General features: G+C 39.7%; 1 protein-coding gene across 1 annotated transcript; it reads left to right on the plus strand.

The window, feature by feature from the left end:
• Positions 1 to 8,270: 8,270 nt before the first annotated feature.
• On the plus strand, positions 8,271 to 108,051 carry SLC16A10 (solute carrier family 16 member 10). Its single transcript, XM_077780045.1, has 8 exons — positions 8,271 to 8,375; positions 25,159 to 25,263; positions 27,390 to 27,435; positions 67,877 to 68,021; positions 70,689 to 71,154; positions 97,418 to 97,561; positions 99,983 to 100,019; positions 106,760 to 108,051. Exons 1-8 carry the CDS (start codon positions 8,271 to 8,273, stop codon positions 106,990 to 106,992), a joined length of 1,281 nt encoding a protein of 426 aa, XP_077636171.1. The 3' UTR covers positions 106,993 to 108,051.
• Positions 108,052 to 119,867: the final 11,816 nt, after the last annotated feature.

Here is a 119,867-nt window from a genome sequence, read left to right on the forward strand (position 1 = left end):
ACAATGCTGGAATAACATCCTTGTGCATTCATTTTTGTGCACTTGTGTGACTATTTTAGTGTATTATTCTAACCCCATCTGTAAGACACATTCATTATACCTGAGCTATGTTTCCTGTTCTTCAGTCATATCCTGCTTTCTGTAGCTTAGGCGATTTTCTCTACCTAGAATGCTCTTCCCCATCTTTGCCCACTCAGTTTCCGTATTTGATTCAGGGCTCAGCTCCAAGGCATCTTGCTGTAGAAGCTTTTCTGTAGTGTTTTGAACAGAATTTTATGGTTCCATCCCACTTCTCTTTGTTGTTGTGTATGTATTATAATACTCACCATCTGAGCCTTCTGTTTTATCTCAAGACATTTTCCTACCAGTTCATTAACGGGTAGAGGAAGAAGTATGATCAGTCACACCCATCTGTGTACTCCACTGCGGTGATGGGCACATAAAATAACTAGTAGATAATGACTTTGAAGTGAAGAATCTGAGTAACTGACAAATTAACTGTATTCAATTTCATGGCTATTCTTGCTTTCTTTCACATACATTGTTGTTCCATGCTTCAGGGAGTTGAATATAGGTGCTAGGTTTTGTTTAAAGTGCAAATAACTGTGCTGTAGTTTAAATGTAATGTTTTCTAGTTGTCTGTCAAAAATGTTATTGGAAGGCTTTGGTATTACAGTGCCTTACAAAATGGGTATTCTAATGCGCCAAGTATTTATAGCAAATTGTACATCAAAGCAGGAGAAATGAAATGATTACATAAGTCCCCTTATACTTCTGACTTTTTTTTAAGTAAGCAGGGGGCATTATGTATCTTATATATTATAATTAGTAATAAGAGGTACATGTCAGGGACGCCTGGGTGGCTCAGTCGGTTCAACATCCGACTTCGGCTCAGGTCATGATCTCACGGTTCGTGGGTTCGAGCCCCGGGTCTGCTCAGCGGTGACAGCCAGCTCAGAGCCTGGAGCCTGTTTCAGGTTCTGTGTCTCCCTCTCTCTCTGACCCTCACGGGCTCACGCTCTCTCTCTCTCTCAGAAATAAATAAAACATTACAAATAAAAAAAGAGGTACATGTCAAAAACCAAAACAAAAACAAAGCCAAGAGACAATGTTAGTTTGGTTATAACGCTGTCAGTGAGCTGAGGCTAAAGAAGATCCCGTACTTCTGTGTGATGACACAGCCAGCCTGTACTTAGGAAGATTCGCGCCCCTTCCTCTATTACTAGGGGCGAGGTAACCTACACATCTGTGACCCCCGCTGGGTTGGAGGAGGCCTTGCCGCAGGCGCGCGCGCAGAGACCGCCACCCGCGGACACCTGGCTCCCAGCTCAGCCAAGCGATTGAGCCCCGCCTCTGCTCTCGAAGCCCAATCATCTGGAGACTCTGGGACACGTCCCGCTCCGGCCACGCCCCCAGCCAGCGGGGCGGGGGGCGTCTTTAAGAGCCGGCCGGCTGGCTCCCGACGTAGTTGGGGGGTGCGGGGTTGTGGGCGGGAGGCCTGAGTCCTGTGCCCAGAGGTGCTCGCTCGCCTCCTCCTTCCTCCTCGCGGCAGCCTCCGTGCCCTGCGTCGCNCCGGCGCTCGGCCGCTCCCCAGTGAGCCCGCCGGGAACTCGCACCCCTCGCGTTCCCCTGGCGCCCGAGGGGGCCGCCTCGGGCCATGGTGCCCTTCCCCGAGGAGCCCGCCGCCGCGCGGGGGACGAGCGAGGCGCAGCCGCCAGGCCCCGCGCCCACCCGGGCAGCTCCGCTACGGGGCCGGGGACCCTCGGACGGCCCCGAGGCGGTCGTCGAGAAGGTGGAGGTAGAGCTGGCGGGGCCGGGGGGGGCTGAGCCNCAGATGTGGGCACGGCGTGTTCGGAAACAAATCGCAGAACTTACTTGTCCGGATCCTCTTGCTAAGAGTAGGGTTTAAGAGTCTACAGTATACTTTCCTGTTAATTTTTGAGAACGGACAGAACCTTCCAGACCCAACAACACCGCAGTGATTTTTGCAGTCTCTTATGAGACCATGACCGTTGGGTTTTCGTTCCGGTGCCTCTGGGGCTGCAGAGGGGTGTGTGTGTGTTGAGGAGAGGCAGGGTTGGCGAGATTAAAGAGATTTATTCCAAGGTCAAGGGGAGTTCCCCAGGGGAGCCCTGCCCGGAGCCGCGGTTTGGTGTTTTGTTTGTTTGTTGTTTGTTTGTTTGTTTGTTTTTTGGGGGGAGACTGTGTGCTAAATATAGAAAGCATAGGAGACAGCCAGATCAGGGACTGGGAGGAGGAAGGTGAAGGGTTGCCCTTTCCTGTTGTGTTTGTCATATTTAACCATATACTAGACAAGATGAAAAAGTGCAGACTCAACATTTTTCCCCCCCTGTAGAGACTTATAATGTGATCTCTTGACTGACAGGTAAAAAACAAGTGCAAGACCTTTTGTATATAACTCTTTTAATACATTATTGCACTTCAGCCTGCAAGGCAGGTGCTCTCAGCCTTATTTAGGAGAGAACACTGAAGCTTGGTAAAATAGTGTCTTCCTGAGGAGCAGAATGGAGATAGAACACACCTCTTATGACATAAAGGGCTAAGGGATTTCCATGACTAAATAAGGCTCCTCCCTGCCATTTGAGGAACTTTATATGATTAATAGGCTTTTTTTTAAACCTTAATTTTCTATTTTTAGAGTGACTGTTCCTTAGGACTTTAGTGTGCATACAAAGAACATGCAGGAGACTGTTCTAACAAATTCTAAGGCAGAGGTAATGTTGGGAGTTTTAAAACCTTTTATAAATAGTGCTATACTGTATGTATCTTTCTGCAGCGAGCTTTTTCTTCTACTCTGCTTTGTTTGCAGTTTATCCACATAATTCCTCAACTTGAGTTGGTAGCTTAAATTCTTTACATTCTAACTTCAGGTTTTCCATTGTATGAATATATTATACTTTACTAATAATACTTTAACAATAAAGTAATAATAACACTTTAATAAACATTTAGATTACTCCCAAACTTCATATAAACAATGCTGCAGTGACTATTCCTGTACATGATCTCTTTGCATATGTGATGATATACCATATTTAATCTGGAATTTCTGTTCCTTAAACAGTAGCTCAAGAGCTACTGTGTTATGCAGGTCACAGGGCTACTAATAGGCTAATGTAATATCCTATGCTTAATTTTTATGGAAGGCAACTGTCGTAAAGTCTAGCAGGATTGATACGCATATGCAATACTGAACAAAAATTTTTTTTTCTATATGAGCATTGGGTATCTGGTAGGGAAAAGCTCAAGGAGGCAGAATTGGTAGAGTCAACATTTTAAGACTGGTTCCTTCCTCATTTAGCATATTCTTGACTGGGATTACAGATTTTTTACTGCAGTCAAGATAGCAAGACAATAGTCTTTTGTTTACCCGTGTTTCTGCAAACTCAGGTGAGTAGGTCCTTTGCTATCTGTGGATTTTCCTCCTTCCTTTTATGAGAGTGAGGGAGTGTGAGTGAGCAGCTGCTGGGGAAAGACCATAGTTTTGCGGGGGGCCAGAGTTTTGCAGTGTGGAAGCCTCTGCCTGTCTTCCACCCCCCAAGTTCCTGTTGGCTACAGTATTCCAATGCAGGCCACCCGAGAGGGAGGGAGGGGACAGGAACCTGCTCTCTGGAACTTTTTGAAGCTATTTTCAGTTTTGATGAATATCCTTCTCCATTTACTCAGTTAATCCTTGATGATTTTCAGTCATGTTTGTGTATAGGTGGGTGTATATTGGTTATACAGGTATGCCAGTTAAATACTGAAAATCATTGTACTTGTGCACCTGACTCCCATGTATGGTTGTGTCCAACTTAGGGTAAGTGGTGCTTGAAAACCAGCCTGTGCTCTGGTATACTTGTAATGGCCCCGTATAACAGAGCAGCCATGGTTGGATGCTCTGTGGTACAGAGCTGATAACTGATAAAATTTAAGGTCCAAGGAAGAAAAAAGATTTAACCTCATCTGTGAAAAAATGGTAACAAGATTCTCTTTTAGCCAGTTGTTACTGAGATCTACCCACCTCCTGCCCCAGCCCAACACACACACACACACACACACACACACACACACACACACACAGGTGTTTCATAGTCCATCCTTCACACCAGGCACGGAAGTATTTGAGAATACCTGAAGTTTGACTCTTCAGTCTTCTTTATTTTGATACTCTAATGCTGAGTCATTTGTGATCAAACAAATGCAAACTTCAAGTGCAATACAAAGAAGATCTGAATTGTTTAAGGCTTTTAGTTTTCAAAGCTGTGGTCCATTTTCTATTACTCTTACTCATGATTGATAATCCCAGCATTAGAAAGCACTTATTTCTGTCTCCATGTTTTCATTGGCTTCTTCATAGTGATGAGCCCAAGGGTACATAGGGAGGTAGTGGTGAAATACAAATCTAGGTTTTTAAAAGACAGCTCACTTTTCTTGAGAACTAACGATGTTCAAGGCCCAGTGCCTGCATTCCTATTTAAACCTTAGTGCAAGTCCAGGATATCGGCTTCATTGGCTATCTTTCTTTTCAGCTGTGGAAATTCAGGCCCACAGAGTTTAAGGAAGCAGTGGAGCCAGGATTCAGCCTCAGGTTTATGTGTCTCTAGAAACGAGGTTTTTAATGATTGATCATATTACATGACTAGATAGATTCTGCTAATTCAGTGTTCTTTATGCTGTAGATTAATCCAAGCGTTAACAATTGACTGAGCAGTATACCAGGCATTCTAGGGTTAGAAAAGAAGTCTGAAAGGTCATGATCTCACAGTTTTGTGAGTTCGAGCCCCAAGTCAGGCTCCATGCTGGCAATGCAGGGACTGCTTGAGATTCTCTCTCTATCTCCACCCCTCTCCTGTGTGTGCACTGGAGCAATTTCTTTCTCTCTCTTTCAAAATAAATAAAAAACTTAAAAAGTCTGGAAATTAGGGTGCTTGTTTCTTGATCTTACTTTGCTGTCAATAAATGATTGCCAATGGTTAATGTCTCATTGAAATAGATTTTTGTAGAGAAACTTCCCAGAAGAAACAAGATAATTTCATACGGCATTCAAGCAAAGTCTGGGGTTTCCTTTGAAGAATGATGTTCTTTTAGACTGACTCATGGTTGGATGATGTTTCCAGACAGGACTGAAAAGGAGCCTTTCACAGGCTTACTTCTTTTCAGGCTATCTCAACTCTTCCTGTGCAACTGATGATCCACCCAAAATTTCTCAAGAAAGGCCCTGAAGAAATTCATTAAGATATAGGTTAGTCTGTACATCTTAATGTTACTCCTTATTCATTCTACAAATGTTTACCAAGTTTCTGACACTCTCTGTGCTGGACACTAGAGATGGTAGTTGAGAGAAACAAGGTCAGCCATTCCCAAGGATTTTTTGATCTGCTGTGGGATACAAAGGAGTAAACAGAATACTTCCCTGAGGCATTTGCAATATATCCGTGCTCAGTCTTACTTTAAAAAGCTGAAATTCTCAGGAAATTCCAGTGGATGGTGAGTGCTGGGAAAGGCATTTGATGGTCTCTTTCTCTATGGTAATAAATCTTACTTTATTAATTTTAAGACTTTGGAAAGGGCAAGCAAGCTGAACTGCAAGTTAGGCAGTAGAACTAATGAGAAATGTCGTGTGCATCCCAGCCCCACTGGGTTACCCTGGCTGCTAAGGACCTGGTTCTCAGAGCCTGTCTTACACATGCTGCTGCATCAGAGGGAGCAGGCTGGCCTTGAGTTGTCTCTTTTAAGTTCAACTTTTACCTGTTCACCTGTGCACGGGCAAACGTGATGCTTTTGGGAAAGCTAAAATAATTACTATAGCTACTGGAACATTATTTTCCCTTAGAAATCACTACTGTGCTGGTGATTGGAAACCCCCCTTTTTAGTTCCTTCATGGAACGGATAAAGAGTCAAGGGTACTTTTCAGATACAGTGCTATGGACACTCTGGGATCTTACTAGTTTATCTAGTTTACTAACCTGCTTTCTTCCTGGAGAAAAAAATATTTTAATGGTAGATTCATTTTTTTTTATTATGTGTATTTTATCTTTTTTTTTTTTTTACAAATAAGTTTNCATGAACTGGTATATTCACTTTTTAAATATACTTATTTCAAACAAGTATATTTTCAGAATCAGTATTTAGGGTAGTTAATGATATCCTTTTGAAGATAGGTATCTCTGTGGCCCAGAGGTTTGGTCAAGTAAATTCCAAAGGCTTTGGGAACTCCAGAGGCTTCTTTCAGTAATTCCCAAAATGTTTTCTTTAACAGCTTTTCTTCAGAGTGGAGGTCTGTGGTCAAATAAGTTTGGGAAACATGGCACATTATCCTCCTTTCTTGGATATTTAAAGTACAAATCAAAGTATTAAAAATTTAGTAGTTTTAAAGAAGAGTAGATCATCAAAAAGATTCCAAAAGGGAGGCTCTTTGTTCATAATCTTTAATGCAACTCTGCCTTCTCTTCATGGAGGTAGATTGCTCTTTAGACAGTTAAAATCACATAGTAGGATTTTCAGTAGCACTTAAGGAGCAGTGCATCTTGTTATACCTTTCAGTAGAGTCCTACTAGCACCTCTGAAACCTCAAGTCGGTTCATGCGCCTGANACTGCTCAAAGAATAAACTCAAATCAAAAATAAAAGAATATCAGAATTATGTCAGGAGGGGGTTTGAGGTATCTTTTCGAATAACTTATACTCTGTACTCCTGATGTGATTTGCTGTATCTTTTGGTAGGGTTCTTGTGGAATCTGTGTTGCAGGTCCTTGAGGCTTCATCCTAGGCCATGTACTTCACTTTTCTTTCCTTCCTGTGTGTCTCATATGCCCTATGCCTCTAGACACTATCTTGGACAGTTCATTTTGGATACACAGGTATATCAGACTCAACTAAAATGAACTAATTTTTTAGCCACCTCATATAATATATATATGGCCACCAAAAAAAACAGCCCACTTGCAAGTAGACGTATCCTTCCTTCTGAATTCTCTGTGCGTGACACCTTTGGTTGCTTGGTCAGAAACCTGTAATTCATCTTAATTTCTTAGGTCTCCCTTTTCCTTTCCTATTTTGTTAAATCAGACACAGTCCTTTTGCATTTGCCTCCTTAATGCCTCATAAACCAATCCCCTTCTTTTCCTTAAGTACTGTCTTAATTCATGCCTTCATTAATTTTGGCCTCAATTATTGTCATAATGCTTTAATTGGTCTACCTGTCCTCGGTTACACACTCAAGTGACTTCTCTAAAACATAGGGCCATATTATTGTTCTGTTTAAAAGCTATCAATGAAACTCATTACTTCTGGGAAAACGTTGCACTCTATACACCAAAGGACTTCAGGTTCTGGCCCTTGCCTGATCCAGTAGCCTTATCTCTCACCTCTCTCTTCCTTCTTATTCTTTGTGCTTTGGCCAAGCCGAAAGCCTTGTGCTTTTCCAAATTTATCCAGATATCTTTTGCCTCTATGCCTTTGTGTGTGCCTTTGCTCTCTTCAGTGTGGTTGTTAGTCCTTGTTAAGATTCTGATGAAATAGTTAGTCATTTTATTCCTTTTGTCACAGCCATGGGAGAAAACAATGATTTTATGCAAGTGTTGTTACATTTTTGATGCAATTGGAATGTTCTGGGAGTGACATGAATTCAAATGAGTTATGAATTAAATTTAAAGTGGATGACAGAGGGGGTGCCTGACTGTCTTGTTAGCAGAGCATGGGAAAGGGAGGAGGTAGGGAGTCTCTGGGTGGTGAGTTTGAGCCCCATGCTGAGGATAGAGATTACTTTTGAAAAAGACCTAAAGTGGAAGACAGAGAACCTAACTGCAACCGATTCTAATCTAGCATTCTGTGAATGATATTTTAAGGAGAATCCATACTTAAGTGATAATTTGCATAGTCACTTGTTTAGGATTGGGGCACATGATATCAATATTTATACTTTTCAAGTTGAATTTAAGAGCATCTTTTCAGCTGGGCAAAAACTTGTGCTTATGTTAAAGCTGTCATGAAATGTAGAACCTTGCCGTTTTTCTCCCTTGAAACTTTTTTCTGCTTATTTACTTACCTGTATATTCTCTAGAACTTTAATAGTGTTTTCTACCCAAGGTATTTAGAAATCCTGGGAAATTGCCTTTGGAATCAAAAGTTACTACAATCCAATTAGAGATCTGATCTCCTATTCAGATTAAACAAACAAACCTTAACAAAAACAAACTAAACCTCAAACACTACTTGAATGGTTGGCTCACCATGGCTCTGAGCATCAGCCTAGCCTGGTGCCACCCATGAACCATGGTGTTTTCATTGGCAGTGATTCAGAACGAGCAACTCCAGTGCTCCTGGGAGCTGTGCAAACTCACCACACCATAGCCAGGTCCTCTGAGACTGTGGTGAGGGAGGAGAGCAGCGCTTGCAGATGTGCTTGTACACATACCAGATGGTGAGGTAACGCTACGGCGTCTTCATTGACAGCAGAAATAACTTCCTACCTTGTATATAGGAACTAGAGCTAAAAGAACTATTTCCAAGTTGCAAGTATTTTTTCATTTCACTAGTTTTTAGTTATGGGGATACATATGAAATACAGATGTGAAATAATGAATATGGACCAAAGCAGTGTTTCTGCTTAAATTAAGTCCGGGAAGGTATATGAGTCTGAGAGGGCAGCACAGTTCCCCCCACCCTGAGGAGCATGTCAGAAGTTCCAGAGAAGCACATTTAGTTTCCAAAAGCATAGTCAAGATTATAATTTTGTACGTGAAAAACAAAAGAATCTCATTATTTTCATAATATAAGCAAAAGTGACAAAATCTTAGCTGGTGGATAAAAACAGAAGCATGGCTTTATCTTCTGAATATTAGAGTGTCTCACTCAAAAGGTAAACCACCCTTAGAGGTGTGCATCAAGGATTATGAGACTTCCGTGTTTATCAAGAGGGAACAACGTTGATCAGAAACACTGCTACCCTCTATGGAAGAGAATCACTGACTAGAGTTTATGCATTGGTCTGTTCAGCTATTACTCTTTTTCTTTTTTCTTTGCTAAAGTAAATTGAATCAACAGTGTTCTGTGTGTATTCAGAAAGTCAAAATTTATTCTTATGACAAACTTAGACTGGATCCAAAGCCAATTCTGTGATATGCTTTATAAAAGCAGTAAACTACTACTCATTAAATGGAGGCATTTCTTGACTCTTCTGGGTAGATCGGTATTAATGCCAAGTCGAGTGGGTTAGACTGGTGACTTTTTGATAGTAAAAACCTTTTCATCTTGCTTAATTATCCTCTTTATTTTGACTTCATGTTCCATGTTTTCAAATGGCAGCATCTCAAAGGATTCACATTTGTCAGTAGTTGTTTAAACGACATTCCAAAAAGTTAAATGGTGTTTTCTGCAATTGGGGCAGAAAGTTGCCATTGTTGTTGTATACTAATGCAGCACTCTTGCAGCATTACCAACTCCACACTTCTCCCAGGTTTTTGGATTTCTTTCTGTTAGTTTATCTGTGGCTTTTAAGTTTTCCATTCTAAATTTTCCTGTCCTAAGATGAACAAGTGTTATGTTTATAATAAAAATATTAATGTTAAAAATAATCTACCATTAGCATTAGGAATCCTAACTTTCATGACTATTATAGTAAACTTGCCCTAAGAATAAGCTGTTCTGTAGGAATAAATGATACATGTATGGAAGGTTTTTTTTTTAATTTTTAAAAATGGTTTTATTTATTTTTGAGAGAGGGAGAGAGAGAGAGACAGAACACGAGTGGGGAAGCGGCAGAGAGAGAGGGAGACAGAATCTGGAGCAGGCTCCAGGCTCTGAGCTGTCAGCACAGAGCCTGACATGGGGCTCAAACCCGTGAACCACAAGATCATGATCTGAGCCTAGGCATGATGTTCAACTGATTGACCCACCCAGGTGTGCCTGCTTTTTTTTTTTTTTTTTTAAGTTTATTTATACATTTTGAGAGAGTGAGAGAGCAAGCAGGGGAGGCAGAGAGAGAGGGAGGAGAGAGAATCCTAAGCAGTCTCTGTACTGTCAGCAAGGAGTCCCACAAGAGGCTTGAACTCAGAAACTGTGAGATCATGACCTGAGCTGAAACCCAGAGCCGGCTGCTTAACCAGCTGAGCCACCCAGCTGCCTCTAGATGTATGGAGTTTTAGTTTTAGGTGTTCTAGTTTGTCTCCTTCTACTCAAGAGAAAAATATTAATTATGGAATAGGCTGGAAATGGAAAACCAAGAAGTACTAAACCTTAACTCTTCAAATTTATAACGGATGCATATATAACAAAAAGTTCTTGCATGTGTGTAGATGTCGTTAGTATTGGAACCACAATCCTTACAGGGGAGTTTGAGGCAGGGCCCCATAATCAAATACATTGATATTTCTGCAGCAAAATGTGAGTATTCAGAGCAAATGGGACAAATAAAGACTATAAATAGTCTCGTGTCAGTTCAGATTATATATTGCCTCCAAGGGACTGTTGATCCCATCTTACAAAAGACTTTGGGTTTGGGATTTCAGAGTTGCCAATACGGAATTGTAAATTTATATGTAAATATTTAGTTTTGTTGGGGCACCTGGGTGGTTCAGTCGATTGGGCGATTGACTTTGGCTCAGGTCATGATTTCATGGTTCATGAGTTCAAGTTCAGCGTCGGGCTCTGTGCTCACAGCTCAGACAGAGCCTGGAGCCTATTTCGGATTCTGTGTCTCCCTCTCTCTCTGCTTCTCTCTCTCTCATTCGTGCTCTGTTTCTCTCTCTCTCACAATTAAATAAACATTAAAAAAATAATTACTTTTGTTCTCAGTTTCTCAGTAAACATTCTTTTTAAGGTACATTTTTCTGTATCATGTAGTGTACCTACTTAAGGTTTTCAGTAAGTGTGTTCTTCTGCCATACTGATCTAACCTCAATTACTAACCAGCCCCCTTGGCAGAGTTGTAGGCAGTGTTAGGCACTATAAGTATCGTGTTTATTTACATCTTTGAACAAATTGTTTTTTCTCCTATAGATTGCTTACTCATGGTATATGTGTAAAGGTGAGATTGATTACTGGTCAGAGGGTATGAACAACTTTATAACACTTGTTACACATTGCCAGGTTGTTCTTTAGCGAACTTGAGCCAGTTTACTGTGCACCAGCAATATGTTGGCTACTTGAAAACCCTAGCAATGTTAAGTTTTGTTTTTATTAGTATTTGCTAATTTGGTAAGTTCTAATGCTATTTTTAAAAAGTAGTTTTAAATTATATTTCATTGTGTTTAGGGCTATGTGTTTTCCCAGATTTTTGAGCCCATTAGAAGCAGCAACATGGCTTGGCAGTTATATGTAATATCTGGGAATACCAGGGAGCTCATACCAGTATCTTAGAGTGAAACTTTGTTACCACGTGTGAGACTGCTAGGAAGGCCCGAGATTATTCTTGTTTTCATTCTCACCTGACACACCTTGGCAGGTGGGGCACACCCTTGTTCCCATGCATCTGGTCTCAGCACAGGTGTTGATCAGGGCTTTCCTTGGGCTTAGAAGTGGGGACGGAAACTAGCCATCTGGAGACTTGGCCAGAAGAACTTCCTGACCCTTCCAGGTGACACCTTATCCTTCCCAGGATCACATCTGCAAGAGCAGCCCTGTTTCCTTCTCGGTGCTATCATCTTGCCTCAACCTCCTCCAGACCCAGCCAATTTGGTTAAAAATAGTTTTAATTAATTAATTTGGGTGTATGTGTGTTAATTTTTTTTTTGCTTTTATTTATTTTTAAAAAGTCTAGAAATCCTTTATAGAGCACAAACTATGTAGTAGGGGTCATGCAGGAAAGAACAAATTTGACTTCTTCCATAGGCATGAGAGGTCATGAGGGAAGCAAAATGCCACGTACATAAATAACCCTAAAGCAATATGCTACACATGTTAAACACAGTATAAATAAGATACAGGATTTTAAAGGAGGGCACAATGTTTTCTAACTGAGCTGATCAGGGATGGCTTCATGGAGGTGGCTTTTGAGTTAGGCTTTAAAGTATTGGTAGATTTTTCCTCAGCAGATTTAGCAGAAAAAGATATTTCAGGTGGCATGCAAGGTCTGGGCAAGGGCGAAGAGGCAGCCTAATAACAGATGTTTTCTTGTGCTTTACTCCATATTTTATATTGTTTTATCTTTCTGATAATCATATGATACAACTGCTGTTATGATCATCCTGTTTTAGATTAGCAGCTAAGGCTAGTGAGCATTGGGGCTGCATTTGAACTTAAGTCTTTCGCATTAGGACCCCGGCTCTTTATACCTGAGTACACACTGGACTTACTAAGTGAAAGCAAGGTGTTTGGTTTTCTTAGAGCCAGGATATATATGTAAGGTAAGTCTCAGAAGATAAGGCTGGAAAAGAATGATGGAGCTGGGGCACAGAATGTTTGAATGCTCGGTAAAGAAGTTTGGATAATAGGCAATGGGAGATATTGAAGGTGTCTGAAGTTGTGTCAAAAAGAGGTGACTCGGTTGCAGAGGGAAAGACCTAGGAGGAACGCCAATTACAAAATTGTTGGCTGAGAGCTGGGTGAGATTTGAGGCACAGCTGTTGCAATGGGAAGGAAGGGACCGATGTGAGACATTTTACAGGATAGATTTGAGGGAACTTTAACAAATGATGGGTGTAAACTGTGACATGGAAGCAGAGATGGTATCTACATCTGGAGTCTGTTTTCATACTTTTTATTAAAAACATTTTTTTTAATGTTTTTACTTATTATTGAGAGACAGAGAGAGACAACATGAGCAGGGGAGGGGCAGAGAGAGAGGGAGACACAGAATCTGAAGCAGGCTCCAGGCTCTGAACTGTCAGCACAGGGCCCAACGCGGGGCTCAAACTCATGAACCGTGAGATCATGACCTGAGTCAAAGTCATACAGTTAACCGACTAAGCCACCCAGGTTCCCCTATGTCTTAACACTTTTTGGACTGGGAGCCCTACATTTTCATTCTGTACTGGTGCTACACATTATGTAGACAGTTCTGGATGGTGCCATTGTCAGGACCAGGGACGTGAGGAGGAGGAATTGACAGGGAAAGACTGACTCAAATGTTAGACATTTGAGTGTTAAAAACCAGCAGGATATCAAGGGATGGAAGTCAGATAACTGGAAATGTAAACCTGGAGCCTCAGAATGAAGCTGAAGCCAGAGGTAGAGCTTTGGAAAGACCCATGAGTCTCTAAGAGGAACATGATGTTGATAATAGAAACCCAGAAATTCTGTCTCAAGCAGACCTGAGGGCTTTAGTTAGTGTCCCTTGAAATCATCTTATTTAAAAGTAACAAAACGTCATTCCTTAAAAAGTCTTTCTAGCATTTAGATTTCTCTAATTCAGATCTGCAACTTCCCAAAGGTCAGAATTGTATTGTTACTACCACTGTCCTAAGTATTTCCACAACTAGTCCTAAGATTTATATTTTCCCTGTAGTTTAGCATAATCTCTAAGGCTACTGACATTTACTCTTTCTTTTATCCATGATGTAATTAAGCCAGTCTGTCAGTTTTATTTTCAAGATGTTTTGGACCAAGAGGCTAGGAGAATAGCTTACGATAGTTATAATTAATTTGTGTATTTCAAATTTAAATGTAAAGTATTGACAGTGATGGAAAACCCGTTCAACAGGCAAATGTTATCTTGTAGATCAGTTTTCAGGGTGTAGTAACTGAGTCAGCTACTTCTTATACAATTCATAATGAAAACAGCTAACTCTTCAGTGTAGGCTCACTTTTTAAAAAATTATCTAGGAAAACTAGGAAACCAGAATAAATGAATATACGTTCTCTGACTAGCACTAGGGTGGAATATTGCACAGTTTCTTAAGAAACATGATTGACTCAAAAAGAATGAAATCTTGCCATTTGCAACTACGTGGATGGAACTAGAGTGTATTATGCTAAGTGAAATTAGAGAAAGACAAATATCATATGACTTCACTCATATGAGGACAAAACAGATGAACATAAGGGGGGAGCAGAAGTAATATAAAAACAGGTGAAGAGGACAAAACATGAGAGACTCTTAAATATAGACAACAAATAGAGGGTTGCTGGAGACATTGTGGGAGGGGGAATGGGCTAAATGGTAAGGAGCTTAAGGAATCTACGCCTGACATCATTGTTGCACCATGTGCCAACTAACTTAGATGTAAATGATAAAGAATAAATAAATTATAGAAAAAAGAAACATGACTGACTTTTGCAAGTCCGTCACTTTAGACACCTGAGGTTTGGCAGCGAGAGAAGGCAGTGTCCTCATGTGCTTGCTTGCTGGCTGGGAATGGAGTTGGTCCTAATTCAGATAATAATTGGCTGTTTGGCTATGCTCAGGTATATTTTGCCTTAGTTTCCTGTCACACAGCCTAACAGTGAGACCCAAGCAAGATAATAGAATGTCAAAATGCTTTTGGATGCATAAAACAGCACAGATATGTCAAACAACATTGTTACTGAGCAGCTTGGCATGGTGCCTGTATGAGCGCGTGCGTGTGTTGACTCACGTGCTGTGCTATAATCTTTCAGAACTTGGGTCCTGAATTGCTCTCTTGTGATTGAAGCCTGGTTGAAGGTGTTGGACGTGCAGTGACCCTGGAGGAAGAACCTGTAAATGCAGAGGGTGATTGAAAGGAAATTGATAGTTGTGTAAGAGGAGGGTATCTGCTCCCTCCCTTTTTTTTTTTTCTTGGTAAGAAAATCTNTCTTACCTTTCCAGTAACTGTTTTATCTTTTACTATCATTTGGTTTCATTTACAAGGTCTGTATTAAAGCATATGTCAGGGTTTAAGGCAGTATTTTGACCATGCTTGTCTCCTGTTGTGCTTGCTGGGATGAATTGAAGTCCTGGCTTGCTGACAAGTAAATTTGATATCTAATGGTTATGGAGAGAGGAGGAAAAGGGAAGTCCAACTAAAGCATTTTTTCCTCAGAGTTTGATAAACAGAAGCCATGTAATCTTTTAAATCCCATGCCAACATTACAGGCAGAAAAAGACTTGCTGATAGCAAAGGTCAGGAATCACAAAAGAGCACTGTAAGCTTTTGGTATTGACTTCAGAACACACTGTTTTCTATAATTTAGTGTTCATTTGTTATATGTATGTATGCTGTTACAGTTTTGTGCATGTGGTAGTTGCTTTTTGTAACTTTAGTTAGGAAACAAATAATGAGTCACTTAAAAGGCAGACTATTACTCTTTTTGGAAAAAAAGTCTAGTAAAAGTAATGCTTAATCCAATTAATCTGTCTTCTTACTCTAATTCACTGTGATGACTTCAGGTGTCTGGTAGCAACTGAGAATGGGCTATGGAAAAATGTTAAGGCAATGTAATCCTCATTATTTATGGTCACTTAAGAGGATAAATTAATCACTGGTCACTAATCTTTGGATAATTACTCTATTTAACTGGAAATATCCTTAGTTTTTTGGAAAGCAAGTCAGTGGAGTTAGTAGAACTGTCAAAATTGATCAGCTTTTCTAAGTCTAATAATAAGTGAATAGAAACCAGTTGCCTGCAACCCTTTCTCCCCTGTGCTGTAGCATGATCCTTCTATAACTCCCAACATTGTATATGGAACAACAGGGAAGATATATTAATATGCTACCTTGTGGTTTTAGGTGGGCCTTCAGAGCCTGTTAGTTGAGGATTAACAAAGTTGCCATAACAGTAAAGGCTTGTAACCTGTGTATGTGGTTTTGGTTATTAGAATTAGGCAAGTTAATTACATTATAAAATTGGCTCGAATGTAGGTGGTTAAGAAGTGAGTCTTTTGGGGACAGCAATTCCATTTACTTGTGCATTAAATAAATATTTTGAAGGAGTCCAACATTGTTTGAGTACTGTACTTATTAGATGCTAGGGATGGGGATAGGAATAAAGAAGGGTATACATTTCAATCCCCAAGGAATAAATAAAGGAGGAAGTCCTAGCCTTGTATTTTCAGCATGGGTACAGTGTCTCAAATGCAGACTAGTATTCACTTTTGGAGTTTGAGGTCCTCATTCATGAGGTTCCTGAAGAATCTAAGAGTAAATGAGATTGTTGTATGGGTGGAATCAGAGACATATTACTTATTTATCACAGTCAAAGTAATGCCATTTTGATAATAACATTCACTTGTGTATATTACAAATTATTGCTTTTCTAAGATTTCTGGAAACAAAACAGAATTCTGCCAAGTATTGTTTCCAATCAACAGAGAAAGATTGTGTCATTATGGGAAACATAATACTGTACATGGGACTGACTTACTTTAGAGCTAAAATATAACTTTGGACTTTAGAAAACAGTTGACGGTTTAGAAATCTTAACTAGGACACATTTTAGAAAGCCCAATTTAATTAATTTTTAAAATCCCACTCTATCAAGGGATAATTTCATATAAAAGTCACCAATTTTAGGTCTACAATTTGATGAGTTCTGACAAATGCACAATCTTGCGACGACCATCACAATCATGATAGAGCCTTTCAGTCACCCCAAGATGTTCTCTTGTGTCTCTTTGCAGTCAGTCTTCCCCTATACCCTAGCCTCTGGCAGCCATTGATCAACATTGTTCCTATAGTTTGGCTTGCTCTAAAATTTTGTTTAAATGGAATCATACAGTATTTTTCTTTGTTTCTAGCTTTCACTCAGCATGATCGTTTTGAGGATTCATTCATGTTGTTTCATATATTAGTAGTTCATTTCTTTTTATTGCTGAATAGTATTCCATTATTGCCTATACTACAGTTTTTTTTATCCATTTACATGTTGATGGACATTTGGGTTGTTTCTAGTTTTTGCCTGTTATGAATAGTGCTGCTCTGAACATTTGTGTGTAGTTACCTATGTTTTCATGTCTTCCATGCACCTTATTTTAGTGTGAATTTTATTCTATATGCTTATTTGTAATTTTAAACTTCATAAGAGGATGACTTATTTGTAATTTTAAACTTCATAAGAGGATGATATTATGTATTATTTTTGTTAAGTAGGCTTCATGCCCAGTGTGGAGCCCAGTGTGGGGCTTGAACTCAGGACCCTGAGATCAAGACCTGAGCTGAGATTAAGGGTTGGATGTTTAACTGACTGAACCACCCAGGCACCTCTGTTATTTCTTTTTCTTTTTTTTTTTTTTAATTAAAAGAAATTGTGACTGAATGAGGAGTTGAAACAGTAAGTGGAAGACTCCGGAAAGACAGATTTTTCACTTGGGTGATTGGGTGAATGGTACTCCTGATCAAGAGAGTCAAATATGGCTAAGATTTCCTAATTTTAGAAAAGACTGAAGAGGGTCCATTGAAATGAGTCTGTGGGATGTCACCTCATTGGTGTGGGTGGAGGTAAGTGGAGCCTGATTAGTTTTTGGAGCAGTGAACGGGAAATAGAGGTGGGGGTGTAGGCTGAAAAGTGAAGAAATGATAAAAGGAGAAATATAGTGGTAGCCAGACGAGGATCAGCATCAAGGGAGGGTCATTTTATAAAAGACGGAAGTAGCTTGAGGAGAGGGAGCCTGTAGAGAGGGAGAAGGTGAAGTCACCAAGCGGCTAATTAATAGAATAAGGTTCATGAGCAAGTCAGATAAGGAATCCGGAGCACAGCCGGTGGCAGGGGTGGGGTGAGGGGAGTTTGCCAGGGGTGCCTTCTATTCAGGCTCTGGAGAGAAGAAAGAACAGGAACAAGCATGTACTGTAGTGGGGTACAGTAGCAGACCTCAAGAGAGTGGCAGAGGTTTGAGGGCTGAGTAGTGAGAAGAAGGATTGATAACAGCCCTGAGAACTCCACCATGATGGAAACTGGTACCACCACAAATTCATGTTTTCCAAAGATCGTGGCTTCCCCCCGCCCCCTTACTGTTCTCCGCAGCCTGATAAGTGAACAGGGAAGGTGAGCTGAACAATTGATAAAAGGTTGGAAAAGAATTGAAGCAAAATAATTTTACATTTTTTTTTTGGTCTGTTTTCAGCTCTATGCTATGTGGCTTCTCCTTCTCTCCGCCTTTTATACACCTCATCTTTTTTGGTAAAGTGGATTAAACCTTTAACAACCAAATGCAGTTTTTTACATTTTTTAAAAATTGTGGTAAAATCTGTATAATATAAAATTTACCATTTGAACCACTGTTAAGTGTACACTTGAGTGGGATTAAGTACATTCACAGTGTTGTGCACCCATCACTATCCTACAGTTTTAATTTGAGGCATGACCCTGTCATCTCTTTTCCTCCCTTTCTATTACTCCTGATCTGTAAATTCAACATAGTCCTTCACTGGATCCATGATTTGTATTGTTGAAATGGAGGTATTAATAACAGTAGATAACTGAGCTTAATTTTGGCAGGTGCTGTGCAAGGCCCAAATTGTGGCATTAACTTTCTCAATATTTAGTTGTAATTATTTGTTAATGTCTGTCTGCCTTACTAAGACATTACTAAGACTTACTTACCAAGGTCCTTGGGTGCAGAGGCTATCTGTGTCTTTTTCACAGTTATATCTGTACTGCCTGGCGTAGCAGGCTTGACACTATGCTTGACACATAGTAGGCATTCTGTGAAGTTTTTTTGTTTTCATTTTTTCAATGTTTGTTTATTTTTGAGAGACAAACAGAGCATGAGTGGGGGAGGGGCAGAGAGAGAGGGAGACACAGAATCCAAAGCAGGCTCCAGGCTCTGAGTTGTCAGCCCAGAGCCCGACTCAGGGCTCAAACCCACGAACTGAGAGATCATGACTTGAGCTGCAGTTGGGTGCTTAACTGACTAAGCCACCCAGACGCCCCATCAGTGAAGTTCTTAAACACTTGAAAGTCCTTTGCTGAAAGAATTTAGTTTAATAAGTTCTTTCTGCATGCTTCATATAAAGTAAGTAAAACTTGTATTCACACATTAATACAGATTATAGGGCATTCCACATTCCAATGTCTAGTTAATTAGTAGAAATCAAAAAGAGTTTATATTTGCAGTTTCACCTTGGAAGGTATTAGAGCAGATTGTGCATTAAACAAGTGGTTGTACAGAATTGGCAGCAATAATCCCAAAGCTTGAAGGCTGTAGGTTAATTAGGATAACTTGACAGAAAGTGAGTTAATCAAATTTTAGAGTTGAAAGAATGTTCCAATAATTTATGTTCACCCACACTTCAAATCTATCAGCAGGTAACAGGAACTTTAGTTGCAGAATACTCCAAAACAGCAAAATACCAGTGTGGATTTTATGACTTATGGTAATGTTTTGGAGAAAGAAAACCAATAAAATTGTTTGAGGACGTTTGGTACTATTACCTTGTATTAAATAAAATACACTAGAGTTTAAAATAATTCCCTTTGTTAAAGATGAAGATATGTAGTTAATACATTAATAAATTAGGAATTGTATATTTATACAGTTCCATTTATTAATGCTTTCGGTAGTACTTTAAGAAATATGCACAAATATGGGCATTTCTTCTTAATTGGTATTAAAGTATTTTTGTTTCCAACTGGCCTATGTTTAAATGGATATAAAGGGGGCAAAATACACATATAAGAATTAATTAGCAATATAGTGACATCCCTATAAAGATAATCACAATATGCCCTCTGATTCCAAAAGGTAGGGGCTCTTTCTCTCTGTGTTAGAAAAACCCAGTGAGGCTCTTAAAAACAAACAAACAAACAACAAATCTGCCTCCAGCAAGTTATTTTTTGGATCATAATGAAGGAGAATAGGAAAGCTATTAGGAGCTCTAGTTCTATAATTTTTTTACCCTTTTTAAATCTCAATGAGCTAAAACTGGAGTTTAGTTTTAGGGACAGTAATGGGAGTTTTCTTATGTATCATCTGCAAAATCTAGTCCTGAGTGATTACAATGGCTTTTTAGTGTGGCGTGTGTGCAGGTGCATGCAGGTAGACCAGAGACCTAGGTCTTTGAAATGGACTTCCTCCATGGGGCGCCTGGGTGGTTTAGTCGGTTAAGCGTCTGACTTTCGCTTAGGTCATGATCTCACGGTTCGTGGGTTCGGGCCCGCGTTGGGCTCTGTGCTGACTGCCGGCTCAGAGCCTGGAGCCTGTTTCGGAGTCTGTGTCTCCCTCTCTCTCTCTGACCCTCCCCTGCTCACGCTGTCTCTCTCTCTCTCTCTCCTAGAAATAAATAAAAATATAAAAAAAATGGACTTCCTCCACTAAAGTAACAGAAAGAGCAGGGAGCGAGGGGGAGGGGTGAGGAGGAGCAGAATCAGAGAAAACAAAGACTGAGGTTCCAGTCTTGGTTGTATAAATGCCACCCTGTCCCCTCATCACTGAGGCCTGCCCTATCCCATGCTGGTGTTGTGTCTGCTTTGCGGAGCGAGAGGAGTCTGCGTGTGAAGGTGGGGTCTGGGGTCTTGGTGCCTGCTAGGCTGACGTAAGCAGGTTGCATCTCTGGCTGGGCTCTGGGATGGCAACAGCACAAATTTCCAGGAAACAAATTTTCCTGTCATCATTTTTATTCCTGAATCATCATGTTTAGTTATTCAGATGTTTAGTATTGCCAGTTACTTAGAAATCAAGCAGGCAGCCTCTTCTGTTGCACCCCTTTCCTTCCTTTTTTTCTTATTTCTATCTTGTCTGCTACTCCTTGAAGTTAGTTAACCACAGGCATTTATTTTTATTTATTTATTTTTTAATAGTTTATTGTCAAGTTGGTTTCCATATAACACCCAGTGCCCATCCTGACAAGTGCCTGCTGTCACCCCCTCCTCCAAGCCCATCACCCCCTTTCCCCTTCCCCCACCCCCATCATCCCTGTTTGTTTTCAGCATTCCAGAGTCTCTCATGGTTTGCCTCCCTCCCTCTCCCCAACTATTTTTCCCCCCTTCTTCTCCCCCACAGTCCTCCCTTAAGTTCCTCCTAATCCTCCTATACAAAGCACAGGCATTTAAACATAGCGATTACCATTTCCACTCACAAGCATAGGGTTTCCTCCCTACCTCATTGGCTCCTAATCCTGTGGCGTGTGATGGTGACTTAAGATGTTTAAAGATGTCGCATACATGTAGTAACATTGGTAATCTTCAGAAGATAGTATTGAGTGAAAATATGAAGTTGTAGAGTGTTTAATATGGTACTGTTTACATTTCATTTGAAAACACGTAAAACAATACATTTCATAGAATCTAAAACACTATTTTTTTTTATTTTTAATGTTTTTCTTTATTTCTAGGAGAGAGAGAGAGAGAGAGAGAGACAGCGCGAGCAGGGGAGGGTCAGAGAGAGAGGGAGTCACAGACTGAAACAGGCTCCAGGCTCTGAGCTGGCAGTCAGCATAGAGCCCGACGCGGGGCTCGAACCCACGAACCGCGAGATCATGACCTAAGCGAAAGTCGGACGCTTAACCGACTAAGCCACCCAGGCGCCCCTAAAACACTATTGATACTAAGACACACCACTATTTTATATATATACTGAATTTACTGTAAGATGCATCCCAATTTATAGATGTTTTAATATGAAAAAAGCATCCTAGAGTTGAAGTAAGATAGATATACTTTATTGAAATGTACTTATATAATAAAAATATAAAACATGCATGGAAATGATATATAGCCAATTCAGGATCTCTACTTTATCTCTATGAAGGGAGGGAGGCATATAGGCACAGGGCCACATAAGGGGCTTCAGTGCTATAATTTCTTAAAGAATTTTTTTTAATGTTTATTTTTGAGAGAGAGAGAGAGAGACGAGAGACAGAGTGTGAGCAGGGGAGGGCCAGTGAGAGAGAGAAAGAGAGATACACACACATACACCCACATCCACACCACACACACACACACACACACCACGCACACACACAGAATCTAAAGCAGGCTCCAGGGTCCGAGCTGTCAGCACAGAGCCTGATATGGGGCTCAAACTCACAAACTCCAAGATCATGACCTGAGCCAAAGTCGAAAGCAACTGACTGAGCCACCCAGGTGCTCTTATAATTTATTTTCAAAAATCTGAAGCGAACATTGCCAAAAGTTCTTTTTATTTAAAAAATTTTATTATGGTTTTTATTTATTTTTGAGACAGAGACAGAGCATGAGAGGGGGAGGGGCAGAGAGAGAGGGAAACACAGAATCTGAAACAGGCTCCATGCTCTGAGCTGCCAGCACAGAACCTTATGCCGGCCTTGAGCCCACGAACTGCAAGATCATGACCTGAGCCAAAGTTGGACACCTAACCAACTGAGCCACCAAGGCACCCCTGAATCTTGCCAGAAGTTAAGATTAGACAAAGCTGGTTGATGAATTCCTGTAATTTTCTGCATGCTGTAAATATTTCAAATGAAAAATATATACTTAAAAGCTACATAAAAAGCAAGTTGCTAAAGTCTACATACAGTGGATCCTATTTTACCTTCTAGCAGTATTTGATTTTGTGTTCTTTCAGACTTTTTCCTACGTCTGTCACACCTAGCAGGTTTTGTTGTTGCTGCTGCTGTTGTGGGAAGACTGGGTGGGGCTTTTCTACATTTTCATTTTTGGGTATGAATTAAAAAACATACCGTGTATGATAAAAAGGGCAATGTTTTTAATGATGAAGACATCACAGAATGAGTAGGATTGGATGGCATTATTTCTTGGTTTTAATAAGGAGCAAGAAAATGTTTCATTTTTTGTTTCTTTGAAACCATTTTTCTGGTTGCTTCCTTGTTCTTTCTTAGTCATAAGGTGTCTCTTGAGGTCAGGTCTTGAGAATAAGAATTGCACAAGTTGAACAAAAGTGAGTACTGTCAGGGCACCTGGCTGACTCTGTCTGTGGAGCGTGCCACTCTTGATCTTGGGTTTGTGAGTTCCAGCCTCATGTTGGATGCAGAGCTTACTTAAAAAGAAAAAAAATACTATCATGCCTAGAAATCTGATAAAGAGACCTTTAAAACAGGGTCATGAAGCTTATGAACTCTTTTTTAAAATCCTTTTACTGAAACCTAAGACGTATTTCAGGTTTGTGCTGCTGCCACCAGCTGACGGGTGCAGTAGGGCATTTGCTTGTTTCCCCAGCAGAGAGGAGTGTGGAGGTGAAAGGGGCATTGTGTTATCACACTACCCTCAGGGGTCTGTAACCTTCTACCTCCGTGAAGGACTATTTTTCATATCCCATAATATTGTCTTACTATCACACTTAGGTGTTTAATAGTCCTTACTGGTTGATTAAAATAAAACTTGGGGAGATCTATGAAAAAGTGCCAAATACCCAGAATCTCATTCCTACGATCTTGCCCAATGACTCCTAAGAAAGAAAGAGCCATATGCATGAAGCTCTCCACTATACCATGATTGTCAAAAAGTGAAACTTTGGAGTCCATTTAATATGTCTTCAAATATGGAAATGGTTAAATAAATGATAACAGTCTTGTTTTATGGATTATATTGCAACTGTAAATGAAAATGATTGCTATGTAGCCACATAGAAAATGTTCCATGGTGAAAAGAACAGATGAACCATGATATGACTCTAGGAATGTATGTGAACGTGAGCACAGATGAAGGGAATGTGGAAACAACAAAACAGCTGTGTTAAAATGGTAGAATTTTGAGTGGATTTCTGCTCTTACCATTTGTAAAAATATTTGTACTTATTTTTTGTAGGGTGGGGGAAGTCAGATCCTTTAAAGAAAAATTTAAATTTCTCTTTAAGAAAACGGCAGATGGTTGTTTGGAGGATACTAGGAAACTAAAAGTAGTGGCCCCTTTGAAGATAAAATGAAAACATTTTAAACCAGATTTGCCTTTGCAAATATTGATTATTTAATTTTGTTTTTTTGAGGTTAAGTTGGCCTAGTGCAATTGTGTGGAAATCGGAATATTGCAGAGGACTGGCAAAAAGAAGTGGGAGGATCAAAGCCAGTGTGACTGGTTTATTCTTTTGCACTACCAAATAAACCAAATTTTTGGACTGTGTCTGCTTTAGTCAATGTTTGGGTATTTGCTTTGAAGCTATTCGTTGGCAGTCATGCCATTAGGATGCACACAAGAGCCATAGTCTGACCCTGAGCTGGTAGAATCATGGTAGAACCAAAGGAAATGGTTCATTTCTTTTCTCTATACTGCTTGTTTTTTTTTTATTTTTACATAACCACAGATTTATAGCTACCAAAAAAAAGTCCCATGATTAACGCATGGTTAAATCATCTTGCCATCATAGGTAGACTGGGCCTGTGCGACTGATGAGAGGATAGAAAAGTACTAATAGACTGAAGCAGTTTGAGACCTTTAGTGCCTGGCGAACCAATTAATCCAGCATCTTCATATACAGCTAAGTAAGTACCAGGGAATCAGCAATGAACCTATGTCTTAGGACTCTGTACCTATCTAGTACCCTTTCTGTTGTGCAATGAGAGAAGGAGGGAAAGGGAGAGCAGAGCCAAATTATTGACATTTTAGGGGCTACTTTTTCGGGGAGGAAAGAACATCAGACTTGATGTCATTATCATCTTAAGTTATAGTTTTTACAAAAATGCCCCAAAATGAAAATGCATAAAAGACATGAATAGACAGTTCACCAAAGAAGTAGTATGATAAAAATGAAAAAATATGCAGCATAATTAAAATATAAATAATAAATGCATATTGCTACCTCAAGGTAAAAAATTTACATACAAAATTTATTATTAATATCATTAGCGGGGTGCTTGGATAGCTCAGCAGGTTAAGCATCTGACTCTTGATTTCAGCTCAGGTCATGTCTCGCTGACTTGAGATTGAGCCCTGCATCAATCGGGCTCCGTGTTGAGTGCGGAGCCTGCTTGGGATTCTCTCTCTCCCTCCGTCTGCTCCTCCTTCACTTGTGCTCTTGAGCTCTCTTCTCTCTCGAACAAAAAATAGACCATTGTCCTTACAGGGCTTTTTGTTGACAATTGAATCTAATTTTAGGAAACAAATGGAAAAAATGCAGTGCAAATGTGAAAGATAAAGATAACCTGGTCAATGAATTTCAGGAAAGTTGTGGTAGCTTTAAATCTTTTTCCTCAATCCTTCAATCCTATCTGGCACCTGTAGATGAATTATCTCAGGTGGTGTTTGCAGACAGTGAACCCCTAGGAAGGAAGCTGTGAAGAGCTCAAAGCAGTTGAGACTAGGTATCCGCACCTCCTTTTCCTTTCCTTCTGTGTCCTATACAGAGAGGGTGGTGCAGATCTGACTAAAGGAATTGTCCTCATCCCCGTTCAGAAGATTACTGCAGGGCCTCAGGAAGACAAAGCCAAGGAAATAGAATCCTCAAAATCGGAAAGGGACCCTAGTATAGTTATTGGAGGCTGTCATGCTGAAGACAGGGTTTGGACTGTGTTGTAACTCTGAAGCCAAATGTGGTTTTCTGAAGCCAAGTAAGGGGACTGAGTGGGTTGTCTGTCCTTGGCAACCATGAGCCACATCTCTGAACAGACCTTATCATCTGGGCTAAACCAGCCCAGGAGTTCTGATGAGAGGATTGAACTTAATATTTTAATATTGCTGACACAGAAATAGCTCCCCTCAAATCTCATTTGGAAGTAAGCAGGGTAAAAGTAATAAATATTCAGTGTTGCTTTTTAACTAAATTATATATTTTAGAGATGGGCCCAAGTCAGACCATATAGAAAAGCCTCATCCTTTTTCATTCTGTAGCAAGGCTGGGCAAATGGTCTTTGTAAAGGACCATATGGTAAATATTTTAATGTAGGCCAAACAGTCTCTTTCACAACTACTCAGCTGCGCTACTGTTGTAGCACAAAAGCAGCCATACACAACATGTAAAGGAATGTAATTTACTCATTTCAGTAAAGCTGTATTGGATCCTGACATTTGAGTTTTATGTAATAATTTGTTATGACATATTCTTTTCATTTTTTTTCAACCATTTGAATATGTAAAAACCATTTTTAGCTTTTGAGCTGTATAAAAACAGGCAGCTGGCCAGACCTGGNTAGAAGCCATATTTTAGCAAGTAGAAACAGGTAAAGTTAATATTATATTTAACACATCCCAACACTATTATTTTAATATGTAATCAATGTTAAAATTAGTGAGATTTTTTTTCTTTCTTTTTTTTTTCAGAAGTCTTTGAAATTCTTTGTGTTCTTTACATTTATAGCACATCCCAGTTTGGAGGCTTGATACTGATCTTGTATTTAGGATTCTTAAAATGTACAGTTGGGAGAAACAGATTTGCATACATAATTTGTTCCAAACATACTTAAAAGTTTTCCAGTAACTGAATTGAATATTAGGTCTAAGTGCTCAGTGGCTCTTTCTGTATGCTTTTCTGCAGTGTTGCATTGTATGGATGTCCCACAATTAACTGGTTCTGATCGATGGACCATAGGTGGTTTCCAGTCTTTTGGTTTTACAGACAATGTTATAATGAATATTTTCATACATACAAATTATTAACATATGTTAGTACATTTGTAGATACATTCCTAAAAGTGAAAGTTCTGGGTCAAAGTATATGTGCATCTTTTCACTTTTAAAAACTTTTTATTTAACAATAAAGTTACAAGAATAGTTATCAAAATACCTATAAACCCTTAATCACCTCCTAATATTTTATTCCATTTGCTTTATCATTTGTGTGTACCCGTACACTTTTTCTTTCTGGTGTTGTGTTTGTGTATATGTACACACATACATCCACATATATTTGAGACAGCTTTTTTTTTTTCTGAACCATTTAAGAATAAGCTGAGAAAAATAAGTTGAATATATTATGACGTTTTCCTTCTAAATGCTTAAGTGTATATTTCCTCAAAATAAGGATATTCCTTTATATAACTACAATAAGTTATCAACTTCAGTAAGGACATAGATACAATATACTTCTTTAATATATATATAATCCGTATTCCAATTTTGTCACTTGACCAAAAAATTTCCTTTTTGGTCTGTACTTTTAATTTTAATAACAATTACCAGATTGTCTCCATATTGCCACTTTCCCTAAAATAGTACATGAGAATGTGCGATGTACCTTCAACTTCACCAACACAGTTATTTTAACATGTTTTAACAGTCTGTTAGGAAAAGAATGGTACTACGTCATAACTTGTATTTCTCTTATAATGAGTAAAGTTGAGGATCTTCTCTTGTGTAAAAAGTGTTACTTATTTAGATTTCTTTTTTGTGAAGTGTCTGTTATATCCTTTGTTTATTTTTCTACTGGGATGTTGGCTTTCTTTTATAGATTAGTTGGAATTCCTGATTTGTTGAGAACTTCAGCCATTTGTTGGTGATATGAGTTGCAAATACTCTTGCCAGTTTGTCATTTGGTGTTTGGTTTTGTTTATGGTATTTGTTATTGTTGCTGTTTGTTTGTATATGGGGTATTCTGAAAGCATGATGTACTGGCGGGATTAACTGTGACTATTTTGTATAATATTTAGATTTCATAATCAAATCCACAAGTGTGCTTGGGGTGTTGGCAGAGCAGTGTAAGAAAGGAAGAGGCAGGTTTTCATCTCAGGATAAGGGGTGAGTAAACCAAATAAAATGGGACGCATTTATTTTGTACTTAAATAATTGCTACTAACTTCCCTATACAATGGCTGTTAACTCTGGCTCTCAAATAAAAAAAAAAACCCACAAAAAAACAAAACACAAAAACCAGTTATGGTGAATGTATTTAATGTTGTCTGGAGCTTGATCGTATCCAGGCCCTACCTAGGACTTGGAATTTTAGAAACTAACATTGCAAAGGAACACTATAACCCTACTGGTTTGGAAGATATGGTACTGGAAGGATTTCTCTTCTTTACTTTGATCATTTTTGGTGTTTCTTTCAAATATTTTATGTATCCAACCACATAATTTCTATGATAAAGGAATTTCTCTATTTTAAAAAAAAATTTTAATGTTATATATTTGTTTATTATTATTTTTTTTATTTCTGAGAGAAAGAGAGACAGTGTGAGCAGGGGAGGGTCAGAGAGAGAGGGAGACACAGAATCTGAAACAGGCTACAGGCTCTGAGCTGTCAGCACAGAGCCCGATGCGGAGCTCCAACCCATGAACCGTGAGATCATGACCTGAGCCGAAGTCGGACGCTTAACTGACTGAGCCACCCAGGCGCCCCTAAAGGAATTTCTTTTAAAGCTGGTCAGGTGCAATCTTTAAATATGGAGTTGGTTTAACCATTAAGTAGTATTAATGGGGACATCAACATAGATAATAATTTAAAATATTTAAAAATAGGAAAAGCATGGTCATAACTGTAAGGCATGCATTTGTTTCCATAAAAGCTGATTTGCACATGTCTTCACATTGCAGAATCACATTGGTATTCAGACTAACATGCTGACATTGTTCTTGCAGCATCACTAGTTTGGGTCCCACGAAGCATTTTTTCCATTTCTTTTTTTCCCTGTATGTAATACTTTCTCAGGCTCTTGGGTAAATAATCAAGACATTTTCCTCTGGGTCTACTTATAAATCACAGGCACATGCCCAGTGTGAAAAGTGCTCATCCAAACTGATTAAAAATAAATATAAGCACACAAAAATGGCCCCTAAATCAGAGGTTGAAGTTGATAAATGCCAGTTTTACTGCATGTCATTGTTTCAGAGACTTAACTTAGTTTATGGACTCGTATAGGGCCAGAAAATCTGGCAGCCTTTGCTTTTTCTAAATATGTTTTTCTATAGTTTGTACACAATATAAATTTCATACTTTCAATGGAAGTAAAATGCCAGTTGGAATCTATTATTGTATGTATATCTCAGTCTAGAATTATTTAAAAAGACCTAATAATTTTGGATTTGTATTTTATATTAGATTTATCAGACATAAAATTACCCTTTCAAGTTACTGTAAACATTTTTATTTTTTAATTTTTATTAAAAAAATTTTTTATGTTTATTTATAAGAGAGAGAGAGAGACTGAGGGCAAATGGGGGAGGGGCAGAGAAGTAGGGAGACACAATCTGAAGCAGCCAGCACGGAGCCCAATGTGGGGCTCGAATCCATGAACCATGAGGTCATGACCCGAGCCAAAGTCAGACACTTAACTAACTGAGCCTCCCAGGTGCCCCAAATTTCAGTAAACACTGTTACTTTAGTTGTCTTGTTGTGAACTGGTGACTAGTTTATGGACTGGCACCCATCCATGGACCACTTAAGCACCGGTTTCAGTGACTTTTGCTGTGCACCAATAGGTAGTATAGATTGTTTGGCAGTCTTTTGACAAAGAGGATGAACATCTTGTTATAGTGCTCATTTTTAGTATTTGAACAAGAGATTAGGGTTGTCTCAGTCACTGCAGAGTGCTTAATGTGATTTTTTTAAAGAATTTATTTGATAGGTGTCTGACAGGTGTCAGAGTTATTTTTACTCTTTAGAACTTCTTGTGTAAACGAAACTACTCTGAAATAAAGCTTATTTTGTGGGGAATAATTTTTAAAATGTGGTATGTGGATATAAGGGAGGTAGAATTTTATTCCTCTAATGAAAAAAAAATAAAGTGTTCTGTGAAATATTTCTGTGCATCTGTTTTTTCAGTTCATACATTCAGAGTATATTTGGAATGTTTATTCCTAAGTGATTTTGGAATATACAATGCAGTCAACTTCTTAAATGGTTTTAATGAGCCATGGGTCAAAAAATGACGTGTAAAATCTGGCACACATGCTTCCCACCACGTTGGAGGATTTGAGGCAGCATGGTTACCCCACAGAGCTGGATTAGTTGCATTCTTTGACACCAGCATTATCAAGATTTTGTTGTAGTTTGAAGAGCATAGTTTCTAGAGAAATTCTGTGTTATTCTATTTCCATTTAAAGCATAATTTCAAGAAGGTTTCAATTTTTAGAAATTTACAGACTAACCTCCTTTCCCTTTGATTTACTTGTTACAGTAGAGAACCCGGCAAACCTCAGCTTCCTTGGCATATAGCCTATGCAGTTGCACACGGCTCTATGCTCAGAAGGATCCCATGTTTGATTTAATGCTTTGCTGTTCAGCATCTTGTTGTATTTGATCTTGTTTTGTACATGAAGTCCAGTGGGACAGTGGAGCCTGTGCTCTGGGTTTGGGACCTTGGCTCTACAGTTCTGTCTTTCTACCTCCTCAGACCCTGTTATGCTTCCCCTTCCCAGCCACCGCCCCATGTCTGCTGCCACTCTTCACCTGGGGTGGTAAGTGGGTCGTGTTAGGGAGGACGAGGCTCATGTTCTGCGGTTACTCTCCAGCTGCTGCTTGGCCTGCGTGCAGGCTTTAGGGAGGGTTGGGGTTGGTTACTTATATCTCGTAGTGTTGTGGGGAGTGGTGGTAGCCAACCCTGCCCCAGGCTGGCAGCACACTGGTGTGTTTTGTGGGTCAGTGTCTAGCTCACCCCCAGTCTAGGTATCTAGTATGTCCAGGTGTAGAGGTTTAAAAACCTGTGGGCATCACTTGCCATGGATTCAGGTGGCTCGCCAATGGGCAGGGGAAATGCCTGGCTCTACTTCCCCTCAGTCTGGTGAGTGGTCAGAGGGAAAACCTAACAGCCATCAGGCCTCAGCGTATACTTTGTATACGTGCAGTCCCCCTTCTCCGCTAAAGGTCTTTTCCCTTGAATATTTTTGTACCTGAAAGAGTGCTCCTTTGGGTTGCCTGAGGCACCCTTTCTTCCTCCTTCCAACCTACTCGAGTCTGCTTGAATTTGTCTCTTTGGCCTGGCTTGAGGTACTCTCTGGGAACCAGCCATGAAATATAAATTTTTGAATTTCAGTGATTCTGCATATGAGTTAAATGCTCTTATATTCGTATTTAAGACAAGCATTGCACAGCATAAAAATAGTAAAGTTCATTCTAATAATGAGACATTTTTATTTTTCCTTACTATGACCACAAGGCATCAGTGGCCTCTCTTAACATGTTTCAGATAGAAAGATAAGCCTTCTTCAAGTTGGATTATACAAACATACATGAAATTTGATGTGCGATAGACTGGACCCGTGAGGCTTTTAGTTCAGAAGAATAATCTTACTCAATTTGCTGTATTTTTACTATATACAGTATATTCTGACAGAACACATCTTTTCATTAAGCATGTGATTTTTATGTGAGCATGTAATGCCAGGAATGATTTCTACTCTGAACTGAGTTTCTTTCCTGTCCATGTGCCTGTCAGCTTCCTAGTTTCTGACTTTGGGAACTCATGGATTTTATGACTATGGCTTGCCCTTAGTTTTGCCTGTGACTCCTCTGGCCTTGAAGATATGGCCCTTCATTCATTCCTTCTCCTCATTGACAGCCTCCTCTATCTTACTCTTGTGTGTCTTAAACTTGGACCTGACTCTGCCCTTTGGCTCTAGTCTAGTTTGCTTCTCAACATGCCCTAGAAACTCACTTTGGCTGCATAGACAACGAGATGCTTTCGGATTTTAAACATGGAACCCAATGTGCTTTCACAGAGGAGTTCAGATTCTGGCAGGATTGGGTCACTGATTTTCCAGGCAAGAGAAGCTTTCATTCTTGGACTGCCTACCATCGAGAACTTCTTCCTCCACCGTGGGCTGGCTAGGGAGGAACTCTGCCATCTTTCTCACTGTGCTCTTTAGAGTGTCTGTGGCACGATTGAGATCATTTAGGTGCAGCTTTTCCATGCTGACTTAGCACCTGGTTTAGGTAAGGGCTCTTGTTACCCAGCTTTATCAAGTTCTTATCACACTCAATATAGCTCCTGCTTCCTGCTTCCCCAGAGAGAACTGTTGGGCTTTGCTTCAGGCTGTTTTGTGTGGCAGGAGTTCACCCTCAGTTGCTGGCTGTCACCCATCTCCTGGGAGAGGGGTGCTGAGTGTGATCACTAGATACTGCTGTTGGTATTTTATTTACTGCCAGTTCATCATTACTGAGAATCGTTTCATTTGGAAAATAAACATTGCCTCACCTGTTCATGGCATAATATTTTTACTCTTGCTTTTCACTCACATGTTGCATATTAACTTTCCTTCTGAGAAGATCAGCGTGATCTTGGAGCCTGGTGTGATCTGGATCTTATTACTCCTCGTGTATGTTTTTATCATTAGGTGCTTCTTTGGACGCTAGCCCATACCTCTTGTCGTCATCCTGTCAGGCTGATTCTGCCTGGTTCCTTAGTAACTTTGCTTTTGGGGTTTAATTTCTTCATCCTACCTACTTCTGCCTTGCCTGTCAAGTATAATCCTCTCACGAGCAGCTGTGCCTGATAATCCTGGTAGAAAGGCTACAGCCCAGGATGTTCTAATGCTTGCAAGGAAGTCTCTTCACATTACTGCAGCGTAAAAGAACCTTTTCCATTTCAGCCTCTCATAGCTTACTGGATCAATCATTTATTTACTTGTACCGTTCATGTCCGTGCTCAGGTATGTGTTAATGTATCTCTCAGACTGTGGCTCCCTCTGGAGAAGGATCAGTGCCTGACATTAGCCTCCTCCTCAGTGTCTAATTTCGTGCCTAAAAAAGGGAGACCTGCTGGCTGAGATGCTCTGCAGGGTTCCCTGTCTGAGCCCTAGAGCCAGGAGGTAATTGTTGTCTGATTCTGTTGTGTTCTAGTAGACTAATAACTAGTATTAGTAATAACTGAATATTCTGATGTAGGTCTAAGGGACAAATACAAGTCTGAATTGGAGCCCCTCATCACAGATAGTTTCCCAGGGGGCCTGGATTTGAGTCTTTGTCCTTCATACTAATTTTTATGACCCTCACTCAGCTGAAGGGGTCTTTTCTTACCTAAATGCCCTCCTGAAGGAGGCACTGATATTCATCAGTAGAAGAGCAATAGGGTTTACGTAATGTTACCATTAGGGAGACACTGGTTTAAATCCTGTCTTCTCCCTCTTTTTGCCCTTTCAAATCTATAGGAAGTCCCAGAATTGAGGGGTCAGGACTGGATCAGAAGAAGCAGGAAAGTAGGCGAGTCAGAGGTGGGAAGGGGCCACAGACCAAGTATCTACTCCAAAGTGTGTTCAGAGGCTGCATTAAGAGCAAACCAAACACTCTGAGATCCTAAGAGAAAATTGCCCTGAATCCAAGATAATTTCATTCTAAGACATAAGATGGAGGGTTTTTTTTTTATGTTTGTTTATTTTTGAGAGAGAGAGAGAGACCGAGCATGAGTGGGGGAGTGGCAGAGAGAAAGGGAGACACAGAATCTGAAGCAGGCTCCAGGCATCAGCTGTCAGCACAGAGCCCGAAACGGGGCTCGAACTCATAAACCATGACATCATGACCTGAGCCGAAGTAGGATGCTTAACTGACTGAGCCACTCAGGTGCCACAAGATGGAGGCGTTTTTGATTAACAGTGGGCTTTTTAGTTGCCACAAAGCAAATAAACTTTGGAAGATAAGATTGGCTATGGAATACAAAGGACCCTATGCTTTCAACTATCTGCTCATTCTGAACCGAATTATTTGGTGTTGGTTGATGGCTCAAAAGTGGACTTTTATTTTGTACTTACAGTTTGAAAAATATATTTTTTAAGTTTATTTATTTATTTTGGAAGAGAGGGTGAGAGAGCAAGCACAAGTGGGGGAGGGACAGAGAGGGGGAGAGAGAGAGAGAGAGAGAGAGAGAGAGAGAGAGAATCCCAAGCAGGCTCCGCACTGTCAGCAAAGAACCCAATGTGGGACTTGATCTCACAGCCCATGAGATTGTGACCTGAGCCAGAATCAAAAGTCAGATGCTTAACTGACTAAGTCACCCAGGCTGCCCCTGAAAAAATATTAAAAAAAAAATTTTTTTTATAGTTTATTTTTGAGACAAAGACAGAGCATGAATGGGGGAGGGGCAGAGAGAGAGGGAGACATGGAATCCAATGGAATCTGTGCTGGAGCTGCCAGCACAGAGCCTGATGCGGGGCTCAAACCCATGAACCGCGAGATCATGACCTTAGCCAAAGTCGGACGCTTAACTGACTGAGCCACCCAGACGCCCACCCGAAAAAATATTTTTAAGTGTTTTGTTTTCTCCAACAGAGTGCTTTTCCTTCACTGAATCCCTAAAATTTCATTCTGGCTTAGTTATTGAGTGGGAATGTGAGGGTATAATAATTTTTAGTATGATCTTTAGCATGATATAAAAATAAATCTATGGAAACATGAAGTAGAAAATGTTCTTTATAGACAATAGGAAAATCAAATGTTTATGAACTCCGCTTATCAACTGTTTGTTTTTCCTACCTCTGTGATTTTATCCATTAATGACTGTCAGAGTTCAAATTCAGTTCATTGCACAGTATCTGGAAATTTTCCTTACTGTTAATTAGTAGGACTTCGAATCATAAGTGCTGATGGCATGATTCATTAAAGGTAGTCCTACTTTAACCTTAGTACTGTTATACTGGGAATAACAGTATACTGTTATACTGGGAATATATAAATGTATGTATATATATGTATATATATGATATACTGTTATACTGGGAATAACAGTTCGGAAGATGAAATACAATTAGAGAAATAATTTATAAAAGTATCTTAACTTTTATTAATCTAATTTTAACCCTAAGTTTCATTTGTGTTTCTAAATTCCTCAGCTAGACCTAAGTAGGTCATGAAATCTACAGACTTTAGTTCAAAGATCTTTTGCTTCTGTAATTAACCACACTGTAGATCACATTATCAGCATTAAAAGCAGTGTTATTAAATTATAGATAATTTATTAGATCATCTTCAGAGCTAATGGAAGTAGTTTTGAGCAAATTTTTCTAGAAACGATAGTATGTTTTGATAAATATATATGGGCATGGAGTGGTTATCACTCCCAAGAAATTTCTGGGAAACTGGGACACATTTACAGTAAGATGTTATGATTAAGACTTCTTGAAAAACCATCTGACTTGATTTCTCCAAAAACTACTGTCTCCATAGCTCATCAAACTGTCCTTGAAATCCCTTTGCCTCTGTTAAGTTTTTCTAGATGGTCTGAATAAGGGAATATAATTTCTTGGATATTTCTGTGGTTAAATTAGTATTTCCTACAACCCTCCTTAACCTGAATATCAGTAAAACCTTATATGTATACTGCGTATTTGCTGTTAGAATTGCTGTATAACAAATGTAAATCTGTTTACTGCTTCTACTTTCAAATGTATTTTTACAAAAACATCATCCTTAATCCTAGCATGACCAACATGTAAGATGGTGGTATTATTATCCTTATGGTTACAGATGAAGAAACTGAGGCTCAGATTAACTAGATCAAACAGGAAGTACCTGGACCTGGATCTTTGGACTCCAGAGTCCATGTTCCTTCTACTCTTCTCTACTGGATACTGCCGTACACTGCTTTACATTAAAAGTTCTTAGTGAAGACAGTCATGGCAGTTAGTAACTTGAATCAATAGTGGCTTTGTTCAGACATGGGCATGTGCATATTTTATGGTGGATGTTTATATGTAGGTAATATTTGTCATAAATGTCAGAATTATAATCAGTAGTGACTTATTTTTAGAGTTATAGTTGAGAATCACTTACTATTTTAGTGGGAATTTGTGGAACTCTTAGAATAAAAGATATTAAGATTTTGAATACTGTTCAAAGCAGTGTTGCAAATTGGGCATTATCTCATTTGTGTGTGTGTGTGTGTGTGTGTGTGTGTTTGTGTGTGTGTGATGAATGAGGAACCGATGTGTTGGTGTTTGGTTATAAAGATAAGTATTTTCTTGGTATTTGTATGTCCTCTTTCTGATGCCAATCTTTTGGTTAGCTTCTTCCCATATTTCATATTTATGCAGTTGCAGCTGAAGGATAGGTGGACAGAACATGAATTGACTTATATTAAAATATCTAGGGGCACCTGAGTGGCTCAGTCTGTTAAGCATCTCTTTTTTCTTTTAATTTATTTTTTAAATTTATATCCAAGTTAGTTAGCGTGTAGTGCAACAATGATTTCAGGAGTAGATCCTTAATGCCCCTTACGCATTTAGTCCATCTTACCTCCCCCAACCCCTCCAGTAACCCTCTGTTTGTTCTTCATATTTAAGATTCTTTTATGTTTTATCCCCCTCCCTGTTTTTATATTATTTTTGCTTCCTTTCCCTTATGTTCATCTGTTTTGTATCTTAAAGTCCTCATGTAAGTGAAGTCATATGGTATTTGTCTTTCTCTGACTAATTTAAGCGTCTGACTCTTAATTTCGGCTCAAGTCATTATCTCAAGATTCATGAGTGTGAGCCCTGCATAGGGCTCTGTTCTGACAGTGTGGAGCCTGCTTGGGATTCTTTCTCTGTCTCCCTCTCTCTCTGCCCCTCCCCCACTTGTATGCGCGTGCGGACATGCTCTCTCTCTCAAAATAAACAAACTTAAAAAAAGGTTAAAAATATATCTAAAAGTGTCAGATTCACACTACTACTGTCAACTGCACCAGAGATGAAGTGTGAGATTAAAGAATTTTATTGCTTACTTATTTTTTTTTGACCTAGCTAGATTCACATTAGGTAGTCTGATTATTTTAGGAAACTAATACATTGCATAGCACTTTATACTTTTTAGTCTGTTTTTATATATTTACTCCTCACAACAAACCTGTCAAGTCAAGTGAGATGACATGGTTATTATCCTATCACAAGTGAAGAAATAGGACTTAAAGATAGTATAGAACCATGGTTAGGAGTATATGTTCTTATATTTTTATACATTCTTTTATGAATCAGACCAGAACTCTGGTTCTGCCAGTTACTACCTGAGTGACCTTGCAGAAAGTTACTCTTTCTAAGCCTTGGTTTTCAAATCTGTAAAATGGGGGACCTTGTAAGCTTACTGAAGGGTTTAAATGAGATAATGGGTAGACACTATTTAGAATCAATAAATATTAGGTAGCATTATCATCTTCAGAGCTTATTACTTATGTAACTCACCAAAAACTGAGAGTCCCTTTTCTGTGCCCATCAATGGGCTAGGCATCAGGTACATGATGGTGAACTAGACAGATATGGTCCTTATTCTAATAGAATTTATGTTTTAGTAGTAGAAATGGTAAATGAGTCAATGAGAACTTCATGGAGTGACACAAACTCTGAGGGAAGTAAAATGGACAGTGCTTGAAAGGGGCATTCTTAGTTGGGGTGGTCATGTTGGAGAAAGTGGCATTTGATCTGAGACCCAAGTGGCCATAGCTGTGTGCAGATCTGGGGACATAGTCTTCTAGGGGGAGGAAAACAGTACAAAGGCTGAGAGGAAGGGTAAGGGTGGCACAGAACAGAGAGACATTGTCCAGTGTGGAGAGGTGGAGGGCCGGATTGTGTAGGGTTTGTATGCCAGGGAAAAGCACTTGGATTTCTTCCAAGCGTTGGGTTATGGGCAGGGGAGGGATATGTTCAATTTGAAGCAAGCACTAAGGAGGTACTATGAAAGAAAGGTATAGATGAAACATTTCTGTGGTCTTTTAGAGTCTTCTGTGTTATAAAACTAGCACATGGCAGATTAGCAGTTAGAGCGCCGCACAGTGTTCCGGCTGGTGTACTCCTAATCTGCTAATCGAAGCGATTTCTCCTGTGTTCTCACAGCAGTCATCTCTCAAGTGACATTATGGTTTGTCTTATCTACCAATGAATCTGTTTCTGTAAGTCTTAAGAGCATGGAGAGTTGTAAGAAAGTGGGGGGAAATGATAAAAAGACTATTTCTGAACAATGGATATGAAATAGAGTTTAGGAAGTAGGGGAGTGAAAGAAAAGGCATGGAGATGAGGGATGCTGTTTACCCTGTGGCTTCCTGAGGTACCACGGGTGAGTCCATATGGGCTGGGCCAGGACTCTCCCAGGTTCATGATGAATCCAGGCAGTGCAGCCCAGATGCTGCTGCTTTGGTTCTGTAGCCTGAGATTGTTAGTTTTTCTCCTCTCCATTGAGGCCAAAAGGGGCAGCGATACCCTGTGTTTTCTTCTTAGAACAAGGTTCTCCTTCCTTGGGAGTTTATTTCTTTGAGTCATTCCATCAGTTTAGCTATGATAATCGATCGATGAACATAATGGTCATATGTAATTATTATAGTGGCTAACATTTATTGAGTACTTACTAAGAGTTAGTTTTAAGTTCTTTTACCTATATTATTCTACTAATCCTTAAACCCTCTGAGGTAGATGCTACTGATAAGGAAAATGAGGCACAGAGAGGTTAATTATCTATGTGTGGTCCTAGAGCAGGTCATTGAAGCCCAGGGCTCAAACCTATGCTTAATTTTAGAGTAGACATGATACTCTTAGTTGCTTCTGCACACTGTTACATATTTAATAGTTACTTATTGATTATTTAGTGGTCTGAAAGGGGGTGTGATGTTCTTCTACTGGAAAATGTAGCCTCCTTGATGAAGACAATACCAGTTGGTTTTAAGAATAAATATGGAAGTTAATTCCATAGCACCAAACTATAAGGCTTTCTGTTCTGAAGAATTTCACCTGTATACCACCCACAGGAAAGACATGCATTTAGGAAGGGTGTTTATTGAGGAGGGAACCAGTACCTCTGTATCTTCTGTTCCTAATAGAAGGGGGCTTACCAGTGACAGATTGTGATTATTACCTCTTTAGTGGTTTTTAATTGTACAAACGATGTAATAAGAAATAATTTATAACTCAAGAAAAATCTTTACCTCAACAGAGTAACTGTTTTTATCTTTCACATGCACTTCTAGTTTATTTACATATAATTTGTACATAGTTCTAGAATACTTTTCATTTAACATTATATTATTATGGGTTATTAGGTTAGTCAGTAAGTCTCTCCAGTTAAAAAAGGAAAAGATTGGAATAGGAAGGGCTGCAAGGCATTAATGATCATTGGGGTCATGCCTACCAAGCCAGCAATGTCAGTTTCAGAGCTGGCCTTGGAAGGAGCTACTGTGTGTTAGACCTTGGAAAGTCTTCATCTTTCCATGTAGTCTGTCAGGCTTCCAAGAAAACCAGTGGGGGGCGGGGGTGGTGGTGGAAAAATACAGTGATTTGGAGCCCATGTGAAACTCACAAGCTGGTTGAGTTCAGTGTTGGGAAAGAGGAAGAACAGTCCCTACTTGATACGGTATTTTAACTTAAGTGGATAGGGAATGTGTCATAGTTTGTCAAAATTATCAATATTTTGCTCTCTTTTTAGTGGCTTTAATAGTTACTTATTGGTTACAAATTTAGTTTTATCAGAGTGGAAGAACAGTTCTTGATAAATGCTATTTTAGTGATAAAGCTGTTATTCTGTATTCAGTTTAATTCAAAGTGGTTTTCAACTTTCAAATTTGTGTTACTGTAGACTGGCCACATGCATTCAGAGGCCTCCATGTTCAACTCCAGATGCCCTCAAGGATGGAATCCTTACTGAAAGCTCTTCTGTCCAAATTGTCCTTTTTCTATTGTGCCTCTGGATGTGATAAGAGGTAACTTGAGTGAAAGTCAGTGAGACAAAGTAGAAATCCTGTTAAACCTGTTTGGACAAGGCCTGAGACAATTAATAGAGATACCTGTTTCCATTTTTCTCCTTTATAAAATAAGTAAAATTCGAAGTATCATGATTTTTGGGCTTTGGCACATTTGATTTGATCCGATTGAAGTCATCTCACACAGCAAATCCCTGGGAAAAAAATGTATACAAACGAGAATTCCAAAGCCAGGTTTTATATTAAATTCATGCCATTACAATGTAAGAATGCCTGAATTTGGGTTATGAACTGGAATATTTAATTATGGGACACATCCTTATATCAGAACATATAGTTTGCTTTGAAACACTTCTTTGTATATTCTTTAAGACATCCCTCCCCTTTCTGTCATAACAAGAGTTTGAGGCAAGTGTGGGCACTGGAGCACTATACAGGTTGGGGTCGTGGCGGGGGTGGGGTGGGGAGATGCATTGTAAATAAAATGCCACTATAGTGGAGTCAGCACAGTTTGATTTCTGGGAGAGCAGGTCTTCCTGTTAAATTCACATAAAGGCTTTCTTCTCTACTACAGAAACTTATTTATGCGGCAGTCTTCAGTGAACCTGTTCACTGGCATATGGCCATTTCCTTTGTGTTTACATTTAAATAGTGTCTAGAAAAAAGCATCTTTTCATGAGCTGTTCTCTTTCTGGTGGTCTCTGCCCTTTTTTGGGTGCTCTAGTTGAATGACCGCTGTTGTGCTCTTGCACCGGGCATTCTGTTGTGTGTGGTAGAGCTGCCTTCTGGCTTGGTAAACATCACATCTGCCCTCAGGGAGGCTGCGGCTTTCCCCGGGCAGAAAGGCCACTCACGTTTTGCTGCTGCTGTTTACTGGGTACCTCTGTTTCTGTGAGTGCACACACTCTCCACTTCCCTCCCTGGGCCCCGGACTTGGGTTCCATTTGGCCATCATCCATGCTCCCACCTGCCCATCTCTGCTATGATAGAATTCATTAGGATAATAAAATAGCTTTTTCCTACAAGAATAATCTGTTTTTTAGTAGGCAGCGATGTGCAGTAGTTAAGAACATGATCCAAATTGTATTTGAATCCTGGCTGGGTTACTTACTAGCTATGTAATCTCAAATAAGTTACTTGGTTTCCTTAGGTAGAAAGGATATACTAATAATACTCTCCTCATGGGGTTGTTATGAGGATTAAATGAGTTAATATTTTATTATAAAACAGGACCGTCTCTAGCATATGGTAAACATTATATGAACGTAAAGTAAAAGAAACACTTTTTCTTTTAAATGTTTATTCTTGAGAGAGGGAGACAGTGCGAACAGCTGAGAGTCAGAGAGAGGGAGACACAGAATCCAAAGCAGGCTCCAGACTCTGAGCTGTCAGCACAGAGCCTGATGCAGGGCTTCAACTCATGAACCATGATCATGACCTGAGCTAAAGTCAGACGCTTAACTGACTGAGCCACCCAGGCGCCCTAAATACTCTTTTTTTTTTTTTTTAAGTTTATTTGAGAGAGAGCACATGAGTGTGCAAGGGTTGGGGAGAGGCAGAGGGAGAAGAAGAGAGAGAATCCCGAGCAGCACAGAGCTGGACTCGGGGTCTGATCTCATGAAGTGTGAGATCATGATGTGAGCTGAAGTCAAAAGTTGGGGGCCTAACTGCCTAACTGACTGAACCACCCGGGCACCCCTATACTTTTTTTCTAATTATAAAAGTAATACACTAACGTAGAAAACTTGGAGAATTTTGTATTACTTAGGAAGAGCTGGAATCCACATAGATGGGATAGTCAGGATGACAGGAGTGTATTTCAGGTAGGGAAGTGTACATATGGTCTTTGAACTCCTAGACTGGTTGTCTTATTCATCATGATGGTTTGCTGTTTCTCTGATTTTCATTTTTGATGAATTAATAAATTTGGTATATTTGATGAATGAATTTTCAGCAAATTGGCCTTGACCCCATGTCTTACTAACTAGCTCTGTGACTTTTGGAGAATTACTTAATCTTTGTAAGCCTCAATTTTCCTGTCAGTGAAATGGAGTCAGTACTCTGTCTGGCAGAGTTACTGTGAGGATTAAATAACATGAGTATGGAAAGCTCTTGGCTCTATGCCTGGCCAACCAGAGTACCATTTGGATGTTCTTTTCTCTTGATTCCTTCCCAGTTCTTTTGACCATATTGGAGGTGATATATATAGAAGCTCCCTAGTTGCCTGAGGGAGCAAGGATCCTGGAGAGTTGTATGGCTTGACTCAGAATCCTCCAAAAGCTGAATTCATAGAAGAACAAAGTGAACAAACTGACTCCACTTCACCCATACTTTATACCTAGTTGGTTAGAAGATTTATAGCATCTATCACGGTCACACATAGTGACCTTCTGAGATGCTTTTTCCTGTTCCTTTTTTTCCTCCTTTTGCTGTGAAATACAACCTATCCTGTAAAAGTATAATTATGAACACTCTCTGAAGAAACAGAATATTGCCAGCCCAGCCTGCTTCTTAAGTACAAATGGAATCCTTTATACCTTATGTCTAAAAACTGTTAAAATATTCTCTGTGTCTTGAAAAATAAGCCTTCCTAGTAAAAAAAAATTAGGAAATATGTAAAGTTATGGTTTCTTCCCCCAGTTTATTTATTTATTTTTGAGAGAGAGAAAGCATGCACGTGAGCGGGAGAGAGGCAGGGGTGGGAGGCAGAAGCCCTGAGGCAAGCTCTGCGCTGAACTCAGGGACCCTGAGATCATGACCTGAGCCCAAGTTGGTCACTTAACCAACTGAGCCACCCAGGCGCCCCTGTAAAGTTATGGTTTTAACTGAATGTCAGCAAAATACCAAAGATAGCTGAATTCCATTATTATTTCATATATTTTTTATACTTCTTCTAGGCCTGTAATGTTTAGTTGAGTAATAAAATGAATAAAGTAAAATATACTCACAAATTACTATAATTCTATAAAACTATTTACCTTTATTTCAGCAAAATTGCATGCTATTATAATCAAGATATTTTGGTGTACTAGCAACAAGATGTAGTCATGGTAATTTCTTAAGGATTAAAAAATAAGGGGGGCGCCTGGGTGGCTTAGTTGGTTGAGCGTCCGACTTTCGCTTAGGTCATGATCTCGCGGTTCGTGGGTTCGAGCCCCGCGTCGGGCTCTGTGGTGACTGCCAGCACAGAGCCTGGAGCCTGTTTCAGAGTCTGTGTCTCCCTCTCTCTCTGACCCTCCCTGCTCACGCTGTCTCTCTCTCTCTCTCCTAGAAATAAATAAAAATATAGAAAAAAAAATAAGGTATTTGAACCACAATATTTGAATACTTTTTGACAAAAGTGTAAATTAAAGTAAATGTAAAAGTAAGAAACAAAATACACACTGTATTATTCCATTTATGGAAAAGTCTAGAAAATGCAAACTAATCTGTAGTGACAGAAAATGAATCAGCAGTTGTTTGGAAAGGAGCTGGAGTGAGGAATTACAATGGGGCATGAGGAAATTTTTGAAAGAATAGAAATATTCATTATCTTAATTATAGCAGTGGTGTATACCCCTGCTAGAGCTTCTCATTGAGCACTTTATGTGCAGTATATTGCATTATAATTTGTCTATAAAATTGTAAAAATTGAAAATTTTGTTTTTAAAATGTTACTTGTTTTCTCCTAAATAGTAAAAATTGTTGAGATAAAAAAGGAAGCCAAGGGGCACCTGGGTGGCTGTCAGTTAAGTGTCTGACTTTGGCTCAGGTCATGATCTTGCGGTTCATGGGTTCGAGCCCTGCATTGGGTTCTGTGCTGACAGCTCAGAGCCTGGAGCCTGTTTTCAGATTCTGTGCCTCCTTCTCTCTCTGCACCTCCCCCACTCATGCTCTGTCTCTCTCTGTCTCAAAAATAAATTAAAAAAAAAAAAAAAAGCAAGCCAAGACAGAATAGTCTTTTTAACTAAAGATGTTGGGACAACTAGATAACCACATGAGGAAGAATGAAGTTGGATCTCTATCTTACATCATATACAAAAATTAATTAAAAATGGGTCAAAGACCTAAATAGAAGAGCTAAAATTGTAAAAGTCCCAGAAATAAGCATAGGCATACATATTCATGACCTCAGATTAGGCAGTGGTTTCTTAGATATGACATCAGAAACAGAAACAACAAAAAGAAAAAATAGATACATTGAGTTTCATCAAAATGAAAAACTTCTATTTCAAAGGACACCATCAAAACAGTGAAAAAAAGAACCCAAAGAATGGGAGAAAATGTTTTACAAATCATGTAAAAGGACTAGTGTCCAGAATATATAAAGAACTCTTACAAGTCAATAATGAAAAGACAAGGAACACAATTTAAAAATGGGGGGGGGACTTGGGCGGTTTAGTTGGTTAAGTGTTGGACTCTTGATTTTGGCTCACGTCATGATCTCACAGTTCATGGGATTGAGCTCTGCACTGGGCTCTGTGCTGACAGTGTGGAGGCTGCTTGGGATTCTCTCTCTGTCTCTCTTCCCCTCCCCCACTCATGTGTTGTTTCTCTCTCTTTCTTTCTCTATGTCAAAATAAATAAACATTAAAAAAATAAAAATGGGGAAAGGATTTGAATGGGCATTTCTTCAAAAAAGATCTATAGGTGGTCAATGAGCATATGAAAAGATGCTCAGCATCACTAGTGATTAGGAATATGCAAATAGAAATCATAGTGAAATACCATTTCACTCCCATGAATGATGAATAATAACAAATGTTGGAAGGCAATGGAAAAATTAGAACCTTCATATGTTACTGGTGAGAATGTAAAATGGTGCAGCCATGTGGGAAAATAGTCTGGCAGTTCCTCAGAAAGTTACAATATGACACAGCCATTCTACCCAGGAGAATTGAAAAGCACTGTAAATGCAGAATTTTGTGTAGAAACATTCAGCATAGCTTTATTTATAATAACCCAAAAGTGGAAAAACGACCCAAATGTCCATCAATGAATGAATGGATAAACAAAATATGGCATATTCATAAATGGAATATTACTTAGCCACAAAAAGGAACAAAGTATTTATTCATGCTACAGGGATGAGGTTTGAAAACATTATACTAAATGAAAGAAGCTGGACACAAATGGAAGCATATTTTGTACTTCCATTTATATAAAATGTCCAGAATAGCCAATTCCATGAAGATGGGCTGAGTAGAGGAAGGAATAGGAGTGACTACCAATGGGTACTGAGTTTCTTTTTAGGGTGAGGAAAATGTTCTGTAATAAGATAATGATGATTGTACAACTTTGTGAATATACTAACCACTGAGTTGATAAGGTCAAATTTTATGGTATGTGAATTATATCTCATTAAATTAGTTACATGAGAAAAATTGAAAGACAAAGTACAGAATATAAATCGAGTTTTAATTTTCTTTTAATGTTTATCTATCTATCTATCTATCTATCTATCTATCTATCTATTTAATGTTTTACTTATTTCTGAGAGAGACAGTGTGAGCAAGGGGGTGTCAGAGAGAGAGGGAGACACAGAATCTGAAACAGACTCCAGGCTCTGAGCTAGCTGTCAGCACACAGCCTGATGCTGGGCTCAAACCCACAAACCGTGAGATCACAACCTGAGCTGAAGTCGGACACTTAACCAACTGAGCCACGCAGGCGCCCCTACTGTTTGTTTATTTTTGAGATAGAGCGTGATTGGGGAGGTGCAGAGGGAGAGGGGACAGAGATCCGAAATTGGCTCTGTGCTGACAACAGAGAGCCTGATTCGGGGCTTGAACTCATGAGCTGTGAGATCACAACCTGAGCTGAAGTCGAACACTCAGTCAACTGAGCCACCCAGACACCCCACAAGTCTTAATTTTAAATACAAAGTATTTATAGTTGAATTTGATTTATTTTTGAAATTTAATAAAGTCTTACTAAATAGTTTTTTATAAGATCAAAATGGTTCTAACATTTAGTGTCTATTAATTTCTGATAAAATAATCAAGGTCATGTTTCACTCATACTAGATCCACTAACATATATATGTATTTAGGAATAATATGAATTGTTTAATGCAGCAAAATGTTTCTCTTTATGTAATGGCTGTGGATTTCATGCTAATTAGTGAGTACCACCAGAACCATGAACTGGAACAGGAAGAAAAGCAAGAAAATGAACATCTAGCTCTACTTGGAAGTGAAACTTCATTATGCAAGGATTCACTGCATTTTGTTCTCTTAGAAGAAGGATTTGATAAGTTAATTCATTTTTCTCTGACCTAAATGCTTTTGCAGCAGCACAGTTTCAATTTCATGGCGATTAGATGAAGTCCCCTTTGTTACGTGGACCTAGGACAGCAGATATGGAGATGCACTTCTCCGAGGCCTGAACAAGAGCACATGTTTAGTTACAAGTCTTACTGGGTCAGGACTGAGCATCCATGTGTTCTTTAATGAGATTTGTATGTACATGTGAGTCTGTGATCTGCCGGGGTCTAGGGCAGGGGTCCCTCTTGTGGGGTTCTCGGGGACTGCTTCTGATCTTATCATACCCTTCTTTAGGCCTTACTTGATCATGAGTCTACTTTTTCACTGTTATACTTTCAGTAGATGCTTATTATTTAAATTTGATTTTAAGATTAAACAGAATGGTAGAGATAATTTTGACTTGGCTAAAACTAATCTTTCCTTTTATGCTACAGCAAGATCAAGATTTCTAAACATAGTAGTACAGAGCAAAGGCTGAATGGTTTTGGTATCCTTCTAAGCTATTTTTTTCCCCCTCAATCATTTATCAATTCAACTTGTCTTTATAAATTCTTTATATAAAAGATGATCTAAGTCCTAAATCTAGTCAGGGAGGAATGTGAGAGGCTTGTCTTGCAACCCAGCCTCTATATGCAGTTTGTTGTTTATATTGGCAGTTTAATTTCTCTCTTAATTTCCTGCTCTTCAGTAGTAAATAACTCCCTGGCAGGATTACTTGTGGCTAGGAATGCTCTTATCAGAGCATCTTTGTTTAGTTGGTACTTAGGGCAGGACAAGGAGGCATTTGATTCACCAAGACAGAATCTGTTAGGTACAAACTTACTTGTGTGGGTTGATGCTTTCTTAGAATATCAAAACTTGTTTGTACATGATGGCTGTAGGAGGAGGTGCTTCCCTGTGTTTTCAGAAGGTTTGTGATAGCTCTTTTTGAATTCTTAGTGGGTAGTGTGACAGAGTGGCTAAGAACATGGCATCCAGACTCTCTGGGTTCCCTTCCTCCACTCTGTATCTTTGTGGCCTTGGGCAAGTTATTTGACCATTCTTTGCCTCAGTTTCCTCCATTATACAAGGGTAGTATGACTTCTGTCAGTGTTGTTGTAAGGATTAAATAAATTCTGCATATAAAGCACGTACAAGTTCCTGGCACATAGTAAGCACTTCATAAGTGCTACTTAGTGCAAAACTCCATAGGAAATGTGTACAGAGTTCTGGGCTACTGAAGGGGTGATGTGAGATTAACTGGAAATTTTACCTTGGAGTGTATTGTAGACCTACCTAAACTACTTATGCTCAGATAAACCCCTTTGAAAGGAGTAAACAGGTCTTTCTTCCCTCTTGAAGGGAATGGAGATATAGTAGCTGTCTACAAGGAGCTTTGTTACTCAGCTCTGTGAGGGATAATGTTCCTTTTTGCCTTTTAGACAACACATGCTGCTATTAAGTATTAAATAGTAAGATGAAGCTTTATGATTTCAAATTCTCCCAAATCTCACAAGGGACTTTTTTTTTTTTTTAAGTAATTGTCTCTACTATTACCTTCCTCTGCAGAAGTGACATTGCCAGGCAAGGCAGCCTATTCATAGTCAGGACTCTTCTCTGTTTTGCTTTGTGGCAATCACTTTCACCTTCTGTTTCTCCTTCACATGACACATATTCTTGTTGTTAAAGGAAGGATGGTTGACTTAATGCTTTCCAGGGCTAGACGTTCTAGCAAGTTAGTGACTGAACTAGGTTTTTAGCGCAGATAAAACTAGTTACAAGCATAAGACTATTTCTTGTTAGCCCTTCTACCCCCAGTCAAGACACGCTATGATTTGACTGGGCTCAGAGAATCTGCCTTTATCCTTGATATCTGACCTGCAGACTTCATCTCTCCCTCAGAATTTGTATCTGCGCTCTCAAATCTTGAGCCAGTCCACACCACCATTATGACCCTCCTATTCCCAGGGGTATCTTCTCTGCTTAGGCTGTTCGCGAGGTAGTTTTGTTAAGTTATTCCATCGTAATGGGGTCATACGATTTTTAAAAGCTATATATATATATATGTATGTATATAGCATAAAAGACTTTTCTAAGTCTTCTAATAAAAAGTAGCAGTCCCCTGTCCCACTCCCCCTTACCCTGAGTACCCAGTTCCAAAGGCATTACTTTTAACTTGCTTCATAGTGTCTTATGGCTGTCTTCGTATTTCTAAACAAAATGCTTACATGGCTATATTTTGAATTTTCAAACTTCTCTGCAGACTTCTTTCTGTGGAGGGTGAAGATAGGACTCTTTTATACTACCCTTTTTTCTTCTCCTCTGACTATTATGGTTTTTGGTTAAATCATTTCAATGGCAATATAGCACAGTGGCTAAGAGTGAGGGCTTTAGGCTCAAATTCCAGCCTTTCCATCTACTGAATTAATGTGATTTTTAGCAAGTTTTTAAATCTCAGTGTCTCTGCTTTCTCAGGAGGAACCTACCTCATGGGATTGCTATGGATATTAAATGACTTAATATATGTGAAGCATGTAGAGTGTCTGCCACATGGTGAATTTTAAGGAAATTCTAGTTGTCATCCTCATAAATATCATTATGATCTATGGCCACCTAATATTTCTCCCTGCATTTAAAGGATGGGGCTGGCATGGTAATTATAGGTCAGCTGTAAATCTTTCCTGCAGGCTGTTCCCTGTAAGCTTAGATCATGGATGATCAGAGAATTTGGACCTCTTGAGGACAAGCCGAGACTGAGGCGTGAACCCCAGAAGGGACTGACTGAGCATGCTCAGTTCCTCCCACCAAAGGCACCAGGCAAACAGTCCTCTTCCCCAGGAGGAGCTGCTGAGAAGGTGGAGACAGGTCTTGAGTTGCCTCCACTGGGAAGTCCCCGAATGGAAACAAGAGACCAGGGAATGCGGAAGGTTCCCTGTGGCAAGTCTCTACTGGAGCTTTGTTAGGACAGATGTTTTGTCCTGTGGGTGCGTATTTGTGATCTCTACAACATAACTGCTTACTCACTGTGTTGCTTTTGGAAATTTGTAACATCCAAACATGCAAGTGTGAAGTATGCTCTCAGGAAAATATATAAATGTATGTTACATTTTTTATTCCTTTTTTTTTTAAGAGAGAGAGAGTACGAGTGGGGGAGAAGGGGCAGAGAGAGAGAGAGAGAGAGAGAGAGAATCTCAAGCAGGCTCCATGCTCAGTGTGGACCTTAGTTCAGATCCCTTGGATCATGACCTGAGCCAAAACAAGAGTCAGACACTCAACTGAGCCACCCAGGTACTCCTTTTTATTCCTTTTTAACCAGTTCCATCCATCAAGTGACCCGTAGTAGTGTCCAAAACCAACAACAAGGTAATTGAGGTAGTTTGAGGCTTATTTGTAACTTCCCTAACAATAATTTGTTCAAAATACGGAGACTGAGAAAGTGCCCCATGATATGGAAACTTCTGAAAGAATTCTGTATAAAGCAACTATTGCTTTAATATAAAGCAATTATTTCAGTTATTCCTGAGGAACAATTTTGGGAGAAGAAACTTGCATATTCAGTTAGTTGTTGGCATTTTCAAACAAACTGCTCTTCCTCTTTCCCTGCTCCCAAACCAGTTCATTTTCCTTATTCATAGACTCTGCCTCTGCTTCCCCTTCATTTTGTTGCCTACTCAGATCTCTTAAGAGTAGACCTTATCGCTATTCCCTTCATTTCTTTATAACTAATGAATCATAAGTTCTGTTGATTCTATCACTCACGTCTCTTATCTGTCCCTTTGGCTATCCTGCCACTTCTGAGTTCGGACCAACAAGTAGTTGTGATGAATTAAAAACTGCTATACATGAGATGCAAAATAAAATGGAGGCGTCCAATGCATGGATTGAAGAGGCAGAAAGGAGAATAAGTGATTAAGAAGACAATTATAGAAAAAGAGCAAGCTGAGAAAAAGAGAGATACACTGATACAGGAACACAAAAGGAGAGTTTGAGAGCTCAGTGATACAATCAAATGGAATAATATCTGTATCATAGGAATTCCAGAAGAGGAAGAGAGAGGGAAAGGCGCTAAAGGAGTCCTTGAACAAAGTATAGCAGAGAACTTCCCCAATCTGCGGAAGGAAACAGATGTTGAAATCCAGGAGGCACAGAGAACTCCCCTCAGATGTAACTTGAATCGATCTGCACAACATATCATAGTGAAACTGGCAAAATATAAGCACAAAGAGAGAATTTTGAAAGCAGCTAGGGAGAAAAGGGCTCTAACATACAAAGGGAAACCTATCAGAGTGGTGACAGACCTATGTACTGAAACTTGGCAAGCCAGAAAAAATGGCAGGAAATCTTCAATGTGATGAACAGAAAAAATACACAGCCAAGAATCCTCTATCCAGCAAGCCTGTCATTCAGAATAGAAGGAGAGACAAATGTCTTTTCAAATAAACAAAAATTAAAAGAATTTGTCACCACTAAACAAGCCCTACAAGAAATCTTGAGGGGGACTCTCTGAGGGAAATGTTACAAGGAACGCAAGATACCAGAGACACCACCACAAGCATGAATCCCACAAAGGACATATGATGACTCTAAACCCATATATTTCAGTAATAACACTGAATGTAAATGGACTAAATGCTCCAATCAAAAGACATAGGGTAGCAGAATGGATAAAAAACCAAAATCCATCTATTTGCTGTCTATAAGAAACTCATTTTAGACTGGACANCGTTTGCAAGTATAGGAGGATTAGGAGGAGCTTAATGGAGGACCATGGGGGAGAAGAATGGTAAAAATAGTTGGGGAGAGGGAGGGAGGCAAACCATGAGAGACTCTTGAATGCCAAGAACATATTGAGGGCTGATGGGGGTGGGGGCGAGGGCAAGGGTGGAGGAGGGCATGGAGGAGGGCATTTGTGGGGATGAGTACTGGGTGTTATATGGAAACCAACTTGAGAATAAGCTATTTTTAAAAATTAGAAAACAACAAAAAATAAACGTGAAAAAAATAGTTCCCTAGCTTAGGTTCCCTGACAAGAGTTTATAAAAGCAGTATGGTTGTTTATAAGGGATGAAGGAATGGACAGAGCAGAGCTTTAGACCAGACAGTATGGTGTCTAAATCTAGAGGTTTCCATTTAAATAGCTGAGCACCTTAGGTAAATCACTTAATTTCTGTGCTTTGGCTGTTTCAGAGACTGTAATACAGGGATATTGTCCAAATCCTGGGATTGCTTCAAAGATTGAATAAAGTGGCATGTATAAAATGCCCCATATATTGTCTGCCACATGGTAGTACCCACTGAATGTTTTCCTTTCTCCTTACAAAGATAAGATGCTTGTCCTGAGTAATTTTTTAGTGTTCCTACTGACAGTTATTAGGTATGATTATGATTTAATAGCTATGACCTGTATGGGTCTTGCAGTTAAAAAAGATAAAAGTTTGCCATGGTGAAGAAAAGGAACATAGAAATGGGTATAGAAAGAATGGATGTTAGAGGGGGTCTAATTAGAAACTTATTTTTCTTGATGGCCTAGAATTTAAAATTAAAGTCTTAAAGTCATAAAGTCTTATAAGAAAATGATATCCAAGGAAAGAGCACTTTTTTTTTTTTTTGGAAAATATTTTTCAGTATCCTCTATCAGAATGTTGTAAAAGTTTTTCCTCTTAACTAAGTTGCCCACTCTAGGCCATTAATTCTGTCATTACTGTAGAGTTTAACAGCTATAGTAATAATAGGATTATATGTGTATTAATTTATGCTACCTCATTCCACAAAGGATTTTAAGTGGTTTTCAGAAGCATGGAACACACAAATAAAATGGTAAGATAGGAGCAGAAAGTAAAGAATTAGAAACCATTGAAAATATATAGTATGTAGTTAATAGTATGGGAAAATAGTACCCAATTAATACATAAACCATTAAAGACCTGTATTGTTATAATAGAGTAACGTAAATGGCTCTAAGCTTCCTGGCAACCAGAATGAAAAGGGAGGCATGATGGAAGTGGTTAAAGAGGAAATTTACTTACTACTCAAGGAAGTAAAGTGTTTCCTAACTCTTAGCTTCTTGTAGGGAGCACTGAGGAATGAATGAATGAATGTTAGCATTACCCTTATGGTAGATATAATAATACATTTCATTAGACGGTTTCTGTAAATGTCTCTTGATGACAGCTGAGTCTATGATGTCAGGAGACAACTCTGAAAGCAGTTCTATCAGGGGCCAGTGTGATCTGACCGAGCTTACAGGTTCCAAGTCTGGCCTAATCTAAGGGTCATGTGGAAACTATAATGTACAATTTCCCCATCTTTAGATATCATTGCTTTCAACTGGGTGTTTGATAAGAGCCACCCAGGAGTCTAGGTCTTGTATTGTGGGTATTTTATTGTGAATTATACTGGATTTATCTCCCTCAGAGATCTAACTAGCAGACTGTCAGGTTGGCATCCTCTCATGGAGACTGAGAGACCTAAGCAGACTTGTATTTAGTTGTAGGAGTAGCACACTGCATTATGGATGTGGGCTGGGGGACTTTATCTTCTACTTTGAACAATAGCATGGTTAGAAAATGTTCATTACTCTTAGTGTGAGTTTCAGTAAATTGGGGTGAGGAGCTTTGCATTAGGGGCTGGAACTGTGAATCTAAGTTTGGGGGTTAAAAACAAATCACACAAACTCAGAACTACCTATATACTACTTTGGATTTCTGAGAGCTATAAATTAAAGATGAATCCTGGAGACCCAGCAATTGACATGCGTATGATGTATTGTGAATTTTTAAACCTTGGGCTCTGTTAATTTTCATATTTTTGGAATAGTTTGTGATACGTGATTCCAGAAATCTCTGTAGTTGTTAGAGCCATGTTACTTCACTTCACTGCTTCCCAAGTGAGGTGAATGGTTACAGGTGAGCATCAGTGTTGATCCCCTCAGCACTCCTGAGTCCCAGGTTTCTGAGCCATTGTCTGCAGCCATGAGCAGCCTTACCATTTTACCTCAATTTAACAAGTGTTACTATTTTCTAGGTATGCCATGACCTGGAGATACTGGGAATTGAAGGTTTAGTTCACGTTACATTGGATGAACTTATTGTTGCTTTGAAGTTCTTTATTTACAGGTTTGTCTGGGTGACTCTCAGTCAGGCGTCCAGCTTCAGTTCAGGTCATGATCTTGTGGTTCCTGGGTTCAGGGCCCCCGTCGGGCTCTTTGCTGACAACTCAGAAGCTGGAGCCTGCTTCAGATTCTCTGCCTCCCTCCCTCCCTCCCCCCTTCTCTCTCTCTCTGCCTCTCCCCTGCTTGTGCTATGTCTCTCTTTTGCTCTCAAAAATAAATAAACCTTTAAAAAAAAAAGTTCTTTATTTACAGAGTCTTGATATCACCCATCAGAAAAAATGGTAATTTGGAGAAGTGATTTCCTCCCAAAGCATAAGTTCATTTACTTGTGTAACTCTCTGAGGTGAAAAATAGGAGATTCTCAGATTTTTCACTGTGGGAATAGAAGGTTACAGACAAGAAACAGAGAAGGCTAGAATGATTTATGTGATAATAATGGATTAGAATTATAGGAATGAATATGAATTTATATTTAGCTTAATATAGATCTGGTTGGTTATGTATAGGAAATAATTATAGAAGTATGTATATACATGGGTTGATGTACATACATGAATTCCCTACCTCTCTCAGCTGAGAGGGCCTAGAAACACTGATACCTCTATAGCAGCAAACGCACTTGGCACCTAGGTCTTGATTTCTAATATCATTCTCTGATAAAATGAATCAGGGTGCTTTACAGAAGTAGCTCCACAAATTTTGGTGTATGTCAAAGGGTCACCAGAGCCAAAGGAAAGAGATCCCAGTGGCCAGCAAAATAAATAAGGTAGTATTATAAGTCAAAGTATAAAATAAATATCCATTGTTCCATAGTGATAAATAAATGATAAGTAAATAAATGATTGAGCAAATAAGTAAATGTGGGAGAATAAATAGATCTGTGCAGACGAATTCCAAATAATTTATGTAGGTATGTACTTCACCCTCAAGGAAATGCAGCTTAATTCCCCTCTCCTTATATGTGGGCTATGCTTAGTGACTTCTAAGAATACAGTAAGAAAAGGGGGAAAAGAAGGTCAACTTTACATTGGAGAAAGCTGACAGACCCTACCTCATCCAGGTGATCAAGGGTAATATCAAAAATGATAAGTCACATTGTGATACTATGTATTCTTGATATGATGTGATAAGATGACACTTTACTTCTGAGGTCTTCCTTCCAAAAGGAAGGAATAACTGCACTCTCACCATGAGCAAAATATCAGACAAATCTCAGCTGAGGGACAGTCTACAAAATACCTGATCAGTACTCCTTGATACTGTCAAGGTCATCAAAAACAGGAAAAGTCAGACAAACTGTCACAGTCAAGAGGAGCCTAAGGAGACATGATCCTGGAACAGAAAAAGGACATCAGGTAGAAACTAATGAAATATGAACAAAGCGTAGACTTTAGTGTAGACTGAATAATGTATCAATATAAGTTCATTAATTGTAACAAATCTACTGTACTAATAATGTAAGATGTTAACAATAGGGGAAACTGGAGTATATGGGTTCTCTTTCTAATGTTTTCACAATTTTCCTGTAAATATAATGCTATTCTAAAATAAAAGCTCACCTTAAAAAGATTTTTTAATGTTTACTTATTTTTGAGAGAGAGGGAGGGGGGGAGAGAGAGAGAGAGAGAGAGGAGGGAGAGAGAGAGAGAGATGCAGATTTTAAGCAGGGGAGAGAGAGGGAGAAATGGAATCCAGGCTCTGAGCTGTCAGCACAGAGCCCGATGCAGGGCTCACACCCGCAAACCATGAGATCATGACCTGAGCTGAAGTTGGGCGGTTAACTGACCGAGTCACCCAGGTACCCCAGAAGTTTACTTTTAAAAAAGGAGAGAGGTCTCAAGTTTTTATCTTACTATTGAGATAAGATTTGGGTATTTTTATCTGAGAATGGGATTTCCATGAATTGTAGATATGAGTTAGCCAAGCAGTTAGTATCAGAGAAACCATACAATGCAACCTTAAGTTAACTGTAGTTTTAAGGCAGATCTATGCCACAGCAAGTGTTAGAGTAACTGTCAGCACCTATACACTTATAGCCACCATCACCCCCCCCAACCCCGCAAAAAGTCTTTTTCATCTGTAAACATCATGAAATGCTGCATAGAAGTGATGGAGAAGGGGGAATAATTGAGAGCTCTTCTATTGCTATTTGCTATTTTTTATTCAGTGTTTTAAATATTTATTTTAATATATATTTGATGTTTTAAAAAAACTATTAATAATATAATATGAAGAGAAACTTTAATTCTAGAGCAGTGGCATATATGGGATTTGAGGATTTCAATTTTGCCAAAATAGCCTCTCTCTCATTTTTATACTGAGCTGTATAAATGGAAGGAGCTTAAAACTGTTTTTCCTATTTTAGCCCTTTTTAAAATAGTTATTCTACCTCCTCTAGTATTCCAGAGGAATATTTTTGAGGAAACTTTTGAGGATCTGAAAACTTACCTTTTTTAATTCAATATTGCAAAAAACAAAAATGTAGAGAATAACAAATGCATGGTCTATATAACTACTACTCAGTACTCGGATTCTAATATTTTCTTTCTAAAACACAAAATATTAGAGAATGCAGAGAAAGAGGAAGAACCCTTTTGTACTGCTGGTGGGAATGCAAACTGGTGCAGCCACTCTGGAAAACAGTATGGAGGTTCCTCAAAAAATTAAAAACGGAATCACCTTACCACCCAGCAATTGCACTACTAGGTATTTATCCAAAGGATACAGGAGTGCTGATTTGAAGGGGCACATGCACCCCAATGTTTATAGCAGTGCTATTGACAATAGCCTAAGTATGGAGAGTCCAAATGTCCATCGACTGATAAATAGATAAAGAAGATGTGGTATATATGTACAATGCAGTATTACCTAGTAATCAAAAAGAATGAAATCTTGCCATTTGCAACAATGTGGATGGAACTGGAGTGTATTATGTTAAGCAAGATAAGTCAGTCAGAGAGACAAGTATCATATGATTTCACTCAGATGTGGAATTTAAGATACAAAAAAGATGAACATAAGGGAAAGGAATCAAAAATAATATAAAAACAGGGAGACGGGGGCGCCTGGGTGGCTTAGTCCGTTAAGCGTCTGACTTTCGCTTAGGTCATGATCTCGTGGTTCGTGGGTTCGAGCCCCGCGTCGGGCTCTGTGCTGACTGCCAGCTCAGAGCCTGGAGCCTGTTTCAGTCTGTGACTCCCTCTCTCTCTGACCCTCCCCTGCTCACGCTGTCTCTCTCTCTCTCCTAGAAATAAATTAAAAAAAAAAAACCTTAAAAAAAAAACCCAGGGAGACAAACCATAAGAGACTCTGAAATACAGAGGACAAACAGGGTTGCTGGTGGGGTGTTGGGTAGGGAGAAGGGCAAAAGGGGTGAGGGGCATTAAGGAGGGCACTTGTTGGAATGAGCATTGGGTGTTATATGTAATTGAGGAATCACTAAGTTCTATTCCTGAAGTTATTATTACACTATATGTTAACTAACTTGAATTTAAAAATAAAAATAAATAAATAAAATGTAAACCATTAGGCTCAATTGTAGTCACCTGTGTCCCCTTCTTTATCCATGCCTTCCCAGAGGTAATAACTATGGTGAACTGGCTTTTATTATTCCCATCACGTTTTATAGTATTACTACATATGTGTGAATCCATATTCCACTGGATGTTAAATCCAGCATTTCTTTATTCAAATGCTGATGGGCATTTAGATTTTGCCTTTTTTTTTTTTTTTTTTTACTGTTACAAACAACGCGTCAGTGATCATTCTTGTGTTATTTTGCACATGTATAAAATTTCTCTGGAGTACATAACTGGGAGTGGAATTGCTAGACTTCTATACTATGGAGTATGCATATCCTTGGCTTTCCTAGATGTTGCCAAATTGCTATTCACAGTTGTTTTTTATATTTATGTTGGTATGCATAAGAGTTCCCATTTTCCCATTTTCTCACTAAAATTCAGACTTCTCATTTGTTGCCAAATTATGGTCATTTATTCTTTTAATTTACATTTTTCTGATTACTAATGAGCATCTTTATAAATGTCAATTAGCTATTGGGTTTTCTCTTCTGTAGATTTCTTTTTAACTCTTTTGTCCATTTTTCTGTTGGGTTGTCTTTTTTTCCCTTATTGATATATAGCCTATCTTTATAAATGCAAGATGATAATAATTTACTACTTATATGCCCTGGAGTGATCTCCCATTCTGTGGCTCATATCTTTTTGCTTTGGTTCTAGTGTCTTTTTTGCATAGGAATTGTAAACTTTATCCATATTTTTCTTCATGGTTTGTGCTTCTGTCTGGAAATACTTTTCTATTGTGAGTTCAAGATATTCTTTTTTTAAGATTTGTATTTTTTTCATATTTAGGTTTGTAATCTGGAATAAAGTTTTCTCTATTGAATTTTTTATTTCAGTGACTATTTTTTCATATCCAGGATTTCTAATTAATACTCTTCTTAAAATGCACTTGCCCTTGTTTTACTTTTGCTTGTTTCATGTTTTTTTTTAATGAAAATATTTTTTCATTTATTTCTTTGACATTTCTAAATATACTCATTTTGGAGTGGTAGCCACACTGGTCTACAGAATTAATTTCATGTGGAGTGACTATATTTGCTAATTGGTGATTTGTTGGCTGTCTTTGTTAGCATTGGACTGGCTTCAATTTTTTGGAATTTGAGTTTACAGAATCATTCTGAGTAGGAGGTATATTGTTTGTTTTCTCCTTCACCCTCCTTCCCTAACAGGTCTTCTATTAGGCCCCCTGAATTCCCGGTTTTAGAACAAGGTCCTTTAAACTGCTTGTTCCACAGAACACTAAAAATCTCACAGACCAGCCAGAGAGCCAGTGAGGACCTTGTTTCAGGCTGCGTCTATATTCTCTTCCCCTAGAGGTTTGTAGGGTTCTAAACCTTTAATCTGGAGAGAAATCACAAAATCCCTTAATAACTAGAATTTAAATAAAAATTTAAGAAGAAAACATCACTAAAATCCCACCTTGCTCACTCTTGCCTCCAGTTTCCTTTTGCAAAGTGTATGGGGGGGGAGTTCCAGCTCTGGGCTTAGTCAGTGAGCTTGGCTTTCTTCTGTTTCACAAGGAGTACTTCTAGTCCTCTTGACAATGCCCAGTGGTTGGCACCAGACCTGGACTCCAGAAGGCAGGCCCAACTTAGCCCCTTCCTTTTTGCAGGTAGTCTGTAGCCCATGACTAGGTTTTTTTGGTATCTCTTGAAAAATCGATATGTATATTCTAATTGTATCATTATTTTGTGTTTGGAACAGAGGGTGATACATGGAACTGTGAATTCACTGTGCCACTTTGATTGAGGTTTGGATTCTGTCTTAATTTAGCTAGATTGTGAGCTTCTCCAGGAAGGGATAACTTTTTAAATTAAAAAAAAAAAGTGTTTTCAGGCCTGAGCTGGGGAGGTACAGGGGGGAGGAGAGAGAGAGAATCTTAAGCAGACTTCATGCCCAGTGCATAGCCTCATGTGGAGCCCAGTCTCCCAACTGTGAGACTGTGATCTGAGTCGAAATCACCATAACATCCAACTGACTGAGCCACCCAGGCATCTCAGGAAGGGCAAACTTTTTATCAACAACGTCAAACATGACCTAGCTGTGGGTGCCTAGTGGATGTTTTTTAATGAAGGACTCTTGGGCACGTATTCTTATTCCTGTTTCCACCCTGGATATTTAGTTCGAATCCCACCAGTGTTGCATAACCTTGGCAAGTTGCCTAGGACCTCTAATCTCTTTTTTCCCATCTTTAAAATGAAGATAATTCCTCACAGGATTGCCTGAGGAGCTGATGACAATTCTGTGCAGGACCTTTCCATGGATTAGGAGACATTTCAGAAACGTTCTCTTTCCTGTCTGTCCCCACTCTACCCTCAATCAGTGATTAACACTTTTCCTGGCAGAGCTAACAGTTCTTTGCAATCATTGTTGGATACAGTGTTCTGTAAATGTCAGGTTAAAATGGTTTATAGTGTCATCCAGACTTTTATATTTTAATGCTTTTTTTGGTCTTCTTATTTCTATTAATTACTGAGACAGATGTGCTAAATATACAGCTATGATTGTGGATTTGTCTAGTTCTGTTAGTTTTGTGTATTTGTTTCTTATGACATCTATTTATTGTTGTTGATATATTCCACATGGGTTCATTTCTTAATCAGTGTTATTGAGGTATAATTGACCTGTAATAAGCTGCATGTTTAAAGTGTGTAATTTGATGAGTTTTGTCATATGTATACACTGGCAAAACCACTACTACAGTCAAACTAATGAACATAACCATCACCCTCAAAGGTTTATTTGTCCCTTGGTAATCCCTCTTTCCAACTCCTTCCCACCCTCTAGGTAAACACTGATGTGCTTCCTGTCACTATAAATTAATTTGTATTTTTTTAAATTTTAGAGAGAGAGTGTGTGACTAGGGTGGCGGAGGGGAAGAGAAAAAGAGAAAGAGAATATCTTAAGCAGAACCCACGTCAACACGGAGCCCGATGTGGGGCATGATCCCATGATCCTAGGATCATGACCTGAGCCAAAATCAAGAGTCTGATGTTCAACTGATTGAGCCACCCAGGTGCCCCTAATTTGTATTTTTTAGAATTTTGTATAAATGGATTTATACTTTATCTGCTCTTTGGATCTTTCACTGAGTGTAATTATTTTGGTATTCATCCATGTTATATTGATCAGGAGTTCACTCCTGTGTATATTGCTGGGTTGTATTCCATTATATAAATACACCTTAGTTTGTTTATATAGTCACTCATTTCTGCACAGTTAGATTCTTTTTAGTTTTTGACTATTAAAAATTGGCTATAAATGTCTGTTTACAAGTTTTTGTATGGACATATTCTTGTTTCTCTTAGGTAAATACCTAGGAGTGGAATGGCTGGATCATATGGTAGGGGTATGTTTAACTTAAAAAAAAATTCCTATACTGTTTTCCACTGTGGTGGAGCAATTTTTTATTCCCTGTAGCAGTGTGTGATGGTTCCAGTTGCCCTATGGAATGATTAGTCCTTTTCATTTTAGCCTTTCTAATAAGTGTGTACTTTTCATTATTATTTTAATTTACATTTCCCTTATGGCTAATGATGTTGAGGTCTTTTCATATGCATATTTTCCATTTGCATGTCTTTTTTTCCTTTCATAGTTTATTGTCAAGTTGGATTCCATATAACACCCAGTGCTCATCCCAACAAGTGCCCTCCTCCATGCCCATCATGAACATGTACCCCAATGTTCATAGTAGCACTCTCAACAATAGCTCATGGAAAGAGCCTAAGTGTCCATCAACGGACAAATGGATCAAGAAGATGTGGTTTATCTATACAATGGAATACTACATGAAATCTGGCCATGTGTAGCAACATGGATGGACCTTGAGGGTGTTATGCTGAGCGAAATAAGTCAGGCAGAGGAAGACAGATACCATATGCTTCCACTTACAGAAGGATTAGGAGAAACTTAACGGAGGACCATGGGGTAGGAGAAGGGGAAAAATATTTGGGGACAGGGAGGGAGGCAAACCACGAGAGACTCTAGAATACTGAGAACAAACTGAGTGCATGTCTTTTTTTGTGAAGTGATTTTTCAAAAATTTTTCCCGGTTTTTAATTGGGTTGCATGCTTTCCATGGAGTTTTAAGAATTCTTTATATAATCTGGGTACAGGTTTTTTATTAGATACATCATTCGCAAATCTTTCTGCCTAGTTTGTGGCTTGTCTTTATGTCCTCATAACAGTGTCTTTCATTTTTGTTGTTGTTGTTTTTTAAGTGGGCTCCATACTGGACTTGAGCTCATGCCCCTGAGATCAAGACCTGAGCTGAGATCAAGAGTTGGATGCTTAAGGGTGAATTTGAGATGTTTGGGGGGATTAAGTGGTCATTTTGACAACATGGTTTTGCCTTTGGCATGTTTAATTGTGATGTTTAACGGACATCCTTGGAGTTGAAGATGACACTTTTAAAATAAAATTCTCTCCTAATGATGGCTTGAGCCTTGCCACTCAATGGGAGAATCCACAGAACCTGTAGGATTTTATTTGAAATTGTCGTTCTCTTGTAATTTTGTTGCTGTTTATTTAAAAATATTCCTTTTGTTTCACTGGAAAGAAAAGATATTGCTTAGTTTTAAATGTTAAAAGTATACAAGTTGCTTTGTTACAATAAAAATAAATGTGTACAAAAAAAAAAGAGTTGGATGCTTAACCCACTGAGGGACCCAGGTGCCCCATAACCGTGTCTTTCAAAGAGAAATTCCTAGTTTTGTGAAGTTTACTTTCTAAATTGTTAATATTGTAGTTAATAAATCTTTGCCTAAATTAAGGTTGCAAAGATTTCTCCAATGTTCTCTTCTAGAAGTTTTATAATTTTCAGTTTCACATTTAAGTTTTATGATCCTTTTTTGAGGCAATTTTTAAGGTGTAAGTAGGAATCAAATTTTAATGTTTCCTATATTCCTGATGCTTTTTTATTAAATGTACATAAAGTTATCATTGTTATCTCTTCCTGATGCATTGATACTTTTATCTTGATAAAATCCCTCTGTTTCTAGTAATCCTTTTTGTCTTCAGTCTATTTAGTCAAAACTGAGTAGAGCCACTCCATTCTTACGGTTATTTATGTGGTGTATCTTTTTCCATCTTTTTATTTTCAACTTGTGCATTTGTATTTAAAGTGCATCTCTTTATTTATTTTTTTAAATGTTTTATTTATTTCTAGGAGAGAGAGAGAGACAGCGTGAGCAGGAGAGGGTCAGAGAGAGAGGGAATCACAAACTGAAACAGGCTCCAGGCTCTGAGCTGGCAGTCAGCACAGAGCCCGACGCGGGGCTCTAACCCACGAACCGCGAGATCATGACCCAAGCGAAAGTCGGACGCTTAACTGACTAAGCCACCCAGGCGCCCCTCTTTGCATTATTTTTTAATGCTTTCTCTAGAGATTATAATATGCATTTATAAGCTGTCCAAATGCATCTTAAATTAATATAGAATTGCTTTGGTGAAATATAGAAAACTTGCAATAGTATGTAACATTTATCTCCATTTTATACTACACCCATATACAGTGTTATAATTTGCTTTAAACAGTCATATAAGTTCTTATAAAGAAATTTTAAAGAAAAAGCACGTGTATGTGTATTTCTGTCCTTCTTTTGCACCCATGTTGCCAGCTGGTATCATTTCCCTTTAGCTTGAGACACTTTCTTTAATATTTCTTGTAGTGGAAATCTCCAAGTGACAAATTATCTCTTTTTATTATCTAAAAATGTTTTTATTTTGCCTTAATTTTGTGAAGGGTAGTTTAGCTGGATATAGAATCCATGGTTGACTGTTTTTCCTCTTTCAGCCCATTGAATATGTCTGGTCCAGTGTCCTTCATTATTTCTTATGAGCAGCCAACTGATAATGGTATCATTGTTTTCCTTGTATATAATAGGTCATTTTTTTTCTCTGTGTTCTTGAGATTGGATATTTCCTGTCTTCAGATTTCCATATACTTTTGTATTTTTTGTTATCAATCTAGTAAGCCTATGAATGCATTCTTCAGTTATTGTGCTTTTCATCACTAGATTTTCCATTTTTTTTGTAGTTTCCATTTCACTGTTGAGATTCCATATCTGCAAGATTATACTTTACAGTTAATTATTTGAAAATGTTGTTCATTAATACTTCTAACATATATATAACAGGTTTTTGAAATCTTTGCTAAATGCAACATCTGAGCCCATTCAGAGTCAATTAATATTACTTATTTTTTTGAATGCCTAATAATCTTAGTTTGAAACATGGATACTGTAGATAATATTTTGAAGTAACTCTGATTCTATTATTAACTTCCAAGGGTTATTGAGTTTTTGTTCCTAGTAGGCAGTTAGCTTGCCTGGACTCCTGCAAACTGTCACTCTGTGATGTGCAGCAGCTGATAATCTCTGCTCAGTTCTTACAGCCTTTGGCTACTGCTTTTCTTTTTTCTCTAGTTATTCCTTTTCTTTATCCTGGCCTAAACTAGTCTATCCAGCACCTGTATTGTGTCTTGATCCTCAAAAAAAGCCCACAGACTTTTTATTTACAGTTCAGCTTTTCAAGGGTAAACTCTCCTCCACCTTCTATCTGCTTTAGACATTTTCTAGTGTATTTATTTATTTATTTATTTATTTTTACAAATAGTTTATTGTCAAATTAGTTTCCACATAACACTCAGTGCTCATCCCCACAAGTGTCCTCCTCCATGCCCATCCCCCCTCCCCCCCACATCCATCAGTCCTCAGTTTTTGTCAGCATTCAAGAGTCTCTCATGGTTTGCCTCTCTCCCTTTCCCCCACCATTTCCGCCCTTCTTCTCCCCCTTGTTCCTCCGTCAAGTTCCTCCTAATCCTCCTATACGTGCAAACATATGATATTTGTCCTTCTCTGCCTGACTTATTTCGCTCAGCATAACACCCTCAAGGTCCATCCATGTTGCTACACATGGCCAGATTTCATTCTTTCTCATTGCCATGTAGTATTCCATGGTATAGATAAACCACATCTTCTTGATCCATTCATCTGTTGATGGACACTTAGGCTCTTTCCATGTTTTAGCTATTGTGGAGAGTGCTGCTATGAACATTGGGGTACATGTGCTCCTATGCATCAGCATTTCTGTATCCCTTGGGTAAATTCCTAGCAGTGCTATTGCTGGGTCATAGGGGAGTTCTACTGTTAGTTTCCTTAGGAACCTCCACACTGTTTTCCAGAGGGGCTGTACCAGTTTACATTCCCACCAACAGTGTAGGAGGGTGCCCGTTTCTCCACATCCTCGCCAGCATCTAGAGTTCTCTGATGTACTCATTTTAGCCACTCTGACTGGCGTGTGGTGGTATCTCAGTGTGGTTTTGATTTGTATTTCCCTGATGAGGAGGGATGCTGAACATCGTTTTCTAGTGTATTTAACACTTTTTGTTTCTGGTGCACACATGTTATTATTGTTTTCTGCAGGAGGGTTTGCTTAACCACTTCACTCTGATGCTATTAACATTAGTTGATAGCAAATAATTTAAAAACCCCTCCTTAGTAGAAATATAACTCCCAAATAACATTTAGGGTGGCAAGGAAATAGTCCAGGACAGTCTACTGATTCTTCAATTTTTGTGCTGTTGCCAGATAGCTTTATGCCCCAAGAGTCCTTGGGACTTTGTTGAATAATATTTTGAATTCTAATATCAGTTTTGTATTATTTCATTTTATTAGAGCAATGTTGAGATATTAAAAAGCAAAGATGTCTTGAAAAGAGGCCAAGATCAAGTGAAAATGAGGGTTAGAACTACCAAAAAAGGGCAAAAGAATATTTATCAACCTTAAACTAACTGCAGTAGTTCTCTTTTTGAGTATTTTCATTTGTAAACACTTTGCCTGTGCAATCATTTATGTCTGCATTATTATAACACCTTTATTTTACTTACTATGCAGGAAAATCTTCTTATATATTAAACCTAACCTCTTCCTTTCAGTGATTTGCATTCTCCTTTGGGCATATACTGAGAGCTGAGGATTTGTTCTCCATATGGAGGAGGAAACAAAGGATCTGGATGGGGAAATTAGAAAGCTTCTTGGTATTTTTTGACAAAGATTCTCCAACATGGCCTTTCTTGGATGTCTCTTTCTATAGTGTCACCTACACATACATATATTCAAATAAGAGTATAGAAACACATTCTAAAGAGTTTCTTTAGTATACGTTTTTTGACATCTATATCTCTTAAGGCACCTTCTATGTGGTGATAGAGGTCTGGTTAGACCTCTATTTGCATATATGTTACTAGACTGAAAATTATTGGAAGGTAGAGAAATCTCTTAATTGTTTTTGTATTCTCAGCAGCCTAGGATAGTGCCTAGAACATAATAGGCACTTTTAAGCAGAAGGGAGAAAAATCTCCTTACCTTCCTTGTCCCAGCTTCCCTCTTTCCCATCCCTACTTTAGAGACTATGGCAGTTGGGGAGAGGGAGAAGAGGTCATGGGAAAGAGACAGAGCTGGAGCTGGGGACGAAGATTTGATAACCAAGTGAAGATTGGTTCTGTTACTGAAAGTGACCCTAGGCCTTTCTGTTACTTAACATTGGCTAGAAGAATTATACAGACCTGCTGAAGTGGTCATCCAGTCGCAAGGGAACATTTTTCTCCCCACATAAGTTTTAAGAGGATAATTGAGACAAAAATAAAGTTGTATTTGATTATATCCAGCAGTTAGTGCTTGTTCAGTGGACATCAAAATCTGTAACATTTTTCATGTTTGGTATAGCATCAAAATCTAAACAGTGATGCATAAAGACTTTAAAAAAATGTGTGAAGACTTGTATTTATTTTGTTTAAGTTTATTTTAAGAGAGAAAGTATGAGCAGGGGAGAGGCAGAGGCAGGGAGAGAGATTTTCAAGCAGAGTCCATGCTGTCAGCCACAAGTGGGGCTCGATCTCATGAACTATAAGATCATGAGCTCTGAGCCGAAATCAAGATGCTTAATGGGCTGTGCTACCCAGGCACCCCAAGACTTGCTTTTATTCTTTTTTTTTTAATGTTTATTTATGAGAGAGAGAGACAGTAAAAGCATGTGTGAGGGAGGGGCAGAGAGACAGGGGGACACAGAATCCGAAGCAAGCTCCAGGCTCTGAGCTGTTAGCACAGAGCCCGACGTGTGGGTTGACCCCATGAACCGTGAGATCATGACCTGAGGTGAAGTCAGACGCTCAATTGACTGAGCCACCTAGGTGCCCTGACTTAGTTTTATTAAAAACACTTTGATTTATATGAACATTACATGCAATATAAGTGTATGCTCTTGGATTTCTTAATGGGGTATCCTATTTAGTGTTGGCATTTTACTTTGTTGTAAAAGTGCCTTTATCCAAAAATAAATGTTGGGATTTTATTCTTCTATTTTCCCTCGATTGTTTAGACTATTTCATGAAAAAACATGATAGATGACTGAACTTTTTAAGTTAGATTGAATTATTATAAATCAGTGACATGTTTATATAAGATAGTAGACTAAAAATTCTTATTTCTCCTTAAGTAGACCCATACTGAACAGCTCTGCCCACCTGGGCTGAGATTGTACTAACTAATCTGGCCAGTCTCTCCCTTGTACTCTCCACTTCTGAATCCCCCACTACCAACACCTAAGTCAAGATTGCATTATTTGAGATAATGGAAGCAACCCAAGTGTCCATCTATAGATGAATGGATAGAAAGGATGTAGGGTATGTGTGTAAACATATATACACATACATGTATACATACATATACAACATGTGTACACATGCACTGGAATATTACTAAGCCATTGAAAAGGATAAGATCTTGCCATTTGCAACAACACAAATGGAACTAGAGGGTATTACGGTAAGTGAAGTAAGTCTGATAGAGAAAGACAAATACCATATGATTTCACTCGTGTGGAATTTGAGAAACAAAACAAATGAACAGATAAAGAAAAAGAGACAAAAGACTAGACTCTTAAATACAGAAAGCAAAGTGGTAGTTTCCAGAGAGGAGGTGGGTGGAGGGATAGGTGAAATAAAGGGCATTAAGAATACACTTATCATGATGAATTATTCAATCATTATGTTGCATGCTGAAATCAATAGAACACTGTATGTTAATTATACTTAAATTTAAAAATATGCATTGTTTGTACAGTTCTTTCACTGTGTTTTAAGAACATAGTCTCCTTTCTGGTAAGGGAAGGAAGGAGATAGAAATATGGCTGATTAAAATATGCATAATTTAAAATGTAAGAAGGCAAAGAATTAAATTCTTAGCCTGATACAGTCTTCTTTTTGGACCCCATTATTAAGAAGGGATCATTTGCATAGGGTCTGGGCTTACTTCCTTTGCTGAGAAAATATACTAACTAGTAAACTTTCAGAGGTGGAGGGAGCTTTAGAGATCGTCTGTTCCAGTGTATAAGACAGACAATTTGTTGTTGTTAAAACTCTAAATCATTAAGGTCTTCTGTGCTAGATATTGAGGTTTAGATACATTTTCCCTAATCCTTAATAATTCTGGAAAGGTATGTGTTAGATCCCCTTTCAAGATAAGAAAACAGACTAAGCACAAGTGACTTGCCTAAGGATATACTTTAGTTATAGGGCCAAGGGATTTGGACCCAGATCTGTTTGTTTTTTAGCCAATTCACTTAGGTCCCATTAGTTTACTATTCGTTTTAATTAGAATTTATAGACTTAATATCTTGTGAGATCACTCGTTTCTTTGGCACAAAATTATGATAATTTATATTCAATATTTCTTTTTTGGGGTTCCCTTTTGTTTTGGCTTTTACAGAATCAGAACAGGAAATTATAACTTCTGATTCTTTAAAAACATTTTTTTATTTAAAAAAAATTTTAAGTGTGTGTGTGCATGCAAGTGGGAGAGGGAGAGAGAGTGAATCCCAAGCAGGTTGCACACCATCAGTGCAGAGCCTGATGTGGGGCTCAGACCCACAAACCACGAGATCATGACCTGAGCCAAAATCAAAAGTTAAGGCACTTAACTCACTGAGCCACTCAGGTGCCCCATGACTCCTGATTCTTAAGGTGTTTTTTTTTTTTTTAATTGTGAAAGATAACATACTTTCAGAAAAGAAGATAAAATGTATGTGTGGTTTCATAAATAAAGGGATACCCAGTAACTGTTATCCAGGTCAACAAATAGTCTACCTGTGTATGACTTGACTCCCTTAGCACAAGAACTAAGCCCAGACTCTAGGCAGATGTTCAGTACTTAACTACTGGTTCCCAAATGATTATAATTCTGTCTCTTCCCCCTAAGCGTTAACCACTATCCTGACTTCCAGTGACCATTTCTAAGCAGTTTGGCAACCCAGACGTGCATTTGTAAATGTATCTCAGTTTTTTAAATGACTTTCTTTCCATAGACTAGAAATTGCTTAAAACCATAGATAACAGGTTAGAGATTAATAGTGTTTGGGTCATAGGGGAGTGTTTGATTTGATTAATAAAACAAACTTCAAAAATTCAGTTAAGGGCAAATAATTGCTGTGCCAGTTATAATTAGTATTGGCCAGTCCTTTGGGCTATGATTCAGATTTTTTTCTCATTTATTCCAATTTCCTCCCATTCCAAAAAAGTAATAGCTTTTTTGCACTAATATCATTCTAAATATGTATTATATCCTATGGGATAACTACAGATGCAGTTTGCCATATCATAATGTCCGTTTTGTCCCTCTCTTACAGCATGGGTAAGTTCTCTATCCATGGGGATGATTTTCTTTTGCTGCCCAATAGCCAGCGTCTTCACAGACATGTTTGGTTGTCAGAGGACAGCTGTCATGGGTGCTGCTGTTGGATTCATTGGACTCCTGTCCAGTTCCTTTGTAAGGTAAGGACTTGGTTCTTCATGCTGCTTTTCAAGAACTGTTAGATACCAAAAAGTTGTGCTTTTAGACACTTTGCTGTTTACAAGGAAAAAAACCCTCCTTTTCCATTGTGTAAGCTTTAAGCAGTATGACTTATACAGTGTTATCCATGGCCACAAGTCAGAGCTTCATAATTTGAATGCTTTTGTTTGCAGCTCTCATTTTTTATTCAATTTCATTTTTTTAACCCACTGATCAAAAACTGTCAGACTTTCAGGGGTACAAGGGGGAAATGTGGTATAAATTCCAGGTGTTGAACAGTGGACCCCCTTGCTTATAGTTCAAGTTCTGCTTTCGTAGGAAAGCCTTCTGTAGCAACTCCTGGTCACATCAGAGTCCCTTCTCAGAATCCTTTTTACACACACGAGTGATATTTACAGATTTACACTGCATGCATTCAGTTGTCAAACTTCAACAATTTGAACTAGCTGTTACTGAGGTGAAAATTTAGAAGTGAAAGATGCTGAGCAGCATTGAAAATGCCATCATTTGTGCTTGCATGCCTTACTCTGTAGGAGATGTATGAAGCTTACTATCACCCAGCACTTAGCACTTAAAATCGTGCCCAAGAGAATGTTTCCGATTTGTATTCATGGCTCTCTGGTTTTCCAACGGACAGGTTTACGATACTGTGGAATATTGTATAGATATAGGTGTTCATGATACTGTGCTGCCTGCACTGTTTTTAATATATGATTTGGAAAAGGCAGAGAAATGTGTAATAGATTTAGATTTTTCCTTTAAAATTCTTAAATAAAAATAGTACCATAAGTAGTAAGTTGCAGTTATCTTGAAAACTACTTATGTGGAAAAACTGAGGCACTGAGGCAGAATGCATGAAGTATTTTGTTCTGTATTATTTGAGTAGATGTCTTGTTTCACTTAAGATTATGAGTAGGGTGTTTTTCACATTTTTAATAGAGTTTCCATCAAGTACCTGGAGTCTGTAACTGCTAAATATAGGCTTATGGGATAGAGTGGAGATTCAGTAAAGGGTGATCATAGTGAGGTAAAATTAATCTGGGGAAACCTGGGAGTAACTTTTGAGCCTCATTTGGAGATTGTGCTCCCTGTGGACTAATAAAGGGGAAGGGCATCTCAGAGAGGATCGCCAACATGCCTTGATTTTATCAGATTCTAGAGTTCCTTTTGATTACCTTAGCATATTGCTAGACTAGTATTATTTTTCAAAATTTAATTATTAACCAGTTTTATCTAAGTTTCTAATAAATAATTTGCCTTTACTACTGATAGATAGCCTTTTGAATTGGGCTCTTCAAAAGAAAAAATTTTAGTATTCTTTCACTCCTTACCTTAATCATTTCAAGGAATGTAATAATCTCCTTTATGTTCATAAGAGATGTGTAATCAAGTTATCTGGTTAAACTATACAATCCTTAATCCTTTATTTTTCTTTTTGAGGCATACATGGCCTTAAAACTGACAAGTTGGAATCACGAATAACACACTTCACTTGGCCTTTCTGCAGTCAGAGCATGATCTCTTGTCTTGCACAACACTGAGAGCAGTACAATACAGGGGCGAAGGTTGGTCTACAGCCCTTAGGCCAGCAAAAATGAGACACAACTGCTTCTCTGTGCAAATGTTTCTGACATAACCTTGGGGAGAAAAATAGCAAATGCAGCTTTTCCTTTGAATAGATTGCTTAGTAAGTGCCTGGGAAGTTTCAATAAAATAATGAGTTTTTATAGTAAAATTAAAATTTTCAAAAGCTTTATTGAGGCTAGGTTTTTTGTTGTTGTTGTTCGTTAGTTTAATCACTGTCATTTTCCTGAGGCCCTTCCTGGCACTGTCCTTTCTGAGCTGTGGAGAGCACAGCAGTATGACCGAGTGCTGCACGGTTCACCTAATATCCATGGAAAGAGGAAGAGGAACAAAATTACTGTTGGCCTTAATGGTCATTCTTCACATACTTGAGGCATTTTATTATCCATTCAGATTACATTAAAATATTTTTTTTAATATATTTTTTTTTTTCTAGGAGAGAGAGAGAGAGAGACAGCGTGAGCAGGGGAGGGTCAGAGAGAGAGGGAGACACAGACTCTGAAATAGGCTCCAGGCTCTGAGCTGGCAGTCAGCACAGAGCCCGATGCGGGGCCTGAACCCACAAACCGCGAGATCATGACCTAAGCAAAAGTCGGACGCTTAACCGACTAAGCCACCCAGGCGCCCCTACATTAAAATATTTTTTAAAAAATTAAGAAAAAAAGCGGGGTGGCGGGGGGGGCTTCTGGGTGGCTCAGTTGGTTGAGTGCCCAACTTTGGCTCAGGTCATGATCTTGCAGTGAGTTCAAGCCCCGTGTCAGGCTCTTTGCTGACAGCTCAGAGCCTGGAACCTGCTTCAGATTCTGTGTCTCCCTCTCTCTCTGCCCCTCCTCTGCTCTCTCTCTCTCTCTCTCAAGAATGAATAAACATTAGAAAAAATTAAAAAATATTTTTAGTATCGTATTCTTAGCTTATTAGTAGGTTTCTCACCTCTTTATGTTAAATTTTTATTGGTATAAAATCTGTTGAAGAGCTAAAACCCACTTTTACTAGAAGGTTTTATTCTACCAAGCACTTGATAAAAATAATGAAAGCTGCTTTCCATCTGTTTCATCTTCCCACAGCTCCATCGAGCCTCTGTACCTTACCTATGGAATCATATTTGCGTGTGGCTGCTCCTTTGCATACCAGCCTTCGCTGGTCATTTTGGGACACTATTTCAAGAAGCGCCTTGGACTGGTGAATGGCATTGTCACCGCTGGCAGTAGCATCTTCACAATTTTGCTGCCTTTCCTTTTAAGGGTTCTGACCGACACCGTGGGCCTCTTTCACACACTGAGGGTCCTCTGCGTCTTCATGTTCGTTCTCTTCCTGGCTAGCTTTACGTACCGACCTCTTGCTCCAAGTGCCAAAGATAAAGAAGGTGGAACCAAAGGAGGCAACAACAGATTCTCCCTCTTTTCCAGGAGGAAGTTTAGTCCTCCAAAAAAAGTTTTCAATTTTGCCCTCTTCAAGGTGAGAGCTTATGCAGTTTGGGCAGTTGGAATACCACTTGCACTTTTTGGATACTTCGTGCCTTATGTTCACTTGGTGAGTATGCTTCTCTGGCTTTGCTGGTAATGCGTATGAATATTTCATACTTAGGAGAGCAAGATAGATCACACTGAAGTTGACCTTAAACATTATCCTGGCTGTAATTCAGGGAATCCTGAGAGTCAGGGTCCCTTGACATAGATCATGAGATCGTTAGATCTGTGTCCATCAGATCATTAAACAGAGGATAGGTTTCATGGTATGCTTTGGTATTTTAAAAATTGCTAAACCTTAAAAACCAGAAAAAACTGTAAAAAAAAAAAAAAAGACGGAGGGCGGCTAAAATACTGGAACAGATGTCATCAATACAAAAAACTTGGTCACTTTTTCTTTAAGTAGCTTACAGATCATCATCAGGGACAAAGATGGGGCAATGATTTTGCCAACATCAATACATTATTTTTTGACAGAATGGTACAGAAATTAGGTAAGCTGTAAAAGCCAAATGGCCTTGACACAAAGAAACATTACACCTACTTGTGGGATACTTCCGGGAAAGTGGGAATTCTACTCAGAGAATTATTTCAGAAATGTTAGTTAGCAAGTTCCAAATGAGGGGAGAGCAAGAATTTCATAGAAAATTAAGAATTCAAGTGCTCAAGCAATTTATTTTATTTATTTCTATCTCAAAGACAAATTCAGGCCTCTTTTATACTGAAACAAGAATAAGCAGTATCTAAAGTATTTGCCCCTGGCAAAATTTGCTGCCAAGTGGTTATTATGTTCCTTCTTTTTTTCTTCCTATTGTTGATAAATGACAAAATGATGCGAGGATGCATTCTTCTATTGTATGTGTACTGTGTGTATGAAGTTGGATCTTTTCTAGCTTTTAGTCTACTTTTGGATATTTGTGTAAGTTTTCTTTAAAGTTTTGGTGGAAGTTGGTAACACAGCTCAAGGATTTCTGGGCTCAAGGAGTCAGCCAGCAAACTATGTCATCAGCCCTTTGTGGCTTCCTATGCTTAGTCCAGAAAAGAATCAAGTCAAGGAAACAGAAAGAGAAATGGTAAGCAGTCCTGGATCTAAGGCTAATTTTGATTTCTCAATTCTCCTAATTCTAGTTTTGCCAGAGGTGTTGAAGAAGCAACTGAGATTAGCAGTAGGAGGCAAGGAGAAGGACTAGTTTTTAGTCCTCTGAGTCACTAGGCATTTTGCAGAGACTGAGGTACTAGGTAAAATCACCTCATATGTGACACCTGTCACATATGTAGTATGTGACTACATTTTAGTTTTAGTATGTGGCTACATCTTGACCTTACAGTCCATTTTTCCCTTTTAGGAAGGCATATCTGAACCATCTGAAGGTATTTTTTGTTGGAATATAGATTTATAGTGGGAGGATCCACTTTACCAACTATTTCTTCCATGGCTTCTATACTTAAAACATTTGTGGTGTCCTTTTCAAATATGAGTAGATTTAAAAAAAAATTCTCTTGGAGTAGGGGGTTGCCTGGGTGGCTCAGTTGGTTAAGCATCCAATTTCAGCTCAGGTCATGACCTTGTGGTTCATGAGTTTGAGACCTCTGTGCTGACCACTCAGAGCCTGGAGCCTTCTTCAGATTCTGTGTCTCCTTCTCTCTCTGCATCTCCCCTGCTTCTGCTCTTTCTCAAATAAATAAACATTTTTTAAAAATTTAAAGAAATTTTCTTAGGTACTACAAAGTGAGCACACACCGAGAAATCGGTATCTCAGGTTTTTTTTTTTTTAATAAAGGTTTTCTGCAATTCATGACTAATTTTTTTAATGTTTATTTTTGAGAGAGAGACAGAGTATGAGCAGAGGAAAGGCAGAGAGAGATGGAGACACAGAATCTGAAGCAGGTTCCAGGCTCTGAGCTGTTAGCACAGAGCCCAGTGTAGGGCTTGAACCCATTAGCTGTGGGATCATGACCTGAGCCGAAGTCGGATGCTTAATGAACTGAGCCATCCAGGCGCTCCTGTTTTGTTAATACCAGACATTTACTGAAAGACAAGTGGTGGGTGACTATCTAGTTATTCTTGTAACATATTTATAATTTGTAAATTAATTTCACATATATTATTTAATCTGTCCTTCACAAAAAACCTGTGACTTAGGCAAAATATTATTAGTCCATATCGTGTAGGTTGGAAAACAGATGAATCATTAGCAAAGATGTTAAGTGACTTCCTTTTCACGTTCAAAGATATTAAGTGAAATGAGTATGCCTAAGGACATTTAATAAATATGTTATTGGTCTTCTTAAATTTCATAGCGAGTGATGAGTTAGATCATATTCTAGATATTATTATTGGGAGACTATAAATCAGATAGTACAGAGAACAATAAGGTCTCTGTTAACTCTGATAACAAACCAGGTCTTTTTTCTGCTCTCCTTCCTTCCAGGCATGTTTTCTTAGAAAATGTGTTGATATTTTTCATTTGTGATTTTCTCATCATCAAACTGTTAAAACACTAAAAGTCATGTTGGAGAGGAAACACCAGACAGTTAAATGCCATGCGGGCTGTTGAAGTCTTGTTTAATGGTTGCACCAAGTTCGTATCTGTGTTGTAAATTAAGGTTTGGATTGTGGATAGCTGCTTAATCCACGCTTCATGGATCCAGCCTTCCCCTTAGAGGAGGAAAAAGTGTCTTACATATTTCCAAACACAAGTAGATGATGTTCAATTCATATCAAACCCTTTGTTGTGTGTTGAAGGGAACACACACAAGAGATATAAGAATCTGTCGAAGGAGGATAAAATCTAGTAAATGTAATAATAAAAACTGTTCTATAGTTTATAACTTTTACATACATTATTTTATTTCATCTTCACAACAGTGGAATACTTGTGATGTAACATCTTCATTTCATTGATATAAAGACTGAGGCACTGAGAGATTTAAAAACTTGCCCAGGATCACAGAAATAGTGACTGGGTAATTGCTAGTGTGGCATTTCTGTTCCAGAAGCAGTACTGTATATTGGGTCAAGGTAAGGGCTCTGCAGTAAGATAGATCTGAGTTTTGTCCCTGACTAGTTGCATGACCTTGAATAACTTCTGCAAGCATCAGTTTCTTCATCTATAAAATAGAGATAAACTCAGTTTTGTAGCGTTGTTGTAAGGATTAGGAAAAAGTGTAGAGCATCTATCCAGTTCTGGTATAAAAACGAGAGTTATTTTAATTTAAAGATAATGTGATTGCCGATTGAGGGGCTTTAAGTGAGGGCTATAGAAGAGTCAAAGGAGAGGGATGATATTCATTTGGAAAAGTGCTTAGTAAAAGCTTCCCAGGATTGGAGTTGGGCCTTGAGCTTGAGGTTGGTGTTAAATTCAGATCCCTCATCAACCAGGGAACTAATTTATCTAGTTCTTCTTTGAAGATTCAGAAGTACAATGAAGTGGTTAGGTTAAAAACTGTAAGATTTTTACCTGCTAGACTGTACATGATGACTTGAGCATATGCCTCCTTTGCATCAGTCTTGCTCTTGAAGCAAGAGGTCTTATATTTTAGTAGTTGACTTTTAATGATGAAGATTCCTATTGCTTCCTGAAAACTGTCAAATGATTTCTCTTTTAGGCCTACCTTCTTTTTTTTTTTTTTTTTAAATGTTTTATTTATTTCTAGGAGAGAGAGAGAGACAGCGTGAGCAGGGGAGGGTCAGAGAGAGAGGGAGTCACAGACTGAAACAGGCTCCAGGCTCCGAGCTGGCAGTCAGCACAGAGCCCGATGCGGGGCTCGAACCCACGAACCGCGAGATCATGACCTAAGCGAAAGTCGGATGCTTAACCGACTAAGCCACCCAGGCGCCCCTAGGCCTACCTTCTTAAAATTGCCACTGCGAGGGTACAAATCTTCTAGGATCAGTTTAAGTGAGGCCTAACTTTCTAGATAACCATATCTAGTGGCAGCTCCTTCAGTTTTTATTATTTGCCCCTTTTCCCTGAGAGTTGTTTTACATTGTTTTCCGGGCTACATATTTATGGCTTCTCTTATCTGGTTTTTCTTCATTAGCTTCCAAAAGTATAACACTCTCTTAGTTTTCGTCCTACTTCTCCATTACTCTGTAGTTTCTTTGCTGGTTCCTTTTTCACCCTGACTCTTAATATCCATTTGTTCTAGGGTTTGTCCTGATCTTTTTATCTACTCAGTCCACTGGTGGTTTCTTCCAGTCTCCAGAGTTCAAGCATCATATACATGCCAGTGACTCTAAATTTGTATTTCTCACCCATTCCTCTTTCCTGAACTCTCTACCAGGCTTTGAGAACCAACTGCATACTTAATATTTCCACTTGAATGACTGCTAGCTCTTTGAGATTTAATATGTCCAACCCTGAAGTCCTGATCTTACCCCTCACAAACACACTCTGCCTCCTGCCAGTCCCCGTCTTAGGAGATGGCAATTTCATCCTTCTAAGTGATCAGGCCCCCAAACCTGGAATCATCCTTGTCACTTCTTTCTTTCATATTACACTCCTGATCCGGTCTGGAAATGCTGGTGATTCTCCTTCCAAAATATACCTAGGATCTGACCACCTTTCATTATCCTCACTACTACACCTTAGACCAGGCCACCATCATCCCCAGCCTGGATCATTGCAATTGCCTCCTAACTGGTCTCCCTGCTACCTTCCCTGCCTGCTGCAGTCTGTCTTCTACACAGAAGCCACCAGTGTTCTTTCAATACATAAGTCACTCTGCTCAAAATCCTTCCATGGCTACCCATTTCTTTGAGAGTAAAAACTACTGTCCTTATAGTGGCCTACAAGGTGCTCCATGATCTGGCCCCTCCTCCCTCTCTGATCTCATCTTTATCTTTCCCCCCCCTTGCTCACTCTGCTCCTACCACACTGTTCTTTTTGTTATTTATCCTTTTCTTAAAAGATTTTATTTTTAAGTAATCTCTACACCCAACATGGGGCTTGAACCCACAGCCCTGAGATCAGGTGTCACAGCATTCCCCTCTTCACCTTTTAATGAGGCACACCTTGACCACCTGGTTACAACTCCCTCCTTCCTTCTCCCCTCCACAGCATTTCCAAACACCCTCACACTGCTCTTTTTCTTTTTCGATAGCACCCAATGCCTTCTAACATATTACAAAATTTACTTATTATGGTTATTGTCGGCTATCTGTATGTGTGTGTGTGTATATATATATACACACATATATATATATGCAGGTTCCAACACTGTTAGTGCAGAGCCCAAAGTGGGGCTTGAACCCACAAACCGCGAGATCATGACTTGAGCCAAAATCAAGAATTGGATGCTCAACTAACTAAGCCACATAGGCACTCCAGTGCCATCTTTTTTTATTAAAATATTTTTTTAATGTTTTCATTTATTTTTAAGAGAGAGACAGAGTGTGAGAGGGGAGGGACAGAGATAGAGGAAGACACAGAATCCGAAGCAGGCTCCATGCTAATAGCTCAGAGCCTGATGTGGGGCTTGAACTCACGAACTGTGAGATCATGGCCTGAGCCGAAATCAGATGCCCAACCAGCTGAGCCACCAAGGCGCCCCTCTGATAATAATTCATGTGTTTTTTTCTGACCCACACCTTTATATGCATATGTTGAAATTATAACTTGATAAATAGAAGAAATTTCTATGTCTCTGTCACTACTGTAAGTATACGGAAGGAGGGAATAGGAACGCTTGGTAGCCATCCTCATTAACTAGGAAAGCTAGACAGCTGGTGTCTGCCCTACTATGTAGCAACTGAAAATCTTAAAGAGCCTTGGCTAGTGTGTGTTGGAACAGGGTAGGATGCAGAAGCCATAGCCTGACCACAAGTCTACGTAACTTTGGTAAGACACAGGGCCACATCAGTCAGATGACTGATAAATGCCTAAGAATGACAATGATAATGTAGCTTTTCTAGGTGACATGAAGTGCTCCATCCTCAATAAAGGGATGATGATTTAGGTTTAATTACTTTCATATCTCTCCACCACTACTCATCTTGAAAAACAGGTATTTATAGTACCTGTGTTCTTTGACTCTAGACTTTAGTTTTAAGCTTTAGACCCACATAGTTCTCTGTCAGGGAGAAGATGCCTGACTCATGTTGTAATCTGCAATGTATGTGTTGATTAGCCGGTTTTCAAAAACTTCATGATAAGATAGGAATGTGTCAGGTTTGTGTCAGGAAATAATTGTTCTCAAAAGAAACTTTGATCTGGTAGAAAGACCCATGTATCTGATTCTGTGGTCAAAGACACAGTCATTTGCATGCTGACAGGACAGTTAAGTGGAGATCAAGTCCAGTGGTAATTGGGGACAAACAATTTATATTTTTAAACTAGAAGTGAAATTTTGAGACAACATGCCAATAAATAGGGCATGTAGTACCTCAAGAGACATTTTATAGCTTTGATTAATGCCAGATGCTCTCATGGTCAATGCAGAAATGTCACCGTTAGACCTCACTGGCCAGGGGCCTTCTCTTCATATTGGTAAAGCAGGAATTCTCTTAGCCAGACGTCAGGCCGCTGAGCCATGCAAACAGGAACAGCATACATGCTTCTGTCAGTGTGAGGCTTCCGCAGAGGGAGATCCAGGTAACAGTTGTCAAGAATCCATAATGCATCAAGCATTTTCACAAAATCTCATGTAACCATCACAAGGAGGAATGTATCAAGTATAATAAACAATTACAGAGTTAGGGCTAAGGAAATGACTGTGCTAAGTTATGCTTCTTCAAGGTCACTCACTGAGTTATGCTCAGAGCTGGGAGTTGAACACAAGTGTTCATGAGTCTAAGTCTCATTAGGGCTAAGGAAATGACTGTGCTAAGTTATGCTTCTTCAAGGTCACTCACTGAGTTATGCTCAGAGCTGGGAGTTGAACACAAGTGTACATGAGTCTAAGTCTCATGTTCTTTTTATGAAAGAGTCTGCTGTTCCTCCATCAAGTCACCCCACAGATGGAGTATTGCCTGTCATCAGGCCAAGTTTTCTTTGCCTTGAAAGTCTCCTTTCCATTCTCAGAACTAAGAATGGAGGCATTGCTGGGCCAGCACTGCTCTCCCAGCCTGCCGCGCAGCCGTGGACGGGACTGTGGAGGAGATGGGCTTCTGCTCTGATGTGATGTAAAGGAGAGGATGCCATGTAACCGTATTTCCAGCCCTATGGCAACTCTTCTCATCTCTACTACATAGTCGGTAGGAGAAAAATGAATCGCTTTTCACAACCTGTGACAAACAGAATAGGGAATATACACAGTTCTACATTAGGTTTTGAGTTCTACAATAAACATTAAGCATAGCAGAAGAAAAAATATGGACAAATGTAAAAATTTATAGCAAGATCCAACCTCTTTTAGTTAACCTAAGTACTATTATAGGAAGATGGGAAAAAAAGTTGCTTATATTTTAGAGTTATTATCTATTTATCATCTATCTATCTATCTATCTATCTATCTATCTATCTATCTATCTATCTATCTATCTATCTTTCCATCCATCACTGATAGATCGTTAGTGTCCTGAGAAGGCCCTAAAGAGTCCTGGTGTTGGAAAGCTGTTCCTTCTCTCTTGTTAATGTGTAAATTTCACATTAGCAACTTTCTGTTGTGTTTTTAAGTATCTCAGGTTTTATTTGTTAAAATATACTTTTGAATAATTTCAAAATTTAATTATTATGTGGATATTTGCTTATCCCTCAATTGCTTGGATTAGTATCAAATTAAAGTTTGTTGAAATTTGAAGGACCTAAATTATCCGGTAAGGGTCCTATTGTGATTTTTATGTCAATTAGAAGATGGGTAGAAATAGAAATAGAAATCTTATTTGAAGAATCTTCCGTTTGTGAGGCTTTACTTGGACACTAGCTTTATCGGGTGATTCTGGCAGGGGACAGGGTTGTCTGATCCATTGAGACCCATGTCTGCTAATTTAACCTTATCTCCAAGTTCTGGAGCATCTGTTTTGGAGAAGCCCTTGTAGGCACTAACTCCAGGATTACAGAGCAGAATAGGCCTTAGTTCTACATTTGTCCTAAAGGGAAGAGTCTTTAGTGCCCAAAGCAAGTTTGAGGGCTGCACATCTGTTACGGATTAGCCCCCAGATTGCCCATGCCACTGTCCATTTCCCATTTGCTTTTCCTGCTTTCCATTATCTGTATCTAGGTTTTTACCTTTCTCTGCCCATTGGCAGCTCACTTGTAACGAGGAAGTTTATATTCCTTTGTAACAAACTGGAGAAAAGCCCACCTACTGGTAGGCAGGGCCTGCCGTGTGGAGGCAGAACGGCCAACATGGACAGCTGGTGTGCAGGTCCGCAGGCCAGCTGTGTCTGCACCCTTGCCAGTTGAACAGATGCACATCCAGTCTTGGAGTAACATGGCAGGAACAGCTGCTGCATCCCGAGCTCCTGAGCATGTGGTTTAGGATTCCGTGGGCCCAGTCCTCACAGCTATGGAAGGATTTGTTTAAAACCACGACTTTCTTAAACAAATGTAACATTTATTGATTTCCCACATTTTTATTGACATTTGACATACAAGAAGCTCCCACAAACCTTTATCTTTCGTTGGAGTCTCAGGGCCACGCTGGGAGATAGGCGGTGATGCAAGGCTGGTAGCTGGTTTGGCCGGGGCTCAAGCCTGGCTCCTTGGAAGACTGGCTTTTAAATAAGATATTTATGTACCTGTAAAGATATAAGTCATTTACGAGTTGAAAGAGATTGTATGGGTGATTTAGTTGCACTTTTTTAGTGAGACTGGTAAAGGAACTAAGGCACAGAAAGGTTAAGTTGCTTGCCAAAAGTCACATCGTGATAAAGCTGCAGAACCAGTGTAACATCCAGGAATATCCATGGAAGATAAATGGATGTTTATTGTAGCCTAAAATATAAATGTGTACATAGTAGAAACAGAATCATTAGAGGAATGGCAGAGTTTTCTCACAAAACATAACCCTAGTCAACTCAGGATTCAGTTCTTAGTGGGGGCGTTCCTTTGCCATTTTGACACATTCCACTTCTTCAAAGTTGCCATTAGCAGTTACCCTGGTTTTGTTTTCTTTCTCTTAATGATCTCTTTGGAGCTCAGGGTCAGGGTTGTTGTGTGTCAGAGCCCAGAGAATGCAGACCTCATAGTAGGATCCTTATAAACCACAGGTTTATTGTGCTTTGGGCCAGGGCTGGGCTGCTGAGCTGATCTCTCTTGCTGCATTGATCCCTGATCACAGTAAGGTTCTGACAGGAGAAAAGCCTTGGGGCTGGTTACAACCATGGGGATGATGGTTGCCGTGCTTTGGAAACATTTTAAAACTGATTTATGGTGGAATTGTATAATCTGAAGAGTTTCCCTGTCAGTCTTGCTTGCACTATAATCAGATTACTGATATGGAGTTAACATTTGAATTTTGTTTTTAGTCTAGTGGCTAAAACAATAGAGCTAAATACTAGGAGCTAATGTTTTTATTTTCTCCCTTTTATTTTTTAATGTTTATTTTGTGTGTGTGTGAGAGAGAGATAGAGAAAGAGCGCGCGAGCACGTGCACGAGCAGGGCAGGGCCAGAGAGAGAGGGAGACACAGAATCAGAAGCAGGTTTCAGGCTCTGAGCTGTCAGTACAGAGCCCAATGCAGGGCTTGAATTCACTGACCACGAGATAATGACCTGAGCCAAAGTTGGATGCTTAACTGAGAGAGCCACCAAGGCGCCCCCAAATTTTCTAATTTAAGTACAACTGACACTTGACCAATGCAGGGGTTAGAGGTACTGGACCCCCATGTGGTCAGAAATCTCCAGATAACTTTTGGCTTCTCCAAAACTTTACTACTAATAGCCTAGTCTACTGTTGACAGGAAGCCTTACTGATAATAAGCTGCCAGTTAAAACATATTAACATATGTTATATGTGTTATATACTGTATTCTTACAATAAAATAAGCTAGAGAAAATATTAAAATTTTAAGAGAAGGATTACATAACAGACCACTTAACAAAAAAACTTATAAGAAATGTGTGGGTTGTACATGTGTGTATAAGCACCACACAGTAAATCTCGATAAATCCTGATATTTAAATTAATACACTATACAAAGAGATATTCTTGTGTCAAATTTATAAGCCTATTTTAAAATGAAAAAGAAAAAAAAAACAAATTACATTTGACCCTTGAACAACATGGGTTTGAACTGTGGGTCAACTTATACACAGATTTTTTTCAATAAATACAGTATAGTACTGTAAATGTATTTTCTCCTGGAGTTTTTAAAAATTTTCCATTTATTAATCTATCTTTACACCCAACATGGGGCTTGACCTCATGACCCTGAGATCAAGAGTCGTAAACTCTACCAACTGAGTCAGCCAGACACCCCACAAACAGACATTTTTTGATTAAATTCTCACAGCAACCTTTTGGGAGGAAAGCAGTACTGATACTGAATAGATTAAGAACCTTGAGGATCAGAGGTTTTATTTGTTCAAAGTAGCACAGTAAGTGGCAGGGGTGTTAGTAGTATCAGAATGGGTTATTCCCATTAATCTGCCAGTTTTTTTTTTTTTTCTTCCTTGCATGTGTGTGGCTGCTTCTATTTACAGCTCAGTTGAACAGATTCAAACATTCATTTGTTTGACAAAAACTCACTGGGCACCTGCTGGGTGCCATTAACATTCTAGATGTGGGGATGCAGGGGTGAGAACAGATGTAATCTCTGCCTTCACAGAGCTTGATAGATAAGTAACACATAAGTAAACAAGGTAGTTTTCGAATAGTGATGTTTTCTTTGAGGAAAATAAAAAGAGATGGAAGGTGATGGTGGAAGGTCACTTCAGTTTGGCAAGTCAGGGACAACTTTGAGGAGGTGACAGTAAGTGCCTTCTATGGATGAGGGGCAGTATTAGATATGTGAAGGATGTAAAAACAAGATTGCTTCCTATTGCCCTTGGGAAACCTGGGACATAGAGTCTCTCTAATTTCTATCGTTAAGGCCAGCCAATTACCAATGATTTTTTAATCCAACTTTTTATCTGGTGTATTATATTAAAAACTGCATGTTGAAAAATTTAAAACCTTACATAGGACCCAAGCATTGCTTTTTCTTCAGATACTTCACTCACTATGTGTATCTTCTAAAAAAATACACTACTCTTCCTCAGTCCTCATGGTTATTACGTTAATAGACATCTCTCCTTCCCTTTATCCCCACTTCTTTCAGATTTTTTCCCAAGGCTGTTTATGCTTTTCTTGCCCTTCTAACCTTGCACTTATTTCCCTGCAGATCTCAACATCTGCTGCAATTTGACCACTCAGGTTAGTGAAACTTTGCCCATTAATCAGTTTTGTGCCTTAGGCAGTATTCACCAGCATTCTCCTACTTAAGATGAATAAGGATCTTTACTTTGGGCCACTTCTACTTCATTAATGGTGGAAGTTAAAGAACTACAGAACACTCTCATCAAAACAAGCTGGCTGGGTTGTTTTGTTTGTCTGCTTTTTAGGTTGTTTTTGTTTTTGTTTTCTCAAACTCTAATATACTAACATAGGAACTTGACAGGACAGGACATAATACTGATCATTTACAAAGAAGTAAACTAAAGCAAGCTGCTGCTTTTAGTAAGACCATAAGATGTCATGTATATTCCAATTTATTTTTAGACAGAGGTAAGTGTTTCTAGGTAATTCAACATTAGTTTTTAGGAGTGATACATAATTTATATTCAGTCATGAAAATTATCCCTAGAATCTAGGAAGCTTTTGAAATTGTGGGGGAGAAAGAAATCCACAGAGATTTTTGAATACCTGCTTTTAACTTTAATTGAAAACCAGCAATAGTATATCTTTGTCAAGCTCTTATCTTATCCTATGTAATGTATTCCATGCAAGTATGGAGAAGGCTGGTGAAAACTGGGTTTTTCTACAAAATACATTGGGGAGTTTTGTGTGGGAATCGTCCTGATGCCTCAGGACATGGTAAAGAATAAATGGGTAAAGGAGACTGGATACTTCGTAAGGGTAGGGACAGAGCGCCCTCTTCACTGCTCTGTCCCCAGCACCTAGCCTGTGCCTGGCACTCAAAATAGTTTTTGTCCGTTTTCACCCTGAGCTTGTAGATTGGTTGAATTGCTAAAGTATCAATTCTCCTAATTTCTCTACTTGTGTTTCCTTTTTATTCTAATAGCACTTTATGTTCTTTAAGTTCTTTCTTTTGGTCTTCAGTATATAAACCTCGAAGATGAAAACACTTTTATCTCCATCTTACATGGAAAGGCATTAGCTGGCTTAGAGATTTTCTCCGATCACACACATACAGTGACAGGATGTGGTTTACATAATAGAAAAGTACCCTTGTCTAGTTTCAAGGTGGAGTAATTTGAAGATCTGGAAATGGGTGGTAAGAAGTACATTGTTAACCGTGTTGAGACGAGATGTTACCTCCTATGTCTTATACTTTCTCCTAGCTGCTTCCAGAAGATTGGGATGACTGAGGGTTACTACAACCAAACAAGTAGGCTAACAGATGGTCGTGCCACTCTTGACCCCCACGTACATCTGTGGAGTTTAAAATATCACCATGTATTGATGCTTGAATTTATGAGGCATTTTAATAGCCTCAACATAAATCAAATGTTCCTGTCCCTACTTAATTGTATCTCTGCTTACGTGAACACATGGTTTTTCCTTCTGTTTCTTACTCAGGAGCTTCCTCGGGGGTTTTTCACAGTTCTTGCCACGTGTCTCTTTGCTTGTGCTCTTCAGCTTGCAGGGCACTCTCAACCCTGAGATCAGGATTACTCTGTCCCTGCCCCACCTCTTCCTTGTGAGGTGCCAAGCTCAGTACCATGTTTACCTTAACAGCAACCCTGTTGCATATCTAGAGCCATGTGTCAGACTTAGGCCCTCCTTTTCTCTCCTGAAATAAAATAGATCATAAAAAGTACCTGTACACATAATTTAAAACAGTGATACCTTACCCTTTAACATGAAAAAGAAATAAAAGAAGTAATTTAAAAAATCATATGTATTTTAAAAGTTAACGTAGGGCCCTCTGATCAGATGGGGGGCCACCAAATGTGGGGCGTCCCAATTGGGTGGGGGTCGTTAGCACAAGCAGTGAAAGAATTCATCCAAGGCAGAACAAAAAAAGGTGGAAGCTTATTGAATACCCCGTAAGGGAGCAGCAGGCAGGATAGCAAAAGTAGACTGTCCGTGAGGAGGTGGTGGTGGGGAACCATAGTTCTGAGGCGGAGTGAGGAAGTATGGGGACTTCTGGAATTTTCCCTTCTTTGGTAATCTTAGGAATTGTGCCTGGTTATAATTGGTCATTTAGGGCCTGTGGCTATTTCAGGGTTGGTTACTTCATGAGCCTGTTTGCATACAGCTTGGTGGTCGCTGTGGGTCTTTTTTGCCTTCCTCAAGTTTCCATTGCTTCAAGCCGGTTGCCTACAAACAGCCTCTACTGTTAATGCTTGGGATACATGCTACAACATGGATGAAACTTGAAGACCTTCTGCTAAGTGAAATAAGCCATGGAAGGTCAAACACTGTATGATTCCATGTAGATGAGGTACCTAGAGTAGTCACATTCATAGAAATAAAGTAGAATTGTAGTTGCCAGGGGTTTGGCAAAATGGGGAGTTAGTGTTTAATGGCCACAGTGTTTCAGTCTGGGAAAATGAGGAACTTCTGGACCTGGATGGTGGTGATGGCTGCAGAAGAGGGTGAATGTATTTAATGCCACTGACCCGTACACTTAAAAAGTGGTTAAAATGGTACTGTTGTTCAACACAGTACTAGAAGTCCTAGCCTTAGCAATCAGACAACAAAAGAAAAGGGCATACAGATTGGCAAGGAAGGAAGAGGTCAAACTTTCACTCTTTGCAGATCATATGGTGTTCTATGTAGAAAACCTGAAAGGCTCCATCAAAAAACTGCTAGAACTGATCCATGACTTCAGCAAAGTCGCAGGTTATAAAATCAATGTCCAGAAATTGGTTACATTTCTGTACACCAATAATGAAGCAGCAGAAAGAGAAATCAAGGAATCAGTCCCATTTACAACTGCACCGAAAACCATAAGATACTATGAATAAACCTAGCCAAAGAGATAAAAGATCTATACGCTGAAAACTATAGAAAGCTTGTGAAAGAAATTGAAGAAGAGGTGCCTGAGTGGCTCAGTTAAGCATCTGACTTCAGCTCAGGTCATGATCTCACGGTTCATGAGTTTGAGCCCCACATCAGGCTCTGTGCTGACAGCTTAGAGCCTGGAGCCTGCTTTAGATTCTGTGTTTCCCTCTTTCTCTGTTCCTCCCCCCTAATTTCCTGTCTGTCTCTCAAAACTAAAAGCATTTTTTAAAAATTTAAAAATTAAAAAAAAAATTGAAGAAGACACAAAGAAATGGAGAAACACTCCATGCTTATGGATTGGAAGAACAAATATTGTTAAGATATCTATACTACCCAAAGCAATCTACACATTCGTGCAATCACTACCAAAGTAACACTGGCGTTCTTTATAGAACTACAATAAACAATTATAAAATTTGTATGGACAGGGAAATACAAATCAAAACGACACTGAGATACCACCTCACGCCAGTCAGAGTGGCTAAAATGAGTACATCAGAGAANCCAGAGTTCCAGACTTCAAGCTGTATTACAAAGCTGTAATCATCAAGACAATATGGTACTGGCACAAAAACAGACACATAGATCAATGGAACAAAATAGAGAACCCATAAATGAATGGCCGCCTAATCTTTGACAAAGCAGGAATGAATATTCAATGGAATAAAGACAGTCTCTTCAGCAAATGGTGTTGGGAAAACTNTCGGCTACAGCAACTTCTTAGTCGACACGTCTCTGGAGGCAAGGGAAGCAAAAGTAAAAATGAACTATTGGGACCTCATCAAGATAAAAAGCTTCTGCACAGCAAAGGAAACAATCAGCAAAACTAAAAGGCAACCAACAGAATGGGAGGAGATATTTGCAAATGACATTTCAGATAAAGGTTTAGGATCCAAAATCTGTAAAGAACTTCTCAAACTCAACAGCCAAAAAACAAATAATCCAGTGAGGAAATGGGCAGAAGACATGAACAGACACTTTTCCAAAGAAGACATCCAGATGGCCAACAGGCACATGAAAAGATGCTCAATATCACTCATCATCAGGGAAATACAGATCAAAACCACAAAGAGATACCACCTCACACCGTCACAATGGCTAAAATGAATAACTCAGACAACAACAGATGTTGGTGAGGATGCAGAGAAAGGGTAGCACTGTTGGTGGGAATGAAAACTGGTGCAACCACTCTGGAGAACAGGATGTGGGTTCCTCAAAAAATTAAAAATAGAATTATGACTCTGTGGCCCAGCAGTTGCACTAGTAGGTATATTTATCCAAAGGATACCAAAATGCTGATTCAAAGGGGCATATGCACCCCAATGTTCATAGCAGTGCTATCAACAATAGCCAAATTATGGAAAGGGCCCAAATGTCCATCCACTGATGAATGGATAAAGATGTGATTGTGTGTGTGTGTGTGTGTGTGTGTGTGCGTGTGCGTGTATGAAATACACATATCCAGCAATGTGGATGAAACTAGAGAATGTTATACTAAGTAAAATACGCCAAGTGTTGGGATGAGCACTGGGTGTCCTATGTAAGTGATGAATCACTAGGTTCTTCTCCTAAAACTAATACTACACCGTATGTTAACTAACTTGAATTTAAATAAAAAGTAATGGAGGAAAAAAGGTTAAAATGGTAAATATTAGGTGATGTAAATGTTATTAAAATAAAACATTTTAAAAAGGTAATACCTGGCAAGACCATATAAGAAAAATAAAGCCCTCCGTGGGTTTTTAGAACACCACTGAGGCAGTGGTACTGGCCAAATGTGAACCAGTGTTCAGTATTTGTTTCAGATCAGGAAACTGATGCCCAAGATCTTAAAATCAGTAAAGAGTAGCGCTCATAATTAAACTCCAAAGATTTTGTTTTCCCCCTGCTATGCCTAGGCCTTCCAACTCTCAGTCATACAGGTTTGCTCGCTGCTTTGCCGGCACCCTTAATCCAGACCACTCCAGGCCTCCATTTTCTTACCTATCCTCCTACAGGGTGTGCTGTTTTACTTCTGAACACTTTAAAACCACAAGACAGAGCCGAATATGCTTAACATACTGTTAATCACACACCCCCTCCACCTACCCCCAAAACTCTGGCATAGGCTTATTTTTTAAGAAAGAATTTTAAAAAATGGGGTAGACAATCTCAGAAATACATATATGGAAATGACAACAGTGGGAGGAAAACCAAGCTAAGCCCAATCCTAACAATTCTTAATCATCATTCAGATACTTTTTTTTTTTAATTTGATGTGATACTAGGGAGAAGGTTAGCAATTAGATAACTGTTAGAATTGACAGAAAAGACTCATCAGCATATGTCTTATAAAGACTGGAGGAGAGGGGGCATATCCCTTTTTCTAGAGAAACACAAACATGGAAACATGATGGCCCAAGAAAGAGCATTCATCACAAGCAGGATCCACATCTGCAGAGCTTTTGTGACCACAGGGTATGTTCAGAGTGCTGTTTCAAGTATTAGTTGTGCACACAGGCAGTGGACAGTGGCTAAGCCCTCTGGAACCATCTTACCAGAGGAGAGGGAGGTGGTGGTCTGACTTCCTTCAAAGACAGATACTGTCTAAGTTCACAGTGCATGGTGTTCATCCAAACCAGACAGGAACCAAGGGTCTGAGAGAGTGCTGAATCTTTGCCAAGAATGGGATTTCAAGAAGGAAACTGATCTGAATCAAATTTGGATTTAGGTAGAATGAATAAAAATTAAAATAAACCAACAGACTAAACATCTTTCATTGTTCAGGAAGCACTAGCACAGTTTTTGGTAATTTGTGAAACATCTGGCATAGAAATTGTCAGGGTCACTAAATTTCAAGTTACCCCAAAATCCTAGTGATTTTTTTAAAATAGTTTTTTAAGTTTATTGTTTTTGAGAGAGACACAGAACATGAGTGGGAGAGGGAAAGAGTGAGGGAGACACAGAATCTGAAGCAGGCTCTAGGGTCCGCATGGAGCCCAACGCGGGGCTTGAACCCACAAACTGTAAGATCGTGGCCTGAGTTGAAGTCCAACGCTTAACTGACTGAGCCACTCAGGTGTCCCTATTTCTAATTTAAGTTGAAGTCCATATTCTAAAATGCAGGATTATTTGACATTTAAATCCAAACTGGTTTTTGACTGATAATTCCCCTAGAACATTTTGCCAAATCTAGATCTGATCTGAATAATGCTTTGTCAAGGGGTGCCTGGGTGGCTCAGTTTGTTAAGCATCCAACTCTTTAAAAAATTTTTATGTTTATTTATTTTTGAGAGACACACAGTGTGAGTGGAGAAGGGGGCAGAAAGAGGGAGACACAGAATCGGAAGCAGGCTCCAGGCTCTGAGCTGTCAGCACAGAGCCCAGCATGGGGCTTGAACCCAGGAACTGAGTGATTGTGACCTGAAGTGAAGTCCGATGCCTAACTGAGCCACCGAGGCACCCCAAGCATCCAACTCTTGATTTCAGCACAGGTCATGATCTCACAGTTCGTGAGATGGAGCCCCATGTTGGGCTCTGCACTGACAACTTGGAGCTTGCTTGGGATTCTCTGTCTCCTTCTCTCTTTGCCCCTCCCCTGCTTGTTCATTCTCTCTCTCTCTCTCTCAAAATAATAAATAAGCTTAAAAAATGCTGGGGTGCCTGGGTCCTCAGTCAGTGCCCAGTCCTTGATTTTAGCTGATCTCATGGTTCGTGTCTTCGAGTCCCGCACCTGGCTTGGCACTGACAGTGCAGAGCCTACTTGGGATTCACTGTCTCCCTCTCTCGGTGCCCCTTCCCCATCTCAAAATAAATAAACTTAAAAAAAATTTTTTTAGTTAAAAAAATAATGCTATATCAAGAATGGACTATTTTTTTTGTTTTGTTTTGCCTTCTTTTTAACCTAAGGGAAAGTGTTTTTTAATGTTTAGTTTTGAGAGAGAGAGAAGGACACAGAATTCCAAGCAGGCTCCAGCTTCCAAGCTGTCACCACAGAGCCCAATGCTGGACTTGTATTCACGAACTGTGAGGTCATGACTTGAGCCAAAGTCGGATGCTCATCTGACTGAGCCACTGAGCTCCTAACGGAAATTTTTGAAAAAATGTTTATTTTTAAGAGTGAGAGAGAGCACGCACGCAAGTGGGGGAGGGGCATAGAGAGAGAGAGAGGAGACAGAATTCAAAGAACGCTCCAGGCTCTGAGCTGTCAGCCGCGAGCCCGATGCAGGGGCTTGGACTTAGGAACTATGGGATCACGCCCTGAGCCGAAATCAAGAGCTGGAGGATGCTCAACCCAGCTGAGCCACCCAGGAGCCCAAAGGGAAATCATTAAAAAAAAAAAAAAAGGGAAAAATAAATTCTTTAAAGAAATGTTAGAAGATGTTTTCAAAATTAAACCAAGGTTTTTTGAGCCATCAGCCATCTTTCATCCTTCTGAACTTTTCTCTTTCTGCCCCTTAGTGGCCTTTAAGTAATTGTAGCTCTGGAAACCCTTCCCTTTTTTTTCTCAGTCCCAACCTTCACATGTCTTAACAGTGCCATGCGTGATTACCGACAATTGTGGAAGCCCATTTTCGTGGAATGGAAAGACTGGCCGTTAAACTTTTTAAATGTATGTTTATTTTGAGAGAGAGAGACAAAGAGCGAGCAGGGGAAAGGCAGGGAGAGAGGGAGACACAGAATCGAAAGCAGGCTCCGGCTCTGAGCTGTCAGCACAGAGCCGACGCGGGGTTTGAACTCATGAACTGTGAGATCATGACCTGAGCTGAAGTCGGGCGCTTAACCAACTGAGCCATCCAGGTGCCCCAAGGAATATCTATCTAAAAAAAAATAAATAAAAATAAAAAAAATAAAAAAAAATTAAAAAAAGGAATATCTATCTAAATAGCCATAAAGTCTTATTTCAATATTATATGGTGTAAAGGGCTTAATTTTTATGTACCCAAATCTGAGAGTTTAGTTTTCTTCCACATTTGATCACCTCACTGGGCTTGCTGGTGTACAAAGTTTTGTGAAAAACTTTTCTAAGTGAATGCCCCACTTGTTTTAAATTACTCCCCCTCCCCCCCTTTTTTTTTTCTTAGCAAAAACAGAGAGAAAACATAGTTGCTTAAAAAGACGGGGCGGGGGGCGGGGAAACCAGACCAAACCCTCATTCCATTCAGAGTTCTGTTCATCTTACTTTGAAGTCAAAGGGTAGTGTAAAGTTTTGATTTGCAACAATTCTAAGATTATCCATTAACTACTCTAGCAAGCTTTCTACTCCCTTTGAAATGTACATCTAATTGTTAAAGGGGCCAGGCTCTTTTCTTTGAGTTTATCTTTTAAAAAGTGTATTTTAAGCAGAATGGTCTTTTAGAGTGATGGAGTAGCTTTTTACATGTTGAATGGATGTTTTAGAAAGTACTCTAACCTGCATGTGAGTCAGAGGCAACATGCTGAAGCTGCTAATTTTGGAATGAATAGCAAGTGAGTCAAAGTGCTCTGAACTCCATACCCCTGCTGGAAAGCAGGGAGCTGCAGAAATCATTCTTTATTACAAAACCACTCAAAATGCTGTGTAGCATGTATTGCCCCATTTTTGGAGATAGCATGTAAACATAAAAGTTGCAGGTTCCCTGGCCCGGCCAAAAGAGTTTATTCTTCTAGCGACAAACTGGGCGCTAATGTTTACCTGGTGTCCAGTTTGACGATGTGTATCTGAAGAGGAAGGGCAGGAGATCAGGGAATCAAAATCTTCACAGGCAAGGACAGTTGATGACTGCATTACTGGAATCTGTTTATCTCTCAAAGGGCACAGTAACTGCAACAGCTGTGGGTGTTAACTGCTGTTGATTCCCCCCTCCACCCCCCTGCTCAGTTCTGCAAAGGTAGTTGAAGTTCTACCAGTGCCGAGCCTGCAATGCTCTGGTGAAGCTGTTTTTGTCTTGCTTTCCTGGCCTCCCGAAATTTCTGCCTTTTTTTTTTTTTTTTAAAGCACTCCGTACTTGAGTCAGCAGCTATTACTTCAAGTCCACATCTTTAAATATCCTGTAGTTCCTCGTTTAATTATTCCCCAAAGATGTATAGTTTAACCTCTATGTACAAAAGTTTTATCATATTCTTTATGTAATAAATTATATACATGTTACATAAAAGACCGTAAGCTAAAACCACCCATCCCTTTAAAAAGCTGAAGGCAAGGGCAGTTGTGGCTGAAGACCATGATAGCAGTGGCCAAATAACACAATTTTATAAAATACTATAGATCATTATTGGACCTTTCTTGAGCAGTGACCTGCTTGCTTTGCTGGTACGTACCACCACTGGGTTTCAAGGGTTTCTGGAAGTAAAGTGATTTAGGGTTCCTTTCTATTGGGTGTTCTGTCATGCAACTGTTCGTCAAGGAGAAGCTTGAGTTTCTACTGCACTTACGTCAGTTTTATTGGAGCTGTTTTTATTCTGTGGCTACCCATTTAATTTCCTTCATGGTTGACTAAAAGCCAGAGGGCTCGGCCTGGGTTCTCCATGGAAAAACACCATCTGATGTCTCCCTGTGTCTGGCACTGTGGCTCCTCTGCAGGGGAAGAGGTAGAGAGGGGAGAAGCCAACCCAGCAAGATGACTTTTTCTTTTTTTTTTTTAATGTTTGTTTTTGAGAGTGTGTGTGTGTGAGTGGGGAAGGGGAGAGAGAGAGGGAAAGAGAGAATCCCAAGCGGGCTCTGTGCTGTCAGTGCAGCGTCCAGTGTGAGTCATGAACCTATGAACAGTAAGGTCTTACCTGAGCTGGAACCAAGAGTCGGACTCTAAACCAACTGAGCTACCCAGGCACCACCGCCCCCAACAAGATGACTTTCTTAGGCTCCTACCCCAACCTCTCAAAAAGGGCTCTGTCTCTAGACTCTAGTGAGGGGAGAGGAACCTCTCCCTTCGGCCGGCTGGTCAGAAACATGTCATCTAGGGGCACCTGGGTGGCTTAGTCGGTTAAGTGTCCGACTTCGGCTCAGGTCATGATCTCACGGTTCTTGGGTTTGAGCCTCGCGTTGGGCTCTGTGCTGACAGCCAGCTCAGAGCCTGGAGCCTGCTTCAGATTCTGTGTCTCCCTCTCTGACCCTCCCCTGTTCACGCTGTCTCTCTCTCTCTCTCTCAGAAATAAATAAAAAAACATTAAAAAAAAAAAAAGAAACGTCATCTATAGATGAATGAACTATTGAATCACCGTTTACTTGAAGTAGAGATGGTTGGGAGGAAGGGGAAACTGAGCTACTCTTTGTTTTCTTTCTGTCACGCATGGTGTAGAATGAACAGATATTTTTGGATATGAGTTTTTGGATAACAAAACAATAAATAGGGTTTCACACAATCCACAAATGGCTTCTATGGGTAGCAAAAGTTGTTGCTTGAATGATGAAAAATGTTTAAGGAGCAGGCAGCATTCAAGTTGTCGGCAAGGTTTTGGTAATCCCTGACTGGTATGCAGCCCTGGAGTAAACCAGTTTGAGGACGTTAATAAAAGACTAATTCCTACCCTGAAAATACGTTCACATAAAGTCTACTTGAAACAACTTCTCTACAAAATGATATCATTTCTCATGTAGATAGTGGCCTCTGTTGTAGTAGGCTCTGTGTTCGTTTATAAAGTTAGGTTAAGTAGGGAGACATCTACCCAACATTTTCATGTCCTTAGACATGTAGCCCTTTTTGAGAAATATGAATTTTGCCTAATATTCATGCTTTCTGCTAAACTAACGTGTATGCCTATCTCCAGAGGATGAGACATTGGCAGAGATTCATCAAATAGCCTGCAGCAATCATGGGAGACCCAGGCTGCAAGTAGAACTTACCAGATCTCCTGGGAACTGCTACCTCAATAAGGAAGGATCTCTAGGACCCAGAGATCCAGCATCCCTAGACTCTGTTCTCCAGCCCCCTCCCCTCCCCTAGATTCCCTTACTTAACAACGACCAAAGAAATCTTTTTTGAACTTGCAGATTTGCGCCAAGGGTGAGGAGGCGTATTAGAAGCTGAAGTTCTTGTTTTATTTCAATAGCAGCAACAGCAACACATTTGAATGAAATAACACCCCTTATAGTTGAAGAACTAAGTTTCCACTTAAGCATAATTTGGATTTGCCAAACTCACCACTTTTAAAAGACCCAAAACAATTCACCTTATTATTCCTTTTAAGGATCATTTAGTAGAGCAGGGGGAAAAATAAACCACTAATAAAGGAAAATTAGTTTGGCAAGCATGTGTTCTTAGTTTCATCAAAAGAATGACTGGTAAATTTTTTTTTTTTTGGAATACTGAACAATGCCTTTTAAAAAGTTATAATAGATCCTTTGGGTACTTACTGAAGTAGATTAACACATTAAGTCTGGATTCAAATTCTAAATAAAGCCGATGAATACACATAATTATATCCTACATGCCTTAAATCAGGTTATTCATTTTCCTTGGAACTGAGCTAGAATTCATCTTTCCACTTTGTCTAATTTCACTTACTGAGAGTAATAAGGGCCTGGAGGAATGAGCCAGTTTGGGGTCCCCTTTATCAACAGCTGTCTTATCTTTGCAGCCACCAGTGGATTTCTTAGACCAGCACTGTTCAATAGAAATACAATGTAAGCCATGTATGTAATTTATAATTTTCTTTCCATATTAAAAAAATTTTTTTAATGTCTATTTATTTTTGAGAGAGAGTGTGAGTAGGGAGAGGGGCAGAGAGAGACACACAGAATCCGAAGCGGACTCCAGGCTCTGAGCTGTCAGCACAGAGCCCAACAGCGAGATCATGACCTTAGCTGAAGTCAGACACCCAACCGACTGAGACACCCAGGCACCCCTCTACTTTCCAGTATTTAAAAGAATTACAACAGGGGCACCTGGGTGGCTAAATTGGTTAAGCGTTGACTTCGGCTCAGGTCATGATCTCACAGCTTGTGAGTTCGAGCCCTGCGTTGGGCTCTGTGATGACTGCCTGGAGCCTGCTTCAAATTCTGTGCCTCCACCTCTTTCTGCCCCTACCCTGCTTGTGCTCTGTTTCTCTCTCTCTCAAAAATAAATAAACATTAAAAAAAATTAAAAACAAATGAAATTAGTTTCATGATATGTTTTAACTAATATAGCCAAAATATTATTTCAACATGGAACCAATTTTAAAATTATGGAGATATATTTCTTTTAATTTTTTTTANAGTCAACGCTTAACCAAGGTGCCCCAGGTGCCCCAAATATGGAGATATTTTGCATGTTTTCCCACTCTCTTCTAAATTTTCTGTATTTTACACTTGTAGCACATCTCAATTTAACCAGCTACTTTTCAGGTGCTCAGTAGCCCCTGTGCGGCTGGTAGCTAGCATGTTGCACAGCACCGCGGTGCAGCTGGAGGTGAGGCTGCCGTAGCAAAGCAGGCGAGCTTTTATCTGTTAAGGCAGGACTGGGAGCTTTACCCTAAAGGCTATGGGAGCCATCAAAGGATCTTAGGCAGAGAAGTGTTTTTAGTTTTGAACTTAATCTAGCGGTCTCAGAGAATTCAGAGATGCAGGAGTGGGGGGCTCAAGGAAGCATGCTAGAAGGCCGTTGTCATCTGAGTGAATGATAGGAACCCAAACTAAAACACAGGGAACACAGACCAAAGGAAGTGTGTCTGAGACGGAGAGGAGGTAAAATTATCAGAATTTGGTAGTGACTCCTGGGTCTGTAATCTAGGATGATTTGCACGTTTTTCCCTTGGAGAGCTGGGCCAGAAGTAAAGTGGAGGGAGGGCAGGTTGTGAGGGGGAGAGGACGTCAGCATGTCGTGTTCACTGTGAAGTGCTATAAGGCTGAGGTCTCAGGACAGCTGTATAGAAAAGGTGGGACTTGAGCAGAGTCTTAAAGAATGGGTAGGATTCAGAAAGTCAGAGAAGAGATAGCAGAAATGTAAGAGGTAAGAATGTATGAGATGTGTTTAAGCAACACTATTTGAATAAACCTGTCCTGCTGGGCCAGATGGGATTAGGGCTGAGATCAAAGCCAGCCTTATGCAGTTTGCAGACATGTTTTGTTGGCTCGCGTGGGGTTGGATCATGCTGTGTTTTAAATTTAAGGTAGATGCCAACATTTCCACACACACAAAATTTCTGACTCCCTTTTAAAATAAAAGGGGACTGGGAGGTGGACTTGGCAGCTTAAGTATATGTTCCCTCTCTCCAGGAAATCTGTTTCACTCCTTCATGCCACTTGCCTGAGTCCTGTAGATATTTGAGTTCTTTGCTTTTGAGTCAAGGATCAATAGGTAATAAAGGCACAAAGACGACTGGTGACAGATTAGGAAGGGCTTTTAATACCAAACTAAATATAAATGTAAACGGTGGTCAACTAATGAATGAGGGATTGATCAGATTAAAGTCCTATTTAGAAGAATTATTCCAGACCAGTGTGGAAATACAGAAGTTAGGGAGAAGAGTTACCAGATTTGGAAGGGAGAAGACATATACGATGGTGTTGGCATATCCAAGTGGGCCTAAAATGTGAAATGGAAGTTTCTTAAGAAGACGTCATGCCTCAAGGCTACTTAGGACCGCTTGGAAACCAATGGGCCATTCAGCTTGCAGGGTAATTTGCATGTTTTTAGAATTCAGGCCAAAGTCTGGTGTAGGGAACAGCAAGTCTGACTGTTTGAACCAACTGTTTGGGTTAGTTAAACCATCTCTGTGATTTCAGAGAAAACAATGGCAGTAGAGACATGCTTTTTGTCCTTGTGAGTACAGATAGATGATCACTGAGAAAATGGAAGGGCTAAGATAGGGGTGAAACTTGGGGGCTGTGGGAGCAAAGCTTATGTCAGTGGGTGCTGAGCTGCTGCGTGTTTTTCACCCAGTATAACACCTGGCTGGTCACACTGCCTTTTAAAACATTGTCAGGTTGTTTCACAGTCATTAAGTACACTGCAGATAGAGAGAAAAGGTCCTTGAAAAAAGACAGGTTAAAATTGGGTGCTCAGTCAGTTAACCAACTGATTCTTTTTTAATGTTTATTTATTTTTGAGAGAGAGAGAGAGAGATGGGGGGCGGTGGCAGAAAAAGAGGGAGACACAGAATCTGAAGCAGGCTCCAGGTTCTGAGCTGACAGCACAAAGCCTGATGTGGGGCTCAAGCTCACGAACTGCGAGATCATGACCTGAGCTGAAATTGGACACTCAACCGACTGAGCCACCCAGACACCCCAACCAAAAGGGTAAATATGTTAGGTGATAGATATGTTAAATAACTTGATGGGGGAACCTTTTTATAATGTATATGTGTTATCAGTGATAGGTCATATATTTTAAATACTTGAGGTACTATTGCTATCTCCATTTTACAGACAAGGCAACTGAGGACCTAGAGGTTAAGGAATTACTCAAGGTCACAAGCCTGATAAGGGATGGAACCAAGACTTGAACCCAAGCAGTCTCTCCTAGAGGCTTTTCTCTTAACCACTGTGTTAAACTGCCTCTGTTATCTGTCTGTTCTGATGCCACACAGATAGGCAAATTTGCAGGTTGGGAACCTTACTTACGCTTTTATCCCAGAAACTCCACTCCAGCTTATTTCAGAGGTGTCAGTTTGGTTCAGGTCCTCCTACAAGACACAAAACTGCCTTAAACTGCCTGTAAGGAGAACAGATAGGGGCGCCTGGGTGGCTCAGTTGGTTAAGCATCCGACTTCAGCTCAGGTCATGATCTCACAGTTCATGGGTTCAAACGCCGCGTCGGGTTCTGTGCTGACAGCTAGCTCAGAGCCTGGAGGCTGCTTCAGATTATGTGTCTCCCTCTCTCTCTAACCCTCCCCTGCTCATGCTGTCTCTCTCTCTCTTTCTCAGAAATATATGAAACATTAAAAAATAAAAATAAACAAAAAAAGGAGAACAAATAAAAAAAATCAGGTCCTGGGGTGACCTTGAGAGAACAAGGTTGAATGGTGTGTTCAGAGTATGTTCTCTTCCTTTAGCTAATGGCTCGATGCCAACTTCTAAAATGTGCGTTGGTCACCTTTTTTTGAAATAGGACCTCTCTTAACAATTCTCCCTTCTTTTGTGCAAGCTAAATTATGTTAGCTCTGCCTTCGTATGTCCTGATGAACAATGATCACAGGAGAAATTTGATAAATATTTGGAATTGGAAGGAGGTGAGAATCCATAACATTATGGAGATACAAAGGCGTTGTGTGTCAAAACTTGTCAATTTTTTTCTACTGTTCTTAGTGCTGCTTCTTTCTCTCTGGTCCACAGATGAAATATGTGAATGAAAGATTTCAAGATGGAAAAAACAAAGAGGTGGTTCTCATGTGCATTGGCATCACTTCAGGAGTCGGACGGTTGCTCTTTGGCCGGATCGCAGATTATGTGCCTGGTGTGAAGAAGGTTTATCTTCAGGTACTTTCTTAAGCCGCTTTCCCCCCAGCAGAATGGTCTTTGTCACCTCATGGCTCGTTATATATATCTATTTGCTTACATTCTTCCATAAAAATGACAAATGTTTTCTAGAACCTAACTTCTACCAGCAGTTTTTCAAGGGCAAAATCAGATATAAATGTTGGGTTTTCAACATGAGAAATTAACGATCAAACAGCAATCTTATTTGTTTTGTTGGGACTCCACCAAATCAGGGTGGTTTTTGCCCACTGCTTTTCCCTAAGAATGTTTCATTTCTGGCACAGTTCTCACAGTCATGTGCCTTTTGCACGATCTTGTGAAATTCAGGGGTGTGTTTCTTTTGAACTTTTTTACTGCACGTGGCCTCTGGGTGTTGAGGGGTGTGCACTACACAAATGCTAATTCCAGGCTCACACGGACACTCATTTGACACACACTTAAACGACTCCTCCGTGCCAGACACCGTGCTAAATGCTGCGGATGAAGCATGAAACATGGTCTTTGCCCTCAATTAGTGGCGAACGGTCTCATGGGGAGACAGATGAAGCAGTGTTGCAGCAAAGGGGAATAATGGCCATGCTAGGCAGGGCTGGAAACATAGGCACCAAACCTCTGAATCACTAGCGAGGCTCTGAACAGGCCTCCTGGCTGGTGTGGTGGTAAGAGGTGAGTGACAGCCAGAAAGAGAAGGAAGACAGAGAAGTGTGTTCCAAGCAGAGGAAACCGCACAGGCAAAGACGTGGAGGTGAGACATAGTATATTATGTCTGGGAAACTGAGTGTTTGAATGGAGTAAAGGGAGAGCGGTGAACTGATTGGCTGCAGGGAGGCAGGAGGCAGGTTAGGAAGAAGGTGACACTATCCTAAAATCTACCAGGAGCCACTAGAGGGTTTTAACCAAGGCAGTGACATGACAGGAGTTGTCGTTTAGTAAGGTGAGTGCCCTAGCCGTGGGCGGTGACACGGGAGGGCAGGAGCTCAGGTAGTCACAAAAGGCTACACGTGGTGCATCTCTGTTTCGGTGGAGTGGCCGGAGCAGGCAGCGCCACAGAGACAGAGTGGATTCCTGGTGGCCTGGGGCTGGGGGAGGGCGGTGGGGGATAACTGCTGCAGGCTCTGGGGGTGCTTCCTGGGGTGGTATAAATATTCCAAAACGAGGCAGTAGTGACAGTTGTACAACTTTGTTAGAGGACTAAAGCCCACTGGATTATTTACTTTAAATGGGTGAATTTTATGATATATAAATTGATATCTCTATCAAGCTGTTATTTAAAAAAAAAAAAGAGTGGAGGCAGGGTAGGTACTAGTATTAGTTGGAGGCTGTTGAAGTAGTGTAGGCAGGAGGGGCCAAGGCAGAGACCCTGGAATCCAACAAGAGTGAAGTCGGGCTGTGGGAATAAGAGTGTGATGGAGCCACGAAGCCAGGTCTGAGATCTGTGGCCCCAGTGACAGTGGATGGTTGTGCTGTTGAGTCAAGATTAGTCATTTCAGTAAATGGGAGTAAGATGTGGAGTTCACTTTTGCCATGTTAAATTTGTGGTGCTTATGAGAGAGCCAGGCTGCATGTGGAGCTCCCGAGAGTCGAAGGGACCCAAGGGACTTCGGCATTCGTGGGCTGTGTGGGTAAGCAGAGGACCAGGGGTGTGCATGGAGACTGAAGGGAGTGGCCAGCTCAGTGGGAAAGAAGCGGGCATAGAGTGTTTCAGGGATAGGAGGGGGCAGAGGATCGGTAGCTGGTGAGAGGGCAAGCACATTAAAGCCTAAAAGGTTTTCATTGCATTTAGCAACAGAGGTTCAGTGCAGTGGCAGGTGCTAAAGATTGATCATGATTAGGGGCGCCTGGGTGGCTCAGTCGGTTCGGCTCAGCTCATGATCTCGTGGTCCGTGGGTTCAAGCCCTGCACTGGGTGCTATGCTGACAGCTCAGAGCCTGGAGCCTGCTTCAGATCCTCTGTCTCCCTCTCTCTCTGCCCCTTCCCTGCTCATGCTCTGTCTTTTTCGGTCTCTCAAAAATAAATAAATAAACGTTAATAAATTTAAAAAAAAGATTGATCATGATTAGTGGAATAAATGGAAATGTAGTCTACTTTGCCCAAAAGCTTGACCGTGGAAGGAAAGTGAAGGGGAGCCCAGGGAAGAGGGCAACTTGAGACTGGGGAATTGAGTGTGCCAGCTCACTGTATCGATAGGAGGCAGTTTTCGAGCTGGGCCTTGAAGTAGAGCTGGGATTTACGTGCAGGAAAATGACTGGAAAAAGCATTCATTACAGATTAAGAAACTTCCATGAGTTGATTTGAAATGACCCAGCCACTATTTATTGAGTACTTCCATGTGCCAGACAGTGAGCTAAGTGCCCCACATGCAATCTCCCTTATTCCTTGCCCCAGCCCTAAGACGAAAGTATCGTCATTTTTTCCACTCAGGTACGAGCCCTAGGGAACAGAGGCTGCCTCACTGTGGGTATGTAGAAAGGAGTCTGGCCACATAGCAGAAGGAAGCGTAGAAAGCTGGTAGAGTGTTACTTTTACAAGTATTTACTGTATTTTTATCGTTCCCCCTTTTATTAAAATCTAACTGGATATTCTTGTGGAACATTTGGTTTTGTTCTCAAGTGTCAAGAGAACCCTCTAATGGACATTTGATGCATTACAGACTTTTAAAAATATATTTATTTTGAGAAAGAGAGCATGCAAGCAGGGGAGGGGTAAAGAGAGAGGTAAAGAGAGAGAGAGAACTTGAAGTAGGCTCTACAGTGTCAGCACAGAGCCCAACATGGGGCTCGAAACTGTGAAATCATGACCTGAGCCGAAATCAAGAGTCAGACGCTTAATGGACTGAGCCACCCAGGCGGCCCTACATTATAGACTTTCAGCTTCCTTTCCCAGCCCTGCAAAAGGTTGTGTCTACTGTGCTCCAGCCTAGACCTTGGTGGGGTGATACAAACAAGACATACATGGCCCCCGAGTTCCTGGTGCAATACCGGAGGCAGGAAGAATGAAGAACTCAAGAAGGCAGGGAGAGTGACCAGGGAAGAGGTTGGAAAGCTAGGAGGGGCCAGGTTATACAGGGCCTCGAAAGTCCAGCTGAAGAGATTTTGCTTTAAGTGTTGTGAGTCTTCGTTAGCGAATGAAGTGGTCTGCTTTCACATTTTAAAGTCATTGTGGAAGATGTGGGACACCTGGGTGGCTCAGTCGGTTAAGCGTTCCACCTCAGCTCAGGTCATGATCTCGCGGTTCATGGGTTCGAGCCCTACATCGGGCTCTGTGCTGACAGCTCAGAGCCTGGAGCCTGCTTCGGATTCTGTGTCTCCCTCTCTCTCTGACCCAGCTCTGGTCAAGCTGTGTGTGTGTCTCTCTCTCAGAAATAAATAAAAAACATTAAAAAAAATTAAAGTCACTGGAGGATAATTTACTGGGTGGAAGCAGTAATGCATTCTCCACAGTAGTATATGCTGAATCACGGGTGACATGACTGCATTTCAGAGAGCCCATGGAGGAGGAGGAAGGCCTTCAGTGTGTCCCGAGGCTGCTGGGAGCCACCCATGCTCTCCTCCTGTGAACACAATGGCACAGGAGCCAACACAGACCTTACCTGTGTGGCTACTGCACTCACTCCTTTGTATCACTCCCCTCCTCTGTCTCCTTTTTCCTGGCTTCCCTGCCCAACTCCCAACCATTCGGTGTGGCCTTTGCTTCTTGGCTGCTCTCTGCTGTTGGCAGCCCCAGCTCTGCCTGTTTGCTTCCTCCGTTCTCTTGCCCTTGCTGGCTGGCTGCCTTCCGGCCTTTAGGAATTGGAATGCTCCCATTCCTTACCTTGCTGTCGTTCGTGGCGCAGACATACCCACTGCCTGCTTTTGTCTGTTACAGCCCACCTCCGCCCTGTCTCCTAGCAGCTGGGCACAGATCACACCTCACAGCCTCCCACACAGTCTAATTTCTGGTCACAGGCATCTTGGGTTTGGGAGACTGCAGAGCAGAAAAGCACAGGCTCTGGAGTGAGACATAAGTTCATTCCATTCCTCGTCACCAGCTGTCTTCAGGACCGGCAGAGGGCTGTGGTAAGGATTCATGGTGACAACTTATGTAAAGTGCCGGCCCAGAATGGAGGATTAATGAATCCTTGCTGTTATTGTGTGGCTTGAGAGGGGCAGACAGGGGAGAATCCCAAGCAGGCTCCAAGCTGCCAGTGCAGAGCCCGACACGGGGCTCAAACTCGGGAAACCATGAGATCATGACCTGAACTGAAATCAAGAGTCGGACGCTTAACTCACTGAACAACACAGGCATCCCCTTTTCATTTCATCTAATACTGAAGCAAATCCTGATTTGGAACAGATCTCAAGAATGGAGACTTCAGTTATCCTGAACTAGGTTAGATCTTTGCTTATACAGCACTTAGCTTATAGATCACTCACATTTTGCTGAAGAGTCCTGAATTTAAACACTATCAAGATCCTGGCTTCCAGGTATTTTCAGCTAACAGATTTTTTTTTTTTTAAGTTCATTTATTTTGAGAGAGAGAGGGACAGAGAGAGCACAAGCTGGGGAGGAACAGAGAGGGGGGGAGAGAGAGAGAGAGAGAGAGAAACCTCAAGCAGGCTCCGCACTGTCAGCACAGAGCCCAACATGGGGCTCAGACTCATGAACTGTGAGATCATGACCTGAGCCAAAATCAGGAGTCAGATGCTTAACTGACTGAGCCACTCAGGCGCCCCCAGCCTAACAGTTTTAAATGCTGAGAGATGACAGAATTGCATTATATGGAATAATAATGGTTAAAGGCTTTCTGCTCTGGGTTCCTAGCCAGAGGCTCTGAAAGTCTGGAAACTTTATATTAAATAAATTTGTAGAAGCAACGCTTGAACCTAACTGTGGCCAGTTGCATGTCTGCCTCTGTAAATGCCTCCTGCTTATTCAGGTGCAGCTCATTTTTCCTCTTGAGCTATACTTAGATTCCTGAGCAGAACTTAAACTGACATTTCTCCAAGAATGTTCTCTCTGTGATAGAAATAGGGAGGGATAATATTAAAAAAATGATAATAATTCTTTTGGTTCTTAAAGTATGTAAACTAAATCAAGCAAGGGGTTATTCTTATAAAGCCTATAATATTGTGACAGAAGAGGGGCGCCTGGGTGGCTCAGTCGGTTGAGCGTCCGACTTCAGCTCAGGTCATGATCTTGCAGTTTGTGGGTTTGAGCCCCTCATTGGGCTCTGTACTAACAGCTCAGAGCCTGGAGCCTGCTTCGGATTCTGTGTCTCCCTCTCTCTCTGCCCACCCCCCTCCGCCCCCTGATCATGCTCTGTCTCTCAAGAATAAATAAATGTTAAAAAAAATTTTTTTTTAATATTGTGACAGAAGATACTTCCTTGGATGGTTTTAAGAAAACAACAGCAAGAAATACATCTCAACTGTCAATGCCTTATCAAATTAAATGTCATTGCCAGAGACTAGAAGAGAATTAGGGACCTTTGAATACCTTACTTAAATCTAACCAGAGTTGCTGTGTTCGAGGGGAGGAAAATAGACTGTAGTAATATTAAATTTATTCATCTTTCACACTGGGGCCCAGTATCTACATATCAATATTTGATGTATGGATCAATATATATTTTTTAAAGTTATTATTTATTTAGGAATCTCTACACCCACCATGGGGCTTGAATTCATGACCCCGAGATCAAGAGTTACACGCTCTTCTGACTGGGCCAGCCAGGTACCCCTGGATCAATATTTATTTGAGGAAGTGATGAAGTACGGAATCTCTCATGTGAACAGTTTGCGAGCTATTTTCTGAGAAATGCTAAAGAATAAAATGTATAAATTCCTATGAACTCCATTCTTAAAGAAAAATCAAGAAATTTTACTTTTAAATAAAAATTTCTCTTTAAGTTATTAAAATTTAACAGTTTCAAATAATAACTAACAATTATTGCCAAATAATTGAAAGAGAAGATAGTTAATATAGTTTGAACTGAGGAGAACTTGTAGGCAGGTAAAGTGTTAAGAAATTATATGCTTCAAATATATAGTAATAAATTCAAAACCCTTACATGAGTGATTTTTTACAAAACTAACCAAAGAACAAAAATTGCAAGGGGCCAAAAATGTATCAGGATAGCTACCAAAAGTAAAGCACCTGGGTCTCATGTTACATAAATTTGTCCAACAAAAACATTCATTTATTGACCACAATTGACTTTGTGCCAAGTAGTATGCTAGGCTTTCACTAATTCAGTGTGGTTCTCTTATCTTGGAAGAGATTTGTAGTGAACAAAATAGTAAAAGAATAGGAAACACATTCAAAGAAAAAAATATTCTTGAAAGCTGACACATAGAATAGTTACAGTGGCATGCTTGTGCATGTTTGGTCTGTGGCTCTACCAATTAAATCCATCGAATGTGGTCCCACATTCAATGTCCTGAAGTTTTATTCTAGATTCTCTGGAGTTTGTGATAATAGAGAAGTTTCTAAGATTCAAATGATTTTCTATGTTTATCTCCTTTTATGTTTTGTAGGTAGAGTTAAAAATGTATATATAATTAAGACTATTAAAGTATGGTTACTTTATCAATAACTCCTGGAGTCTTTACCTATTTGTGAATTTCAAACCAATTTCTACATTTTGATTTATTTTTAGATCTGTTTGTATAGATGGGAAGCATCAGGAAGCCTTTTTACTTGCTCAAGGTCGCAGAATGCTGGGACCTGGTCTTATTCCCCTGGACCTTTATTGTTTCCAACCAATCAGGCTGCAAGCCCAATTATATCCATGCTAAGAAATTCTCTGTGTTTTCATTGAAGTTGGGTTGGAGAAAAAGATGTTTAAGTAGAAAATAAAAAATCAGGAGAATGGGAGATTGTTCTTTAGTAAATGCGAAGTGCCCCACTCATTAAAAAATATTTTTTTTAATGTTTTATTTATTTTAGAGAGAGAGATAGAGACACTGTGAGCAGGGGAGGGTCAGAGAGAGAGGGAGTTATAGAATCCGAAGACAGGCTCCAGGCTCTGAGCNCTCAAATGTCCATCAGTAGATGAGTGGATAAACAAAATGTGGTGCAGCCATACAACGGGACATGACTCGTCCATACAAAGGAATGAAGTATTGTACCCGTACATGCTCCCATATGGTGAGCCTTGAGAACATTGTGCTAAGTGAAAAAAGCCAAATACAAAAGGTGACATACTGTATGATTTTATTGATATGAAATATCCAGAATGGGAAAATCCATAGAGGCAGAGAACGGTCTGATGGTTTCCAGGGGCTAGAGGGACAGGGATTGGGGAATACCTGTTTAATGGGTATGGCATTCCCTTCTGGGATGATAAAAATATTTGGGGACTAGATGGAGGTGGTGATTATACAACACTGTGAATGTGGTAAGAGCCACAGAAATGGTTAATTTAATCTTAATGTTATGACACATTTCACCTTGAGAAATCTTCTGAATAGTATAAAGGTGTCTCATGTTCAATATTACTGGGTGCCAGTTGAATTATTAGATAGCAATTTGATAAAATCAGGATAAAATTCAAATGTATGTATTATCCTCTGTGATTGGCATGTAAGGGGCTCAGTGAAAGTTCATTCTCATGTCCAGAACCGCACATATCTAGCAATTTTTCCAACTGGGAACCTAGACATGAATCAGGCGAGCAGAGTCACTGAAGGTCACAGTCTCCCTGTAGGCGAACCCTCCAGCCCTTCTTCGCCTGCCCACAGGTAATAGACTGTTCACGCTATTTTCACACCTTACAAACTTAGGTTTCTAGGGCTTCCAAGTCAAAAGCAGATTAGAAGCAGCACTTTGGTAGGAATGGTGTTTGCAACTAGAAATAACTGATAACAGAGCAAGAACAAGGAGATGACCAGAAACGTCCAATGTTGGCAGCACTGCACACGGCGACTGGCAGCAGCAAGCTCCTGGCTCCCGGCAGGTTCTCACGGATCACAGTATTACAGGCCAGACATGAGAACTAGCATTCATCGGTAAGGAGGTGTCAGCATATGCAGAATATTCTGATTCAGAAGATAGGAGAATTGCAGTTTTAGGTTTCTATCTAGAATATATGCACACTTAATGTGTCAGAATTGACAGATTCTCAGCTATTTAGAAAGGTCAGATACTCAAGATAGTGTGTTCCCTGGACATTTCCGATAACTGAGGTTTTATAGTAAAAGTTACAGAAAGTTAAAAAAACGCTAAGATAGGGGCACCTGGGCGACTCAGTCGATTAAGTGTCCGACTCTTGGTTTTGGCTTGGGTCATGGTCTCACAGTTCGTGGGTCTGAGCCCCACACTGAGTTTTGCACTGCCATTATGGAGCCTGCTTGGTGTTCTCTCCCTCTGTCCCTCCCCTGCTCACTCTCTCTTGAAAACAAACAAACAAACAAACAAAAAACCCACTAAGATAACTTAAAATCTGGATTTTGTGGGGTGTCTGGCTGGCTCAGTTGGTAGAACATGTAACTCTTGATCTCAGGGTTGTAAGTTCCAGCCCCATGTTGGGTGTAAAGATTACTTAAATAAAAAAATTTTTTTAATCTGGATTTTGATAGAGAAATTAGAAATAAGGAGTATTTGAAATAACAGTTTTCAGAAGCAGAGCCCAAGGATACATTAAAGTGCAAACATATATTCTTATGTTTTACTCCCACGTGCTGACAAATGTATTTCACAGTCTTTTTCATCCTCTTAGATCTATAATTTTTTTTATGATTTCAGATTATAATTTTAAATACAGTTTCATGTTATTCCACAAAGAAATAGGCCCAAGAAAGGTTTGAAATGTAGGCATCGTAGGGTATGTGTGCATGGGCGAACTTTCAGCTTGGTGGTCTATCCACTTTCCCCTTAAATAAGAACGGTTACACCATGGGTCAGAATACCCATCAAATGGCCTTTGAGTGGTTTTGAGAAAGCCAAAGCTTGGCTGCAAATATTTTTTTCCATGTAATATCTTGGTATGAAAACCCATAGGCCTGTAGTCTGTGACAAGATCAAAGATCTTTTCCTCCTATCCGCAAAGATTTATACCTCAGACCCATTTCCTAGGAAATGTCTGATATTTGAGATGGTTGAACTAGTCCTGCTGAGATGAAGTTATTAGCTTAGAAGAGTAGGCTGTCAGTGTGACTGATCTGAGACCCCTAAGAGCCACATTTGTTCTCGCTTGGTGACAGTTTTTTCCCTTCTCAGGGTTACTTCGTGACAAGCTGGGCTCCTATGATGTGGCATTCTACCTCGCAGGAATCCCTCCCCTTATTGGAGGTGCTGTCCTTTGTTTTATCCCATGGATCCACAGTAAGAAGCAAAGAAAGATTGATAAAACCACTGGAGGAGAAAAGATGGAGAAAATGTTGGAGAACCAGAACTCTCTGCTGTCAAGCTCACCTGGAATCTTTAAGAAAGAATCTGACTCTGTTATTTAATGTCTTTCTTACATACCTCCACCAGACTGGACTTGCTTTTGGAAGTTCAAGCAAGTTTTCCTTTTATATGAATTGCAAATTTCTTATTTTTTTAATTACATCCTAAGAATAGCACAATAATGGGAAATAGAACCCTTATTACTACAAGAGCCATTTCTGCCACTAAATAGCTAGCTAGCTGTTTGATATTTCCATGAGTTTGGGGGCAGAGACTGGTATATGAAAACATGTCTGAAAGTCAAATACTGAGAGAATTGAGGCTATCTCAGTAAAAAGCAACTTTGGAAACTGTGAATGCTAATAAGCTTATACAGATATTTAAAAATACCTCGGGGCACCTGGGTGGCTCAGTCGATTGAGCGTCCGACTTTGGCTCAGGTCATGATCTCACCATTTGTGGGTTTGAGTCCCGCATTGGGCTCTGTGTTAACAGCTCAGAGCCTGGAGTCTGCTTCGGATTCTGTGTCTCCCTCTCTCTCTGCCCCTCCCCTGCTCGCATTCTCTCTCCCTCTCTCTCTCCTCCCTCTCTCTCTCCCTCTCTCTCTCTCTCTCAAAATAAATGTTAAAAAAAATTTTTAAAAAATAAAAATACCTCAAGCTATACTGAAAGGGTTGCAGTTTGGTTAGGACTGGAAGTAATGTTTATTGTCTCACATGGTGTTTTTAGTTCTGGTATCTCCGTTTTAATTTCTTCTGATGTTTGGAAACATTTTACATTTAAGCCTGGATTCTAGATGATGTCACACCTACCTAAACTTCAAGTCTGTGTTAATACTGCTTGCCTGCTGTTAAATAAGATATGAAATTAAGTTGTTATGACTTGCTCTAGTGTCAAGGGAATTTCTTGGTGCTGATGGTGACACTGTGTTCAGATTCAGTATATATGAGATGAAAAGGATCCTGTTCATCAGGGCAGAGCACTTCAGAAATCAGGCATTTCTTCCACTTTTTGTTCCCTTTTGGTTTGCAGTGTGTTTTACTCAAGTAGCCAGAAACACCCCAAATTTCTGAAATTGTTTAAATTTTAACAATAAAGTAAACTAGAATGAATGAAACAGATTCTGCAATTTTAACGTAGAATTTTTCTGACTTCTGAATTTGTTGGCACGAGACTTGACATTTCAGCAGTCTTACCGAGCATGTTATCAGTTTCAGGTGCAAATGGAGAAAAAATTTTTTAATCATGCAGAAGATATTTCTGATGGAAATAATTGCTCAAATTGGTTTATAAATTTAATGGGTCTTGAAAGGTTAAAAGCACTTATAAAGAGAAACAGCTTCTGTATTTCCAGAACTTTGCACTCATCAGTAGTTATCCTAGCACACTCCCCGTTAACATTCCCAGTGTTTTTTCTATTTATACAAAGACACTGGTATGAGAGCTATTAAAATTCTAAGGACCTAAAATTAAAACCAAAGTCATGCCATGACCTATACTCATCTACAAAAGAACAGGGACAATTTCCTTATTCTGAAACTATACTTTAGTAGTACACATTTCTTATGTCTCTGAAAATTAATAATATGCAAAGAATATTTAAATCCTAAGTATAATGTGTATTAGAGCTTCCTCAAATGTAGCTTGTTCAGTTGGGAAGAATGCTGTCTTTTTCTAAAGCATTCCAGGATCCATATGTTTCTAACTTCTCTGGATGGAGAGAAACTTAATCTATGATCTCCCTGCTTTTCTTTTCAGCTTCTTATTGTTTCTTTGTCTCTAGCTGAGCATATAGATACCTGAAGAGCAAATGAATGGGTAGTGGTTAATGGAGGTGGGGCAGGGCACACAGGGGGCTGGAGGGAAACAAGGCAGTTAATTAAACAGCTAGCAGACCCAAAAGTTCAAAGTAGGAATGCTGAGTGTGGATTTTTTTAAAATAGGATTTTAAATGATTTTTGATTGTGAAGACATCATTTAGCATGTAATTTCCTATATATGAAACTTGTGTAATTTGGTTTTTTGAAGGTTCTGTTGCTTAAAAGAACAACTATATTTTGACCATGCTGTCCTTTCATATTCTCATGTTAAAGCTTTTAGAAAATGACTTAGAAATGATAATGTAAGATATTATTGGATTCTTCATTTATTCATGCCCAGTTATATAAAACATACAATAAGACCAATCACCAAACTTGCCATTATAAAAAAAAATTTTTATAGTTTAGCATAGACTCCTAAGACTGCCCCCACCCCCATTTACAGAAAGAATTCTAAAAGAGAAAATTTACTCTGTAAAGACCTCCATAATCTTTTCCCTTTCAAAATTTGGCTGATTTTAGAAAGAAAAAAAAAAGGAATAATCTCACTTGCTCTTGCTTGGTTAATTTCCATAATAAAAGAGTAAAGTGACTTAAGCATTAATAGTATTTAGTATAGTATTTAGATCTCAGAATATTTTGTGTACAGTATTAATATAGGCAGCTTTCAGTCTAATGGAATGAATTAAACGGGATCTCTGATACTGAAACAGCTCCACTATATAAGAGACTGTTAGGGGGAGGTCTGTGCTATAATAATATAAAGTTAAAAAGCATAAACGATGTTCAATTCTATAAGATTCATATTTCATATTGTTGGGCACAAAAAGTTCTAGAAGTCTGAAGCTCAAAGATGGAAATGAAAAATACTAATATTCATAAGGATTTGCGTTTTAGACAAGAAATAGTACCCTAATCTTTCAAAGTAAATCCTTTCTAATTTCTGAACAGCATGTTACTATTGCAATAAAGTGACTCGATGGGCCTAAATTTTTTGGTTCAATTCAGATACTTTTTTGAGAGGAAAAGAACAGAGTCAGAATTCTGATTTCTAGCCCATCATCCTAGTTCTGATAAAAATCAGCAAATTCTCAAATTCAAACTGTATTTGAGGCCAACAACATAAGGGGGCAATTATTCCTCTTTACAGAGACTCTGGATCCGACACTGTTGCCCATGGATCTTCCAGAAACATTTTAGTTAAATTTTACTACAGTAGATATTGGTAGGATTCACCCATTTCAGTAGTATTAAACCACCCCGATTGATATTTCATTCAAAATTTATAAGTTTCTTTGACCCCAGTTGCAATCCTTAGTCTGCAGTCCTCCCATAAGACTGGAAATTGCACTGTGCTTGCATTAAGCTTCAAATCCTATTCATAAATAGAAATGAGACTTCATTTGTACTTCCTAATCCATCATATCTTTTATACATGTTTGGAGAAGATCCCATCCCAAGAATGGAGAAAACCTTAACTCTGTTACCTTCAACTTTCCACACTTTTAAAGTAAATGCACACCTAACTGTAAAGTAAACATAGGCTTGTTTTTACTTCTGGTAATTCTAATCCTTTCAATTGCATTTAAGAATAATTTAATCCAGCGTGGGTAGCATGAGGGGACTTCCTGGCCTTGCACTTTCCCACCCCCTTTTCTTTTTTTGATGTTTATCCATTTTTGAGGTGGGGGGACAGAGACTTTGAAGTGAGCTGCCTGCTGACCAGCACAGAGCCTAACGTGGGACTCGAACCCACAGAACTCTAGATCATGACCTGAGCCGAAGTCGGACGCTTAACCGACTGAGCCACCCAGGCACCCCTCCCCCCGCTTTCCCCCAACCCTTGCCTTCTTAGGCCTCTTTTGCTTACTCTATTATCTGTATCCTTATCATTCTTTCCCCCTTTACTTCCCTCTGTCTCTCAAAAACCTGCTCAAGAGTCCGTTGACATCCTGGCTTAGCTCCACTGGCTGCTCAGCTGCACTACTTACTGGTCCCTATGGCTTCAGAGGATGGAATCCCATCCCATTTCATGTCACCTTTCACCTGGTAAACAGCCTTCTCTCAGCCTTCAACTCAGAGTTCTGTTGGTCTACACTGAAAACACTATTTGTGATTAAAATTTGGGGAGGAAGTGATATGTGTTATATACTTGGCATCTTTTGTGCTAATATATAAAACTTTATTTAAGTGTTTAAAGCTTTCAAAGAAAAGACCGTCAAGGTCTTAAATATTTTCAGAGAGCATAATTTTTTACTTTGATTTCATATTCCATTGAGAGCACATCACGGAAGATGCTGTGGGATGGGGTGGCCTCTCAGATGCTGCTCCTAACAAATCTGCCACAGGCTGTGTTATACTTTATGGTAAATGTGTTAAATCCCAGAGTCCACTTGTAGAGGTACAAGTGGAAAGGATAAGTTAATTAGCTCTGATTTTAAAAATATATAAACAGGGATGCCTGGGTGGTTTAGTCACCTAAGCATCCACTTCTTGGTTTCAGCTCAGGTCATGATCTTTCAGTTCATAGGATCGAGCCCAGCATCAAGTTCTGTGCTGACAGTGCAGAGCCTGCTTGGGATTCTCTCTCGCCCTCTCTCTCTTCCTGTCTCCCGCCTCACCCTGCCCCCCACTTCTCAAAATAAATAAACTTTGAAAAAATATGCAAACAATCAGGGTTGCCTGGGTGGCTCAGTCGGTTAAATGTCCAACTTTGGCTCAGATCATGATCTCTCAGTTTGTGAGTTCGAGCCCTGCGTTGGGCTCTGTGCTGACAGCTCAGAGCCTGGAGCCTGCTTTGGATTCTGGGTCTCTTCCTCTCCCTCCCCCCACTCCTGCACTCTCTCTCACTCTCTCAAAATGAAAACATTAAAAAAACCTTTTAAAATATGTAAACAACTTAAGTTTTAGACCCCTTAGGAAATTTCTAACTAAAAATTTCATTGTTGCTGCCATAAACATTAAGGAGCAATTTTTGCATTAGGCTAAAAATTGTTGCTTTTTCCAATGTGTGAAAAGGAGAAGGAAGTAAACAGTATTTTACATTTATATTCTTAAAATTTTTTTAAATTTTTATTTCTTTGGAGAGAGAGAAAGAGAGAGAACACAAGCAGGGGAGGGGCAGAGAGAGAGAGGAGAGAGAGAATCCCAACTAGGCTCTACACTGTCAGCACGGAGCCTCCTGTGGGGCTTGAACCCATGAATTGTGAGATCATGACGTGAGCCGAAATCAAGAGTTGGACACTTAACTGACTGAGCCACCCAGGAGCCCCATACATTTATATTCTTTACTTTGAATAACAAGTGGTATCTTGGCTAAGAGAAAAATGTACCATCCATCATAGTTTAATTAACTCTTAAAAACAAAACTTTGCCTTGTTATTAAAACAGAACAAGTTGGCCGCGTGTAACGGTGACGTGGTAACGTGGAATAGAAACACAGGCTACAAGGAAGGCTTACTACCCGACTGACACTTGTTAATTCTGATCATTTTATACTAACTGATTTTTGTGGATACTTGGGTGTAAAGGAACGAAAAGGACCGTCTAGAGCTGAGTTTGAGACTGGTTCACGGGGCAAAGGATACGAAGGAGGAGAGCAACCACAGACAGCGCCTGGGCTCACTAGAATTTTATAGTCACAGCCATTTTTACCAGTTGATTTGTTGTCAAACACTAATGCTTTGGTTTATAAATACACTACAGAGCGATAGGTTACAATCTCAAAAATAAAGGGCCAGATGCCCAGAGCTAAATGTGAAACCTGCATACAACTTGGAACCACAGTTACGGAACTTACATAAATGGGGACTTGATCAGATGACTTTGGATGACTCCTGAGACAGTAAAGTAAATAAAGACCCATAAAACAATTTATGTCACATCTTTGAATCACTCAAAGAAACCTTTAAACCTGGGACATAGTTTACTTAGCGTGTCCTTTTTAAAATGATCAGTTTTTAAATAGTAAACAGTAATTATCTAGACCCCTATACACTCAAGGGAATCTCCCATAGTACTGTCTTCTTGACAGATACAATATAGGAGGCTACCTCCTTTACGAAACAGAAGATTGCAGTTTTTTGTTAGCATGTTAGAAGGACATTGGGAATGAAATAAAACCTTTCTAAGTACTTGATCCTGACGGTCCACCTACCTCAGCTTTCAGGGTCCAACTAAAAAGCCCAGCTTAATCAATTCTTGTTTAATCAGAAGGGAGTTAGTGGTGATTCTAAGATGGAAAGGCAAGGGAGTCCAAGTAGTAAAGGGGGCCACAATATCGGTAACATTTCTTAAGTGCTTTACGCTGACCAGTGGCAATAAGAGGAACAAAAAAAAGGAATATTAACTAATGTGGCCTGTGGATAATCTGAAACTGGAAAACCGGAGAAATTTACAATTGCATAATAATGAACACTTACTAAAATGCTTCACTAGTAGCTTTTCAAGTTATAGTGGCAGCTTGATGATGAAGTCTTGTTTTCATCTGTGTTTTCTCTGGCAGGAAAATGGATGATTACTGACAATAGATTATATGCTTGTGCCTTAACCTTACAGCTTACATGTTAAACTCCTGTCAGAGACACCCCTTTCCTAGTGGAACAGGGACCATGGCAATGAACTTTTCTCTCGCTGGAGTTTTAAAGAAATGCTGTTGTTGTGTGTGGCAGCAGTGCAGGAGTTAACCTCCAAGTTCCCAATCTAATTAAAGACGTTTCTAGCCTTTCAGTAAGCATGTTGTAAGAAAAGTATTTTGGAGTTGAATGTCACTAACCATGCATGTGGCAGGAACTCAATATAAAATAACATTTGGAAATCTAAGTCTGTGATACTATTTTGGAGTCTCTGATGTATCACTTTTATTCTTTACCAGGTAATACTTTTCAGTATCTGTCCATAGAAGGAGAGTCAATTTCTTAAATATCTTAAGTGGGGGTAAACACACAAACATTTCTCTTATGATCTTCTCTAAATGTAGTCTTCTAGAGTATGTTCTAATATTGCTAGAATGTTAATGGGTCAAAGTATCTTTCATATTTCATTCTATTTTGGAATAGTATTTCAGGGACTGAGGGTTTCACGAGTGCTATTTTTTGATCTTATACAATGAACAGACTATATATTTGGTGCCTTTTTTTTCTACCAAAGAAAGATTAGGTCAAAACTGGTGCTAAACTTCATGTTCCTTTCAAAATGATTTTTTCTTTTTAACTATCACACAATAGGAGAGGTATAGATCTAGCAGTATTATGCATGTTGTATTTTGTATATACATCTAAAAAAAAATCTCACCTAAAAACCAATAGCTACTTAGAGGTATATAATTTTTGTTAACACGGAAGGCTGCCAAGTATGGTCTGAAAATAATCACCAAATGAAAACATAATAATGAATATAGCTCCCCAAGGTAATAACTTTAAGGAAAAGGCCCCATACAATACTATATGTCAATTATATCTCAATTAAAAAATAAAAAAAGTCCCTTGTCAATGTTTCTAGCACAAAATTACCTCTTCAAAGTATTCTGTAACTCAGAGGGTGTAGAAACATTTTTATGTATATTATATTGTATATATATTTACGTATGTACAGAACAGCTTTCTAATGAGTTTATTTAAAAAGATACTTTAAGCCATTTTTCCGGCTAAAATTAGAGTTTGGGGAGTCATCAATCTCAAAACTTGGATAATGAGTTACATTAAAAAAAAAATCTCACCGAAAGTATCATTGTTCATCTTTCAGATTTAACATAAAGAATTACGTGAGTAAGGGCCACATCTGGGTGTCAGCAAACCTCAGACCTAGGATTTATTTACTAATGGTTCTCAGCGTTCATGGTTGTAGCCAATTATATGACACCCACCGAAAATTCCACATGGATCTCCGAGTCTTAATGTCTTGCAAGTAGGATTTAGATGAAGTGAGAACAACAGGTTTTTATTTAATCCTGCTGACTTTCGTAGACTGCCTTAACTATGAGGACCTTATAAATGTAAATTAGGAAAATGATAGGCTATAGAAAATTAGGAAGACCATACTAGAGTCTGCTAACTAATGATAATGCCTTTCTACTGTTCACCTGAGTTACATGTGGAAGGGAGAATGGGGGCTTGTTCATCAGAAGTCACTGCACAGTGAGATTAAATATCCCTTTACTAACCTGACGTAATGTAACTTACTGTGGCTGGAGAACTGTACGTTTTGCAGAGGCACTGCGCAATGCTTGATAAAGTTGCATTTTGTCAGTTCATTCTCCTATCGGTTTACTTTAGCCTGAAAGTTAGAGCCACAACAAACAGAACCCTACAGTATTAAGACAGAGCTTGGATATTTTAAGTATCTCCTCATATAATGTGACCTTTTTCATGTCCACTTATTTTCATGTTTATCTAAAAAATAATTTTTAAATTATTTGCATATTTTCAAGGTTAGAAAAACATGCCGTATCTTAGACATCGAAACCAAATTATTCCAAGTGCCCACTGTCCCCAGCCGCGTGTCTGCTTCTCTGCCTACACAGGACGCCATTTTGGCACAGTAGTTGTTTACGTATAGGTCACTATGTGAAGTGATTATGCTGGATTTGATCAGTATGCAGTATTTTAGTACCTGCCTTTAAAAAATGTTTTTTCTTTTGCAAGAGTAATTTATAATTGATTTTTTTGTAATGTGCAATTTCATATAGATAACCAAATCCTTTTTAATGAAAACAGCTTTGTAATCATTTGGAGAATAAAATCATTCACTGTGGAACAATGTGATATTCTCAGTAAATACAATAAAAAATTTCTAGCAAATTTCTATGAGGCTTTTTGATTATACTTCTGGAATTCCCTGGGGAGATGAGGGAAGGAACAATTACAGAGGTGAAGGAAACTGTGTTGAATAAAAGAAAAATAAGCTATGTGCTTTTTAAGCTGCGTACAAGTTTTCCAAGTGTGTTTAAGTATTGTTATCTCTCCTGGGCCAGCGACACAGAGAGAAATGATCCCAAAGCACTGGCTCTTTTTTTGTCCTTTGAATTGCATTACCGTTTTACTTAAACTGATGAAACCTATTACATTCCGCTGGTACCTGGCACCTCTGCCTCACTGACAGTTTCAAGGGATGATCAAGAACAGGCTGGAATTTTGGCGGAGACCCACGGAGAGAAAAACTGACTCTGCAGTCAGAGGATATTTATTATTTGACGTTCCCTAACTATGAAGCAAATCATTATTTACATTTCAGGGTGCTAAAGAGAATGTATACATTAAACTTGAGAATATGGGATCTGTGATACATCATTTACTCCAATAATTATGTACCTGCCTGCGCATAGGTGCCAGAATGTGCACCTTTTGAGAGAAGCCGGAAGCCTTTTGAGAGAACCCGGAGAGAATGGGTATGACAGACTGTTACTGGTCCTGAGTAGGATAAAATTCACTCTCCTGGGAAAAGAATCTTTACAGAAAAAAATTTCTAATTTTTCTAGAGGCAGAGTTCAAACCAAATAATTACTATATCAGCTTGGGCTAGAAAGTTCTCAGATGTCCTGCTAATAAATCTAAAACTTTATATTTTTTAAATTTTTAAAATATTTTTTGTTTTATTTTTTGAAACAGAGAGAGACAGAGCATGGAGTGGGGGACGGGCAGAGAGAGAGAGACACACAAAATCTGAAACGGGCTCCAGGCTTTGAGCTGCCTTCAGAGAACCCGACGCGGGGCTCGAACCCACGAACCGCGAGATCATGACCTGAGCCGACGTTGGACACTTAAGGGACTGAGCCACCCAGGTGCCCCTAAACCTAACACTTTAGATTGAAGAGTTCTTTTGAAATTCTGAGTCACCAGTGTCTTCTTGAACCCTTCCAGGGATAGGAAGCTCACCACCCCTACCCCAAATGGTTGTCTCCTCCATAGCTGGGCCCTTTGCTTCCCACACTCACCCCATTCAGGCTAATCACCTGTCCCTGTCCCCTTGTCCCAGCCTCACCACCTCTCTGGCCACGCTTGTACTTCTGTCAGTGATTCCAGCAAACGGGTGCTATTTATGGGGAACAACTTTATTTCCACCCACACCCAACAGCAGCACTTGAAACCTTGTCATCTCTGGAAATGGCTTCATCTTTGAAGCTTTTGTTTGTTTGTTCTTAATGTTCGTTTATTTTTGAGAGAGAGAGAGAGAGAGAGAGAGAGAGAACAAGCAGGGGAGGCTAAGAGAGAGAGGTAGATAGAGGATCCAAAGCAGGCTCCGTGCTGACAGCAAAGACCCCGATGCGGGGCTTGAACTCACGAACCATGAGATCATGACCTGAGCCAAAGTGAGATGCTTAACCAACTGAGCTACCCAGGCGCCCCAAGTCTTTTTTTTTTTTAAGTTTATTTATTCTGAGAGAGAGACAGAGAAGGGGAGAAAGAGGGAATCCCAAGCAGGCTCCATATTGTCGGCATGGAGCCCAATGTGGGGCTCGAACTCCTGAACTGCGAGATCATAACCTGAGCCAAAAATCAAGAGTTGGACACTCAACCGACTGAGCTACCCAGGCGCCCTTCATCTTTGAAATCTCATATATCAACATCCCTCTCTCATAATGACTTAGTATCATGTTGTCCCCTCTTTCACACTTCTATTTGGCCTGCTCTTCAACTCTGAGCTCATCTTCCCGTTGACTCCACTCCCTCCCAATCCCCACTCACTCTCAATCTACCAGATTGGAACCAATCTGTTCCATTTATTCCCTGCCCTTACTCCTGGGATCCAAAATCATCAAACAGCGCTCTGAATATTCAGCTCACTCGTTTCCCCTACATCCCCCACCCCTCAAATCAAACACCTCTAGCTTCCCCAACTGTCTTGTATCAATTCTTCCCCCTCTACTGGATCATTTCCATCCATATTACATACATGATATTATTTCTCCCATCTTGAGGGCAAAAAGACTTCTTTAAAAACCCGTGTGCCCCCTGCAGCTACTGTCTCATCTCTTTCCATCCATTTAGAACAGGCCAAAAAGAAAGAAAGATCAAAAAACAAAACTTTGAAGAAATTTCTACTCACCCTCTTTGATTTTATCTCTTATGCTCTTTTGGGTTCTCTCCATTAGGATTTTGCCCGTACCACTCCATTGAAACTGCCTTCTCAAGGTTACCAGTGATCACCATGTCACTAAATAAAATCGTCATTTTTCAGTCATTTTATTTGAATGATTAGCGACACTCAGTACAGTGGGATTCATTTCCTGATCCCTGAATCGGGCTTCCAGTGCGACACATGTACCTGGTTTTCCTCTCTTTCTAGCCACTCCTGCCCAGTCTCCTTGCTGGCTCAGTCTCCTAGCTCTAAGCACTGGAGCACATCGTAGCTTAGTTTTGGAACCGCTTCTCTATTCTACCTACACGCTCTCCCTAGGTGACCACCCTGGCTCATGACTTACTGCTTAGATGCTGATGGAGCACCTACCTCGTCACCCTTGAACTCCAGACCCTTAGCCAACCTAACACCTCTAATCGGATGACTAAAAAGAATCTCCTAATTTGACATACTCCAAACTAAACTCCTGACATTTTCCCCAAATTTGCTTCTTTTGTAGCTCTCCTCATTCCACTAAATGGCAACTTTATTTTTCTGGTTATGCAGACCAAAAACTTTGGAGTTATCCTCACCCCTCTCATTCTCACACCCACTTCTGGTCTGCCAGCAAGTCCGAGCAGCCTTATTTCCAGAACACATCCAGGGTCGGCACTTCTCACGAGTGCCACCTGCTTCCATGCCGAGCCACGCCATCATGAGCTCTTTTGTCCTTTGTTCCCATCCCTTGCCTCTCCTCTGTCTATTGTCTAGACAACAGCCAGCACGACCCAGTCAAAAGGTGTCAGGTGAAGTCAGTCCTCTGCTCAGAATCTTCCCGTGGCTCCCCATCTCTCTCAGCAAAAGCCAAAGTCCTTGCCTTCACCGGCGAAGATCTACATGTTCTGGCACCTGTTATGTCTCTGACTGCATCTCCTGCTGTCTCCTCCTGAACCACCTGCCTCCTTCCACTGCTGGCCTTGCACTGGCGTCCCTTCCCAGGTGCTCTTCCCCTGGCTGGACTGTTCCTTCCAACTGCATTGTTCTGTCATGTACTTCAGGGCCTTACTGAAAAGCCTTCTCTGTGAGGCCTTCCCTAACTATTTAAAATTTAATCTCTCTCCCCCCTCCCCACCTCCTGGGGGCGCCTGGGTGGCTCAGGTGGTTAAGCATCAGACTTTGGCTCAGGTTGTGACCTTGTAGTCTCTGAGTTCGGGCCTGGCCTCGGACTCAGTGCTGACAGCTGGGAGCCTGGAGCCTGCTTCAGATTGTGTCTCCCTCTCTGCCCCTCCCCTGCTCGGGCTCTCTCTCTCTCTTTCTAAAATAAATAAATATTTAAACAAGTTTTTAAATTTAATCTCCTCTCCCTATCCTGCTTCCCAAGTGAATTTTTCTCTCCTTAGCTAGCACTTATCACAAGCAATTTGTGTTTTATTTATCTTCTTTATCGTCTGGCTTTTATACTAAGCTGTAAGATCCACAAGGGTAAGGTTTTTGTCTATTGTTTTATCTCTGACACTTAGAAAAATGCCTGGTGGCGGTACCTGGCTGAACGAGTCGGCTGAGTGTCCAACTCTTGATTTTGGCTTAGATCAAGATCACAGGGTTGTGGGATCAAGCCCCATGTCAGTCTCCGCTCTGAGTGTGGAGCCTGCTTGGGATTCTCTCCCTCTCCCTCTCTCTTCCTCCCTCTGCCCCTCTCCCCCGCTCTCTCTAAAATAAAAATAAATACAATACAAATAACATCTTTTAAAAAATTAAGACAATAAAAGAAAAATGCCCGGCATGGAGAAGGTGCTCAGTAATTATTTGTTGAATAAATGGTTTCCGAACTTGTCAACACTATAATATTGACTTTCTTCATCTTGGGAACATTTCCCTAGAGAACTCAGCCAGTGCAGCTGGAGGGAGTTGGCAAGATCAGGATCAGGACTGAGGACAGCTTGGCTGGCAAGGCTGCCCCAAGGCCAAGGAGAGGGCCCACACAGTCGGGAGACTGATTCCACATATGGGGCTTGAAGAGATAAGTGAATATATTGAAGTTTCCACTGTGGGAGAAGGGAAGT

Source organism: Crocuta crocuta, unplaced genomic scaffold (genome assembly GCF_008692635.1).
Source record: "Crocuta crocuta isolate KB4526 unplaced genomic scaffold, BGI_CrCroc_1.0 scaffold147, whole genome shotgun sequence".
In the NCBI taxonomy this organism is placed as follows: Eukaryota; Metazoa; Chordata; class Mammalia; order Carnivora; family Hyaenidae; genus Crocuta; species Crocuta crocuta.

Excerpts from the sequence above, each read along its gene's own strand:
- SLC16A10 (XM_077780045.1), top strand. The coding sequence starts at position 8,271 with ATGAACCATGGTGTTTTCATTGGCAGTGATTCAGAACGAGCAACTCCA. Across the intron at positions 27,436-67,876 it reads TTTTCATCTCAGGATAAGGG|CATGGGTAAGTTCTCTATCC; the intron begins GTGAGTAAACCA and ends CCTCTCTTACAG. Across the intron at positions 71,155-97,417 it reads TCGTGCCTTATGTTCACTTG|ATGAAATATGTGAATGAAAG; the intron begins GTGAGTATGCTT and ends TCTGGTCCACAG.